This window comes from Carassius auratus, chromosome 17 (assembly GCF_003368295.1).
Source record: "Carassius auratus strain Wakin chromosome 17, ASM336829v1, whole genome shotgun sequence".
Taxonomy (NCBI): domain Eukaryota; kingdom Metazoa; phylum Chordata; class Actinopteri; order Cypriniformes; family Cyprinidae; genus Carassius; species Carassius auratus.
The window spans coordinates 19703638-19827925 of NC_039259.1; the positions used below are offsets into that span (position 1 = coordinate 19703638).

General features: G+C 37.8%; 7 protein-coding genes across 16 annotated transcripts; 2 read left to right on the top strand and 5 right to left on the bottom strand.

The window, feature by feature from the left end:
* Positions 1 to 539: 539 nt before the first annotated feature.
* On the top strand, positions 540 to 35647 carry hectd1 (HECT domain containing 1). 8 transcript variants are annotated; one of them, XM_026286295.1, is made up of 42 exons: positions 541 to 776; positions 8184 to 8430; positions 9469 to 9703; positions 9862 to 10089; positions 11059 to 11340; positions 11467 to 11737; positions 11858 to 11934; positions 13117 to 13215; positions 13321 to 13435; positions 13909 to 14080; positions 14227 to 14365; positions 14461 to 14631; positions 14768 to 14990; positions 15104 to 15367; positions 15455 to 15531; positions 15793 to 15927; positions 16053 to 16199; positions 16296 to 16390; positions 16571 to 16676; positions 16786 to 16920; positions 17032 to 17171; positions 17309 to 17632; positions 17745 to 17911; positions 18503 to 18679; positions 20450 to 21292; positions 23877 to 24098; positions 24299 to 24477; positions 24801 to 24957; positions 25139 to 25361; positions 25564 to 25618; positions 25921 to 26103; positions 26485 to 26698; positions 26784 to 26866; positions 27018 to 27145; positions 27244 to 27445; positions 31080 to 31217; positions 31315 to 31922; positions 32824 to 32902; positions 33327 to 33420; positions 33656 to 33806; positions 34412 to 34556; positions 34666 to 35647. In XM_026286295.1, exons 2-42 carry the CDS (start codon positions 8291 to 8293, stop codon positions 34801 to 34803), a joined length of 7761 nt encoding a protein of 2586 aa, XP_026142080.1. In that variant the 5' UTR covers positions 541 to 776; positions 8184 to 8290; the 3' UTR covers positions 34804 to 35647. The 8 variants fall into 8 exon arrangements, with proteins under 8 accessions (XP_026142084.1, XP_026142080.1, XP_026142082.1 ...); XM_026286297.1 differs by having other exon boundaries at positions 20591 to 21292; XM_026286299.1 differs by lacking the exon at positions 23877 to 24098 and having other exon boundaries at positions 540 to 776.
* Positions 35648 to 35837: 190 nt separating this feature from the next.
* ap4s1 (adaptor related protein complex 4 subunit sigma 1) lies at positions 35838 to 38916 on the bottom strand. Of its 2 annotated transcripts, none has more exons than XM_026286311.1 (6): positions 38694 to 38916; positions 36867 to 37028; positions 36435 to 36521; positions 36262 to 36330; positions 36148 to 36159; positions 35838 to 36032 (listed from the first exon to the last, which is right to left on the bottom strand). In XM_026286311.1, the coding sequence occupies exons 2-6, from the start codon at positions 37002 to 37004 to the stop codon at positions 35904 to 35906; spliced, it is 435 nt and encodes a 144-aa protein (XP_026142096.1). In that variant the 5' UTR covers positions 37005 to 37028; positions 38694 to 38916; the 3' UTR covers positions 35838 to 35903. The 2 variants fall into 2 exon arrangements, with proteins under 2 accessions (XP_026142096.1, XP_026142097.1); XM_026286312.1 differs by having other exon boundaries at positions 36867 to 37069; positions 38694 to 38843.
* strn3 (striatin, calmodulin binding protein 3) lies at positions 37130 to 60200 on the top strand. Its single transcript, XM_026286306.1, has 16 exons — positions 37130 to 38322; positions 46793 to 46896; positions 47016 to 47089; positions 48169 to 48247; positions 48398 to 48574; positions 51071 to 51209; positions 51298 to 51439; positions 54228 to 54364; positions 54737 to 54912; positions 55062 to 55109; positions 57050 to 57171; positions 57300 to 57467; positions 57549 to 57689; positions 57811 to 57918; positions 58156 to 58242; positions 58375 to 60200. Exons 1-16 carry the CDS (start codon positions 38074 to 38076, stop codon positions 58542 to 58544), a joined length of 2121 nt encoding a protein of 706 aa, XP_026142091.1. The 5' UTR covers positions 37130 to 38073; the 3' UTR covers positions 58545 to 60200.
* A 231-nt stretch (positions 60201 to 60431) lies between these two features.
* On the bottom strand, positions 60432 to 65695 carry coch (coagulation factor C homolog, cochlin (Limulus polyphemus)). The gene is made up of 12 exons (XM_026286308.1): positions 65591 to 65695; positions 65147 to 65195; positions 64994 to 65038; positions 64534 to 64690; positions 64309 to 64442; positions 63798 to 63866; positions 63627 to 63686; positions 63385 to 63532; positions 63191 to 63294; positions 62371 to 62597; positions 61771 to 62284; positions 60432 to 61469 (listed from the first exon to the last, which is right to left on the bottom strand). Exons 2-12 carry the CDS (start codon positions 65178 to 65180, stop codon positions 61297 to 61299), a joined length of 1665 nt encoding a protein of 554 aa, XP_026142093.1. The 5' UTR covers positions 65181 to 65195; positions 65591 to 65695; the 3' UTR covers positions 60432 to 61296.
* A 2274-nt stretch (positions 65696 to 67969) lies between these two features.
* opn6b (opsin 6, group member b) lies at positions 67970 to 73668 on the bottom strand. 2 transcript variants are annotated; one of them, XM_026286309.1, is made up of 8 exons: positions 73239 to 73668; positions 72918 to 73123; positions 72235 to 72334; positions 71254 to 71358; positions 70964 to 71187; positions 69102 to 70365; positions 68853 to 68971; positions 67970 to 68632 (listed from the first exon to the last, which is right to left on the bottom strand). In XM_026286309.1, the coding sequence occupies exons 1-6, from the start codon at positions 73330 to 73332 to the stop codon at positions 69910 to 69912; spliced, it is 1185 nt and encodes a 394-aa protein (XP_026142094.1). In that variant the 5' UTR covers positions 73333 to 73668; the 3' UTR covers positions 67970 to 68632; positions 68853 to 68971; positions 69102 to 69909. The 2 variants fall into 2 exon arrangements, with proteins under 2 accessions (XP_026142094.1, XP_026142095.1); XM_026286310.1 differs by lacking the exon at positions 67970 to 68632 and having other exon boundaries at positions 68852 to 68971.
* scfd1 (sec1 family domain containing 1) lies at positions 73668 to 89356 on the bottom strand. The gene is made up of 25 exons (XM_026286307.1): positions 89207 to 89356; positions 88352 to 88422; positions 88168 to 88256; positions 87983 to 88073; positions 87750 to 87872; positions 87492 to 87579; positions 87320 to 87409; positions 85952 to 86007; positions 85384 to 85469; positions 84093 to 84192; positions 83514 to 83653; positions 82927 to 83017; positions 82768 to 82841; positions 82194 to 82275; positions 81975 to 82071; positions 80918 to 80988; positions 79418 to 79497; positions 79232 to 79294; positions 79065 to 79140; positions 77211 to 77264; positions 75289 to 75341; positions 74928 to 74961; positions 74531 to 74596; positions 74379 to 74447; positions 73668 to 73870 (listed from the first exon to the last, which is right to left on the bottom strand). Exons 1-25 carry the CDS (start codon positions 89235 to 89237, stop codon positions 73847 to 73849), a joined length of 1899 nt encoding a protein of 632 aa, XP_026142092.1. The 5' UTR covers positions 89238 to 89356; the 3' UTR covers positions 73668 to 73846.
* A 707-nt stretch (positions 89357 to 90063) lies between these two features.
* Positions 90064 to 99772, bottom strand: g2e3 (G2/M-phase specific E3 ubiquitin protein ligase). Its single transcript, XM_026286313.1, has 14 exons — positions 99459 to 99772; positions 99242 to 99339; positions 98715 to 98816; positions 98501 to 98625; positions 98008 to 98170; positions 97799 to 97905; positions 97265 to 97381; positions 97043 to 97167; positions 96846 to 96954; positions 95826 to 96127; positions 95509 to 95690; positions 95217 to 95389; positions 91160 to 91371; positions 90064 to 91040 (listed from the first exon to the last, which is right to left on the bottom strand). The coding sequence occupies exons 1-14, from the start codon at positions 99517 to 99519 to the stop codon at positions 90793 to 90795; spliced, it is 2124 nt and encodes a 707-aa protein (XP_026142098.1). The 5' UTR covers positions 99520 to 99772; the 3' UTR covers positions 90064 to 90792.
* Between the last annotated feature and the right edge of the window lie 24516 nt (positions 99773 to 124288).

A 124288-nucleotide genomic window follows, 5' to 3' on the forward strand; every position in this document is an offset into this window, starting at 1 on the left:
AATATTTACTACTATATACGCACTACTAACAAGTTTACATTGCAAATGAGTTTCTGCTAATACTGGACTCTTGTTTTTCTGATAGAAGCAGCAATGATCAAGTACAATTATGCATTTGTAACCATACCAATTATTTTTAATGTTGTAAATTGTACAAATACAGCGATAGGGCAAGATTAACATTTATTTTCTGATTATACTGGAAGAATAAAATCTAGTTTTGCTTCAAGAGTCGCATTGGTTTTGATTTACAGTGGAACCTGGAAAGGACATTTCCGTTTTTTTCCCTCACTTTGCATTATATGTCCCTTTGGAATTAAGGCATATTCAGTCTACTAGGATGAATAGATTAAATGGAAAGTTAATTTCAAAAGTTTAAATATTAACGTTAACCTACTAAAACAATGCTTGACTTTAGGGAACGTGTTACCGTTTTCTTTCAACAATCGTGCAATCTAGGTGAATGGTTTGTAATCTTTTTGGCGACCTCGTTGACTGTAAATGGCGAGGTGTTTAGCGCCCCCTGTTGTTTAGCCGCATCGCTGCGTGTTCTGCTGCGGAGCCTCGTGATATGCGGAGCCTCGACTAGTCCTCCTCTCCGCGGCTCTCCATTTCACTCAATATTTCACCCGTCGCCTTCCCGTTCAGTTTGACCTCTACCTTACAGCAAGCAGAAGCGGGGAATGAAGCAATATTCACGTCTTGCCGCCTGACTCAACTTAATCCTGAGACGAACTGTTTGTTTTTCTTGTCTTCTCGTCGTTCGGCGATAAACGGTGAGTGTTTGTGTCGCTCAGCAGCGGGTTTGTTTCTCTGCCTGACGGACGCGTTCAGGCCTCGGGCTTCCATTCAACTTTATCTCGCGGATGTACTGGTAAACACAAGGCCGCGTTAGTGATACTTGGTGTTTTTTGTTTTTACCTTAAATTGCTTCCAGACCGGTTATATATATATATATATGGATGGAAAATGTATTCATGCCCAATACCAATGAAGTAAATGAAGTTTGGGATTAATTAGGTCTACCGAAGTGACGCTAACGGTACGCATTTTAGCTAATCCCAGCTAACCGAACTTCGCTTTCACAACAGATAATTTATGTTTATACTCATTTGCTGCGGAAACATATGGTCAAATACAACTTTAACGTGAAATTAAACGGTTTTGGACTCTGTCGTAGCGTGTAGGCTAACAAAAGCTGTCTGAACTGAAGAAAGAGGCCGTCAGGACAAGATTGGACGTTAACGTATTAGTATTTCTTTTCGCCTAACTTTCCTTTTTTAACGTTTAATCACAGTTATGGAGTTTGATATCGTCGCATTGTTCATGGTTAGAGATTTTCAGGGTTAACTAGACTGTTTGTTCACCTGCTCGGCTCTCAATATCATGTTAGATGGCCATACATGAAGTTTATCACGCGTCATGAAATTATAGATCAAACACTATGCTTGTATCTTATTTACGTTTAAAGCTGCCGTCTGTGTTCACTGTGAATGTGAGGTTTTATTATGCTGCTGGATAGGCTGGTGTCATGATGGCATCGGTTGCAATCAAGTCGTTTTTTAACTCTTTAGTCAGCTGCACTGGAAGAAAGTCAAAGAACATCTAGAATCATGTCTGTCCGTCAGATACCATGAATGCGAGAGCCACAGATAAACTGAATGTCTGCTTTGCTGGTACTTTGTTGTACTATTTTAACCGCATACAGAACCTTAAAAATACATTACTACTTAAATTGACTTTGACTGGAGCTTGTTTAGTATTAGAAACTACCTGCATTTCTTCCATACTCATAATCCGTTTAGATTAGAATGAGTTTATTGCTTTAGTTAACACCATAAAATATCTGGCATATATAATAATGGTCAGACAAATCTCATTGTTTATGAAATGGAACACTTTATTAAGCCTGTAGATAGAATATAAAGGAAAGTTTTGCATATGTTCTATATTTTCATGAATCATGTTTAATAAATCATGCTTTGGCCCATATGACATGATACAGTGCCTACACTCTTTTATCCAGAGGCCCAAATATATGCAATAGCCTTTTTATATGGCCGAAAGGTAAGATTAAATAATGATAGCCTGTAATATAAATGTGATGATTTTTTTTTATTACAGTATAATTTAGGACTATTAATGTGTATTAATATTAGATTACCAATTACCAATAATACATTTTAGCATGATAATGTTTAAATGATTAGTTATTTTATTAAAGTTTTGTACTTTTAACTATGGGCAGCAAAACTTAAAATGTAATGGTATACAATGATGAATGAGGTTATCAAGAAAATTTAAGTTGCTCTAGTCCAGTAAATTATTTTCTTAAATATTAATCAAAATGAATGTTTGCTTGAAAGATTTTACAGCAAAAAGAGCCCTTTTTAACCATAAACTGAAGTTTTTTATTTTATTTTAAGAATGACACGAAAAGACTTTGAAATATCCATCAGAAAGCAAAAGGCATGTTTGTGTTTTTCCGCAAAGTTTTGATCATGTTGATATTTTAGAGGCCTTGGCAATTCATGTATTGAATATGATACAGTATTCTGTATAGGGTAAAGTTTATTAAACCACATTAAGATCTTAATATCAGTGTGAAGATAAAATTGGCATTACTGGATTGGTGGAATAATAGACTGGAAATAAACAGGTCCCATTAATTTGAAGATAGTATAACTATAGTAAACTGAGTTTTCTATCCAAGGAGAGAGTGTAACCCAGGGCTATGGCATCAGAACTTGTTTTCAGAAGTCTAGTATATTGAATCCATTGTGTGGCTCACAAAGTTCCAGTGTGACTGTTAAAAACAGGTTACAAAACCAGAAAGAGCAACTCGGGATATGTCAGCTCATGAATTAAAAAGTTATGCTGAATACGCGTCTGCTGTGGAATAAAGTTGTCTAATATGATTCAGGTCTGTTTAATCACAATCAGGTGACACACATTTAAACTTGTTTTAGAGTAGCGAAGTAACATGTTGCTCCTGTGTGTATGATGTGGGGGGTTTCTCCTCTCCATCCAGTAAATCAGATAGTTGCTTTGAATGTCAAGTTCAACAGGACATTCTTCCTGAATCAAGTTAGTCATTTAATCTGTTGATAAGTGGATCTATCTGTTAGTCTCTAAGAAGGTGGTGAATCCATCTGTGCCATGCCTGTCTGTATCCACAGATTTTATTTCACACAAATCTCCTATTTTTATGAATTTATCCTCATGCTTGGCTCAGCTTGGCTGTCTCAGGAAAGTAGTGCTGCTTTTTAATGGTTTGTGTTTTTAGAACAATAAAAGCGTATTGAATTCTCAGCTTGTATTGAATACTGTGTCTCTCTGAAAAGCTGGGCTGTTTGGCTGTTTGTTGAGTCATTGATGAACTATTTATCATGCAAACTGTTGTTGGCCAAGCTTGCTAATCATAGCAATTTCTTTCAGTGCTCTGATTACAGGCGGCAGTTCATCATGTTTATAGTCTGTTTTACTCCTATTAGTATACCTTTCAAGTTAATTCACTTTCAAGGAGTCATCTGTTCCACCCGTTTCATTATTACCCGTAGGGTTGGGTATCTATAGGTTTTTTGCAAAACCAGTGCCATTTTGATAATTTTAAAACTGTACCGGTGCCTAAACGGTACCTGAAATGATATGTAAAAAAAAATAAACAATTCTGGGTAACATTAAAAAAATAGCTTTCACACGCTCCTTGGATGCCCTCATTTCCCAAGTCGTGCTTCCCTTACTCTAAGGCTAATACATGTATTTCCATAATCTGGGTCATTATTTAATACAAAACCACACATAGTGTTTCTACTGTATCTCTGTCAATCACTTTGATGTTTAGTTAAAATGAGTGCTGTCTGTCACTGTTTTTAAATCAGTTTTGTGAATGACTATATTAGGGCTGCACGATATTGGGAAAAAATGACATTGCGATATTTAACTTTTCTGCGATTTATATATTGCGATATTTTTTCTTACGAACAAAAATGGACTAACATTCTCATTTTAAATGATTTAAACATCGACACCATTCAATTTCCCACTGGTGAATTGACGTGTGACAACACCTGTAAAACCGGTATCACCGTGGGGTGGGGGGATGGGAGGGGGTGTCCTCTTTTCCTCACTTCCTTGCTTTTAAATAGCTTATAAATGCATGCGGGTTATATATTCACTTTCAAATTAGGGGCAATTGGCAATCTGGCATCAATTGTTTGAATGAACTAGAAAAAAGCTCACTGATATTAAATACAGAACTTTTATTAACATAACCAATAAAAATACCACCATGTATAGGCTGAAAAAACTGAAAATCGGCAAACTGTGGACCCAAACAAATAAGAACCATTCGATTTTGGGAAGCAATTTTTATCGGGGAACCTCCTGGAAACGTGATTGGGCTAGTTTTGCAGTAGTTTTGAGTAGGGCTGGGTATTGTTCAAAATCTTTCGATCCGGTGCCAATTTCGATACCTCAGTTTCGATACCGGTTCCTAACGATACTTTTTTCGATAACATATTTTTTTTAAATCCATTTCAACATCAACACAAATACATTAAACACAAAACTTTTATTTTTCACCTTGATTAAAACAAATTCTGGTAACACTTCACGCTCAGGATAACATTATTAATACAACTGGTTGTGCTTTTTGGATAGGGGTGTGCCATTCAGGGGCGGACTGGGACCAAAAAGTGGCCCTGGACTTTCTGGCCCACAGCAGCCCACCACATCATAACCAGGGTATCCATGGGGTCTTGAAAAGTATTAAAAGGTGATAAATCAATTTTGGGAAAATTAAGACCCTTAAAAAGTATTAAAAAGTCTTATCACGGCTCACAGTCTTCAAACTACACGAGCGCTGTCTTGCTCTCTCTCTCTCTCTCTCTCTCTCTCTCTCTCTCTCTCTCTCTCTCTCTCTGCCTCCCTCCAAAATCATTAGAAACGATAGAAAAAGGGCGGAACGCCAACGTTTCACGTGGAGCATTCGGAGATTTTTCTCTCCATGACAGGCTGCTGGCTCCCACTGTTCATTTTTTGTTTTTGTTTTGTTTAAGCACTCTCTGTATTAGCTTAAAGCCCTCAAGTTTACATTGGTTACTGTATTCTTTCAATTGCTCTAAACACGTATTTTGGGTGACCTTTTTTATTGAATACTAAACATCAAGTTGTTGTTATTTTAATCTGAAAGAAGAACTTTTTTTTAAAGTAAGCTAGGCCCTATGTGTTCAGTAAGCTTGTTTCAGTAAGCTATGTGTTTTCAAGGCTTCAAGGTTTTATTGAATGCTATCTCTATACAAGTGCAAAGTAATGCATTCTTAGTCAGTCTTTTATTTTGTAATTTTAAGAGCAATAAACACATATTGCAATGTTAAGGAATTCATGTTTTTTCATTCAGATATGTAAATCACCATGTATAAATTGTTAGTAGTCAATTAATGGGGAGATAATTTAAATCGAATCGTATTACAACGCACCGAGCTGCTGGGAATAAAATCAGAAGAACTGAGGCACATGTCAGCATGATTGTTGTTGAGGGTGGAGCAAAGTTTTTTTTATTTTTTTTTTTAATAAACTTTGCTTTGATTTGCTATCCCAGCCTATTTGATTTTTTTGTATCAGAGTGGTCTATAGTCTTTATCACAAACGAAAACTGTTAAGTTAAAAGTATCACTGATGTAAATGGTTACAGCTTGAAGTGGCGGTGAGGTATTAAAAAATATTGAGAAGGTCTTGGAAAAAGTCTTGAAAATGTATTAAAATTTACTTCAAGATTCCTGCATATACCCTGATAACACAAACGCCCCTGTTTTGATGTCATTTATTAATTTAATATTTAAGTAAACAGTTTGGGGATTTTAACCAATAGGGCAACTGATCCACCGGTGAAAAAAAAAAAGAACAGCAGCTGTTCATTTAGCGACTAGTGAGCAATATGCTCATCAAGACACAAACATTCCTCTAGAACTAACACTTTGCATTCAGTTAGCAGATCCATACGAATCATGCATGAAATAGAAGTTTATAAACTCAAACGACAGCTTTATGTGCTTTACAGTTCAAGTCACACAACATTTGCAACGTTTCTGAAATGCTGCTCGCACTTGTTTCTGTTTCTAAATATTGCTGATTCAAGCGTTTTAAACAATTCGCGCGCGTTCGGAGCTTGCGCTCACTCATTGAAAGCACGCACTGCAAGCAGCATTTCACACAATGCGCGTAAAGAGAATAAAGATTAAAGGTAAACAGTACCTGTATGAATGATTGCGTGTGTGAATTAGTCATAACGTGAAGCTGGGGGTTGTAAATAGCCTATTTCCTCTAAAAGTAGAAAAATATGCTATAACAAGTTTTGATATTAAGTGATAAATCACAGGACAGTGCTGACAACTGCGTTCCTCTATGTGCGCGATCTTCACAGCTCTGAGTTTTCATGCCACAATGCAGCAGCGCAAACATGGTAGCTCGATATAATAATACACATCTGATCATCTAATCACTTGAACGTCCAAACCATAAAACAAATACAACTGACAAAGTTTAGTGAAGATGCAAGGCTCACCGCTCGCGCGCCATCACTGTGTTGAACCGGTGTTCACCTCCGTGTTTTGCTTTTATGCCACTGACTGGCAGAATCATGTGGCTACACACGCTTTTAAGGGGGAAGTATTAACAGGAAATAACCAAAATAACCGACATGGGATAATTACGTTGGTTAGAGGTTCTAAATTTCGGTTTCGATTACTTTTCGAATAATCGTCCAGCCTTATTGTTTATATTTAATTCTGATTCCGCCACTTTGCTTGTTTGTCTTCTCTGTTCTGTGCTCGCCCCTGCCTCCTTGAGTTTGTTCCCCCCTCACGTGTTGTCTCAGTGAACATGGCGGCATCCTCAACCAGACCGGAGGCTACAGAACTAGTCTCAAAAAAAAGGACAACTGGCTCCATTATATGGAGACACCTCGGTTTTAAGGCGTCGGGCCTTAAATACTGTACTCTACTGTAGGGTCCTATGATTTCCGCGATTCAGAAAACGCGGACGGAATCGTGGAATCCAGTCATAAAAACGGAATTTATAGTTGAACGTGGAATGTCACGGAATTTGTCAAACTTTTTATGAATTAATCAAAAGTATGTCATTGCAATCAAATCGCAATATGGACTAATATGTTTACCAAAAAATAAAGTTTGCTTAATTTTCAATAATTAAAAGATAAATTAAATGAATGTTTTATGCCTTATGTGATAACCAGAAAAATGTAAATACACAGAATTTCAGAGGGGAAAAGACATTTCACATGAGTCTATTTTAAGAAAAAAAGTAACAAATTAAGTTGTTTTATGCATTTAAAAAATTACACATGCTAAAACGCACAATAAAATAATTATGAAAAACAATAAAACATATGGTGAAGAAAAAAAAATATTTCATAGGGCCCTAAACATGTAATATTTGGCATATTTGTTTTTGCAGTGGTTTTGGGGGGTTATTTTTCCCGTGAAGAGATAGAGATATTGTATATAGAGTTATATTATGCTATATTTTTTGCTCCATATCACCCAGCCCTAATCTTTTCTGATGAGATGTGCATGAAAATCGCATTAAATTTTTTTGCACAGCTCTAAGCTGAGTTCAGTTTTTATAGTGTATTCTTTCTTTTAAACAAAATTATAATTATTCATTTTACTTCAAATAAATATTTTAAGAAAAAACGTATACTTAAAAAAAAAATCTAAACGATGGTGGGGATGGTGTCACGGTGGGAAAGTGATGTAACCGGTGTTGCGGCTTTAAACCGGGAACACCGTCAACACAGTATATCGTGGCAAGCCTAACTCTGAGGCGATCGCGAATTTGAGTACAGTTTATTGAGCTAAATGCTATAGCCCTGCTAAAAAAAGCCTAGCGACGCCCATGCTTCTTGTGTACATTTTGGAGAACCAGAACAAATATTTGCATCGGGTTTCGTTACCCAACCCTTATTACCCAAGAGTTGTCATTCTGTTATTTAAAGGTCGTGTTCTCAGATCAGGGCTGAAAGATTCACACTAATCAAATGGAAGAAGTAGGAAGTTAAGGACTAGGGAAACATTGCAAAGGGTTTTTTGTGGTGTTTTTGGCTCCTGTTATATCGCAGATGTCTTTTCCATGCTCAAATTTGATTCCTTTTTTTCATGAAGGTGAAGACTTGATGAGACAACAAGAGGACCAGTGACTGCCCCTGTTCATTTCTCTCCTGCTGCTGGCAGGGTGACTGGGTGTTGGGTGGATAGGGTAGTGGGGCGTCATGGCGGACGTGGATCCGGACACATTGCTGGAGTGGCTGCAGATGGGACAGGGTGATGAGAGGGATATGCAGCTCATCGCCCTGGAGCAGCTCTGCATGCTGTTGCTCATGTCAGACAATGTTGACCGCTGCTTCGAAACGTAAGTCTGAATACTGATGAGGTGACAGTTCTGGGGGGCTGAAGGGTTTATTACTTATAATAACAGCAATAGAGCTATTCATAACCATTGCATTTCAATTTAATATTGTGCAGAATGTAAGTTGTCTGAAATTTTAGAGTGTGGTATTTTGTAATGTAGCTTATTAGCTTATTTAAAAATGCTTAGGGTTAGCAGTATCAGCCTCAAATTATCTCATCAGTGATACATTTGAAACTTAAGAATCACTTGAAATTAATCATCACTTAATATTATTAAATATTATTTTAGAAATCAGATATAAAAGAATGAAGTACTAAACAAGGAGTAGTGTCTGGTGAAACTTGTTAGATATAATGATAATTTGTTTATGCTCTTAAAAATAAATTAAATAAGTTTAATTCTATAACAAGGAATTGTGTAAATGTGCCCTTTTGGGTAAAAAACACATCCTAACCTTGAGGTTATAAAAAGTAAAAACAAAATCTGCAGACTTATTGCTTGTTTATTGAACATTTCATTGAAACATTAGTTAAGCTGTTTGAACCAAGTTATACATTTTTAATGAATATAAAAAAGGAACTCACTCTAACATGTTTTATTTTGCTAATTTCTCAAATGGAGTAAGTCATGGCAGGATAGCCGCAAAAGCTACTGAAGATGATAAAGACAAATAAGGAAGCACTGTGGTTGTGTGGGCGTATTCTGGTCTTTTAATATGATAACCCTGCTCAGTCACAAGTGGTTTGTAAAAAAAAAACCATAGGTAGTGGTTACCCAAAGGGGAAATTTAACAGTCCTCTTAAACCTAAGGACAACAAACTATTAAATTTTTATTTTAATTTTTTATGCATTTGATTTAATTATTTTCTGGCTTTAAATAATAATAGTAATTGATTTGACAATTTTTTTTAAGGTTTATTGCATCACATATCACTGTTGTATTATTTAACATGTACATTTTGTTTCAGCATTGTCCCTCCATGTTGTGCAGACCAATTAACCCTTCATTTGACTGACACTGCTGTTTTGCAACTGCAGGTGTCCTCCACGGACGTTTCTCCCAGCTCTGTGTAAGATCTTCCTGGATGAGAGCGCACCAGATAATGTTCTGGAAGTGACAGCCAGGGCCATCACCTACTACCTGGACGTGTCCGCTGAATGCACCCGCAGGATTGTGGGAGTAGATGGAGCCATCAAAGCCCTGTGCAACCGGCTGGTGGTGGTGGAGCTCAACAACAGGACCAGCAGAGATCTGGCTGAACAATGTGTAAAGGTAAATATTGCTATATTTACTGCCATAACTTTTTTCAGATTTTTTCAAGTCAGTTTGCTAAAAGGAGTTTAAACAGTTGAAAAGATGGACTATGAAGCTGTTTTTGAACAATTCCACTATGCATGATGCTCATATTATATACTGTCTTGTGTCATCAGGTTCTGGAGCTGATCTGCACACGGGAGTCTGGAGCTGTATTTGAAGCGGGTGGATTGAACTGTGTACTAAGCTTCATTAGGGACAGCGGTCATCTTGTGCACAAGGACACATTGCACTCTGCCATGGCAGTAGTTTCTCGCCTCTGTAGCAAGATGGAGCCACAAGACTCTTCCCTAGAGACATGCGTGGAGTCCCTCTCTAGTCTGCTGAAACATGAAGACCATCAGGTGGGACATGAGTAACACTTAAAAGGATAGTTCACTTAAAAACTTGTGCTATTTTTTTGCATGCTGTTAGTCTTCTCTGTCTTTTGTGTGAGGAATGGAAACCATTTAAAAGTTTGGGGTCCTTTATAATTTATAATTATTTTATTCTCTCCAACAGTATAATTCTTTTTTTTAGTATTTTAAAATAGCTGTTTGACATTTTTTGTGTAGTTTAAAATGTTTTTTCCAGTTATGGCTAAGCTGACTTGTCTCATGATTCTCCACAAGCCATTCTATAAATAGAAGGCTCAAAAGAATAGCATTTATTTAAAATATAAATATTTTGTAAAATTATATATGTCTTTAAATAAAAAAAAAAAAGCTAAACATTTATTGCATTAAGGATTTATTGAATTGAGTGTTCATTTCTTTCTGTAATAATAAAAAAAACTTCAGTCCCAAAACTATTGAATGGTAATGTAAAGGTCCATTCACACCAAGAACAATAACAATAAAGAGAACTGTAGAGAACTATATTGGTGTCCACAGCAGCAGACTGTATCTGTTAATTCTCTGTCTGTTAATTCTAAGCGCGCACGTCTGCCGTTTTTGAAATCTCAAGCTTGTTATAGCAGGATGGATTCTGATTGGGTGTCAGTGTTTGAATTGTTCGTCAGCTGGAAAAAAACTTTCTGAAAATGATTCCAACAATATTGTTTCTTTTTTTGCCTTTTATATAGCTGTGATTTGGACTCTGCTATTCTTTTAATACTAAGAATCAATTTTAGAATTCTATCTTTACAGTTATCGTTCTTGGTGTGAACGGGGCTTTAGCAACTATTGATTAATAGAAATAAAATCAGATGTATACTTTCATGTGTGGTTCAGTTTCTTTTCCATGGACAAAAAGGACTGACTTTCTTGGTAAAATTACACACGGATGTGATGTGAACAACTAAATGGCAGTTATTGTCTTGGTGTCATCCACAGGTGTCTGACGGAGCTCTGCGTTGCTTTGCTTCACTGGCGGACCGGTTTACACGGCGTGGAGTTGATCCAGCCCCATTAGCTAAGCATGGACTGACAGAAGAGCTGCTGTCCCGTATGGCTGCAGCAGGAGGGACGGCATCTGGACCTTCCTCCACCTGCAAGCCTGGCAGGACCTCTAGTGGAGCCACTCCATCTGCTGCAGACTCTAAACTGAGCAACCAAGTGTCCACCATTGTCAGCCTTCTGTCCACACTGTGCAGAGGCTCACCACTCGTCACACATGTAAGATGTATATTCACAGAAATATTCTTGCCATTTGCTAGATGTCACAAGTACTGTGTGTACAAGAAATCCCAGTTTTCTCTTGGATACATTTGATGAAACTTTGTGTTGCATCTCTCCATTCAGGATCTTCTGCGCTCAGAGCTGCCTGACTCTATGGAGAGTGCTCTGCAGGGGGATGAGCGCTGCGTGCTGGACACCATGCGGCTGGTGGACTTGCTGCTGGTGCTGCTCTTTGAGGGACGCAAGGCTTTGCCCAAATCTACAGCTGGTTCTACCGGCCGCATCCCTGGTCTGCGGCGTCTAGACAGCTCCGGAGAACGCTCCCACCGACAGCTTATTGACTGTATACGCAGCAAAGACACAGATGCTCTCATTGATGCCATTGACACCGGTGGTTAGTGTTCAAGTAGTGCATGCAAGATCAATATTTTGGACGTCGGGGTTTTGAGGGCTGTTGTTTCTTTGAGGTCACATCCTGACTGACTTGTACTGTTACTTTTTATTTCCTTCTAAGCATTCGAAGTGAATTTCATGGATGATGTAGGACAGACTCTCTTGAACTGGGCATCTGCATTTGGAACACAAGAGATGGTAAGAGTTTTTATATATATATGTATATGTATATATATGTATATGTGTGTGTGTGTGTGTGTGTGTGTGTGTGTGTGTGTTACTCGCCAGACCCATATACTATATGAGTTTCTATATGTATCTTTATAAAAATACTAATTATTGATATTTAATGGTTGAACTTTATTAATTAGAATTAAAACTTGGTAACCATGTATGAATGCAGTCATTTTGACTGATTTTAGGACTGGTGGTGGTGCTTTTTTGGTCATTCAGTGTTTCTATAAGATAAAGGGAAAAAAATTGAAATAATACGAATTCTACGAATAAGGACAATATATAACAAACTAAGATTTAATGAGCTGTTGGATTCATGAATATTAATCGGGTTGTGTATGTTAGCTTGAACTGATTTGCTGAATGGTTGAGTGCCAGCCAATTAGATTTTCATTTGCACGTTAGTTCCGCTTACTAACGGAGAACCCAGTAGTTCTTAAAAACTGAAGAATTCCCTTGGAACTCCATTATTTTGACAGGAAAATACAACAAAGAAAATTGTTTACATGTAGAGCATCAGTCCTGCATGTCATGTAAGACGCTCTCGCTCTATCTCTTTCACTTTGTTTACGATTCATCAAATCCAGGTATGCTGTGAATTCATTGAGATGAATTGAAAAATAGCCCCGATCACTTGACAGAGAAATGCTGAGCTCAATGTGTTTGGCTAGTGGAAATATATCTGTGCTAAACTTATACTTGGCCTCTAACTCACACACTGGCAAGTAAAATCTAAGAGTTTATTAGCCAGTGGCTAATATAAGCTGTAATTTATTCGCCCAGAGTGAAGATTTAGTCACATATGCGCGTGATTTACGCAATGTAGGGGGTTGGTGCAACAGCATGAGCAAACAATCAGCAGACTTCTGAATAAAAGTGGCACACTAAATTTAGGACAGCATCATTCTTACATTGTGCAATATGGTTATGTGGGGGAGACTAAATAGGCAAGACTGTAATTCTGGCTGACGTGCCACCAGCAGCAGTTACAAATGCCATGCATAATGAAAACTAATACAACCTGATTTCTTGACCCCCTTTGTCTGGTGATGGCTTGTGTAAGTTAGAAGAATGGGGTCAGCGCAACAGATGCACATTGTTTTCTAAGGATTGCAAGCTCTCACACTGTTTTCTGGCCTGCTTAAGGTGGAGTTCCTCTGCGAGAGAGGTGCTGATGTCAATAGAGGCCAGAGGTCATCCTCTCTGCACTATGCTGCCTGTTTTGGCAGGCCACAAGTAGCCAAGGTAAAGACCTTTTTTTTTTTTTTTTTTTTTTTTTTTTTTTTTTTTAGTTATTATACATTGTTTTTAATGTTTTGTATTTATTTTTTGGCAAATATTTCCCAATAGACATTACTGCGCCATGGGGCCAACCCTGACCTGAGAGATGAAGATGGGAAAACTCCGTTAGACAAAGCTAGAGAGAGAGGACACAGCGAGGTTGTAGCAATTCTCCAGTCTCCTGGTGAGTCCATCAGCTTTCTTCTTTACTTCATGACAATATTGTTTCCCTTTTCATTTTTAAAAGTAAAAGTTTCAGAAGAATTAAGCTGAAATGTGTTTTGGGGGATTTAAAATACTTTTATATGCACATTTTTCAGAAAACGTCAATAATGAGGCTGTATGGTTCTGTCAGAACATTGTACTTGTTGTTTGAGCACTTCAGACCAGCCAGACACCGCAGCATTGCCTCAACCAATAGTGTGAATCTGAGGCAGACTAGTTGTTTGGACAACCAATAGAAGATTAAGAAGTGTTTGGAAAACCCTGATTAAAAATATATATTACTTCTGCTACTACATTGTGTTGAGACTGTTGGCATAGAAATTACAATATTATGCTCGAATGCAATTAATATTGCATTAATATTGTAATGGTGAATTCAGTGGGATTTGTTAGATTTTCATAATAAAGTGTTTCTTGTGGTGTTCGATATAGGAGACTGGATGTGTCCTGTCAACAAGGGTGATGACAAGAAAAAGAAGGATGTTAAAGAAGAGGAAGAGGGCAGTGAGCCGAAAGGTGACCCTGAGATGGCACCTATCTACCTGAAAAGGCTGCTCCCAGTATTTGCACAGACCTTTCAGCAAACCATGCTGCCTTCAATAAGGTGAGGGCCTCTAGAGGACCATCAGTGCCAAAGTACATTTTCAAAAAGAAAGCCAGTGTAGTAACTTTTTATTTTGTTGCCAAGCGTCAGTAGAACATCAGTGCTTTCCTTTCAATGATGGTTTGTTTATATAATCTCTTTCACAGAAAAGCTAGTTTAGCTCTGATCAGAAAGATGGTGCACTACAGTTCTGAAGTTCTACTTAAGGAAGTGTGTGACTCTGATGCTGGACACAACTTGCCCACTATACTTGTGGAAATCACTGCAACTGTGCTGGATCAGGAGGTTGGATAATTTATTCTTTCCCTCCTGGTGATCTTTTCTTAAATTGAACGGGGTTGAAGTTAAGTCTTCCTGACCTTTCTACTTGTTTTTCACAGGATGATGATGATGGTCACCTGCTGGCACTGCAGATCATTAGGGATCTAGTGGATAAGGGAGGTGACGTGTTCTTAGATCAGCTTGCCAGGCTGGGTGTCATTAATAAAGTGTCCACTCTGGCAGGACCCACATCAGATGATGAAAATGAGGAAGAGGCCAAACCTGAGAAGGTCAGACTCCACTCATTCCACATTTTATTCTTTATTGTTGTTTCTGTGTATGCTAAATTTCTGTGTTGATGACTAAACAACATATTCTTGTCACGATTCAGAATTTGCTTTGACAAAAATGATTCTTATTTTCCAGTATGATGAACCACAAGAGGATGCCAAAGAGATCCAGCAGGGGAAGCCTTATCACTGGAGAGACTGGTCCATCATCAGAGGCAGGGACTGCCTTTATATCTGGAGTGATGCAGCTGCTTTGGAGCTTTCCAATGGCAGCAATGGTTGGTTCCGCTTCATCCTGGATGGAAAATTGGCCACCATGTACTCCAGTGGAAGCCCAGAGGGTGGCTCTGACAGCTCAGGTAGGTCTCCTGCAAACAAACCAATCGATCAATAAAAGGATTGCTTCTTGTTAAATTATAATTGGCTCCTGGGAGTTATAGTCGCTGATATTTTCTTTCGCTCTTCCCTATAGAGAGCAGAAGTGAATTTTTGGAGAAGCTGCAGCGTGCCAGAAGTCAGGTCAAACCGGTGACAACCAGTCAGCCCATCCTTTCCACACAGGGTCCTACCAAACTCACTGTGGGGAACTGGTCTCTAACTTGTCTGAAAGAGGGTGAGATTGCCATCCATAATTCAGATGGCCAGCAGGCCACCATCCTCAAAGAGGACCTACCAGGCTTTGTTTTTGAGTCAAACCGAGGCACTAAGCACTCTTTCACTGCAGAAACCTCTCTAGGTGAGTATGGAAAAATAGTTTAAAAGCATCACTTTTGCCAGTATCTTTCCTCAAGCGCTCAATTATTGGGTCCTTTGTTTGTCAAAGGGTCTGAGTTTGTTACTGGCTGGACTGGTAAGCGAGGAAGAAAGCTCAAATCCAAACTGGAAAAAACAAAACAAAAGGTAGGATCACTTGTGTATTCCTTTTATCCTTTAGCATTCTTATCAATGTTGATAATAACCCCCCCCCACCCCCACAATATTTGTGGAAACCATAATACTTCAGGAACCCCTTTGAATAGAAAGATTATTTGGATTTAGAAATATTTTGAATAGCTTTAGAAATGTCTTTACTGTGAATTCTGATCAATTTGATATGTCCTTACTGAATAAAAGTAAAAAAAAAAAAACACAATGACATTACCTAACTTTGTCTTTCTGTAGGTAAAGACCATGGCCAGAGATCTGTATGACGATCACTTCAAGGCTGTGGAGAGTATGCCGAGAGGTGTAGTGGTCACTCTAAGAAACATTGCCACACAGCTAGAGTCTGCTTGGGAGTTACATACTAACAGACAGGTAGAATTAAACTAAAAACTTAGTCTGCCCATAGAATATACCTTTGTCACAATTTATATTAGTTCCCAAAATTAGTTTCAAACAGACAATAATGGTGAGTAAGAGTTTGTTTCTTGTTTCATCAGTGCATTGAAGGTGAAAACACATGGCGAGACCTCATGAAAACAGCTTTGGAGAATTTAATAGTAGTTCTCAAAGATGAGAACACTATTTCTCCGTATGAAATGTGCAGCAGTGGTCTCGTGCAAGCACTTTTTACTGTCCTCAGCAATGTGAGTCATGCACAATTTAACGTTCAGTTGTAATCATGATGTCTACTTACATTCCCAATACTCATTAACCTTTTACTTATTACATTTTCCTCACAGAGTGTGGATCTAGACATGAAACATGATTGTAAGCCTCTGATGGAAAGAATAAATGTGTTCAAGACTGCATTTACTGAAAATGAAGATGACGAAAGGTAAACTATATCTTGTAACTCCTTACGGTAATTGAGCCAGGCACAGCATACAAAAGTGATCTCTTCCCTGTATATCTGAGTCTCAACCAGCAGTCAAAACCAGTCTGATTTGAGCACAATGAGAGAATTTGTTTTCCTGTAGTCAGTTCGTCTAACATTTAAATTGTTTTTCTCCTCTAGCCGACCAGCTGTTGCCTTAATCCGCAAACTGATAGCAGTGTTGGAGTCAATTGAGCGGCTACCTCTCCACTTATATGATACACCAGGCTCAACATATAATTTACAGGTCAGTCTCCGTGTTTGTGTGTATATTTTTAGTTTGGTGCACATGAAACAGTGACATCTTTCATTTTGATTGCAACACATATCATTAAAATCTTTTTCTGTCATGTTAGATACTGACAAGGAGGTTACGCTTCCGCTTGGAGCGTGCTCCAGGTGAAACGGCCCTGATTGACCGAACTGGTCGAATGCTAAAGATGGAGCCGCTGGCCACTGTGGAGTCACTGGAGCAGTATCTGCTCAAAATGGTTGGAAAGCTTTTTGTGATTATTTCTTCTTCTTCTATTCTATATTTATTCAGCTGTATCCACACAGGCATCTGAGAAAAGGTCATAAATTTGTCGTATCCTTTTCCCCAGGTGGCCAAGCAGTGGTATGACTTTGACAGGTCCTCATTCATCTTTGTTAGGAAGCTCAGAGAGGGTCAGAGCTTCATCTTCAGGCACCAGCATGACTTTGACGAGAATGGAATTGTTTACTGGATTGGCACCAATGCGAAGTGAGCTTCTTTGTCCTTTTATGCATGATCATTTAAATAGATTTAATTATAATTGTTCATTCTTACATTCTGAAACCCAACGTGAACTATTTAAACAAAATGGTATGCATAAAGATTGCTCTCATGTTTGGCCACAGGACTGCATATGAATGGGTGAACCCCGCTGCGTACGGATTAGTGGTTGTGACTTCTTCCGAGGGCAGAAACCTGCCTTACGGCCGACTTGAAGACATCCTGAGCAGAGACAGCTCCGCCCTCAATTGTCACACCAACGATGACAAAAACGCTTGGTTTGCCATTGATCTTGGGTTATGGGTCATCCCTTCTGCATACACACTTCGCCACGCTCGTGGATATGGTCGATCCGCCCTCCGGAATTGGGTATTTCAAGTGTCCAAAGATGGTCAGAACTGGATGACACTCTACACCCATGTGGATGACAGCTCTCTCAATGAACCGGGGTATGTGTGTTAGAACACCTATTTTAGAGTATGCTGTTATTGTGCTCTGCTTACCTTCACTTACCATTTGTGTCTTTTGTGCACCTACTAATATGATGTCTTACTGCCTTAGGTCAACAGCCACATGGCCTCTGGATCCATCCAAAGATGAGAAGCAGGGCTGGAGACACATTCGTATTAAACAGATGGGGAAGAACGCCAGCGGACAAACACACTACCTCTCCCTGTCTGGTCTAGAGATCTATGGCACTGTTACTGGTGTCTGCGAGGACCAGCTAGGTAAGTGCCAATAACACTACACTTTGACTCATTGTAGTCCAATTAAACTTCAATGAGCTGTTTATTTTAAGCATATGAGTGTTTGCCATAACCTAATATCGTTGGTTTTTCTTTTGGAATCTGGCTCCCAAAGCACCACATAGCATCACTGAAGATTTTGTAATGTGCTACTCTATTTCAGCATACACTGGATTTGGCTTTAAAGTTATGATGTAATGGATGTAGCAAAATATTTTTTCCTCCATATTGTGGTAAAGAGCAAATACAAAGGTTAAAAAAAAACGGTGGCGAGGACGTATCATATCCATTTGTTTTTAATTGGATGAAGATCTGAATATGAGTTTGTCTTCTGTAAGAGGCTTGGTTTAAGTGGGTTAAATGATTAGAGATGTCCAGTCACCAGAGAGAACATCTAATTATGACATTTATTTAAAAAAAAAAAAAAAAGTATGCATTGTTGAATTGTTCACAGTAAGACAGCAAAAAATTTCCATTCCATGCTGAGTCATCTCTCATCACGATAGCGTTGGATGAATTGGGAGTCATTAAAAGGGGCTATTCAATCAGTCAAGATTTGTTCTTCATTGTCAGGTAAAGCAGTGAAGGAGGCAGAGGCCAACCTGAGGAGGCAGCGCCGGCTCTTTCGCTCTCAGGTGATGAAGTACATTGTACCTGGTGCACGGGTGGTGCGCGGTATAGACTGGAAGTGGAGGGACCAGGATGGCAATCCTGCTGGAGAGGGCACTGTGACCGGAGAGGCTCATAATGGTGAGGACCGGTTTCACTTTTGTGGCTCTTAGTGTGTGCATCCAACCGTTGAAAGATGGTATAGGACAGCACAATGTGTAATGCTTTTGCAGTAGCAGATTTCTGTACAACAGTGTTCAAGGCATCACTGCATCGGATCACTACATGAAAAGTTCTTTACTGGCCAATCAACAATGGAGTTCAGTGGTACTTCAATGTTTAAGGGAAACAAATTGTGAACATCAAGTGCATTTGCATGTTTTGAGAAGCTTTCTGCAGCAAATCCATCACAAGTGAGGGGGGGAGATGGAGTTACTCATTACTGACGTTCACATAGTAAAACGGGACAAAAGTTAAATCACATTTGACTTGTTTTTCCCAGCATGCTTTCGAGGGACTGCTTTCAGATCAGCCCTTTTTATTTTCAAGTATCCTACAAATACATTTAGTTAAAGATGAGGTATGACTGGACTGATCTGAAACCAGTCTTTTCTTCCTGTGTTTACTCCTGTGTTTACTCCTAATGTGGTGCTTTCCTCTTGCTTCTGTTCTGCATGAATAAATAATAAAAAAACCTGTTTCCATACTCTGAAGTTCAGTCATGCGTGTTAAGCCCCTGTCACACTGCACGTTGGATCCGGAAAATTGGCAGGGCATTGCCGTGTCACCTTCTGTGTGAACGCAAACATTTCCCGGGATTGGTCCCGGGTTGGGGACCTAGTAACATTGCCATGTTCAGTTGCATAACGAGCGCTGTGAACAAAAGCCAGAACTAATGCCTTAAAGGGTGTTTCGTAGTGATTATGCACGTTATCACGAGACTCTTTTACCAGGTGTTTGAAGGCAGATCAACGTTCGCGATGAAAAAAATGTGCAAACTGTTATGAAGCAGGGATCAGTTAGTTCCTCACTTTCTGCGCTGAAGCTGAGATGGTTCGCCAGCTTAAGTGAAAGTTAACATACCTAGCGTTTTCGACTCGTACATTACAAGTCACGCCCTGATGTCACGTACCTTTACGGGTTGTGTGTGAATGCACGAACATATTTCGGGTAATCCCTAGCAGTGTGAAAGGGGCAAAATGAACTGGGAACAATTGCTGGGACATATTACCCATGTATTTTCCGGAATCGCAGTGTGAAAGGGGCTTTAGATTACTACTTTTTACTCTCTGCAACTGTCCTTCCATACTTTTTTGTTTTTATTAGTTTACTATTTTGAAGTGCAACCTTTATCCCTCCCCCCCAACTTAACAGGTAACATTTTTGATGTCCTACTTGTTCTCGTAAGCATCCACTCTGTTGTTATTGATTCTTTGGGCAGCAATGTTTCAGTGTGTTAAACCAACCTTTTTAACCTGTCTCCATCAGTCAAGCCAAGTGCATGTTGATGTCACAATTTGCAAGCTCCGAATGAACTCCATTGCAAGTGTATTTGACACTGACCAAAATGATTCTTCTGTTCTTTTTCTTAAGTGGCTTTGTAGCTTGGCATTTGCTAAATTCTACTGCTTTTTTATTTGTCATTTTCTGTGCTTCATGTTTCTACCTCACTGCTTCACCTGGACTAGAGTGATTTGGGTTCGTCTTAGATGATTGTCAGTGTTTTGAAAATGAACTGGAGAGGTTTTGCAGCGATATTAAAATCAATTTGACCTCATCCAATGATTTTGGTTTGTTTATTTCTGGTCCAGTGTCGAGCAAAAGCTGTTGTCTTTGACTTGCTGCTGTCTTTCTCTGCTCTCTTGCTGGGTCTCACCCGTTCATATCCCCCCTCCCTCCCCCACTTTCCAGGCTGGATTGATGTCACCTGGGATGCCGGTGGCTCAAACTCATATCGTATGGGTGCCGAAGGGAAGTTTGACCTCAAGCTTGCGCCAGGGTACGACCCTGAGTCAGCGCCATCACCCAAACCTGTCTCATCCACTGTTGCAGGAACGCCGCAGTCCTGGAGCAGCCTGGTGAAAAATAACTGTCCAGACAAGGGTGGCTCATCCTCCATAGCGGGGGCCAGTTCCTCTAGCCGCAAGGGTAGTAGCAGTTCGGTGTGTAGCGTGGCCAGCAGCAGTGATATAAGCCTCAGCTCCACCCGAGTGGAGCGCAGAGTCGAGAGCCTGTTGGAGCAGGGAATAGGCATCGTTGGAGGGCCCCTGGGGGCGGAGGGCCAAGAACCAATAGTTGTGCTTTCCACAGCCGAAGCAGGCTCCGCCTCCAGCACCAGCACTCTAACTGCAGACACGGGAAGTGAAAGTGGCGATCGTAAAACACCAGCACCCGATGGCACTTCAAGACAGTCGGCCGAGTCGACGGCCATCTCTATGGGAATCGTGAGTGTGAGCTCGCCGGACGTCAGCTCCGTTTCAGAGTCATCTAGCAAGGACGCTGCCTCCCAGAGGCCCTTGTGCTCCGCCACCAGTGCACGGCTCTCTGTTAGTTCACTTTTGGCAGCTGGAGCGCCTATGAGCTCCAGTGCCAGCGTCCCCAACTTGTCCTCTCGAGAGGCCAGCCTGATGGAGTCATTTGTTCGCAGAGCGCCCAACATGTCTCGCACCAACGCCACCAACAACATGAACCTGAGCCGAAGCAGCAGTGACAACAACACAAACACGCTGGGACGCAATGTAATGAGCACTGCCAGTGAGTACTTTTTGGCTGCCCATTTTTCTAACAGCCAATACCAGGTTTAGGTCAGTGGTTCTCAGCCTTTTTGATTCCATAGATTTTTATTGTCCACAACAATATTCAAAGGCCCCAAAGCCTGAGTTTTGTTCTTCAAAACTCATTTGTGACTCAGCAAAGATAAATAGATATTAATTTACAAATCACACTTTTAAAATTGCTACATTATATATACCATATTTTTCGGACTAAAAGTCGCACCTAAGTATAAGTCGCATCAGTCCAAAAATACGTCATGATGAGGAAAAAAACATAAGTCGCACTGGACTATTAAGTCACATTTATTTAGAACCAAGAGAAAACATGATCATCTACAGCTGCGAGAGGGCGCTCTTATGTAGGGATGGGTACCGAAACCCAGTATTAAACTGGCCCCGGGGCTAAATTATGAAAGACCGTAGTATCAGTAAGATCTGACGGTACCGGTTCTGATTTCGGTACTGGAGGGGGAAAATTAATGTACTATGTATTTACTAATAATGTTATCGCGCACATTTTATCTCACCAAACATTTCTAATGTGCGATCATATTAAGACGTTTGTCTGTGAGATCTGCGAGATCGCTCATGCGCGCCGAGGAGGCTGTCTGTCAGTCACACACACACACACACACACACACACACACCACAACGAGCGCGGCACACGCACAGACTTAATAGTATGAAAACTCCCGCTTAGTAAAAGAGAGTGACAATGGCGAAGAGATTTGCTCAATGATGTTATCGTGCACATTTTATCTTACCAAACATTTCTAATTTGCGATATTAAGACGTTTGTCTGTGAGATCTAAGAGATTTCTCATGCGTGCCGCGGATGCTGTCTGTCAGTCACACCCACACACAAGAAGAACGAGTGCGGCGCACACACACGCAAAGAGGCTGTTAACATATCGCGTCTTTTGCGCGCTCAAATTCGTTATTTCAAATGCAGGTGCGCGATATGTGCGCTCATAATGGAAGCGACGCGGTCGCGGCGCGCATGCGCTGCGACGAGCTCGTTTTTTCCAGGCGCGTCCTCACCGCATCGAGTAAAAAACATCTCAACTTTTCAGAATGCCGCAAGCGCACCGCAGGTCATGTAACTTCCTCAGCTTTTCCGTAACAACGTTGAAGCTCAGCCAAGATGAACGAACAACTGTATGTGGATTTTTTTATTAATTTAGTAGCAGTGCTACTGCAAGCAGTTTTTAGTGCTGCAAATCCATTCATCCATTGCTAAAATTTCCGCGTCTTCATGGAGAGAGCAGGTCATGGTTGCTTAGCAACGGCAGACTCCTCAGGAGCGCAAGTGCCCGAAGGCTTTGGGGGGAAAAAAATCTGAAAGCTGCGTGCCTAGCGTTTTCCAAACGTTTTTAGATGCGATATGCAAACGGCCCTTTAAGGTACAAAAACTCCTGCTTAATACAAAGAGTGACGATGGCGGAGACAGCAAAACGTTCCAAAGTGTGGTTATACTTCACTAGAGTGAATGCAGTGGTTGTCATAAGTGCAACAAAATTTTTGCATGTAAGGGCGGAAACACAAGCAATCTGTCAAAGCATCTTTAAAAAGTGCATTATGTGCAGACAGAGAAATGCAAAGTTTTCGACTGCCTAACACAACACAAAGTACTGATAAGAATACTGTTAAAGCACCGGACCGTTAAGCAGTATCGGTAAGAGTAGTAATACCGTTAAAACCTTAACGATACCCATCCCTAGCTCTATGCTGCTCCGTGTAGTCTACAGGAGCACTGGGCAGCATCTCTGGCAGCATAGAGCACCCTCTCACGGCTGGAGATGGTAATGTTTTGTCTTGGTTCATTTCTCTTGGTTCGTCAAATTAATTTTGATAAGTCGCACCTGACTATAAGTTGCAGGACCAGCCAAACTATGAAAAAAAGTGTGACTTATAGTCCGGAAAATACGGTAGTTTTTTTTTTTTTTTTTCTAAATAGTTGGAACCCTGACTCTTCAGAGAAAGCAAACAGTTGATGAGGGGGTTATTTGAGAAAAAAAGAAGCTTATTTTAATGCTTGTTTTAAATTATTTAAAGTACCCCTAGTGGGCCCCAGCTCCCTGGTTGAGGACCACTGGTTTAGATATCTTAACCTTTTGTTTTGGATCAGTGACTTAAGTGGAGGCTTATTATATTCGATAATCATATGGGAGATGTTCTCAGAAAATTGTTAGTTAGGTTAGAATTGCACTCTGAAATGTAAGAATGGTAGTATTGCCTGTCAGCTGCAACCATTTCTTTGCTGTGCCTTAGACTGGATTTGCATTAAAATATAATACAATTTCATTTGCAAGCTCGTCTGGCCCTTTTAGGATAATTTTTTTTTTTTTATGCTTATGTAACTGCAACCATTTTGTTGTAGGAGTTTTGAGTTACATCCTGCTCTGGATTATTTAACTGTTTTGTGAATATTAACACTTTTTGCATTGATTTAAATATTGCCATTTGAAGCATGATTAGTTTGTAGAGCGAGCTTTCAGGTTTCAGTTACCTGCTTATTTTGTTCTTTTTGGAGACTAATCACAGTTTTTCGGTTTTGTTTGCAGCTTCTCCTCTCATGGGTGCGCAGAGCTTTCCTAACCTTACAACCACTGGTACCACCTCAACTGTTACAATGTCCACTTCCATAGTTACCAGCAGTAATAATGTAGCCACGGCAACTACAGGTTTGTCCGTCGGCCAGTTGCTCAGTAACACGCTGACGACCAGCCTGACCTCTACATCTAGTGAAAGTGACACAGGTCAGGAGGCTGAGTTTTCCCTCTATGGTAGGCCATATAATATTTCTTATTCGCTCTCCTTTTCCTCATCCTCTGTGGTTCTATTATATGCCCTGTTCTAGCTGATTCTTTTTGGCAGATTAATCTCTAATTTGATGTTTTTGCTTATTACTAATCTAATTTGCAGTCTTGTTTTCTGAATTTTCAGTATGAAAGCTGACTATATTCATTGATTTTATGTCATTCAGACTTCTTGGACAGCTGTCGGGCCAATACATTGCTTGCTGAGTTAGATGACGAGGAGGACTTGCCAGAGCCAGATGACGATGATGATGAGAATGAGGATGACAATCAGGAGGAACAGGAGTATGAGGAAGTTCTGGTACGGTCCAGGGTCAACCTTGGTTACCACGTTCATATTCATAGGGTAAAACCTGTTGTAGTTTCAATAATAGTGCAGTGGAAATCCTTTCATTTTGCTTTTCTTCGTGTTCTCCTTTCTGGGTTATCTAAAAATTTGCGTTTTATTTTTGGTTTTATTTTTTATATTGGTGACTTTATTGGTTAGGAATGTATTTGGTGCCTGTTTTTGTTTTTTTTTGTTTTGTTTTTAGTTTTCTCTCATGTACCAGCATGGTTCCTCTGTGTAGCATGTCTATGGTTAGGTGAAATATGTGTTTGACATTTACAAGCAGTTGAGCATTATGTGTAAGAGAGCTTTACTTTGCTTTTTCAATGGTGGCCTGAAAGGAGGAAGAGGAGTATGAAACCAAAGGGGGTCGTCGCAGGACGTGGGATGATGACTTTGTGCTGAAAAGGCAGTTTTCTGCTTTAGTACCTGCATTTGATCCTAGACCAGGCCGGACTAATGTCCAGCAAACTACTGACCTGGAAATCCCCCAACCAGGTACTGGTGATGCTGTAGGAAGGGGATAGTTTAAGTATTATATAATATATTTTTTTTTTTTTTTTTTACATTGAGTACATATATATATATATATATATTCAGTAACAGTAAGCAATAAGACTGGATGTCTCCTGAATCAGACACAGCAGTCCATTGTGATTCATGTTTAATGTGCTTCCAGGTACACCTCGCTCAGAGGTGCAGGAGGAGGTGGAGTGCACACCTTCACCCCATCTGGCTCTCATCCTAAAGGTAGCAGGTCTAGGGACAACACGAGAAGTAGAACTACCTCTCAACAACTACAAGTCCACCATTTTCTATTATGTCCAAAAGCTTCTCCAGCTCTCATGCAATGGTGCTATTAAACCCGACAAGCTTAGACGCATCTGGGAACCTACGTATACGTGAGTCTTATCATATATATATATATATATATATATATATATATATATATATATATATATATATATATATATATATATATATATATATATATATATATTTTTTTTTATTTTTATTTTTTTTTTTATCAAAATAATTCCCTTTTTGTCATGTTTTCTGCTAGACATCTGTTAATAACCGTTTTTGTTTTTTTTGTGTTTGTAGGATAATGTACAGGGAGTTGAAAGACTCTGACAAAGAAAGAGAGAGTGGAAAGATGGTAATGACATGTTTTTAACGTCTCTGCTCCACACTGTCTCTATCTATCTTCCTTTCATTCGCTCTCTTCAGCTCATTAAAATCTTGGCTTCTGTGGCTGTCCCCGATGTGTAAATGCTCCTCCTCAGTAAACTGTCTGTCAGCCGTCACTAACCTTAAAGCTAGGAGATTGTGAAATGACTCCCAGTGGTATCCATTGTTAAATGCACGGGCCTTTCTAGTGGTTAAACCTACTGTAATGCATGTGTATTGCGTGAGACTTTACAATCAGGAAAGACCAACATTTGGTTCTTCCTGTTGTAGGGTTGCTGGTCTGTAGAGCATGTGGAACAGTACCTTGGCACAGATGAATTACCAAAGAATGACTTGATAACCTACATGCAGAAGAATGCAGACTCAACTTTCCTGCGCCACTGGAAATTAACCGGCTCTAATAAAAGTGTTAGGAAAAACAGAAATTGTTCGCAGCTCATAGCTGCATACAAGGTATAGAATACCATCGGATGTGCATATGTTTCTATACATACCATCTTTATTTTCCCTTCTGTTTTTCAAGTATTTTTCTATTTCTTGCTTGACTGTCACTTGTGTAGCCACCTGTTCGACAGTTGTTGCTGTCCTTGTGTAAATTTTAATGCCTACATGGGGGTAAATGTTGTACCATGAAAGTTTTTAGGTGTCATTGTGGACTTTATTCTCTATTTGGTTTGATTTGTACGTTTTTGTTGTTGTCTTTGGCCATAAACTATATCATTTTGTAAGAATGCAGTAATTGCGTTGTTATAGGTTTGTTGTGATTTGTTACAAAAGGGTTGGGAGAAAAAATGACGAGTAGATTGTGTTAACAGTACGTATATGGTTTTGCAGGACTTTTGTGAGCGTGGCTGCAGATCTTCAGGCCTGAGTTCAGGGACGTTGTCCGCCACGCAGAGTTGTGACATCCTGAGTGCTGCACGCGAGCAAGCTCAGGCCAAGGCAGGCTCAGGACAGAGTGCCTGCAGCGTAGAGGACGTACTGCAGCTCTTGCGCATCCTCTTTACCATTGGAGGAGAACCCTCATCCGGCCGCACACTACAGGAAGGTAAGGAGTCCAGTTCATCCACACAGCATTGTCTTTGAGGTTTTTATTTTTATTAGTATGCATTTAAAAATCCAATTTCTTTAAGATGTGGAAGAGCTGCAGTTCAATGCATCACCTGAGGAATTCACCAGCAAAAAAATTACAACCAAAATCCTGCAGCAGATTGAGGTAATTAGATGGGTTAATTATGCATTTTATATACATTGTAGAGATTTTTGTCGTTTGTTTGAAATAAATTAAAACTTTTTATTCAGTAAGAATTCTTTAAATTGATCAAAATTGATCATAAAGATTTCTGGGGTTTTGTTTTGTCTTGTAGGAGCCACTGGCCCTGGCTAGCGGGGCTCTCCCAGACTGGTGTGAACAGTTAACCAGCAAGTGTCCTTTCCTCATACCATTTGAAACCCGGCAGCTTTATTTTACCTGCACTGCATTCGGAGCCTCCAGGTCTGTGATTGCAGTATTGAAAGACATTTTGCTTCATACAATATTTTACAATAATAAATCTGTGAAACTGTAATTTGAGAACTTGCATCTCTCTCTAGGGCTATTGTCTGGCTCCAGAACCGAAGAGAAGCCACTATGGAACGTTCCCGGCCATCCACAACGGTTCGCCGTGATGATCCTGGCGAGTTCCGTGTAGGTCGGCTCAAGCACGAGCGTGTCAAGGTGCCTCGCGGAGAGAGCATGATGGAGTGGGCTGAGAGTGTGATGCAGATACATGCTGACAGAAAGTCTGTACTGGAGGTAAATGCCACAACAAACATTCAGATTTTTTTTTTTTCATTGTTTTAAAAAATTAAAAGGAAAAAAAGTGTATCGAGTTATGGTTCATTGTGGTTCCAAAGTTCTCCGAAAGGAAAGAGACCGCAGAAAGTAGTTTTCTTTATTTTGCAAAAGCTTGACAGTTTTGAATAATGTCTGGCTTCTATCTGTATAACCAACTAGTGTTGGTATGACCATCACACCGATGACTCGCACACAACATATTTTTGGGACATTGGAGCCTGTTCATTATCAAATTAAAATACAGCTAAATAAACAAATAAAGTTACACTGCCCCATTGTACAAAATTTGATATAGCCGATATGTATGTATATGTATATATATGTATATGTATATATATATGTGTATATATATGTATATGTGTGTGTGTGTGTGTGTGTGTGTATATATATATATATATACATATATAAATAAATAAGGAACAAAGCTGCAAACATTTTTAAATATCTTAAAAATACTTAAATGTCTTTTAAAGTGTTGATCGATTATTTTATTTTTTCTTGTTTAGCAGCCTACCTTTTGGCCAAGATCTAGACAAGATGATTTTTGGCTGTGACTAAGCACAGCGGGTTATAGGCTAATGTTACAACAAAAGATGTTTTGTGTAAACCGGGTGTCTGCGGGGTTGAATGAAATTAACCAAAATTAAGGCCATTAAAAAGTATTAGAATGTAATAAACGTCATCTGATGAGGTATTACATTTTTCGAGCCCAATTTCTTTTTAGATTTTTCAATTTGTGTTAAGTGCAGGCCTTTCTTTTAAAATTCGTGTGCATTTATTTATATGTTGAGAGCAGGACCTGCAATATCATGTGATGTGTTCTTTCATACAGAACAAATGCCACTGATGTGGAAACCAGAAAAAACATTGTTCAATAAACACAAAATCTCCACCATTGACCATGGATTAGGGATGCACGATATTGGATTTTGGCCGATATTCGATATGCCGATATTTTCAAAATAATTTTGACCGATACCGATATCGATATATATACAAATATATACTGATATATTTAAACTTTAATTTTACTGAAGAGAAATCCATGTATCTCTTCTGTACTGATTCTACCATAAATTTATTATTTTACAAATGTAGACAGACATTCACATCTGAAAAACAGGTCAATTATTTCACTTGGAGAATATCGGTTTGGCTCATCGGCAGAAATATTCATATCGGCCGATACCGATAATGGTCATTTTAAGCTTTTATCGGCCGATACCGATATTGTGCCGATATTATCGTGCATCCCTACCATGGATTTAACAGTAAACCATAGAAACAACTTGTGGCAGAAATGGTCTAATGTTTACGAGTGATTTTAAATGGTTCACACAACTTTTCCCAGCACTTCAATGCTTTAAGTATTACTGAATTTGAAAGTTTTAATGTGACGATATTCGTTCATCCTTAATAGGTTTCCCCCATGTATAAAACCGAAAGTTTCATAATGTAGGAAAGCAAACACTTATTTAAAAATAAAAAATATATATTAAATGACTACTAATAGATGGCTGCAGAGAAGTACTTATAGGCCATTTCCACTCCCTAATATAGCCTATATATTTTTGTATTCATTAAATTATATTTAGAAATTATGAATGACCATGATAAAAGTACATTTTATGAGATGTAATATATTTGTTACATCTGTAAGACGTCTGCTAAAGATCTGGGAATCATCTGCTGTGTACGCTAATAAACGTCTCGGAAGCAGTTTTACATGCATTCTAATTAGGAAACATCTTAGAGACATACTGCAGATGAACAAGCACTCTTAAAAATACATCTTGCATATGTAAATGCAGACATTAGACATCTCCGAGATGTAAATGTCTGAATATGGAGAGTGCTTTACTGTCAGGTGCTGGAGCCTCCTTCTAGAACTTAATGGCACTGGTGCTGGTGTCCTAGAACGTTAGTCTGGAGCTCTACAGTGGCTCTCCAAGTCAGAAAGGTCTGTGGTATATTTTCATAGCAAAACGAGAAGAAATGCTGCAAATATCACTGCAAAATGAGAAAAGCCACAGCAAAATCAGTAATTTTAATCGCAAATATCACAAAAAAAAATCCTGGAGGGACTGGCTAATGTTTGGAAGACCTATTTGCTTACATAGTAGTTTGCATTCGAACATTTACACGTATTTGTGATCATTTTATTATTGAGCCTACTGTTGATTGTCGGTAATAGAAGCTATAATATTGGAAAGTTGATTAAATGGAAGTTGGAGTAGACTAATTTACCTGTTAAGTATGCAGATTCAGGATTAATAGCTTCAGTGTAGGCCACAAGCAGGCAGGCCACGGGGTCATGCTCCACCTCTCAAACTGATTCAATATCTAGGTCAGTAGTTCTTAAACTTTTCACAGAGTACCCTCTCAGAAAATATTAGGCTTTCCAAGTACCACCATTGGACTAACATTGACATGGCTTGTGATGGGCATAGTGTTATAGACTTACTGTAATGCTTAATCTGAAGGTTTAGCATGGCTCTGATAAAGCCAAACATAAACTCATTTAAACAAAATCTCTATAATTTATTGTGCTTAATCGTATCCTGAGTACCACCAATCCTGAGTCACAGCTGGAGAACCAATGATCTAACTTTGACCAAACATATCTATCACTGTCAAACGTAGCCCAACACTTGGCTTATGTTTATTTTGGATTAATAATGCTATAATTATAGGCTAAGGTTGTCTAATAAAGCAGTAAGCCCTGCGAAGCCGTGTTTTCTGCAAAGCTTTGTCCAAAACTATGGACAAAGGCCCACTGTGACATCTTTATTAATCCCTCTGCTTTACTTAAATGTATCAGCTTAATTTATTTTAATAACACCTGTGCTTACTTCACGGCCACCTCTTTTTTTAGTTTGCTCGCACATCAGACATCAGACTGAGTAATGATCTATGAAGAAGATGTCTCCTTCCTCATCTGTCTTTATTTCTATTCTTATCTCTGTGGGCAGTTTTCGAGTCCAGTGTTGATGCTAAGTTAAAATGACCTCATTACATTATGATGGAATGTTATTCCAATTGGAAAGATATTTAATTTACGCCACTACAGTTGCAGCTTGAAGTCACGCTGTTATTAAAAATATTTTGAAGGTGGTAAAAAAATGTAGTAAAAGGTATTAAATTCAACTTAAGAAGTTCTGTATATACCCTGATAAAGAAAACACTACTTTTATTGTTGTTGTTGTTATTTTAGGCAAAGAAAAAAAAAAAAAACTATTTCTTCTACCAAAATGGTTTTGTAATTTTAATAATGCGGAGGAATGCAGGAACAAGTCCTGCTCACAATTAGAGCTGCCCTTCTTGACCAAAAGAGAATGTTGATAATAAATTTGTTAATCGTAGAAAAAAAAAATCCATGTCCGTGATGGACAGATCATTACCAGCTCTTCTATGTGGTAATTACAGTACATCAGTCAGGACATTCATTTTTTTTCTCAATAATAATTACATTCATTTAAATAAGTTTATCTAAGCTTGCTGGGTCTTGGTTCCCAGGTTGGGAAACCACTGCTCTTCAGCAACTATTTCAAACTATTTGATGAAGACTGATAATGATTGTTGTTTTGCACAGGTGGAGTTCCAGGGGGAGGAGGGCACTGGTCTTGGACCCACCCTGGAGTTCTATGCTCTTGTCGCTGCAGAGTTCCAGAGGACTTCCCTTGGTATCTGGCTCTGTGACGACGACTTCCCAGATGATGAGTCACGTCAAGTGAGTTCTTTGACTGTTTTACCTTAAGGCACTAGCCCAAGTATGACAGATTGTTTTTAACTTGGATGATTTATGAACTTATTCGTTGTTTAATCAGGTGGATCTGGGTGGTGGCTTGAAACCACCAGGCTATTATGTGCAACGTTCCTGCGGCCTTTTCCCTGCTCCCTTCCCTCAGGACAGTGATGAACTGGAGCGTATCACCAAGCTTTTCCTGTTTCTTGGCATCTTTCTGGCCAAATGCATCCAGGACAACCGGCTAGTGGATCTGCCCATATCCCAGCCTTTCTTCAAACTGCTCTGTATGGGCGACATCAAAAGCAACATGAGCAAGCTACTTTATCAAACTCGTGTCGAGTCGGACTGCCACTTCTCTGAAATCCAGTCCGAAGCTTCCACCGAGGAGGGTCAGGACACTTACTCAGTGGGTAGCTTTGATGAAGACTCCAAGTCTGAGTTCATCCTTGACCCACCCAAGCCCAAGCCACCAGCCTGGTATCACGGCATCTTGACCTGGGAGGACTTTGAACTGGTGAATCCTCACAGAGCACAGTTCCTGAAAGAGCTGAAGGCACTGTCTGTGAAGCGCAGACAGATCCTGGGCAATAAGAGTCTGTCAGAGGATGAGAAGAACACGCGGCTACAGGATCTCATGCTGAGGAACCCTATGGGCTCTGGCCCACCACTTAGTGTAGATGATTTAGGGTGAGCGATAAATATTACTTTATATATTAATCAATGAAAATTAGGCAAAAAAAATTTTACAGTCTCTTTGTTATTGAGGTCTCATCCACCTTATTTTTCAATGTGGAGGCAAGCCGTTTTTTGTAAATGTGCGAGACATCTGGTTGATTAGCAGCTGTAAGGAAATGGTGAGAAAAATAAAGTGCAGTGAACTGTGAAACTGCACTACAAACCACTGTGTTCATAATTAAGATAAAACCGTATTTTCCAGACTATAAGTCTCACTTTTTTTCATAGTTTGGCTGGTCCTGCAACTTATAGTCAGGTGCGACTTATCAAAATTAATTTGACATGAACCGAGAGAAATGAACAAAGAGAAATGAACCAATAGAAAACATTACCGTCTCCAGCCGCGAGAGGGCGCTCTATGCTGCTCAGTGCTCTTGTAGACTACACTGAAGACATAGAGTGCCCTCTCTGTGACTTATGTTTTTTTCCTCATCATGACGTATTTTTTGGACTGATGCGACTTATACTAAGGTGCAACTTGTAGTCCGAAAAATACGGAACATTAATATGATAAGACACAACAGATTGCAATATCAAGCAGTGAAACAATTTATGTGCAGCTAAAAATAGACACCTGTAGCCTCACATATAAAATTTACAAATGGCCATGCCTGCTCTTATGGGAAAAATCAGGTGGATGTACTTACTAGATTAATAACAGGTAATAATCCATAATTGGAAGCAAATAAAATAAACCAAACCCAACCTTTTAGTAAATGCATGTTAATTAATATTACTCCATACTTAATTATATAATTAGATTAGTTTGGGAGATGTTTCTTGGATGTTACTTCCTTGCTTTTTCGAGGATATTTTATTTATAGACATTAATCATCTGTTTTAATTTTATTAGATTAAATTTCCAGTTCTGTCCATCATCCAAAGTACATGGCTTTTCATCAGTAGACTTGAAGCCCAATGGAGAGGATGAGGTAGGTTACGTTGTCCAGACACACAGTCTAGTGTCAAAACCCGATTAAAAATTATTTTGCTAAAATTATACTACCATGCAAAAGTTTTGGGTTTGATGTTTTGGTCTGAGAAATAAGATGAATAAAAGTTTTCAACATTGACCGGTTTTAAAATGTATTGAAATAGAAAGTTATTTTAAACTGTAATATTTCACAATATTACTATTTTAGTGCATTTTTAAGTAAATGTAGCCTTGTGAGAATAAGATATTAAAGAAAAAAAAAACTGACCCTATGCTTTTGAATGGTCGTTTAAATGTTTGCCAAGTGGCAAAATGTATAATTCACTGCTTGCTTAGTGCCTGTAATTATGTAACGCGCTGTCCTTGGTGTCATCCTGTGTGGAAAAAGACATGAATGCTAATAACTCTGCTGTCCTCATCAGATGGTCACCATGGAAAATGCAGAGGAGTACGTAGAGCTCATGTTTGACTTCTGCATGCACACAGGAATCCAGAAGCAAATGGAAGCCTTTAGAGGTATGACAGGATTGGCAGGCCTCAAATACTCTCATGCCTTCTACTTTCAGTATGCTCGGGCTACACATCTAACTTGGCTCTCCAAGAGATATACATTTTTAAAATATCAGTTGATAACATTTGTCACAACATTATTCTTATTAGTTACAAATATGTTGCAAAATGTAAAACTTAAATATACATAACTAAATATATCAGATTTTGTGTTCTAATTGCAGTCTGTGTTGTTTTGCAGAGGGCTTTAACAAGGTGTTTCCTATGGAGAAGCTCAGCTCATTTAGTCATAAAGAGGTGCAGATGATCTTGTGTGGCAACCAGTCTCCATCCTGGACCACTGAAGACATTGTTAACTACACAGAACCTAAACTTGGCTACACACGGGACAGGTAGACACTACGGTTATTTCTCGATTTGTGACCCTGGACCACCAAACCAGTCATAAGGGTCAATTTTGGGAAATTGAGATTTATACATAAGAAAGCTGAATAAATAAGCTTTCCCAATGATGTATGGTTTGTTAGGATAGGACTATTTTTGGCCGAGAAATTAATCTGAGGGCAATAAATCAAAATACTGAGAAAATTGCCTTTAAAACTGTCCAAATGAAGTCCTTAGAAATGCATATTATGCATAAAAAATATTAGGAAATATACAAAATATCTTAATAGAACATGATCTTTACTTAATGTTATTGGCACAAAAGAAAAAGAAAAATCTGTCATTTTGGCCCATATAGTCAATTGTTTTTGCTATTGCTACAAATATACCCATGTGACTTTATAACCGGTTTTGTGCTTTGTTCACATTTTATGATGGCACACTTAAGGGTAGGTCTGTGAATTTAAATTTAGCAATTGCAATATTTTATGTTGTTGTAGTATATTTTCTTTGAAATAATAGGTTTCATGTTTAGCTTTCTAAATAATGTATAATATATATTAAGTAACTTGGCGACTTTTTAGACCGTGTATTTGATTTGATTGTATTGCAGTCCTGGTTTCTTGCGCTTTGTGCGAGTGCTGTGTGGAATGTCCTCGGATGAGAGGAAAGCCTTCCTCCAATTCACCACAGGCTGCTCGACCCTGCCCCCTGGTGGACTGGCCAACCTCCATCCACGTCTCACAGTAGTCCGGAAGGTACGCAAGCATACTACAATCCATGACGCTAAAACCCAGCCATTAGGATAACATTAAGAAGAGCCAACACTGTCTCAAATCATACCCGCTGTGGTCTTTTCTTCTCTAGGTTGATGCAACCGATGCCAGCTACCCTTCAGTTAACACATGTGTGCACTACTTGAAGTTGCCGGAATACTCCTCCGAAGAGATCATGAGAGAGCGCCTCCTCGCTGCCACTATGGAGAAGGGCTTCCACCTCAACTGAGCATGCTCTCGCTGAATCATTGACTAACTCCCGTACTGTTGAAGCCTGTTGTGTTTTGTTGCAGATAATAAAGCTGTGCCCCAATGAAATCCTTTCTCCCCAAGCACCTCACATGTACCCAGATAAACAGGAAAAACAGTCCCGTCGCAGTTCCACTAGCTCCTGAATCCGATTAGGGTCTCCTCCTCCACTGACTGACTGCTTCACAAGGCCTTTCCCAGGTCACTCTACCGCTTTAAGGGCTTGAGCCGCTGCAGCCAGGGTAGTCTCTCCTCACCTACTGAGTTTACTGTCATTACTCCAAGTTCAGTGTAAATTTTGGCATAGATCATCTTTTTCAGACCCAGTTCTCACCATCTGCAGTGTCAGACCCTGGACACAAGCACACCTGCTTCTGTAGAGCTAACTATAGAGTGTTTGGGCATTTCCTTAACAGGTTTTAAGTTTTACTAGTGCCTGCGTTGTTGAAAAATTAGGATTCTTTTTCTTTCATTTGTTTTACTTAATCTGTCTGCATACAATCATGCACATGCTTTTCTTTTTTTCTTTTTTTGCTTCCGTTTCTGTGTGAGTATGATTTCAACTGTTCATTGCCCTGCTAAAGGATCAGTCCTTGAGTGCATTTGTGTAATTTTACAATAAAGCTGTAGATACAGAAACACTGGTTCTGTGTGCAAGCACGTTTAAAAAAAGAAAAAAAGACAAAGCAAAAAGCAAGCTGTGCTTTCCCTTGTATTTTCTTTGTATATTATAAACATTATTTAACTCAAGTTGCAGTTTGAAGTAAACAAATATTTTCAAATGTGTATGCTCCAAAAATAATCATTAAAATGTTTGCAAAGTATCAACACTGTCTTGTTCGCTATTTCCTGCTAAAGATGAACTGACAAACACATTTCTGTTCCTGAATGTGATGTGGGGATGTTCTTGTTGCATATTTAGGAGGAACTTTGACATCTTTGACAAAGCATTGGGATTATTACAGGTCCCATCAAAATTATGGTATTGTAGAAGAATGGAAGACGAACCCTAAGTTTAGACTAGTGAAAAACATTTATTTAACATTTGGAACAGAAGATTGAGATCTCATTTGCATTGAATCAGCTTTCAGTCATCTTGTCCAGGGCCAGTAGTGGTGCCAGTATCCGGTTCTTATTCGTCTCCACAATGTGTCCATTCAGGATCATTTCATCAAGAATAATGTGTACTTTATCTAAATTGAACATGATCTGATTGTACATTAAGGAATGAAACCCTCATATAAATACACATGTATGACTGAAGACACAATCATAGTCAAGTTTGGTCGATAATACTTTGTGTAATTGGACTTATAAAGGATACATCCAGCTCACTCTGTCAAGAAAAGAAAACATTTAATCATAAATGAACTTAAAACATTGCATTTTTATCTTTTCTCAGAAAGTTGTAATCTTTTATCAAAATGTCAGTACTCACCACACGACTGAAATACTTGTCCAACACTTCCACAAAGTTATGCACAAGCTCATAGATTGAGAGTTCATTCTGTGTGAAAGACAGCAGCCAGAGGCCATAAATCAGACTTTACAAACTACCGGAAAAAATATATGATTATGTCAATAATTTTTCATGTTACCAATAATGCTAACCTCATTTTCAGTGACGCCAACAACTATGAGAAGTGCTGCGTATTGTCGATACACCAGTTTGTAGTCCTTGTACTCCACAAATGAACACTGACGAAGAAGAAATACAGACATCTGGAGTTCAACAGCAGATTTTAATCCTGAATCTTCGAGTTGGAAGATTTTTAAAGCCAGTTTACGAAGGTAAAATTTGACTGGAAGTCTACAGTTAACGTTACTTGTAAATGATGTGTGTAGATGCACAGATATGTTTCATACAGTAACGTAATCGTTTGCATAACATGCACACCATGTTTCTGTTGTTAATCACTATATCTCCCCGAGGGATATTTCTATGTCTGTTTAGTTAACTTTATTCATGATATTTTGCACTGTAAACAATAGCCAGTCATACACGTGTTGTGGTTAACCATTACTTTGGGAAACGTGACTGACCTCTTCCTTCCTCCGCGCGAGGCATCCCCGGACCACATCAGCTTCCAGAGCTGCTCTCTTCCCAAGCTCCACTTGTTCATAATACTTGGACAGGCGAGTCTGCCCCTGTTTGTTGACCATAAGTAGGAACTTGATCATAGTTATTCAGAAGAGTTAACACCGCTAGAAAGGAGGAGACATTACGTCATTACGTCAGCAAACATCTGGAAGAGTAAAAAAAACAATAATAGCACACTTGTGTAAACTGATAGTCATTTTTGGTAAACTTAATTTTCACCAAAATACCACAACAACCCAAATATTGTTACTACTGTAAAATTATTACTGCTAAGTGGATTGTTTGACAGAGCTTGTCATGTGACGTCAACATGGCAGCGTCCATGAGGGGGCGACCCGCTCCATGTAGAAAAATACAGCTTTTCCCCCATTATGTTAGATTTTTTATTTGAATATTTCTCAAAGTGGCTATTATTTATTTTTATTAATTTTAAAAGAGTGTGAACTATTTGAAATTCTTTAAATTCTGAAAAAGGTCTGATATTTTGACTCTGCCTGTCCTACTCTATGTATTGCTATGTTTTTCTTTGTGGAAAAAAATGATCCGGGTTATTATTTGTAAACTTTTTTTTTTACGCTAGTGTACATTATCGGATTTTTTTTTTTTTTCAAAGCTGCTTTTAATTTTTGTAGGGAAAACTAGGAACAATATTTTAAATTAGCAATATAGAGTGCACCTTTAAGTTATGAAAAGAAAAAAATATAATTCCAGTTGAAGCTATTTTATATTTGACTTACGTCCGCTCTACTTTATATATGTATATCTATTGTTTAAGGCCATATTTTTATATCATCAAGTACAGAGCCTGTCATTGACTCTGGTCGCTGTACAGCGCATGCGCAGTTGTCCTCCCGTCAGTCAGTATTCGGATGACTCGAGACAGCGCAGGGTTGGGTGAACGCGTCCCATCATGCAGCGCGCCACAGTCCTCCCTCACTCACACCCACAGTAGGAGACTCACATCCAGGGATCGGACTAATGGCGGCCGGCAAATCCGTGCGCTGACACGAAATCCACAACAGCCGCTCAGGTGCCAGCCGATTTCGTGGAGGGGGCAGGGCGACGTCGCATCGCTGCACGAACGGTAAAGAAGGGAGGGCTGAGGGGAAACAATCGGCGACTTCTAGCAGGACTCTCCTATTTTTAAACATGGATGAAAATCCCGGCGGAGGAGGAGGAGGAATGGCCGCCCAGAAACAGCAGCAGCAGCAGGGCAACAGCAGCATGAATCCCCAGATCTCCAGCTCTGGAGGAGCGCCTATGGTTCAACAACAGCAAGACGAGATGCCCAGGCCCCAGCAGTACACGATCCCGGGGATCTTACACTACATCCAGCACGAATGGGCCCGTTTCGAGATGGAAAGGGCGCATTGGGAAGTGGAGAGGGCCGAGCTCCAGGTAGAGACCCGTGGGTTTGCTGACACACTAACGTTAGTTAAAAACCCCAAATCGAGACATTGATCGCCATCAGATCGGTTGCTTTAATTGAAGACTTTACGTTGCTTTACTAAGCAATTTTCTACAGCTCTCGTTAGCTTCCTCTCCGCCCCATTTACTCAAAACTTACACCTTTCTATTATAATAAACAAATCTGTCTGCACTCCAAGTAACGTTGTACGTGACATGACATTTAGTATGCGTATAATTTAACACGGAGATCTAGTGCGTCGCGTCGCTCGTAGTGTGGACGGGCTAAGCTAAGCTAACGTGACATCGCTGTATTAGCGATATTACGCCACGCTCGGTTCGATCGAGTCAGATTATCTTACCCACGAGCACCGGAGCAGATCTAATAGTCGTTGTTGCGGATTTTATCGTGTCACGAGAAGGCATCTGTCAACGAAAGCCTGCGGACTTTGTCAACTATTCTCTTGTTCTGCCATTTTGTTTTGGTCAATATGGCGTCCGTATGGGTCGCTTCTTTTATTGATCCATCCTACTAGCGCTCACTTTCACACCCCGCTGTAATGTACAGTATTTTTTATGACACACTGTATCCGTTGTTAAAACAGTAAAAAAAAAGTTAACGAAGCCTTGCGTTCACTGAATAGTCCTCACAAAAAGGAAATGCTAGGCAGAATGACAGCGACAGTCACCATTCCCGTTCATTGTAACTCAGTCACCATTCCCGTTCATTGTAAGGAAAAAGATGCAGTGGAAGTGAATGGAGACCGAGTAGCTAACGTTCTGACTAACATCGCTTATTTTTCATATTAAGAAAGTCATACAGGTTTGGAATACGTTCTGACTAACATCGTTTATTTTTCATGTAAGAAAGTCATCCAGGTTTGGAATAGCATGAGGGTGAGCTAATGATGACATAATGTTACATTTTGGATGAACTCTCTCTTTAAGAGTGCAGTGAGGAGATGGGCTTTCTAGTTCTGCTGCTCTTTTGATTAGTACATTTCTGATGAATGATTCACATTATTTAGGTATATCTCAACATCATATTTATTTACTCACCCTGATGTTTTTTCCAAACATTAATGATTTTATGTGCAACACCAACACAGAAACGTACAAATACCATTTGGCCAGTTTTGTTTTGACAGCCGTTGCCTTTACCAGCTGCTATAATTTGAAGTTCTTAAAGGAATAGTTTACACAAACGTGTCTTTCCAAACCTGTATGAACGATGTACTTTCTTCTGTGAGACCCAGAAGAAGATATTTTGAAAAATACCTCCACATTACAAACAGAAAGATGCTTGGTTTAAAGTTTAATTTTGCCTGAGCTGTTTTATACATCGCAACATTACTGACAATAGACGGCAGAGGTTTTGCCACATATTTAGCTGAAATGTAACTAATTTGACCACATTTTAAGTCATACAGGTTTGGATTCAGTGCGATGCAAGAGTCAGTAAATGATGACAGAATGTCATTTTTGGGTGAACCATTTTACGTGTTATTTTAGACTGAACTGTTACCTTAAGAGTGTTATGACCGCTGAATCTCCCTAGCACCTGTATTAACGGGTCTAGGCTAGCTGTCATATTTTTAAAGTCTGCTAGAGCTGAGAGCGACAGTTTAGCTTTTGTGAATGGGGGAAAAGAGCTGGAAGGCCCGGGGCAGGACGTCGCGTTATGTAAACACAGTCAGTCTTCCCTCAGGAGGCCGAGAAGTTTTCACCACCCCTGTACAGACTTGTTCAGTGACATACTTTCAGGATGACTCCCAGCTCAAGCTTAATGGACACTTTTCATTATTCAGAGGAAGTCAGCGTGTACTCTCCCACACTCATACCAATCCAGGTTTTCTCAGAATAAGGGCTGGTCTTGTTTATCTGCTCCGGATTCCATGTTTCCGATGTTCACTTGCCACCTAATCGTGAGATGCACACTCCAAAACAAATGAAGTCTGATGTTAAAACGTATCAAAACATGTTATTACATATGAATGTGTTGATTCTCCAACCTTGTGCGCAGACGTTTGAGGCCATTATCAGGTGCTCTTCCGTGCATTTGGCATCTTGTGTATGTGGAGGAGATGTAGCCAGTGTTATCGTAATGGATAGTTCGGTTCCGCTTTAATGATGTCTAGCTCTAATTGATGTGAAACTCTTCCTGTCAGTTTGCTGTGCCTCGTAGGCATAGCTACTAGCAGAGATGTCCTGGGCAGTCACATCGGGAATGGGCCTGATTAGCGTTATCTGGGTTAGCTCAGGGTTTGTAGGTCATGGTAGCACCATCTTCAGAGTCATGGCTCTCCAAACCATTAGAGATTGTCAAGTGCAGGTTTAATATTTGTCACATGTCTCTAAATCCAGCATCTCCTTCATATGTTATCATCTGACCAGTTCTAACATAAATCAACATGACCGCTAAACAAATCAGTCGAATTTATATTCAATAGCATTAGGTATTCAATAGCATTTTAGCATTTCTGTTGAGCAGTTAAATAATGCAGTGCTATTTTAGTAACATTTATACGCCATTATTGTATATTAATATTTTGAATTGCCTTTTTTTTTCAGTTTTAGTAATTTTGTTACATGTTTTAGTTTATATTAGCTTTTAGTTTTTCTGTTTGTCCTTATTTTTCTTCAGTTTTCGTTGTAGTAAATTTAGTACTTCAGTTTAAACACTTTATTTCCATTAGTTGGCCTGGTTTCTAATGTTTAAGTGTTTACATTTTAGAATCGAATATTTACATTTTATTCAAATGAACAAAAAAGATTTTGGTTACACTTTATTTTAAGGTGTCTAAGTTTTACTTGGGTCTGAAATTTCATGAATACAGACAAGCAACATAATGCAGGCAGTCAGATTCGATGACAGTGAGTGGTAAATGTTTTAGTCTTTTGCAATTGGCATATTATATAACTGGCATCCAGTTTTAATGAGGCATTTTATAACAATATTATGCATTCTTAAATAGCCTTTCACGCTCTTTACTTATTACTCAAATATGAAGTTCTGTTTTAAATGTTACTTATATAAACATTGGACTATTACATTTCCAGTATATTTCCATTGTACTATTATTAAACCCATAGGGTCCCCTCATTCAGCTGTTTTTCTCCCAGAGCACAGTGTATTTTTAGTGTCTGAGTTCAGTTCGCACAGCTGAAATGTTGTTCTGCCGATCTTTAAATCTGGTAGGTGACGGAGATTTCCAGCAAGCATCAGAGAGTTGCTAGGGGCTGTGAGCAGCCAGCTGTTCCTGACCATATGTGTACTAGCCATCCTCACACTCTGCTGACACTAGCAATGCTGTTTTAATACAACAGTGTTTCGTAGTACTGCCTGCCAGCACTTCGCACTGCTTAGGAAATGAGAATGAAGCTGAATTACCAAAAAACGTAATACATTGTGTTCATGCTATTGATGTATGCTTGAAACTATTTGGTAAGGTGAATTTTTAATAGCCTATTGCTCTTACACTGTTTCCGCTCATTAATATTCAGGTTTTAATGCACCTATCCCATTACAGAGGTGAACCAAGGAGTAATTTGATCGCTTCAAGCTACATGTTTATTTGTTGGAGAACTCTTGAATGGTGAACTTAAACTTTAACAGAAGACTGTAGCCACGTTTCAGTCCAAAGTTGCTTTTATGTATGCGAAAAATTGGATTATTGCACAAAACATTTGCGAACTAGCACAGTTTCCATCCAACGAGTCAAACAGAACAAAATCATTACTTCCTGATAAACTGTCACTATACATAAGTAGGAGAAGCTACTGAATATAATAATTTGCCTATATAATAAATTACTTGCACCTCAGAATGCAGACGAAACACAATGTATGCGGTTATTGCTTTCGGAAGTGGATGCTACTGTTTAGGAACGCAGTCGTTTAACAGTTCTGGGAGGCAATTATAGGCTACAGAAATGCTTTGACAGACTTTGCTCGGGCATTTCTGAATGACCATATAATAGGGGTGCTCCGAACACGATCGGCCGATCGTTATGCGCATCTCTTCAGTAAAGCCGGTTCTCTTATCAGCGGTTAATTCCATCAGGTGCGTGATTTCACATAGAGCAGCTGTTACTACACAGAGCCGTTGTTAATAGAGAAGATGTGCAAATCCACTTCATTTTCAGCGTTTTTTGGCGCATCTTCTCAGTTAATAACGGCTCCGTGTAGTAACAGCTGCTCTATGTGAAATCACGCACCTGATGGAATTAACCGCTGATTAGAGAACCGGCTTTACTGACGAGATGCGCATTAACCATCGGCCGATCGTGATCGGAGCACCCCTACCATACAACAACATTTCAGATGCAGTGGAGCAAGATCGGTTCAATGGTTAGTCAGGATTTACCGTCCCATAGCGCAAAGTCAAATTACTTTTTTTGATGCGCTTGGAGGAATTTATCCACAAAATGCATTTCCATCTCCTATTATTTGCATCAACCCTTTTGTCCACATGTCAAAAGCCACCTCAAGCGAACGTAAAAACTTTTTTGCGAATTAAGGCATTTTTATTCGAAATTGAACGTTTCCATCACTGGATTCTGATGCGATACTTTAAAATGTGCATAAAAGCAGGGTAATGGAAACCCAGCTTGTGTCAACTAGATATGATGCGGATATTTTAAGATCTGTTGTATTTCAGAAAACTTATTGAAAGAATAGCGAAGTTTTGAGGAAGTGCTCTACATATATACCAGCCAGTCCTGCTTTTCAAATAAGTACTTCATCATCATCATCATCATACTCCTCATCAGTATTTTGTGATTATTTGTTTTGTGGTTTATCAGGTTTCTTAACTGCAGCGTCAGCTCCCCTCCGGCGAGCTCTGTTGGTCTGCTGTGAAATGCTATGATCATGTGCAACTTAGGAAAGTATGAGTCCTTGATTAACAAAAAGAGGAAGCTAAATCAAAGAGGAGTGAAAACAGTAAGCATTCAGTCAGTCCCTGATAATCAACCAACGTGACTAATGCTGCAGATGTCTTTGCTGTCACTTAGTAATTTGATTATACTATAACTTGCTTGCTTACTCAAAAATGCTTTGTCAGAGCACTTTGCATTAGCCAGTGAATAATAGCAGTGTGAGCAAAGACTTGATTTGTGCGTGTTGTGCCAGTGGGTTTGTATATTCCGGCTTCTTTCTTGAGATTTTTGTAAAGATGATTACAGTTTTTCAGCACAAAATAAACTGAGAGAATGTCTAATCAGTTTATAAATTGAAGTACACTTTCTTGACAGGTTAACTACAGTACAGCTCAAAGGTTTGGGGTTGTTTCTTTTTTTAAGAAATACTCAGAAATATTCTGTTAGGACACATTAAAATGATCAAAAGTGATAGAGAACACATTTACAATATTGCGAAAGATTTCTGTAAATTCTGTTCTTATTGACTTTACACACAAAAAAAAAACAATAATAATAAACTTGAGCTGCACAACCATATGCATTTTTTATTATAATCAGTGTTTCTTAAGCACCAAATAAGCATATTCTGAAGGATCATGTGATGTTAAAGACCTTAATAATGAAGATTCATCTTCTAAAGAATAAATTACATTTTAAAACATTCAAATTGAGAACAGTTATTTTAAATGGTAGCAGTTTATAATATTATTGTTGTTACTATATTTACTGTATGCTCAAATAAATGCAGCCTTGGCATGAATAAGAAACGTTTTTGAAAAACATCTTACAAACCCCATACTTTTGAACAGTAGTAGTGTATAGACATTGGTTTTATAAGATGCGTACAATGAAAGAAGTTGAAAAAATATATTTTCATGACTTTTAACTGCTAACTGTTCCCATGTCTTCCATTGTTTGGACAAACCAAGTGATGCTCAAGCAGAGCTATTCATAGTATGACAGAGTTTGTGCTTTTTGGGTAAATCAATCTGCACTTTTAACAGTCAAGTTAATATTTAGTGGCCTTTAAAAGATGTCTTTGCCCAGCTTTCATATGATTTTAAACATCCTTCTCCATTAAAGATAACCAGTTAGTAGAATTTTTATTAGCTTTTAATGTTCTGTGCTGTTAACTCTTTAACCTGACATCTGTACGGTGGAATGTGTCATGCGTCGGTGAGGGCTATTCGTGCCCCATGTGCTGCAGCTTGCTCCTTTGTAAGGCTCTAGTTTTGGCCAGTGATCTCACCATGTTTCCCTCGGGCTGCCTCTGAGGCGTCTCAATGGAGTGACCTCACACGTTGATTCCAGCGCTGTGAATGTGGGGGTGGATTGTGAAAGCACGCTCATGGCAGACGCTTGGACAGCTCTTCATAAGAACTTTATCACCTCACGCTCTTTGCGGCGACAGTCTGTAATGCCATGGTTACTGGTTTATTTACAGATGTATGTTTGTCTGTGTACGAGTCTAGTGTAGTTCAGAGATGCATTTTTCTGTAATCAGATCATGAGTGCTGTACACATGGTGGGCTTTTGAGTATTGCAGGGATGGCCTCGGTGTGTCGGTCTCGTTCCAAAACGTCTGTAGTCTGAAGACAAGCACAGACAGCTGTCTCATGTGAAAGCTCTGTCCAAGAGCGTAATGGCTTTTCAGCACTCCAACTCTTCTCCAACTGGCCTTTTAGCTCTTGATCTGAAATCTTCTTGGGATAGTTTCAGTGGATGTCTTTATGAGTTAATAATTTTCACAAAAAAAAAAAAAAAGCATTGATTTATGCTCCTAACCTCTATGTAAAGTTCATAACAAGAAATGCTTATGCCATTGGAGCAATTCAAGTTATTTTCATGTTATGGCCTACAGCTGATAAATGTCTCGTATTGAAATTCTATACTAAAATCAATTACTTTAAACACTACCCTTGATTTAAGTGTAATTCGGTATCATCAAAATGTACAGTATTGGAAATGTATGTTCTTTTTGAGTTTTACCTAAAGATTACATTTTTAACAGTATTATGCAATTATTAGTGTTTTTAAATTATTATCCAATTATATTAGGGGTGCTCCGATCACGATCGGAGCACCCTTAAATTATATAAATAATTAGTGTTTTTAAAGATCAGTTTGAATTTATGATGCTACAGGTAATCCAAATAGAGCAAAAGAGTATGCACAATTAAAGTCACATAAGAACTAAATTGTCTTTTGTATTATTATTATTTTTTATCATAATTGAAAGAAAATTCCATCAAAATCTTTAATCAAATATATGAATACATTTTCTTGTTTGAGAATCCGTTTCACTTGTATATTCTTCATAATAGGGAAGATATGTTTCATGCAGACTAAATTTTTTTTATTTTCCTACCAGTGCCGGGAAATGACCTCTAACATCAGCCGATATGGAAGGACATATTGTTCAGTTTGTGCTTTAAATGTACATTTAAATATTAGTAAGCAGTTGTGATTTAATCTGCCTTTTTCGTTAAATTCAGGTACATTTTAAATAACTTGTCAGCCCTAGTTGTTACATATGTTACTATATTTGTTTAGTTGTCACTTCACCCAGGGCCTTTTTCTGTTTACATAGTATTACACAATGCTCCTGAGCTATACTGCTCGTCAGCTGAGTGAGATGAGTTTGACAGTTAAATATTTTAGTGCGTGAGATGAAGATAGTGTTGACTCGATCAGTGAACTGGCGTCTCACTGTCCTGCTTGCTGTGCTATGTTTTAGAATGAAATGCCCCTAAAACTAATCTTTTTTTTTTTTTTAGGTGAAATTTGGAACTTTACTTTCATTTGAAGTTTTGTTAAACACTATGTTTCTCTTTGTCATCATGTAGTTTAGGAAAATAATGTATCATCGACAAGCCCACCTCACCTTCCCTGTTTCTGTGAAAACCGCACAGGATGTCCTCTTACAGTTTACCTGCCAAACAAATAAGGTTGTCATGAGAGCCTACGAGAGCTCTTTTTCTCCAGGAAGGTTGAGGGTTTGGTTTGTCTATAAATACGCCCCCCCCTTGCCTCCTCTCATTCATTTCCTGGCCTTTAAGAGGGGTCAAGTTGCACAGCTGCTCTCATTTGCTAATGTTAACCTGCTTTACTCTGTAGAGCTCTGTTCCTTTTGAGCCGTCGCCTGCCGGTGGCCTTGTGTTTGTTCCTCTTTAAAAAATAAGAGATCTGTGCATTTTTTTTTGTTCAGTTTTTGTTTTTTTTGCTCCAGAGATTTTCCAGGACATCTTATAACCAATTAAAATTGGGTTCTGGGCTTCTGGCTTTCATTCAGACCGAATCAACAGTCTTCATTAAAAGAACTGCACCAAAGAAACAATTCGTAAACAAATGCATATTGTGCTAAATGTTCCCTTATGTGGCGTCAGCAAGGGCATTGCTATTTATTGTCAATATATTATTTTTGGGCCAAGCCTTTCTCATAACATGCAATTCACAAGTTGACAACTCAGCTTAAATATATAAACACTAGTTTAACCTTCGTGTCACCTGTCCTGATGACCTCCTAATTTGTCTTGCAGGCCCGAATAGCGTTCCTCCAAGGAGAAAGGAAAGGTCAAGAAAATTTAAAGAATGATCTTGTTAGAAGAATAAAAATGTTAGAATATGCGTTAAAGCAAGAAAGGTTTGTAGTGTTTTTTTTTTCTTTCTTTTTCTCAAAACATTGCATATTTTATATATTTATGTGTGTGTACATATTATGTACTTTTGAATTTTAACAAAGACTCTCTTTTCTATTACCAGAGCAAAATACCATAAATTAAAATATGGGACAGAACTAAATCAAGGTGAAGTGAAAATGCCTAGCTTTGAATCAGGTAAGTGGACACAACTTCCTTTTTGAAAATCTCGATGTGAATTTCATGTGATGAACTCTTCTAATAAAAGAGGCCTCCCCCTTTAAATATTCCTTATCAGGATGTGACATCATTGTTTGAGTGGAAAGAAAAATGTCTTGTGTCATGAGGACACAGTAGCATTCCACATGGCCGTGGGTGGGTTTTGTTTTCTTTATTCGGAATTGGATACTATTCCCAACAACCTATGCTCAACGGACATTTCATAACGCATTTGGTGATTAACACTATTTTTGGATTCAAGGTATGGGCAATAAATAAGTGCAAAGCACAATACTAAATGCATTTTGAATGGACTGGGATTTCTGAATTTGCATATGAATCGCATTTCAGTGGAGTTGTATTTTTGTATCTGCGTTTTTTGATACGTTTGGATTTATTATACTTTTGAACTCAGAAGACATTATGAATTTGTAATGTATTTCATGAAATTGCGAATATATGTTGTTTCAGCTGCTTGGTTGGTTGATGAAAAGGTGATTTGAATTGATAACATAACACAGCAAAATAAACAGCATATGATAAGGATTCTATAAATTGAACCAGATTTTATTAGGTTACTTTGGGGCGGTTTGCTTTAAATTACGAAAAAAAATTATCTGGATTAGCTACCAGGCTGACACTTCACATGAAAATCAGCACACACTATCTTTCAAAAGTTTGGGGTTGGCAATAATCTTGTTAGAAGAAGTCTCTTAAGGTTGTATTTATTTGATCAGAAATACATAAAAAAAAAATAAAAAAAAAAACTGTAATATTGTGAAATATAATTACAATTTAAAGCAACGGTTTTCTATTTCAATATATTTTAAATGTAATATATTCTTAGGATGCCATTGAATATTCTGAATATTCAGCAGCCATTACTTTGGTGTCTTTGAGTCACATATTCCTTCAGAAAATATTCTCAAATGCTGATTTGTTGCTAAAGAAACACTCTACTAACCCCAGACTTTTGAATGGTACTTAGTTTTTTTATGTGTATATTCATATGTTTCGTTCTGCTTTCACTTTATTGTTTATTTTGTTTCTTAAACAAGATACCAAAGATACAGAGGTCTCGGCTGTACCTCAGAACAGCCAGTTAACGTGGAAACAGGGCAGGCAACTCCTCAGACAGTAAGTTAGTCTTGAGTCATTGTGCTTTTCTGAATCAAACTTTCTTTGTGTGGAAGTTCATGGGCATGTGCATCATCACATTATGGCTATTTCTGTCACCTGTCATCTGAGCTCTGTTCTTACTGTCTTTATACATCTCTGTCCTTCAAGATATCTTCAGGAAGTAGGTTATACGGACACAATACTGGATGTCCGGTCGCAGAGAGTGCGGTCGTTACTGGGGCTGTCCGGCTCAGAGCAGAACGGTTCTGTTGAAACCAAGAACCTAGAGCAAATTCTCAATGGAGGAGAGTCTCCAGCCAAAAGAAAGGGACAAGACATGAAAAGGTACAGATTTCCTTGGATTTATTTTTAGAGATGCACCGATCGACCAGCCGGGGACCGGATTTAGCCGGTTTTCCACATGATCGACCCGGACCGGTGACCAGCATGTTTTGACATCACACTTACAGTGATTGATAATTTGAGTAAGTGAGACTCTTGCAGAAAACAACACAAATGAGTGTAACAGCACTCATAGAAACATAAAAAAAACTGTGCTGCGTTAGTAAAAAAACATAGAACAATTATATGAATTAGGTAGAGGCAACATTGTACAAACAAAATGTTTCAGTATGATTACAATGTGATTTTATACAGTAGTAGTTAAGCATTCGAAAGTTTGCAGTGTAAATGCATTTATGGCACCTCAGCTTCATCAAACAGTCTCTGGAAATACATCTAATGCCACTTCAGATGCAGCTTCTGTGTTTCCTGCAGCGGTCACGTCGATATTCGAATATATTCGAATGCATTGCATGATATTCAATAATTTAGATTTTTCTCAATGTGACAGCCCTAATATATATATATATATATATATATATATATATATATATATATATATATATATATACACACACACACACATACAGTATTGTTCAAAATAATAGCAGTACAATGTGACTAACCAGAATAATCAAGGTTTTTCGTATATTTTTTTATTGCTACGTGGCAAACAAGTTACCAGTAGGTTCAGTAGATTCTCAGAAAACAAATGAGACCCAGCATTCATGATATGCACGCTCTTAAGGCTGTGCAATTGGGCAATTAGTTGAATTAGTTGAAAGGGGTGTGTTCAAAAAAATAGCAGTGTGGCATTCAATCACTGAGGTCATCAATTTTGTGAAGAAACAGGTGTGAATCAGGTGGCCCCTATTTAAGGATGAAGCCAACACTTGTTGAACATGCATTTGAAAGCTGAGGAAAATGGGTCGTTCAAGACATTGTTCAGAAGAACAGCGTACTTTGATTAAAAAGTTGATTAGAGAGGGGAAAACCTATAAAGAGGTGCAAAAAATGATAGGCTTTTCAGCTAAAATGATCTCCAATGCCTTAAAATGGAGAGCAAAACCAGAGAGACGTGGAAGAAAACGGAAGACAACCATCAAAATGGATAGAAGAATAACCAGAATGGCAAAGGCTCAGCCAATGATCACCTCCAGGATGATCAAAGACAGTCTGGAGTTACCTGTAAGTACTGTGACAGTTAGAAGACGTCTGTGTGAAGCTAATCTATTTTCAAGAATCCCCCGCAAAGTCCCTCTGTTAAAAAAAAGGCATGTGCAGAAGAGGTTACAATTTGCCAAAGAACACATCAACTGGCCTAAAGAGAAATGGAGGAACATTTTGTGGACTGATGAGAGTAAAATTGTTCTTTTTGGGTCCAAGGGCCACAGGCAGTTTGTGAGACGACCCCCAAACTCTGAATTCAAGCCACAGTACACAGTGAAGACCGTGAAGCATGGAGGTGCAAGCATCATGATATGGGCATGTTTCTCCTACTATGGTGTTGGGCCTATTTATCGCATACCAGGGATCATGGATCAGTTTGCATATGTTAAAATACTTGAAGAGGTCATGTTGCCCTATGCTGAAGAGGACATGCCCTTGAAATGGTTGTTTCAACAAGACAATGACCCAAAACACACTAGTAAACGGGCAAAGTCTTGGTTCCAAACCAACAAAATTAATGTTATGGAGTGGCCAGCCCAATCTCCAGACCTTAATCCAATTGAGAACTTGTGGGGTGATATCAAAAATGCTGTTTCTGAAGCAAAACCAAGAAATGTGAATGAATTGTGGAATGTTGTTAAAGTATCATGGAGTGGAATAACAGCTGAGAGGTGCCACAAGTTGGTTGACTCCATGCCACACAGATGTCAAGCAGTTTTAAAAAACTGTGGTCATACAACTAAATATTAGTTTAGTGATTCACAGGATTGCTAAATCCCAGAAAAAAAAAATGTTTGTACAAAATATTTTTGAGTTTGTACAGTCAAAGGTAGACACTGCTATTTTTTTTAACACACCCCTTTCAACTAATTGCCCAATTGCACAGCCTTAAGAGCGTGCATATCATGAATGCTGGGTCTTGTTTGTTTTCTGACAATCTACTGAACCTACTGGTAACTTGTTTGCCACGTAGCAATAAAAAATATACTAAAAACCTTGATTATTCTGGTTAGTCACATTGTACTGCTATTATTTTGAACAATACTGTATGTATATAGCATTTAAAAAGTATAATTATTTTTATTTTTTTGTATATGCTGTCAATTATAGTTTTTAAGAAAATAAAATTTTAGAAAGAAAATCGGAATTGCGAAAATCGGTATCGGCAGGTCACGCTTACCAGAAATCAAAATCTGCCAAAACAATTGCAATCGGTGCATCTCTTAATTTTTTGGGGGTCAATTCAGGTGGTAGATTAATATAAACAGTTAAAAAGATTTCCATGTTATCTGTTTTGAAACATTCCTTATGATGCCTTTGGTTTAACAGGAATCCAGAGGTTCTGGAGACATTTAATTTTTTAGAAAATGCTGATGATAGTGATGAAGAGGAAGAAGATGAGGGCGACATAACGGAGGACGTGCCTGACAGGAGCGATAAACGTAGAATAAAAAAACATAAAATTAAGGTGTGTAACATTTTTTGGTAGAATTAATGTTATTGTTCTCGGGATATGATTGTTGATGTAATATACCCTGTAACTATAACTTTTCCAGGTCGGAAATGAAGGTTTGGCTTCAGACTTACCGGATGACCCTGACACAGAGGAGGCACTCAAGGAGTTTGACTTTTTGGTAAACGCGGAGGATGGAGAAGGTGCCGGAGAGGCTCGGAGTTCAGGAGACGGCACAGAGTGGGGTAAAATAGTGCTCGCCAAACTCATAGACAAAATGGATTTTATAATCTTTAATCATGGTTTTTATGGATACTTGATTCTGCTACAGTAAAAAAAAACTGTAATGGATAGTTGTGACACTTGGTCTCACGATTCTGACTTTTCTTCTCAGAATTGCCAACAATTTTTAGTATTTAGATTTTTTTTTTTTCTTTTTTTTTCTGAATTCTGACCCTTGGAGCACAAAACTAAAGTATTAAGTCGCTGTTGTATATTTGTAGCAGTAGCCAAAAAAAACATTGTATGGGCCAGAATGGTCGATTTCTCTTTTATGCAAAAACTCATTCAGATATTAAGTAAAGATCATGTTCTATGAAGATATTTTGTAAATTTCCTACCGTAAATATATCAAAACTTAACTTGATTAGTAATTTGCATTGCTAAGGACTTAATTTGGACAACTTTAAAAATGGTTCTTGCAGTATTTAGATTTTTTTTTTTTTGCAACCTCAGATTACAGATTTTTAAGTAGTTGTGTCGTAGCCAAATATTGTCCTATCATAACAAACCATACATCAATGCAAAGCTTGCTTATTCCGTTTTCAGATTTACAAAAAAAATACACTTATGACTTGTTTTCTGGTCCAGGGTCTTAATTGTGGAATAAAAACTTGCAATTAACTTTTTAGTTTTTATCCTGTTGCGTAAACAAGCTTCTATAGATTATAGATCTGTAATGAAGTAGAGCACTTCTCAAAGGAGTGTTTGGTGACTGAGCAATGACTGCAGGTCTATTATCATGTCGAGTTAAAATAAGGCCTACTTCACCCAAACTAGAACATTTTGTTTTCACTTACTCGCCCTCGTGTTGTTTCAGCTCTGTGTTTCTTTCTTCCACAAAACACATAAAGACATTTGGCAGAATGTCTAAGCAGATCTTTGCCGTAGAGTGAAAATGAATGACGATTTATACTGAATACAAAAAATACAATAAAAAGCACCAAAAAGACATGGTGCTATATTTGTAATATTCTGTGCTATATTACATTATTGACTTATAATTTTGTGGGATCTGGAATTTTTTTGCTCATTAAGTTTGCATTCATTTGAAGAAAACAGTCAAATTTTATTAATGTGAAATATATTGTTTAATTAAAAATTTGTAGAACTTTCAGCATCCAGTACGCAATTCTTCAGTGTCACATGATCCTTCAGAAATAATTTCTTCTTATTAATGTTGTAAACAGTTGCGCTAGTCAATATCTTTTTGGAAATAGTAATACGTTTCTTTAATAGAACAGTATAAAATAGAAAACTGAATAAAAAGAACAGCATTTATTTAAAATACAAATGTGCTCTTCAATTTAATGTGGCCTTGCACAATAAAATCTTACTGACCCCTAATTTTTTAACTGTAGTGTGTCTAGACGTGCATAAACATATGAATAATGACTTAAGCCAGCTGCTTACACAAAGCTGTCATATACGTCCAGAATACTAGCAATGTAAGTAGCGCATTCTAATAAAAAATCACTGCCTACTTTCAGTCTGTGAAACAAGCTGCTTAGGCATTCTGCAAGTTTTTATCAGTTTTCACACACAGCACAAAATTCCAAAAGTATTTTTTTTTGAGTGAACTATTCTTTCAACGTGTGCCTGCGTGTGCATGTGTGTACTTCGTATGTGCTTTGTGGCACACGCTAGCCCTGCGGTAGAATCTTAATTAGGCCAGTTGCTGCATCAGCATTCCTGACAGCTTCCAGCACGAGAGATTCTCTTACTGCTCCGAACAGAGCCAGCTGGGTCAAACACATCACACACCCTCACTTCTGCTTTCTTTATCTCTCACTCTTTTGTCTTCCTCTCTTCTGAACCACTTCTAAACTAAGGATTATGTAAATTAGGGCTGGGCGATATGGGCTTCAAAATATATCACAATATTTCTAGTATTTATTGCGACTACGATATCAACTCCACATATGCATAGCAGAATACTACTACTGACTACACTCCAGGAAATCCCTAAAATGGACAAAGGTATCCAGTTATAGCTGAATAAACTGCAGAAATTTGAACTGATGAAACTTGAAGACAGTGAACATACGATTGCACAAAATGTATGGTTTATCTGTTCTTCAAGCAATCTTGTTTTTTGTTTTTTTGTAAGGAATGTCTATTTATAAGACAAACCAAACCAGTTCTAGATTGTAAAAGCGATCAACTCCTCAATTTCAGGTCCGCCTTTCGCCATGTCGCTCCACACTGTCGCACACAGAAATTTGTCAACTAATAGACTAATTATTATCATGGGGAAAATTTTTACCAGTATATCGCAAACTATAAGATATTGTCCACCCCTAATGTAAATGTCACCATATATAGAACATTAATTTTTGGTAAAGAGGCACAAGTATGTGTGTAGTGTTTGTCCCCCTTAAATTAAGACATTTATTACCATAAACATTCTGTATATTTTCTTATTACTGTGCCTATTAGGATTGCACAGTGTATGGTTCTAGGTAATGGTACCAACAATCTTGTTTATATATATCTATGGGGTATCCCTGCTTTTTGAGATACCCCATGGAGAAACCAGAGGCTGGTGTGATGTTAAAGTCAAAATCTTGCTATTGATCCAACTCGTGTATTATTACTTAGGATGTTTGTTCTATATTACACCCTCACAGAACTGTTCAGCTGCTAAAGGATGTGTTTGTTAAACAGTTTTTTTGCGTAAGCCTTGTTTTTCAATCCTAAGGTGTGGCACCTTGTTTACTGGGCCTTCTCTTCTCTTCTCTTTCCTATTCTTAGCTGAGCCTCTGCCATTCACGCCTGGTGGGGGCAAGTCCTTTATCATGGGCTCTGATGACATGTTGGAAAGTGTGCTGGGCCTGGGAGACCTCGCAGATCTGACTGTGTCCAATGACGAGGCTGAATACAGCTATGATGTAAGTACCCCACTGCTCTTCTGCTTTAATAATGCTCTATTCTAGCATTAATAAATAACAGACTCTACTTTAAAAAAATAAAATTGTCTTTTTCCTGCTCAATTGTTTACATTTTTTACATTTTTAACCATCAGTTAACACTTATAAAAACAGCCGGTCCTGTTTACTCCGATGTCATGTACTATATTAGCTCCATTCTGTATAAAGGTTACAGAGGACCTCGGTTGTCCAAACAGTTGTGGTTTGCCGTGCGCTCAAATAGGACAGCTATCCTAATGCGTCACAGTCAGTCGACCTGCAATTTTCCAGGTTTCATGTCGCAGTTGTCAAAATGCCTCTACAATGACCCCTCCCCCCACCCTTTATTTTTAGCTGCCAGCCAATAAGGATGCGTTCAGGAAGACATGGAATCCCAAATATACCCTGCGAAGCCACTTTGATGGAGTGCGGGCCTTGGCCTTCCATCCTGTGGAACCGGTGTTGGTCACCGTCTCGGAAGACCACACCCTCAAACTGTGGAACCTCCAGAAGACCGTTCCTGCCAAAAAGTAAGTGCTCGCTGTGGCTTCCCAAGAAACGTGTTGTCTTGGGATTGCTTTTGATCTTTAAAATGATGTTTCAAGAAGCAGATTGATTTTATCATGCAACATTAATGTTCCATACAAACTGCTAAACAAAGTTTCATCTGGCTTTGCAGAAGTGCCTCTTTTGATGTGGAGCCCATATACACATTTAGAGGGCATATGTAAGTATTGATTTCATGATATTGACTTCCTTTTTTCCCCTTTTCTTAATAAACCTGCCTGTCAAACATTTCAAAAACATTAGCCTCTAAGATTTACAAATAGCCATTGTAAAGCAAATTTCCGTACAAGAGCAACAAAAAATGGATGCTGAGGTTGATGTTGTCGTCATTCCAGTTTATCCTAAATGTGTTGAGGAGAGTGAAAGTGTTGTGACAGTCCATTGTGTTTTATGTGAGTTTATTAATTTCTAAGATTCCTTGCCAGAGCTCTCTTTTGCTTTCATACTACAAACATGTGTATTCAGTCCCAATGGTCATTAATATTTTGTTGGTGGCAAGCATTTTGTAGCCGCATTACACTGTAAACACTCTAGCTGCTTGAAGTCCCCAGTATATTTACTCATTATTATGGTTAATATTAATGTAGCCAGTTAGTTGCATGAAACAGGAGGATTTTCATGGTATGGCAACCTGATGCTGTCCATAAGAGGGCGACCTGCTCATTGTAGAACAGTGGTTCTCTATCATTTTGACGTGGAGTCCACAACAATACATAGTCTCATCAGGATCAAAAATAATAATAATTTACCTGTTTTTCCATGTTTTTATTTTTGCAGTTTCTACTAAAATAATAATTTTAGAGCTTGGCATAACAAGAATTATATTTGTTATTTTAAAAAATGGCCACTGTTGAAATGAGCATTGTGAGAATTCTTGGTCTTCAAAGACAAAAAAAAAAAGTATATATATATATATCTGCATGCAGCAATTATGGTGCCATGCCACTTATGGCCATTTTTGGCAAACTTGAATTCTGGATTAAACAATGCGTAGTTCCCATGGTTAAACACTTGCTACACAAAATCTTCAAAGCTTTAGCCTTTCAATTTACACAGCATGCCACTCAAGCATTGTAGTTTGTTACATTTTACAGAGACTTGAGTCGTCGAAGGTAGAACTGCAGCAGTTGGCTCCAAGTGACACAACATTACACACAGTTATATAAAGCTGTACCATACAGGATTAGAACCTACAATCACTGGGTCAGGTGCCTGTAACTCATTTCATTGTGAAACTAAGAATACATGGGTTTATGCAGAACCTGAAGCTCCGTAATTTAAGTGATTGTCAACTCAAAATTAAGAAGGTAGTCTTTATTAAGCTCTGATGAGATGATACTTAGAAAAGCACTACATCTGGACTGGACAATAAACAACTTCAGCATCATTTTCTTGGGAATACATTCAATACATTACTTTTTCTAGAAGACTTCGATATCTTTGTCTCATGTCAGTACTCAATATTTTGTTCAAAAGTGTTTTTTATTTCTTCAGGGTATTTTTTATTTATTTTTTTAATTGGCAAAAATGACTGAGCGCACCTTTAGACCTATGTCATAAAGCTCTTGACGAGCTTCTCTTCAGCCATTGCTGTTGTTTGGAGCTGGATCGGGAGTGTGTTAAATAAGGGCACATGATTATTTACCCTCTGAGATCTCGGTCCTTGTCCCGTGAGCATGTGTGGTCTACTGTTTCACTGTTGTTGCTCTAGGATGTTTCCATATCACACATAGAGCTGATCAGGGCAAGAATTTAACAAACACAACCTACTGGCACTGTTTGACTAAAATATTCTATTACTTACTTTGTACCTCAATTTATGCACCTTCGTATTTGCACACTCTAGAAATATTTAAGTGTTTGAGTTATCATTGCATTAGACAAAATATTTAACTTACTGATTTTACATAAACTACCAAAAACAAATTGCACATGACTTTTCTTTTTTAATACATTGATATGCATAACATTTAGATTTAGATTTTCTTTAGGGCCCCTGAATAAACAATCAAGTAATCTGCTGAATCCACCAATTCAGTCTTTTAGACAGTAATATTTTGTCTCACAAATCCTCTTAACCTGTATGATCTGTTGCTGCAGTGGGCCTGTGCTCTCATTGGTTGTGAGCTCCAGCGGCGAGCAGTGTTTTAGTGGTGGAATCGATTCAACAATTCAGTGGTGGAACATCCCCAGCTCTAATGTAGACCCATACGACACATATGGTGAGAAGATCAAATCTGGGTGGCATATGTCACCTCTTATTTTCATAAAACTTACAAGCAAGAATTAAAAGGAGGAAACCTGTCTGATCACTAGTATGTTCTCTGTGTGTGTCCTCTGTATCGCTCAGACCCCAGCGTGTTGGCTGGTACGTTGTTGGGTCACAGTGACGCGGTGTGGGGATTGGCTTACAGTGGAATCAAAGAGCGACTGCTGTCCTGTTCAGCTGATGGGACGATCAAGCTGTGGAACCCTCAGGGGAAGTCACCGTGTCTCAGCACATTTAACTCAGATAGAGGTGAGCGGAATGTATCTTGTTTGCACTGTTCTGTAATCAATGAAGCGTTGGCAACTCATTTCTTCATTTCCTGTCTTTCAGATCATGGTGTTCCCACATCAATTGATTTCAATGGGTGTGATCCAGCTCACATGGTGGCATCCTACAACACGGGAGATGTTGTCATTTATGATCTAGAGACATCGCAGCCCGTCATGGTATTCTCCGCACAGGGCGAGAGCGGTACGTCCTCCACATTGGTTCTAAAACAAAGTACACTTGTGGATATGTATGAATTATATATAGTTCAATGATTTAATTAGAATTGAACTTGTCATGTTTACTTTCTTCTGCTTTGTTGCAGCTATTCCTTTTGGGAATCACATTAATAAAGTGGTCACCCACCCCACCCTGCCAATCACAGTCACTGCTCACGAGGATAGACACATCAAATTCTTTGATAATAAATCAGGTGAGGTTTTTTTAGTGTGTGTGTGTGTGTGTGTGTCGTCATATAATATTAATGCACTACTGTTCACTAGTTTGGTGTCAGTATGATTTTTATCATGTTTAAAAAAGAAGTCTTATGCTCATTAGAAAAAAGCTGTATGTATTTGATCAAAAATACAGTAAAACAAATAAAAAATTACATTTTTAAATATGATTAGTTTGGGATTATTAATCACCTTCCTTCCATCTCTATTTGTAGGTAAAGCCATTCATGCAATGGTGGCTCACTTGGATGCTGTTACTAGTCTGGCTATAGATCCAAATGGCATCTACTTGATGTCAGGAAGTGAGTGTTTTTGGGTTTTGCTTTTTTCAGCTACTGTATCAGCAAAAGTCAAAGCAATCAGTAATTTTGTACATTTTCTGCTGAAATGTCCCTTTAAATATAAACTTAATGTCTCTTCTTTGTCTAACACAGGTCATGATAGTTCCATCCGCTTGTGGAACGTGGACAGCAAGACCTGCGTACAAGAGGTTACTGCGCACAGGAAAAAGTCGGACGAGGCCATATATGACGTTGCCTTCCACCCATCTAAGGCATACATAGGAAGTGCCGGAGCCGATGCCCTGGCCAAAGTGTTTGTATAAAAGCACGTCCGAATTAATGCATATGAAAAGACGAGAGAAAGAAAGGACTGCTTCACTGCCTTGTGTAACAAGAGTAGCATTTCTCACACTACATTGAAGTGGCTTCCACCTACGCTATCAAACTCACACCACATACACGATACCAGGTGCCAAGAGGGGGACATGCTGTTTTTTTGCGAAGCCAGTGTGGAGTGCTCAATCAGTTTTAATCTCTTTTTTGTTTTCTTCAAAAAAAGAAAAAAAAATAACTGTAATTTACTGTAAGTCAAAGCTGGAGTGAAACCAGTTTTTGTAGCCTTTTGACTGGTTTTGAACTGAGCTGATAATGTGTCCTGTAGGTATGTTTCAGTGACCATGGAGTGGTTATCATGTTCATCCATCAGTGGGTTGTCACCGACCATCATCCGGGCACCAGAGGAACTGAGTCCCGCCCCCTGCCGAGCCATAAACCACACCCATATCTCAGTTACCCTCCTCATCCTAATGTAACGCAAGCAAATACAGTTAAATACAGTCAAACCTTCATACCTTTAGCGTTTGTTTCATTTTTTTGTGTAAAAAAAAGTATAGTTTTTATAATCAATTTTATATAAATAAAGACTGTCATAAAACCGCTGAAAATCACATTTTTTAAAGGGACTATAATCCCACTCAAGCCCTCCATTTTAGGCGGTTCTTCTTCTTGAAGGTCTTGTGTCTCTGGTAACCCTGGATGAGTGCTCTCCTTAACATTGCTTTAACATTGTTTTCTCACTTAAAGGAGAGATTGTACGTTAGTAGAAGCACATCGCGTGGTGCCATGAGAGCTTTTAGGAATTTACAAATAAACTGCAGCATCCTGTCACTATGTGATGTTTCTGTACACCTTACTGTAAAATGAGTTGAAGTATCGCAGGTTAGAGATCCGAACACTGTTTATTTTCTGTTTGTGGATAGTCTTCTTGTCCTTCAGAGCATAGCTTCATGGTAGCTCAAAGATTGGGCTGTCGCTAACCAAACCGAACAGGTTAACTGATAGGAAATGAACGTATATAGGTCCGTATAAACGCTCGTGCCGTGTCTTGGTTGGCTGAAAACGGGTTTAAATTCACTCCGTGATGCTGGAGACCAGGAGAGAAGCGAGAAGTTAAAGGGAAGGTTCAACCCAAAATGAAAAATAATTTACTCATGTCATTACAGACCTGTATAAACTGGAACATAAAAGCTATTTTGAGGAATGAAATGGAACTCAGTGGAATGTTGGTTAACTAACATTCTAACAAAAATGAGAGAAAACCTCACAGGTTTGGAATGAAATGATAACTGATAGTTTTCATTTTGGCGATTGGAGTCGTCAATCAAATTTATTCGAAATATTTGGTTTGGTCGTTCTACCCCAAATCTGTTCGATGGTTTTTAAAGGAAACAATGCAGTTCATGGTGTAACCAAGACATTTTTTGTTTGTGTAATGCATGATTAATACTACAATAAAGTATTTTTTCTAGTCTTCCAAAAGTTCTGATCAGTTTGAAGAGTTTTGATGAGTTTTGTAAGGTCTTTGATTTACTACGAATCAACGGATTTTAAAGATTGTACCACATAGCAAAACAACTGTTGAAAAGTAATGTATATAAAATGTCTATAATAAATATTAAATGGTGTATCTGTATATGCAACATGTCCCTTGTCTCGACAATTAATGCAGCGTTGAATTTATCACAATATTTGGTTGGCGGGTCATTAATGACGATTGCCAGAAATCACGATTTTAATAAAGAATGTGTTTCTGCTGAGGGAGACTCCGACTGAAAAAAACCTACTACACAAATGAATACACGTGTTATTTGAATATGTTCACGTTTCTGATGATGCTCAGCCTTGTTCAGATGAGGACAATGTTCAGCTGGTCAAGTTGTACAAACACCTTGTCCTTTATTGAGAAGAAAGTAATAAATTATAAACAAATGTACAAGCAGTTTGACACCCCTCCTCCCCTCTGTTTTCATTACGTGAGACAGTAAAGCATGCATATAGAAAGGTACACAGAAAATAGGTTCGATAAATACATGAAAGTATAATTTAAGAAAAGGAAAACATGATATATAATCAAAACGTTAACCTTTTTTTTTTTTTTGTCATCGCACACCCAGACATTCGTGATTGATTGTGATGTTGTGAATGTACTACAGTGCATGTATATTGTTTGCTACTCCTGGGAAGGCCTATATTTTATTATATAACCCAGAACTATTTATGAATGTTTGACTGAAAGCTGTGTATTTGTGTACTGCCACCAGAATGCATATGAGGGCGCTGTTTCACTGACAGTCCTCATCGTGACTGCTTTTGCGTACTATCTTGTGCACAACCTTGCATAACTGGAATTAAATCTTCAAGTCCCGAAATGAATATAAAAGAGCCTTTTGTTACAGTGACCCCTCCACAGGAAAAAAAGACGTGCCAGAAGCATGAGTGAATGTTTTTCACCAGGAACATAAAGAGAAAGACTATAAATCACCAACAAATACATTCTCCATGTTATAGAGAGGTTGACATACAATACTGTGTGATACATTCTCAATTAAGCTGTAAAATCCTTTGGATCAAACGTACCAATACCTTTATAACAAAACCATTCAAATCCCTTTTTCTGCAAAAGACAAAAGTGACTTCTCTTTCAGGATTGCCCCCCTTTTTTCTTTCTTTTTTTTTTTTTTTTCTTCCTTTCCTGCATTCTTACTTTCTATTGTTGCTCTCAAGCAGTTGCACTGTCTAATTGAACTCTGTAAAGTCCCTGCAGATGCCCCGTACGATGGGCTGCTGGAACTGCGCCAGGCCGGTGAACTCGCGAGTGAAAAACACATGACTTTCCTTGGGCTCGGACGCCATCGCCTTCAGATCTTCCATCGGAGCCCAAGCTACGCCCACTGTAAACACAGTGATCCCTGTGAAGAAACAAGAACAACGTGATCAAGATTTCATCACACTTGTTTACTTTGTAAGTGCACTATTGATATTTTGTGCATTAGAGGTAGAGGTCTTAAATGTTCTAGAACTTCAGACCCAGATACCCCCACCTGCACCCTTACCACCTCAGAGACCATCACTATAAAAATAAGACTTAATTTTGTTGGTTACACTTAATTATAACTTTAAATAAGAACATGATCTTCTCTACTAACCCCCTGGACCCTCAGGGGCCTGCAAACCTATGTTCTTAATGAAATGTCAATGTAAAAAGCGTACCCTCTCTCTGGGCAGCCATAGCTGGCACTCTCACATCATCGTAAGACTGTCCATCAGTGATGATGATGAGGAAATTCTTGTTGGAGCCTGTGCGCGGTTTAAAGAGACTCCGCACTGCAAAGTTGATGGCGTCTCCTGTGGCCGTTCCTCCGCTCATGTACGGGATGTTCTCCAGGGCGCTCAGAGCACTATCTTTTGTGGTGTGGTCATTGAAGTTGAACTCCATCCTTTGGTCGTAGGTGAACTGAATGGCACCGATGCGAGAGCCGATGTCAGAGATGTCAAAGTTGCGCGCGACAGAGAGAAGAAGGTCCAGAACGAGCCGAAAGTTCCCATCACCTACGCTGCTGGAGCCGTCAATCAGGAAGCCCAGGTTCACTGAGTTATAGCATGTCTTGCTGCAGAGCATCTGATCGATGGAGCAAAGTTTATGAGCTAGTGGCTTCACAAACTTATTTGTGCTGAACCAGCTGGGCATGGTGAAGGTGAAGAACTCGTTGTCCTTGCACACCGCCTGTCAGATTTCAGAAAAACTCTGATGTTACCAAAAATATTTGTTTTTGTTTTTTTCTCCATGAATTCATATGTGAAACATCTTACCTTTCTCATGAAGTCTTGCTCGCTCACCAGGCTCATCTCCTCAGGAGCAGGTTTGGCGACAGACACAAAGAAGATGTTAATACCGGACTCTCTGGCTAAAATTGCTGCCTCCTCCACATTATCAGAAGGCCACCCATCGACAAACACCACAATGACCCGTGGGTAACCTCTCCGAACACCAAAATCCGGATTGAAGAAGTTCCTCACAGTGTGTAGTATGGCCTTGCCTGTGCAAAATGCAATAACTTAAGCCTGCCCAGTTCTGCTTACTGAAGCCAAAGAATCTTCAATAATAAATCAATCTGTGTCAGAGTTATTAGGAATGAGTTTAATACAAGAAACTCTATATTGACACTAACTATGACACGCTGTCAATTATCAAACAAAAGCATACTGACTGTAAAAACAAGTTTTAAAAAATTGATTTACAATAGAAGTCTATGGGGCAAGGCATTTTAAAGGTTTCAAAGCACAACTGTTTGGTTACCCACAGTCTTCAAAATGTTTTCATTTATGTTTAACACAAGAAGGAAATCCATACTGGTTAGGTACAACTTGAAGTTAAGAAAATGACAGAATTTTCATCTTTAAATGGACTGTCTTGTCCTGTCAAAGCTGTCTTAACATATTTCGAGACCTATTGATTCCCATTATAAATGCCTTACTGTAAATGGCAATTATTTTTTTCTTTTAGTCTTTTATTTGTTTGTACTTTTTTTTTTTTTTTCAAAATTTTTTTTGCATGATTTAATTGACATGCTCTAGATCCATTTCATCCAATAATTCATTTGAAATGTAAATAGAAGGTGAGGTTGTAGACCTGTATTGGTTTTGCCCCCAATGTATGGCATCTCTTTGATGGCAAAAGTCAGATCTTTGGTTGTTGTATAGTTTGACAAGTAGAATTCAGTTCGAGGTGTCTCACTAGAAAGAAAAACATGACGTTACACTCACTGACAAAGGAAAAAATGGCTAAACAGCCATGTGACAGACAACTAGGATTGTCCAGATCACCTGGTCTGCACCACTCCTACATGAGGACCCGGCGTTCCAACCTTCAGCATGGCTACAAGCTTACTGACAAAGTTCTTCTGCAGATTATACCGCCGCTGTCCAATGTTGTAACTGCCGTCCAGCAGCAAAGCCATATCGACTGGGCAATCTGGAACAACATTTACACAGCTCTTTCTTGTCATGATCATCATTCTGCTTTGACTAACAATTTAATTTGGATTAGAAAATCAGGCCACACAGACCCCTGTTTGCTGTTGTTGGAGGAGGAGGTTTCTTCACTGTTTTTTTTACCGGTTTCTTGGCTGCAAGGGAGAAGCAGGGATACTCAGTGTAGACTACATTTACATTTAAACATTGAGTAGATGCTTTTATGCAAAGCAACTTTCAGTTCCAGTTATCCAAACACTTGTTACCTGCTCCAGATGCAACATTGGCAGAACTGCTGGTTTGACTGGACACTTCCAAAGGCAAGCTAATTGTTCCTGAGAAAAAGAAAAAAAAAAGTAACCTGATAAATCTGTGATGATAAACAACTTTAATTCGCTTTTATATTCTCTATCATTTTATACACTATATTATTTTCGCAGACCAACTGGCCACACTTTTCCTAACATTATGACATAGTTGTTGAGATCAGTAGCACATCTTTTTTTAAACAGCACCATTATGTTGAGTAAGTGTTTAAGTTCATCGAGAACAAGGTGTTATGATTACACTAATTCGAATATTATTGTTAAAATTCAATATTAATATAATCATATTGAAATCATAATATAAAACTATAATTTTATTTTTGACTGTGCCAAGCAAGTGAGTAAACACTTTTGTCTATAAAACTTTACATCTGTAAACAAATCTACAAAGTCTAAATCAAAACAGACACTAGCACTTGAAATGACGCAGATCGTGATTGTCTCCACTCACTGGCCACAGTGAAAGATGAGCTCCATTGGGACAGGGACTGAGACTGGACGCCATGAGCGTAAGAGCTGAGGTAGTTTGTCCTCCCTTGCAGCCCGTGAACCTCCACAGGTCCACCAGAGAGACCTATGATTCCTCTGGATGACAGGCAAAAATGTTCCTTGCTTTCTGAGGTTCTTACATAATTCTAGCAGGTCAGTAGCTTTATCATTATTTCTCTGATTGTACCTGTGTATTGCTGCTCCACATATGCTGGAAATAGAGGCATATACTCCTGAACCAAACACTGACAGACTCCAGAGAGTGCAGTTTGCTGGGCAGAGCACTATCTGACGTGTGTCTGGTAGATCCACCGCACGCGTCCCACAGCTAATCGGTGTCGGAACTAAGAAATGTACAATGTAAGATATTACTCATATAATGATGATGTATGTGTTAATTACACTTAGTTACAACAACAAAAAAAAAGTGAAATATTTGAAAACTATTTTTCCACATATGGCGTCTTTTCTGTTAATTTGTTAATACAAAATAAACTAAATTAAAACAATTAAAAAGTGTTTGTAATGTGTTACATAAAGTAAATAAAGTGACCTTAGTTAAAAAAGAAAAAGAAAAAGAAAAAAAGTTTAATATTTTCTTTTTTATTTACTATGAAATAAGATAATTAAAAATGGAATTCACTGACCATTTAAATCAGATCCAAATGTGCAACATGTCAAAGACAGAATACCTGAGGGCGGAAAAATTCTTAATAATGCAATGAAATCCATGCATCATAATTCAGAATAACACACATGAAATGATTGGTAACAATCACTTGGACAAACTAATTTCCTACCTAATACATGAAGTACAGCAAACCACATCGACATGGTTAATGAAGATATCTGCAGAGACAAAAGAACAATAAACCAGGCAACAATGAATAAACCCCATTTTTCAATCATTTTTATAAAGCTTTTTTTTTTTCTTAAAAAAATAATAATAATCTAAGGCTTTGACATTTATCTTCATTTTCTCTTTTATCTGGGTGTTGAAATATTTATTTTGCACACAGATGTGAAATCAGATATGATACAGGAAAAATGTAATCTCCCCAGACACATCCATCACAAACAGCTCCTTTGGAACCGCATACTTCAGTTAATCCACTCGCGAATGAGGGACAAAGAGAGAGAGAGAAAAAGAGAAAAAAAGCATATCTGGATATATAAAATTAGCTCTATTAAAAAGCACCAAACAGCCAAAAATCATCAACCTATGAAGATTAAATCCAACTTACAGATATTGTGTAGGATGACGTTTCCTCAGCCTTAAAAGCTTTATAGAGAAAAATAAGGTAATTCCGTTATGGATGATATTCCGGAGGTGTCTGAATATTGAGGAAAGAGCTAGTCCTTTAAATAATGTCCCCAAAACCCCCAATGATTCTCTGCTGACATCACAAGAGGCGGGCCTTACATCCAAACCACCTGAAAAGGAAATTGTTTCAAATCCTGCAGCTTTTTAGCCTTTTAGATAGGTCTGCTAAAGTTTGTACATATATAATAGCTATGATTTAACACTGTGTAGCCTCATTTAGTCAATGATGGCAAGTAAAGAAACCAAAAACAACCAAGAGGAGAATAAACAACAAATGAATGCCACCATGCGCACGTCATGACTAGGCCCTGAAACTGGGGGTTGAAAACTTTACCTTGAGAAACAGAATAACAGCTAATGCGTCAGTCATTTGGCAAGAGCTTTTTAATCCTAAATGACTTTCAAAAGACAATTCTTGAACGAGGCTTATGCTGCAAAAACTGTAAATCATCCATGAAGTGTATTTATCTTCAGTATACACTACAAACAGTTCTTAGCATGTGAAGGGACACCTGGGTTCATTATCATGAGACTGTCCTGCTTTCAAAGAGGTCTCTGTCTTCTCTTGGTAACTTTTATGCAATCATCCTACATCAGATCCAAGGTTTAATCCTGGCAACAAACAGGAATATGAGAGGTTTGTGTTTACAGTGGCATCTCACAACTGATTAAGTCCTGTGGAAGTTTGTAAGGGTGCGTGGTGTGCGACAAATTAAAAACCTCTCATGGAATGACACTCAATCCATCTGTTATGAGCCTCTTTGAACAACTGCTCATTGTAAAAACTGGGAACTGGCCCAGTGTCTCAATTAAATATTTCACAGCGTTTAAAGTCTACAATATGTCGGCTAAAGCGGCCTTCCACAAGGACATTCTTGTGAAGGTCATGGTGGAAACATCCAGTCTCCCAACCAGAGTGTGAACTTCCATATCAAGTAAGGCTTGGGCAGCTTAGGTAAACCAATAATAAGTCAATTCCAGCAGTTTAAGAAGCTTGTTGATGTTGTGCCAAACTGGAACAAGAACTGGTATTTTAGATTGTGGATAGAAGTCACATGAAGCCACAATCAGGTTTTTTCTTTCATTTAGGAAAGGTTAATTAAACTGATTAATCCATATTAGTCCTTATAAACTGCTAACCATTGTATTTAATAATGATGTCTAAATGATAGTTGTACCTTCTTACCTAAACGCATTTAAATGTTTTGTTTGATTTTTCTTGTTGAATTAGCCCAGAGTGTTCCTTTAACGTAATAGCATGGGTTTTGTTATAATAGGTTAAGCAGGTGATGATTTCCTGTGATTTGGTATTACACAGAGTTCGTTCCCACTGGGGCAGCTGATGGTCATATGGAAAAGTTGGCTTGACTCTTCTGGCTTTGTGCAGTCAGATGAAAAAGCCTGAATTAAGGCGAAGTGACACACACGTTTCTTCCCAGGCCAGCATCGCGCTGTCACGTTTCACACCATGTGAGACTTCATGGGAGATCCGTCTTTCGTCCAAGAATGCAGAGACTACCGCTCCACTCCTTATGAATAGTAGTAACCGTCTAATACTTCGATGGATGGCTCATTTAGGCGACTGTCTTCACCTTCACAAATATTAGCCTTGGCTAATGCTGCGTAGTCTCGAGCCCAGATTTGTCCGCTTAAAAGAGAAATTTATTTTCCCAAAAATAAAAAACAATAATAATAAAAAAATGTATTTCATTCTCTATGTTGGAAAATACAATATTTCACGATTAATATAAGAGGTTTCTAGCTTTTGGAGAAATATTCTTTTTATGCCATGCTCCACATTGCGGATACACCACAGCAAATGTGAAACGTCCCGAAACGTGGGGAAAAAGCAGATGTAAAAAAAAATTCTAAACATATATAATTGTTTTTTTTAGATATACTTCTGCTTCTGCTAAGGTAGTTTTCAGACATTTAATTATGTTTTTGTGCACTCCTGCAGTTTTGCTCAGCTTTGTAGGGTCATTATACAGACCTCCCTGTTGCCTACTTATCATCCTCCATTAGAGCTAATGGACTTCTAGATCAAGAAAATGTGTTGTAGCCTACACTGTAGATAGCTTGACAGTGAGTGGCAGTAATATGTTTAAACTACCATTTAAAAGCTGTTGTTAAAATAAATTAAAACCTTTTTTTTTTCAGGATACAGTTAATTGACCATTAAAAAAAAATCAACATTGATAATAATTATAATAAATGTTTTTAAGCACCAAAATGAGCATATTCAAATGATTTCTGAAGCATTGTGTGACAGTGAAGACTGGATTAATGATGCAAAAAAAATCAGCTTTGTCATCACATGAATGCATTACATACACAAAATTACTGTCTTTTTGATCAAACAAATGCACCTTTGGTTAGCATAAAAGATTTCTTTAAAAACATTTTTCAAAAATCATGCCCACTACTAAACTAGGCAGAGTGTATATTGGACGTCTTCTCATCTCTTAGCAGATGCATGACTTTCTTTTAGGACTTTCCACCCATAAATCATAACTTTTTACATCACACTGATTAATATTTTCCAAAATTCATTATTTCTCAAACCGAGTATATTCTTGCACCAAAATAAGCATATGGGGTCTGCGCCAAAAAAATCTCATTGCATAACAGACCTACTTTAACCCCCGACACCGCTAATTTGAGAGAACATTCACCACAACACCACACACACCATGACCCTTTTATTTTGTGACCACCATGTGGGACTAATTCTCTTGGATGTCATTTGAAGAGGGGACATGCTTGACTAGAATGCGTTTGAGTGCTGTGAATGGGGCAGGAGGAGGACATTTCCCACAACCGTAAGATCAGGTCACTGACGTGTTAGGCATCTCTTTGGAGAAAAATCCCAACTCATTTCCAACTTGCCACTTGTTTCAACTCTCTGGTACAGAGTTTCCCATGTAAACTGGACACAAAACACTTTTGTCTGCTCTTTTTCCTGTTTAAGAAAAAATAAACGATTTAAGCATGTTATTTGCACATTGAATATATTTCACAGTGTTTAACCCTTTACCTAAAAATGATTAAGAGCTTATCTGAGTACTATTCTGAGTATTTGTGTTTTTTTTTCTGTTCTGTGCCAGGTTATAATTCTTTTGTGACCTACAAGGTCAGATTTGTTTGCTGTTAATCTGTTTGTTCTGAAACCAGTTACTGACCTTGTCTGTTCTTGGAATTAGGACTCTGGATTGTTTGACTGTTCCTGCTGCTCTGTTTGGAGTCAAACCTTCACTGTTCCTCTGACTACGAGCACGCCTGCTGCTTTTGAATTATGCGCCTGGATAATGTAAATAAAACACCATTACCTGACTGTTCTGTTCGCTCTGCGCTTCAGTAACTTGTACTCAGACCTGAAAATTACAGTCTGGTTAAATAGGCACGGTTGTGGAGAGACAGGAGATTCTTACTTGGCAGTCACCAGGATCAGTTTATAAATCCTCCCGCTCCATGATTTCTGCTGGAGCTTTGCTGATCCAAGTTTAATTGCTGGGAGAATGAAGATAGCAATAAATGAGAAACCAGGGTTATTTTAGTTAACTAAAACTTAAGCCATAAAAATGAAACAACTATAGTAAAGTATTAATAAAAGAGTATTTCAGTAACACTGGGAGAGACACCATTCATGAGATTCTTTCTCCTGCCCCAGATGTTGCTCCTCTTTAAATGGCTTTCGGTGCCACAATTTAAAGTTTCAAACTCTGATTAGTTTGGGAAATATTTATCTTTTTATATAGATTTTGTTATGTAATTCAGAAGGAAGACTGTAGGCCGGGTCAGTGCCGTTGTTTTTGCAGATTGTCTTTATGCTCTCCTGTTTTTGTTCAGCAAGATTATTTGGTGCATCAATTTATTGTGGCCTTTTCCTATCCAGATGTATTTGGTTCCTTCCCTAATACTATTCATTTCAAGATTGTATTTGATGTACTGGGACGGGGGAAGAATCTCCAACAACCCTAAATAATGTGATTCAGACCTACCATTAAATGTGTCAACAGTTTACCTGCCTCAGAAAAAGAGATCAAGCGACATAAAACCTTTAACCTCGACTTTATTGGATGCACACAATGACCTCATGTTCAACAAGAAGCAGCCTGGAGTGTCCTATTCTCTTGTGAAATTAAGATAACAGAGACAGTGAATGTACTGTATTATCCTAATATTATTCTCATCATCTTATATAAACATTCAGAGGACATAAACTAACATAAGAGACAGCTAAAGTCTTCCAGAGTCGCTGGATTTCCTCATCAATCCATGAGGACTGATACACTTGCCTGACTTTGGTAAGGGCCTGTCCTGGCGTTCTGATTCAGGACGGCTCTCTGCCTTTCCCTCCTGTTTGTTTTCACTTGCATTAGGGTCCACCGGTTCATCCTCCTTAAATCCATCGACGTCGAGCTGCACATCACCAGGCCGGGCCAATGGCACAGGAGGGGTGTTCCTCTGCGCTGATGTGGGTCTGAGGCAGTAGAAAAGGGCCTGCAGGTCCTTCCGGAACTTAGAGCTCATGCCAATGTAGATAAACGGATTGTAGAAACTCGCTGACTTGGCGAAGAGGCTGGCCAGGATGCTGTTGAGTGGGGGTATTTGGTAACCCCAGGCGGACCACATGGAAATGACTGCATACGGGGACCAGGCCAACAAGAAGGCCGCACACAGAATGAGGGAGACCTGGAAAGAAAAACACAGAATGACACTTACATAATTATGCAAATTTCTGCATTAATCTTTTGGGATAGTTCACCACAAAAAATGAAAATTCTGTCATTAATTACTTACCCTCATGTTGTTCCAAACCTGTGAGACCATCTTGAGTTCTTCTTCAAAACACAAATTAAGATATTTCTGTTGAAATCCGAGAGCTCCATAGACGGCAATGGAACTATCATGGTCAAACATAGTAAGGACATCTATAAAATAGTCCATTCACATTAGTGGTTCAACCGTAAATTTATGGAACTACACGGAGTACGTTGTGGTACTCATGAATGGTTTTGTTTTCTTTGCGAAAAAAAAAAAAAAGTATTCTCGTAGCTTCATAAAAATTATGGTTGACCCACTGATGTCACATGGGCTATATTTTAATGATGTCCTTGCTACCTATATGTGTCTATGGAGGGTCAGAAAGCTCTGGGATTTCATCAAAAATATCTTAATTTGTGTTCTAAAGATCTATGAAGGTCTTGTGGGTTTGGAACAACATGAGGGTGATTTTTGGATTAACTATCTCTTTAAGAGACTAATGTAATTTATGGGGCGAGGGATTTACCCTTGTGATGCTGCGTTCAATCTTTCTCTGCCTCTCGCTGATATCTCCTCCACGACTGGACTTGTGGCTGGAGTTGACAGTTCGGATGATGGACACATATGTAAAAACTATAACAAATAGGGGTACAAAGAAGTTGAAGAGGAAAATGCTGATGACATAGAGCTTGACCGGAACGGAGTACAGCGCTTGCATCCAGTCGATTTCACACGTCCCGTACCCGCGAGCTGCAGAGGAAATGCAATTCAGAGATCTCTAATGGGAAGATGGTGAATTTCTTGCTTTAGTCCTACCTCTGTAACTGCCCCTGCCCAGCAGCGGGGCTCCAGCCCAGAACAGAGAGCACAGCCAGACAGCAGCTATGACCAAGCAGATATTTCGCTTGCTGACGTGATGAGCTGAAGGAAACACTCGCATCAGCACAGTCCTCAGTGTAATCAAGCCCATTTATCTTGTATTTGTGCAGCCAAGGCTAAAGAGCTTCTAAAAAAATAACATGGTTCAAGATTTATCAAAGGATTTCTGGGTTTCCAAATCACTTTGGGTCAGATCACCGTGTCCTACCGCAAATCATACTGTCTTTCAAAATTTGTAATGTCAAGGACCCCCAAATTGTCTTGTGAGGGACTCCTTTTCTAAAACATTTAATGCATAAAGATCCACTTAAACTGTGCAAGAAATTACATATGAAAAAAGAATTCTCACATAGAGCATATATGTGACCCTGCAAAACCAGTCATAAGGGTCAATTATTTTAAATTGAAAACGGAAAATAAAAAAGTTTTGATTTGTTAAATAAATAAGCATTGATTTATTAGGATAGGACAATATTTGACCGAGATACAACTATTTGAAAATTGGGATTATTATCAATTAATAAATTAATTAGAAAGCAAAATTAAACTTATAATATCAAATTTGCCTAACATTGTTATTTGAATGTGTTTCATATAAATTGTATTTTAAAAATGAATAATAATATATTTTATTAATATATCACAATACATGTTAAACAAATGATGACCCTTGTCCTAAAATTTGGTAATTATATGGCACCCTTTCCTAAACTCTTTAAAAGTAATGTATGCAGCTCATTTGTACTCCAAAATCTGTTGGAAACCACTCGAAACTTTGAAAAAGGGGCTTATTTTGCATAGACTTTGTAATGTCTACATTGACAGATCAGCTTTCAATGCATGAGCATGCTTGAAATACTGGGTACCAGCTATACAAAGGTATAACAACTCCGTAGGTTTGGCCAGGATAGAGCATACCATGCTGAGGCTGGCAACCTTTGATGTAGCGGATGACACTGATGCCTGTCAGTGTGTTGATGCTGATGAGTCCGAAGAGCAGGATTAGGAATCCGTCCACCTGGCCAAGACACAACATCTTATACATTGCAAGCAGGTCTGGCATTCCCTGCGAACCTGAGGCAGTAATCACTCTGATTTGTCTCATCACCCACTAACCAGGCCCTGGGGAACAAGCCAGCAAGATTAAGGGATAAAAGGACACATGCTCGTGAACTTGGAACAACTACAAATAAATCATCTCTTCAGCCCCTCCTGCCTCATATCACCACCTGCCAGACTGCAAAGAGAACACCGTGATGGACCTCTCACACCAGATAATGCAAGATGTTCTCGAAGAGCATTTAGTGAACTAAAAGGAATCATGCTTAAAGGCACTTGATCATTTGAAGTTTGTACCTGAATTATTAATACTCTTTTATAACATACTCCTCCCTCATGTGGTTCTAAACATGTAAGACTTTCCTCAGTGGACCATAAAAGTATGTATTTCATTCATACAAAGTTTTTGTCCATACAGTGCTACCTAATGGGTTTCAAAACGAATCTAACCCCTTTAATTTCCATTACACATAGAATAAACAAAACTTTTTGTTCCACAATACAAAGGCATGCAAACTTTATTTGGCATATCATCACCTTACCTTGCAAGTCCAAAATGTCTTTATAAGATAGCCTTGATCCCTGAGAACATCAAAAACTTCAAGGATTCCTCGAGAATACCCAAAAATAGCAATGCTGGCGTCAGAAACGGCAAGGTTGAGGGTCAAGAAATCCTGTGGTTCCAGACACTTTCTTTGCTTTGTTAAAAGCAATATTACAACCCCATTTCCAATCCAAGAAAGCCATCCTATCAAAAAAATAAATAAAATTCACTGATTCTTTCTCACATGTCATGGAGCTCAAGAAGAAACAAATCACAGTCACATACGGAGAATTCAATGTAATTACACCAGACTAATTACCTAGTATCACCAAATAGACACCAATAGCTGTTTCTCCTCCATTCGACACTCGGTAGACTGTGACATTTGATGGAAGAACATTGTGGATGTCCATCTTCAATCAAAATATTCAGGTTGGACTCATCTCAGGATGACGTTTACTATGGTTCACAGTCTTGCTCTCTTTATTGGTGGAAGATCTAGCAGACTAGACCGAATACAATAGATCTACAATTGAGCAAACATCTGACCTGTAACAGAGCACCGGTGTTGATCGAGAATAGGTGTAATCTCCTTATCTTGTTAAAGACTTTAGAGACTGAGATTTTTGGGACAGTTCTCGTCAGTCAGCAAACCACTTAAGGTAAGCCCATAAAGAGGCATACAATGTCTAAATCTATGCAGATGACCCACGCAAAGTAGACTCAAAGAAAGAAAACAAAGTTCAACTGGTGCGTAAGACTTTATTATCGGGAACCTTTAGTATTGAATTAAATAGTATAGGAAAACAGTATAAAGTACATGTAATATGAGTGATTCTGAAGTTAAAGGGGTTTTAATGGAGTACAACTGAAGAGATCTTGATTCCAGTTTTGAGAAGGGTGGATAACTGGACTTCAACGCTCCTCCTATTTCTGACCAAGCAGGGAGAGCTGTGGAGAAATTAAATGGTTTAGTGTTAACCACTCTGATACTCCATAATCACATCAACATTTAAACAAAAGTAGGATTACTACTGAATAATTGTTCAGCAAACAGTTATATAAGTGGCATATAAGTTCATGACCACATTAAGAAACACTCGCCTCTTTTTCACTCAGAGCAAAGGGGTAAAAGTATATTAACAAGAAACTGATGTGGCAAAAAAAAAACTAGGCAAAATGTAAAAAAAAATATTTACAGAGGGAAAGGCACGTTATGACTTGGTGTCAACTTTGTTGAGACAAAGTACAACATAGATTTGCTTCAAGCAGCAAAAAGCATTCCAAGACACTCAAAGCAGTGTTGTTCCCTTCAACTCAACGATAATCGGTTGGGTTTTAGAGCAATGGATTGTGAAGCATCTGATTTTTAACTAAATTCTCTCACTGTATGTGAAAACATGTTAACTTGTATTTTTATCTGGTAACTGACATTTTAAACACTGGGAAGCGGTCATACCTGTTTCATGAACTGGGCTGCATTGAAAAGCTCACTACAGCCATAAAGAACCCGCTTCCCTGGCCTGGCCTGTAGAGAAGGAAATCATTACACTCACAAGCCAACCAAGTTCTTGTAGCATATTTTACATGTCAAAACGTGTGAAACCATACCTTTGTGTAATCAACAAGATTTTGATACTCTATGTAATTGCCCCCACCAACGACAAAGACGATGGCCTGTGAAATGAAAATCTGTCATCAACTGTTCAAGCACAATAATGCGTGAATTTCAATGCGTTCTGTACAAACACGTTGTATTAAATAAAACCCTGTAATATTTTCACAGGCGGAATCAAATGGCGTCCTACAGACATGATCTCAGACACTCTGGGCTTCCAGCTCACTTTTGTCAGCAGCAAGGCCTAATCTCCACTAACAACAGAAGCCTATCTGTGCCATAGATTAACCCTGCCAGGTTACAGTGCATGGGCACCAAAGCGTGAAGATAATGTATCGGCATCCACACCGTAAAAATCACAACCTTCAGATATCGTCTTTTTATACTCACCTCTTGAAAGGGGTTCTTGTTCCTTGGAATGGAGCTGAGGGAGTTAAACAGTTAGGATTAATTCATCATCACTGGCAGAGTGCAAAAATAGGCAATAGTTGTAGAAAGAAAAAAACCGACAGATCTTCTTATATTCTAAATATTTTCAGTGGAAAGTAACAGCTTTGGCAAGGATGTGCAGATCCGTTATTTACCTAACTTCAATACTGCCTTATGTGTATGCAATAAAGACAGTGATTTCGAATTCCTTCATGGATCAAATGCCTTTAACATAATATTTGAATACAGTGGGACCAAGTCAAACACTGAGATGTATCATTTGAAAGTATAAGGAGCCTAGTCTTCGTCTTCGGTGTCCTACCTCTCGCTTCCGCGAAGCATCTTTGGATCAAAGTATCTGTAGTCATCCGTCTCCTACAAAAAAAAATCATAACACATAACATTAGGGATTACAGAGCGCGTAAGTAAATTAAGGATGAAATAACACTCAGCACACCCTCCCCACATCACCATGTCCTAAAAACCACCTCATTTATCTACATTAAACGCTTATCAAGATCGAACGCTTCCCAGCAGCCATTCATCTGAGAAGGTTCAAGAAGCCTCAAACAGTAAAATGTCCTCCAGTTTGACTCAAAAAACCAAGACTATCATCGCTCTGCTTTGAAGAGCCTCGACACAAATTGAAGAGAGTTGTCTCTGAGACGTAGGCCAATGGCCTCCTACTTCCTCATCCTCCATATCGGATGGGCCAAGCCTGTCTCTTCCCCCACAGGACCTCAGTCAGCTCGGCCTGGCAGGCCTGGCGCACTGGCGCATACTTCATTCTGGGAAGAAATACTTTGCCTTCAACTCACAGAAAAAGCCTCGTTGCACTTCCAAATGGTGAAATGCTCCAGATTTTTCTGCTATCAGTTTACATTTGTCGGGTAGCGAAGCTCAATATTAATAGAGAGTGATGAACACACTACTGCAACCCTGTTGCACAGGCCCATCTGCGAGGGCTATGTGATGAGCATTGGAGGCAGGAGATTCGGTAGCGCTCTACTGCCCAGCTTCCCCAACAACAGCCATATTGTGCAGAGCACTGAAATTCCAGTAGCAGAGAAAATGATAATCCTGTTATGTTCAATTCAAGTTTATGGGCAATGAAGGGAAAACATTTCCAGTCAGTAACAGGATATGTCAATCTGTCCACCCCAGCTTTTAAGAGCGAGAAGGTCGGGGGACCCTAAGGGTGTTTCTGAAGGAAATAAGGTCTTTATGTCAAGGAACGAGAAGGGGAAGCTTAAAGGCCGCTGTTACACAAACGAATGATTGCAAGAGCTTATATGTCAGCTAGCTGTCTCCATTACAGCGCTTTATATTTAAAACGCACTGGGACAGTTCTTGGAAGGGTGCTTTGGGAGAATTCAGGACATCTAAATAGAAAGGAGTCCTAGAAGTCTTATTACGAGGGCGCTGTCAAATAATTGCCACATCATCTCTTCTGTGGTAATTCCACATTCATAAAACACCAGCATCAATCATTCCCCACACACCGTCCCGGCTTTCAGTTGATTTCAAAGCATCGGGAGAAATGTTTTAAGGAGATTTTTCCTTCAAGGCTATCCAATGATAACTTTAAAACAGCCAGTGTGTTCAAATACCTGATGCTTCATATACAGACGTTTTGCAGACAATGAGATCCTCGAGCATAGCAGAACACAATCCCATTTTGGATGAAATAGCTATGGCTGCTGTAGAGACGTCCCCCTTGTGCTGCTCACATTAGGGGTTTGCACCTTTGTTCTGCCTCACAAAGGTGAAAAGCCCAAATAGACTGCTTCCAAATCCCTCAGCCTTAGAAACTTAATACATTGCGCTTCGGGTTCACTCACTAGAAAACCTCTCCCTCTCTCTCCACAGGTGTTCCCCTGGCTGAGACAGTTGCATTAACTGTGCAGCTCAGATTGCTTGGATTGAGGTCTCGGCACACTGAAAGTGCCTCTTCAGTGCCTCATTCAGGACAAATTCAGTGTCCCATAGCGCTGCAGTGTCATACGCATTTATCCACAGTGGGAGGTAAAGCAGTCAACCTTGGCAATACAGAATCTTGTGTACACACTGGACACAATTACAGTAAAGATCTTTTTAGATTTAGACTTTGAGCTAACAATCAAAATTCTTCATTACTGAAAGAGTTTCATACTAATATATCAGCAAAACATGTCTAATATTTGTGCTTATGAGGGAGAAGATGAAAGGATGTAAGGAAAGGGAGAAACAGACAAGGACACTCACCGGGTTCGACTTCATTTCCATCAAGTTGTCCAAGATGCGAGTAACCGGCAAGTTCTAAGAAAGAAACAGTTGAGAATCATAATAAACCCCCCACAAAAACCTAGGGCTATTATTATTATTTTTTGATTAATTTGAATGTAATGTTTTTCCATTCTTTTATTTTTTAGAAATCATTTTTTAGAAATCAAATTTTAAATATGGAAAATTGAACAAAAGTTAGAATAAGACAATTTGACAAAATTCCAGTGATAACAATAAAGAGAAAAGAACGATCCAACCACATGTCGGTGCATGTGATTAACCGCTCATGTGCGCTCTGTGAGGTAGAATATGAATGCGCTTTTGTGCTAACAAAGATGTGACGCAGGCAGTGGAATAAAAAAATAATAATAACAATTGGAAGATGGGGGCTGACCTTTTAAATTGAGCGTAACATTTTTAGAATGCGGTTTGATTCATGAGATGCTGCAAGAGGTGCGAGGGCAACAGTCAAACAGTCCATGTTTATACAGAAAAAAACTATGGAAAAGCAGCGCAATCGAATACAATACCTGTAAAGAACTATACAGTATGTCTGATATTTCATGTTTGCATTATAGTGACAGACTAAAAGCTGTAATATTTATAGTTAAAAATAGTCTACTGTTGTAATACCTTCAGTCCTTTTGAATTTTAATTAACTTGACTTTTTTGTTTTTTTTTTGTTTTATAGTTTTGTAGTTATAGTTCATGCATAGATTTTCTGCAAAGACATTTAACAAGTGATTTGTTTATTTATGGTGGACTTGGAATAGAATTTTCTTTAACTAGAGGTATAATAAAGAAAAGGTTACTTGAATAATGTTGTAGTTACATTTTCAAGTTGACTAGATAAAAATCATAAAAATTGTCAATTGGTCAAACGTTCTGAAAAACTCAAGATTTAAATGTTTTTGCCCTATCGCCCAGCCCTAAAAGAACCAGATGCTTTTGATCTAAAGAAACTTAGAAATAAGGAACATCACAATCGATTTATCGAACAAAAGCTAGAAGTACTGCAGTATCAAATAAAACTAGTAGAGAAGTTGGAGCAGAAGTGTGTATAAAAAAAAAAAAGGCAGAACAGAGTTTGTTAAGTTTTTATGAAAATGCTGCTTGCTCAATGACTACTAATACATCGCCTTTATTATTATTGTTCATCACATTAAACTTTTTATTCAATCTTACATCAAGTTGCTGCCACGATGCACATCATTTAGCAGTTTTTTTAGGTGTTCAGCGTGTTTTTATTTTGCTGTCCTGGTTTTTAAGCCAAAAGTATACTTGTTTTTTTTTTAAGCATTCGTTGCTAGGGTATGTGGAACAACAACAACAACAAACTACTTGAGACTGCAACAACAACAGACACCCATGTTGATAAAAGCTGGTATGAGGTGATAAGAGACACCTGCAGCTACAAAAGTCGGCCATAACCTCAGAAGAGAAACAACGCAGAGACTAGACAAGAGTGAAACTTTGTAGTGTGCTCGTGTTGAGCGCCTGTGTTTACAGACTTTGAAAAGCTATGTGCGCAGCTGTATGCATTTCATACAATAAAAGCTTATGTTGAAACTGAAGTATAATTTTCTATGGGTGTTTTCTAGTACATTGCAATTGCTAGGGTGTTCTTTTTGGTATTTTTAGCATACTGCTCCTTGGTATGCTGTCTGGGAATTTTTTTTTTACATATTACTTACTATGCTGCTTAAATAGCCTGGGTGTTTTTTCACATCAATATGCAGTTGCTGCGGTGTTCTGGGTGGTTGCTTACTAAGTAAAAAGAGCCCAGCCTTTGTGATATTCTGGTCCTTAGATACAGTCTAGGTAAATACTTACATGTTGCTTCAGGACCAGATTTTTCACCCCCTCCATCACAAATTGGGAGCCAGTGTTCATCACCCTCGAGAATAGTCTGAAAAATGACAGGTCATTGCATTCAAAACACATATGACATCAACAAAAGGATTCATATTTTGAGAACTAAATTCATCGTAGCTTCATACCCCATTGGTTTCACTCCACTGCTCCCGTAATTGGCTGGTGTTGCAGCCATCTTGGTGAAAGCTCTGGAAAAGAGGTTACAATAGTTGCAGCACTACTGTTCTCATCTTTCTACTTAATTTAATGTAGTAACTAGGCAAATGTGACAGTGTGTTATGGTGTGTTTGTTGACAATGGCCAGAACTTACTTCCACTGCTTAATGTAGTTAAGTGAGGATAAGTCGCAGGCTGCATTAACCAAGGCTTTCTTGTACTGTTCTAGATCAGCCTGAAACGAACAAATTGTCTTTATTTATTCAGAACTCATCTCTTAAAATCCAATAGTTTAAGAGGATTTGTTTTTACAGAATGAAGGATTACTTATAGATCACAAGCAATAAGCATTCATCAGGGTAAGGAGAAACTCTAGTTCCTGTAAGAGACAGAGTCGTCTATACCACATGAGTGAGAGGGCTGTTTTCATGTCACCAACCTCATTACAGCCTCAGAAAACAAACAACAAAATGAATGTTTTCGGAGTTTAAGCAATCGCTCAGCCAACAATAACCTACGCTGGTTCAGGAGGACACAGAGGAAAGAAAGGGATAACCAAAAGACGTGGAAAAATAGTTCAAACTCTGAGCATTCTATTATTTTTTGGAAAGTCAAAGCTTTTTCAGCCTGCACTGATAAACATAATCGAGAATGACAGCCCTTGCCCACAGCACAGGCCAGTGCGCTTTCTCCAGGGTTGAAATGTGGTCACTTGGACATTGTCCATCCAGGCTTGGTCCCAAAGGTCCGTCCCTTCGGAAGTGTACACACAAGAACTCAAAAATGTCATTTGTTTGGCCGTTTAGGTAACATCCCACAAAAGAGATCTTGCCATGAGCTGAACAATCCTGCTTTATCAAGGTACAAGAGTAATAACACTTGGCCGCGGCATCAAAGGGTGTCAGTGTTCCTCAAATCTGCGCTGCATGTGTCCCAAAGAACAACAAGGCTTTTGTAGACAAGAGTCTGAAAATAAAGTTTAAAAACCCGGGCTGAGCTTCATAGGGAATGGACAGAATGTTTTTGGCTCCGTGTGTCTCCTCCCCAAACAATGAAATCCATGCATTTGCCACTGATTATAATAAATTGTGGTATTACTGAAAGCGCACATCAGGGTAGCCCACCACAGTCAACCTCAAATCTACGTTTTAGGATTATTTATCTAGGACTCTTAAAGGCGATAGTAGTTGGGGCATAATGCTGATTACCACAAAAATTAATCTCCATTCGTCAAGCCTTTTTTTTTTTAAAGAAGGAAAAATAGTGTTTCACTAGTTCAGCCACAAGACGTGCAACTAACCTTTTCTGTGCAAAGTTACATCCAATGTCATCTACTTCAACATCATACCACTGTAGAAATGACAGCTCAAATAATACTCAAATAACAGTTCATGCAAGTGCTTTTAAGAAAAAAGTAAGATTCTCTTTAAATCCCCCTGAAAATCTTTTGAGGGTAAGTCACAATAACCTTGATTTTAAATAAAAAACTACTTTTTTGGGTGGAAATCAATATTATGCCATTAATATTGTTACTAAACTGAAACCAGATTGTTCCTTTAAGGTTGCTATGATCTGAAGTTTCTTACAGGATAGAGCTGACCATGATAAATATTTATAGTATACTCTCTGTTCGGGACCATGGTGTGGCGCCTTACCTCGGATGGGGGCTGCTGGGAAGTGATGTAGTAGATCAGAAACAGTCTCATCTTATCTTCTGCTGTTCCAGCTATCAACAAAAACAACATTAATACAATCATCATGCAAATGCATACAGTCACTTTAAATTCCGGAACAACTACATTTTGTTAGTGTGTGTTCTTTGTGAGCAGAAAATCAAACGCTGTACTCATCGGAACAATAAAGCACTGTGACACTTGAGAAAATAACTGATCGTTATCATTATAGTTAGTGGCCATTCCTGTGTACTCATAAGAAGCCCATGGACCTACAGAGGACCCTGTGGAGATCAAGAAACTGTGTCCTTTTGAAACCTCACAATGCTGGCAGGAGAGAAAACAAATCTCATCCTGTGGTAGCAGCATCACAGAGAGCCTTTAAAGCAGACCGCTTCGCCCTAGGGATGTGATGTATTTCGGTCCACGAAGCTGGAATACTGACTGGATGAGGATGAGGGGTGAGGGGTGGGATAGGCTCTCATTAGGGGAAGCGGGTATGAGTTACTCACTCAATTAGTTTCGTTTGATCTCTCAGGATGGGGCTGTTCTTGGTAAAACAACATTTTATGACAGTAAGGCAGTATGCCATGCTTTGAGGGATATAGTGGTGTTTGGATTACGGTCAAAGAGCAGCTGACGAGCCAAGGCTTATTAAAGCAATAAGCCACTTGAGGCCAAGCGTTACAGAGACTTGACCACAATTATGGGCTGTTGTCAGGGAGAATGTGTAGATTGCCATAGTTGCCAAGCCACAAATTAATCAAAGAACCTATTAATATCCTCATCAATATTATTTCTATTACCTAGCATTATTATTATTGGTTTGTGGCATATAGTACTGGTAGCATAAAATTAAAATGATGTGCAGTCAAGGATGTGCTTGATATTTTGGCTATTTTACAATTGCTTCTAACAGGGCTCATCCAATCAGATGTTATTTATTTGCACTTCACGTGGGAAACTCAGAAATCCTTTCCAAAAAGGCTTTAGAGACTGAACCCAAAAGCCTTGAATGCTTAACACAAGGAAGACTCACCATCAGGATCACTGATAATGTCCAGCAGGGATTTATCGAGTGTGGACTTGCTCATGAGTTTCTCCTCATACTCGAAGTACACATCAAGCTTACGGCTCTAAAGACAGAAAGACAAATGAAGAAGAGAAATATGCCGGTCGACCTCACAGAAATAACACAATGTGCTGAGAAGACGTAACCCAAGAGATGAAAAACATTTTTTTCTCGCGGAGCACTGACCTTGATGTGGTCCAGAACTGCTGTGGCAACGTTGGTGTGGAGGTCAATCAGTCTCTTCTTTTCCAGGAGCTCAGGAAGAGAACTGTTTGGAGAGAGGAGCAGGTTGTTAACCTCCTCTATATGTGTAGGGTCAGGCAGGGGTACAGCGGTAGGTGCATTGATTAATTCATATGTAAAACAGATCTTCTGCAATATGAGACAAGCACTGGACGAATTTAGATTATATCAGGATACATTTCATACACATAATTGTATAAAAAATTTTGGATAGGTTAGTTTTTTTTTATGTGACAGATCAACAAATCACCTGCTATTATTGTCGACTGAGAAAAAACACGTCTTAAAAGAGTTTTTTGTACATTTTGAAATATGTTATAAATATATAGAAAGAATCATTTTAAGCATATTATTCTTAAATTATTATTAATATCATTTAATGAATATTCCGGCATTCATTTATTTAAAAAAAAGATCCATCATTAATGTGCATGTAGATAATAACATGTTCAATACATCATATTGTCCCTTCACAGAAAAATACTTGATTACTTCATTTTAACGAGGAGCTTCTTACCTGACGGCTGAGGTAAGTTTGGCAGTGTTATCTGACAACATACTAATTGCTCCGTCATCTTCCCCTTCTAAGCCCTTTGAGGAAAACCACATTCATCTGTGTTAACCAGCATGCAACAATTCCATCACATACAGTCTAGCATCAGCTTTATTAACCTACCATGATACTCTTGAGGCGTTTGACCTCATCCTCTTGAGCTCGATATGTATCTAGTTCCTCCTGCACAGCTTCTGCAACCTCAGGAAATGGACTGAAATGGTGAACAGAAACGAATGAAATGCTTTCCATGCTGAAGAAGCTAAAAATAAATGAGATTAAGATGTTGTAAATAACTGCTGGATACAATCCTGAAAGCAGGAATGAAACGAAAACATTTTCAAAAAGCCCATTTTGGACCCACTGATTTCCATTGGATGGACACAAAAACAACATTATATTTTGTGTTTCACAGAAAAATGAAAGCCTTTCAAGTTTGGAACAATACGATGGTGAGTAAATGACGACAAGATGTTCATTTTTGGGTGAACTATCCCTTTAATCAAAACTAGGACAGAATAAGGTCTTTGGATAGCAACATCAGACATATTAATTTACATTAGACACAAGTTACATCAGACATATTAATTACACAGTCATCAGTTCAAATGATTTCAATTCAGAATACTAGAAGTAAAAAAAAACACCTATAAACATTTGTTAATGCACAACAATGATCTACATGAGTTTGACCAACAGTAGATGTTTACCTTCCTTTGTGTTTTTGCCAAAATCTGTCCGCCCCAGTGAGATCATAGCTCTTCTTGTTTTTCTTTTTTGGTCGTGCTCCAGCTGGGCTGGCCTCTGACCCTTGAGACTCCTCCACACTGACCCGGTTCAGGTGGAAGTCCTATTATATAGGGGATATATCAGTTTGGCAGGCAACAGAACTGAATCAACACACAACTAAAATAACATATACACCAAATAAGCTAAAATAACATATACACCAACTTTTCCTAATACATAATAAAATCCCTGAGAGTACAGCTGCCATACAGGGAATTGAGACCATATTAAGGCAGAAGCATTTTTGGGACGGTGGAAAAAAAATACCCAAAGGATTAATGATCACTGGCACAAAAAGCAACCCAGCACGTACATTCCACATTTCATGAAACCCCTATGTCATCCATAAGATAACTGCAATAGCTTCATCTTTCCATATGCAGCAACTTGGAACTGTTTGCAGTTTCCATTTTGGGAAATAAATTACATTAACACTAATAGAAAAAAAGGAGAAATGAATTAATTGTGGGTCATGCAAGTTTATTTTAGGTTCTGCTCACCAGCACATCATGAATAAGAGCCTGATACGTCCATGTGTGGTGGAGAGGAGTCGCTAGATCCAGGTTACGATCGGCAAGAACAAACAGTGGCCTCTGAAAACTGTGGGAGTGGTGGAGGGAAAGAAGGGATATTTTTATGGCCCAATACTAACACATTTCACTACATTCTAGAGTTCTCTTAAAGTGTCACAGCAAAGGACTATATACTTATCTGTCTGTTCTGTCTGTCTATCTGTCTATCTATCTATCTATCTATCTATCTATCTATCTATCTATCTATCTATCTCACTGTTCCCCATCTATCTGTTCGTCATCTATTTACAGTGTTTCCCCTGCTATTATATTAGGGGGGCGCCCGGGGAGCTCTCAGAGTCACTTTATTAGCATTTTACCATTTCATTTTAGTAAAACTAGCCTCATATCACACAGAAATGTAAAGGTATTCAAATCAACCCTTTAAAATAAAAGTTTGGTTTAACTTTAAGACATTGTTCCAGATATATTGTTCAGTAGAATGTACATAACAGTACTAATACTATTAGTACTACTACTAATAAAATTATACAAAAAATAATTTTTAAGGAATAATAAACATAAAACATTTCTTTCATTGTTTATTGTTAATGGTCAAAAATAAAGTTTGTTTAAAATTTCAATAATTAAAAGATAAATTTAATGTATTATGCTTTCATTTGATAACCCGGGGGGGGGGGGGGGGGGGCAATGCATAAGGCTATTTTAAGAATAATTTTGAATAAATTAAGTTGTTTTTATGAATTCAAATGATTAGACATGCTAAAACAAAAGAATTTGGTAACAATAAATCAAATGGTGAGAAAAATAAATAAAACATTTGATAGGACCCTAAGCATGTATTATTATTATTTATTTATTTTTATTACTTTTAATAAATTGGTGTGAAATTGTATAAGTTTCATGATTTTAATTAATTAGACATGCTTTTTGATTAATAACATGTTATTTAACGAAAAATGAGTCCATAAAAATGTAAACAGAAAAAAGTAGAATACAGAAAAATTAAAACATTTAAAAAAATCATAAAATGGAATTTTGGGAAAATAAAACCGATTTCATACATAGGTGAGCACACTCCTACCCCCCACAAAGCTGTAAACCTATGGGAAACACTGATTCATCTGTAGGGATTTCTGTCTTGGATTAAGTGTTTACAGTAATATTAAAATCAAAGATTTATAGCTCAAACAAATATGAATATTCTCTTAAATCAGCTGTATGGAGGTGTGGGAGATTGTGAGTGTTTTCGCTCCACCTGAACTGGCCAGTGCCCATGGTGTCTCCGGTGAACAGGCTGTTACGAGCATCTCGCAGATTCTCTCTCAGTTTCTTGTCAAGTTTCTTAGAAGAAAAAAATAAAGTTAAAGCAACATTACTAATATTCCAGTAGAATTGAGTTGTACAATATATATAAAATAAGTTAATCCAATAAACTGAGCGACTGGTGTTAATTTTGTCTTATATTACAGTGAGACATTCCTTTGCTGAAACTAATCATCTAAAAGCTCGGCATTGAAAGCAGGCCAAGTTTGGACCGAATCCCACATACGGAACAAAGAGGAATTTTGTACCATCAGTGAAACTGAATAAAGCTACAGTATCAGTTTGCACATTGTCCACAGACTATGAAATGTACAAATGCACCATAATGCAGAGATTAGTATAGGAGCTGAGATGATAATCAAATGACTTAAGCCATTCAATAATACTCTATTCTAGAATTCACAAACCGCTTTTTACCCAACAGAAGACAAAGGTGTCTCAGACTGGTCGTAAAGCAAGTATCAGAGGAACATTAAAAAACAGAGCAGTGAGTCTCTTACCACGGCTACCATTTCGGCAGCATTCCCTCTTGGACATCGGATTATTGGGACAGCACCTATGATAACAGGAAAGCTCAGTGTACTGCCAAAAGGAGGGTGCATTAAATATCTGCTCACAAGCTCCCAAGACACACAAAATCAGATTTCAAAAACAACAATACAGACTTGACCATTGCACTTTATTTGAATTGTGAAGTTTCTGTCATATACAATTCTAGAAGTCATGTAGAAATTAAATTAAATAAATGTAACTTAAACATTTAAAGCATTATCAAAATATTTTTGCCTTTGAGCAATATACAAAACAATATTAGGAAGGTTCTGCCACCCAGTGGCTCTTTATGTCAGTTTAGAACTAATGGTTGATATGAGAGAATTATTATTAAAAAAAAACCTGCTTTGTCATTTTGATTAAATACCAAGTCTTCGTCAATAATAATAATATAATTTTCAAAGTTACTTCATGTACTATGAAAGAACATTGCTTTATTAGATTTTAGGTGGATTAAAAAGAGGTGAACATCTCCATATGAGGAATGGATTGTGTCTTTGCATGTTATTGCAAGTATTTTCCATTTTTGTCCTAAAACATCTTTATAGGTGAATAAGTTTTTTTTTTTTTGTATGTTAAATGGCAGCTTAACATATAAACAACTATAAGTAAACCATTTGTTGTTTGATTCCCTTGAAGAGTGTAATCAACACACTGAATCTGATGGGAATACCTGTTTGTCCAAACAATGGAAGGCAGATGGAGTGACTGGGAATCTGGTTTGAAATCATCAGTCATTAATTCAACTAATTTGGTGCTCATAGTGGCACAGAAATATTTACAAATAAATGTTATTTTATTTGTAAATATTACTGCTGTAACATTACTGCACATTACTGCTTTAAGCTTGTGTTTAGTAAGACTTTTTTTAAAAGAAATTCATAACTTTATTCAGCAAGTATGCAATAAACTGTCCAAGGTGAACAGTGAAACATCACCCACAAAAGATCTCTATTTGAAATAAACATTACACTCCTAAAGTTTTCATTTATCCATCAACTGCATTGATAAAAAATGAGAAATGTTTCTTGAGCTCACAATAAGCATATTAGAATGATTTCTGAACTGATTTCTTCAGTGTGACACTGAAGACTGGAGTAATGGCTGTTGAAAACTAGTATGCATTACAGGAAAACTTAACATTTTAAATTATATTAAAATTGTATTAATATTTTACAATATTACTGCATTTAGAAAACAAATAAATGCAGCCTAAGAATGAGTCACTTCTTTTTAAAAACCTTAAAATAAAAATATTTTAAACAGCAGTGAATATGCATGGAAAGATTGGAAAGATGAAACCTGTTATTAATTACCTAGAGTGACAAAAAAGCAGAAGAGACTATCCACTATTGTGTCCATTATGGCCTCCATGTCTGTGTCCATTATATCTGGTTTATTGATTGCTGAGGGCACAGAACAGTAGTAGCATTAATAACATTCACATTACAAATCAAACTAATACTTCAAGCCGTTCTAGCAGCTTACCATGGTAGGAGATGTGTTCTTTGTTTTGGTTGCAGAGAACGAACATATCATCTTCAAGTGTGATGAAGTTCAGATACTGGTCAAATACCTGAGGAGGACCAGAACGGTCTAATATTTGAACTTTATAATAAATACGGGCAGTACGTTATTTGCCTTCCTTCAGGAATTCACAGAGCTTGTCTGTTTTACAAAAACAAGATTTTTCTAGTAAACTGAATCAAATTAATAAGTGACGTTCATAAGGAGTGTTTGACTTACTTTGGTCACCTGGTTTACAGCATTAGCTGCTAGAGCAGCACTTGCTATGTCCTCCAGCTTGCTTCTGGAGATTGCAGAGATGAAGTTCAAATAGTAGGACTCGTATAGTTGGTTTCGGAGATCCTGTGATAGTGAAAAATAACTATCAGTTTTAAAACACTGTGATCTTCACCAACAGTCACGGAACGGGACTGACGAGAAGACGGACTGAATTATTTAGGGAACATATTTACTTGACATATCCTGTCAGTGTTCTCTTCTGTGGGCATTACAAAGTAAATGGCAGGAACATCTGGAATGGGGTCACGATCTGAGTGCAACAAGCTTGAGGAAGAAAGCAAAAAGCAAACAATCATTCAAATCACTCTAATCCTTTTTTTTTCTTTTTTTTAAGAAACAAAATCTTAGAGATCCTTACAGGTGCAGAGTGATGCCCATGTCCCGTAACTCTTTCACCGAAAGCAGAGGAGATATAATGTCTTGGCCAAAGCGATCGTAAATAAGAACCTAACAAGAAAAGCAAAGGGTAAATGTTTATGCAAATTATGACTATAAATTTTACATTAAAAAAAAAAACCTAGGTGTGTGTTGAGCACCCTTACCTTCCACACCGGCTCAGATGCTGTGTTTTTCAGAGGGGGGGCATTGAAGTTGAGCATTCGTTTCAGAGCAGCTGAGAACAGAAACATCAAAAAAAACAATCCATCAACATTTTAAATCACTTCAATCACTACAGAAAATCATTTATTATCTTAGAAACCAATTTGCTTGATTGTGTTTCAAAAGACTTGCATGTGTACATAATTCATTTTATCAAAAATATGAATTAACATGCATTGGCAGGATTTGAATAAAAAATAATAATAACAATGTAGTTTTTATTAGTATAAACACACTATTTTTAATCAACAAATCATATATCGCCCATTCATAAAGACGAATATGATTTTCTACAGTAGCACTTGCACAGAAAGCGTCAATATCTATTAAGAACAATGTCAGCCACAGAATAAAATAAATAAGTTCAGCATAAAACAGTACACACGTAACATAAGGATCCTGACTGTTTTATAACACTAAATATTAAGCATCATACTTTTCGTTAAGTGACTTCAGCTAGCATATCATTTCATATTGATTCATATTCATGACAGGTCTCTGTAATGTTGATAGCGGTATATTTCATTAACAAGCTGGTTAGCTATGTAGTTATCAAAACCACAAGTGCTTCTTTATGTAGACAAGCAGAGTAATCGTTTATTCATCTGATGTTAACCAGCAAAACAGTTAGCATCCTCAGCTATACTGACAGGATTGAGCAATTTCAGCTGTTATTTATTCGGTATTATTGTGTTTTTTTAAATAAAACAAATTTAAAGAACCGCGTGGAAATCCTTAATGTCAGTTATATTAACAGTACCAAGTGTTTCGATATAAATGCAAGCTTATGAACATACCTGTCTGTTTTTCCCGGATGGAGGCCGCCATCTTTACTGTTTATGCAGTGATGACTGTGAGGGTGACGTGGCAACCGGCGAAGCTGTGCGCGTGAAAGAACGCGCGCGGACAGAGTTCACTGGAGTGCACCACTCATCTATAAAATAGTCATATATAGATCAGAACATACACGCTCTTTCTGGGCTTCTTGGTTTGGTCTTGGCACGTTTACAATGATTGATTCAAAATTGTTGGATGGATCAACAGATTCTGATTATGTTTACGTAGAAGGTTCTCAGTTAGGGGCCGGGGACACTAGGGTTCCTTAGTGAATTTATGGGTTCTTAAATTGATTTATATTCTAATTTCAAATTTGTGATTTTTAGACACGTTCTTTTTTATGTATGACTATGAAAAATGAATTGTAAAACTTTTCATTATGAAATTTCTAAATATATATATATATATATATATATATATATATGTGTATATGTATATATATATGTGTATATGTATATATATATATATATATATATATATATATATATACACATATACACACACATATATATATATATATATATATACACATATACACACACACACACACATATATATATACATATATATACATACATACATATATATATATATGTATGTATGTATATGTATATATATATATATATATATATATATATATAGATAGATAGATATATGTGTGTATATCTATATATATGTGTGTATATCTATATATGTATCTTTATATACATATACATATACATATATATATATATACATATATATATATATATATATACATATATATATATATAAAACATCCTCAATTCTATCATTTAATAAATCAAGTGGAAAACACTTAGGGTAACAGAAAAGTAAAAAGTTTAATAAATAGTGACAGATATGAAGGGCCAGGAAACCATCATACACTTTTTCAAGCTACTTCAGGAAAAATGAAACATTATACAAGAACAAAAGCATACTAGCTTGTGTATGATTATAACATGGGTCTCTGGCACAAAACAATAATTCAACTCTATAACTCCAGATTCATCTGCAGTGGTAGCAGTTAGCCAACGTGTGGCAAAAAAGGGGGCAATTGCACCATCATGTGGCTACCAAAAAATTACAACATGTTATTATGAAAGGTTTTTCTGTTAGCAAAAAATAAAATAAAAAATTCACATCAAATTCATATTACTGCCAAATACATATGCCGTTCAACAGAACACTACTCAATATAGTTCAAACTTTGGTTACGATACTAGCTATTACCTGTACACTTCTGAATGGTGCACCTACATTTACAGGAAAAACTTTTTTTTAAACACAAAGAACAGTCTTACCACGTCTAAGATAGTGTTCTAACATGTATAGAGCACATATCGCTTTGCAGCTTAAGTCCTAATAGTGCTGAGTGGCTCAAAGCAAAGCTGTTAAAATGTTTATTTTCTATTGAGGGATTCCAATTTACTGATAAGTCACTGAGGATTTGGCAACACCTGGGTTACTGATAAATAAAGTGAGGAGCAACCTATTTTCAAGTAATGCTAACGTGAGTTAGGCTGAAAAATATATACATGTTGTTTTAAATGTCCTGCATAACTGAGAACTGACAAACTGTGTAATCCAAGTGTTTCTTGAAGAGCTCATATGAGGGTAGAATTGGCAGAAATAGATGACTGGCATCACAGTGGCTCTGAGGAAAAGCACACGAGGGGTCTGGTGAGCTGAAGAATGAAATCGATGGAGTGGGATGGAATCCAATGGATGGAGCCAGATCTGTAGCAGTGGTGAATGTTAGGAGGTCCTCAAGTGATGCTGCACACCGACCCTCTGAAGCACGAGGAAAGGGTTAAGATCATGCAAATAACAGCTTATTTTCTAACATATCTTAATTTTCGCACAATAATCTAAATTGTACTGAAACAATATGAATTCTGTAGCGAACATACCTTCACACTCATGCAGATACTTTTTCCAAAAGTGTACTGTTGTGTTCTCTTTTTCTTGTTGCTCTTTTTCTTCTGAAAACCGGACGGTAAAGAGCTTCATGACAGATTCGGCTGTCAGCCTTTCCACGGGCCCACAGAAGACTGAATGGAAAGCCTCTGTACACATCTGGACCTGCTCAAACAGTCCTAGTGTCCTCAAACCCTCACGAAATCTGAGAAAGCCAATATGAACTTGAATGAGCATTTCCTTAGAGTGAGAAAACGTGAGAAAAACACATTTATACAGTTGCAATCAAAATTATTCAACCCCCTTGACCTGCAAGACATTTTGCTGCAGAGAACAACATTTTATGAAATCAGTTCAACAAAGGCATCAGTAAAGTATGAGAGAGAGTTTGTTAATACACTTTTGAGTGATTCTGAGAATGGAACATTGATGAATCATGATAAAATTCAAATGGGCTCTAAACATTCATGTTCAAAATTATTCAACCCCTTTTGTGCAGAATCTTTTATTCTTTAAAATCGCCAATAAACGCTGTCTGTTAGTGTTTAGTAGCTTCGGTCACCTCTACTACAGTCTTGGCCCATTCATTGTCTGAAAAAGCTTCCAGATCACTGATAATCTTTGGTTTTCACATTGCCACTGCTTTCTTCAAATTCAACCAGATATTTGCAATGAGAATTAAGCCTGGAGACTGAAAAGGTCACTCAAGTACATTCTATGACTGATCCCTGAACCAAGCAGTAGTAGATTTGGATGTGTACTTTGGGATGACTGTCCTGCAGGAAAGTCCATTGATCATCAGCTTCAGTCTTTGCACCAAAGGCATCACAATTCTTGTTAAAATGGCCTGATACTTCAAAGAATCCATGATGTCCTTCATTAAGTCATGATTTCCACTTCCTTCTACAGTAAAGAAACCCCATAACAGGACTGATCCACCTCCAAGTTTGACGATGGAGATGGCGTTCTTCTGCTTATGAGCTTTGCCTTTTTTTGCAGCAGACATACCGCTGATCCATGGGTCCAAAAAGTCCAGTTTGGTCACATCACTCCATAAAACATTCCTCCAGAGCTCCACAGGTCTACACAAATGAATTTTATCAAGCTCAAGTTGGCCTTTTGTTCTTCTTGATCAAGAGTGGTATTCTACAAGATGTCTCAACATGAAGGCCTTACTTGTCTAGATTTCTTCTTACACACTGAACTGAAATGGTTTTCCTCCTTTCATCGGGTCATCTTGCAAGTCTTTGGCTGTACATTGCAGGTTTTTCTCAGTTGCTCTGATTAAACATTTTATGATATGGTGCTTTTTCTTTCACACCCTCAAAGATTTTCTGGTAAAACACACTTTAAGCTAAGGAATAAGGCTGAGAGCTACTCAACTTCAGCACATGCATGGGCTAACTGTATGTGTGTGTAACAGCTCAAGCTAATTCTGTTTTTAATAGTTTCTAAAGGCTTAATTGTGTTTTGAAACTGTTTTATTCCCCACCATGCAAATACGTGATTTAAAACAATGTTGAATCGGGGTTGAATAATTAGGAAATTGCAGTATCATTAAAAAATCTTATATATATAAATATTTTTTATATATATATCTTATATATATATAAATATTTTTTCTAATATATATATATATATATATATATATATATATATATATATATATATATATATATATATATATATATATATATATATATATATATATACAGTATTGTTCAAAATAATAGCAGTACAATGTGACTAACCAGAATAATCAAGGTTTTTAGTATATTTTTTATTGCTACTTGGCAAACAAGTTACCAGTAGGTTCAGTAGATTGTCAGAAAACAAACAAGACCCAGCATTCATGATATGCACGCTCTTAAGGCTGTGCAATTGGGCAATTAGTTGAAAGGGGTATGTTCAAAAAAATAGCAGTGTCTACCTTTGACTGTACAAACTCAAAACTATTTTGTACAAACATTTTTTTTTCTTCTGGGATTTAGCAATCCTGTGAATCACTAAACTAATATTTAGTTGTATGACCACAGTTTTTTAAAACTGCTTGACATCTGTGTGGCATGGAGTCAACCAACTTGTGGCACCTCTCAGCTGTTATTCCACTCCATGATACTTTAACAACATTCCACAATTCATTCACATTTCTTGGTTTTGCTTCAGAAACAGCATTTTTGATATCACCCCACAAGTTCTCAATTGGATTAAGGTCTGGAGATTGGGCTGGCCACTCCATAACATTAATTTTGTTGGTTTGGAACCAAGACTTTGCCCGTTTACTAGTGTGTTTTGGGTCATTGTCTTGATGAAACAACCATTTCAAGGGCATGTCCTCTTCAGCATAGGGCAACATGACCTCTTCAAGTATTTTAACATATGCAAACTGATCCATGATCCCTGGTATGCGATAAATAGGCCCAACACCATAGTAGGAGAAACATGCCCATATCATGATGCTTGCACCTCCATGCTTCACTGTCTTCACTGTGTACTGTGGCTTGAATTCAGAGTTTGGGGGTCGTCTCACAAACTGCCTGTGGCCCTTGGACCCAAAAAGAACAATTTTACTCTCATCAGTCCACAAAATGTTCCTCCATTTCTCTTTAGGCCAGTTGATGTGTTCTTTGGCAAATTGTAACCTCTTCTGCACATGCCTTTTTTTTAACAGAGGGACTTTGCGGGGGATTCTTGAAAATAGATTAGCTTCACACAGACGTCTTCTAACTGTCACAGTACTTACAGGTAACTCCAGACTGTCTTTGATCATCCTGGAGGTGATCATTGGCTGAGCCTTTGCCATTCTGGTTATTCTTCTATCCATTTTGATGGTTGTCTTCCGTTTTCTTCCACGTCTCTCTGGTTTTGCTCTCCATTTTAAGGCATTGGAGATCATTTTAGCTGAACAGCCTATCATTTTTTGCACCTCTTTATAGGTTTTCCCCTCTCTAATCAACTTTTTAATCAAAGTACGCTGTTCTTCTGAACAATGTCTTGAACGACCCATTTTCCTCAGCTTTCAAATGCATGTTCAACAAGTGTTGGCTTCATCCTTAAATAGGGGCCACCTGATTCACCCCTGTTTCTTCACAAAATTGATGACCTCAGTGATTGAATGCCACACTGCTATTTTTTTGAACACACCCCTTTCAACTAATTCAACTAATTGCCCAATTGCACAGCCTTAAGAGCGTGCATATCATGAATGCTGGGTCTCATTTGTTTTCTGAGAATCTACTGAACCTACTGGTAACTTGTTTGCCACGTAGCAATAAAAAAATATACGAAAAACATTGATTATTCTGGTTAGTCACATTGTACTGCTATTATTTTGAACAATACTGTATATATATATATATATATATATATATATATTTTTTTTTTTTAATAAATACTTTGATTCAGCAGCTTTAAATTAGCCAGTAAAGACATTTGTGACCCTGGAGCACAAAACCAGTCATAAGTAGCACAGGTATATTTGTAGCAATAGCCAGCAATACATTGTTTGCATCAAAATGAGCGATAATTTTTTTATGCCAAAAATCATAAGGATGTTAAGAAAAGATAATGTTCAATTAAGATATTCTGTAAATTTCATACCGTAAATATATATAAACTTAATTTTCAGTTAGTAATACGCATGGCTAAGAACTTCATTTGGACAACTTTCAAGGCGATTTTCTTATTTATTTTTTTTTTTTTTGCATTCTCTGATTTCAGATTTTCAAATAGTTGTATCTTGACCAAATACTGTCATTTCTTATCCTAAAAAAAAACATACTTCAATGTATATATAAATCAATCCATCATATTTTGGTTTTGTGGCCCAGGGTCACATTTATGGCAATTGTATTTCAGAACCTATCTATTCATTAGAGACCAAAAGCATGGTTTCTGCTAAAGATTCAGCAGCACAACAGCTTTCTACTTTGATAATAGCAAGAAATGCTTCTTGAGCAGGCAATATTTTAGAATGATTTCTGACGGTTCATGTGATATTGAAGACCGGTATAATGCTTTGCCAACACAGGACTAAGTTTGGGTACCAACCTCTGCAGAGGCAGCTGTAGTCTGATGATCAGGTAGAAGTTTAGTACATCCTCCACCAGCATGTCCTTCTCTGAGAGTTCTCTGATCTTTCGCCAGCAACCTGCTGCTTCCAAATATTGAGATGCTGACTGCATTGCCATTCTCAGCTCCTTCATTGACTTTGCTTCTGAAATCTAAAAAGAGAATTTCTAGATTTTAACAGGTGTACAACAAACACTTGAGTCATTATAAAATCACGCACCTCAGTGCAACAGCAGGTTTGAAGAACAATGTCAGGAACAGCAAAACTCACCTGTCTGATTTTGTGTGCAAAAGCAGTGTCTCCAAGGTCTTGTAAAGCAGGCCTGTAGTTTGTGGGGTAGTTAAACAGACTATGGTACAATGCTGGAGAGAAAAAGCCCACAGGAGGACCTCCATGAACCAAAGAGAGAGCCAAGAGACTGCCCACTTCAAAGTAGAGATCATCCCTCAGAGCTGTTCACACACAACAATGGTTCATTTTGAAGGCAGCAGTGAGAGGGGTTATTTGTATATAAGCCTGGAATGGTACATTTTACAGAAAAGGACATCAAAACAAACAAATTAAAGAAAAAAAAAAATGTGTCCTACCTTTTGAGTTTAGAGCCAGGTTTTTAGATCCATCAGGGCCCTCAAAGATTTCTGACATCTGCAGTTTCGAAACAAGACGTCTGAGGAAGCGACGCTGATTCCTAATGTTGTTGCTATGTTTGTCTTGGGAGAATTTGACAGAAAGTGTGCAGCAGGGATTAAAGTCACTTTGCCGCAGAACCCGCAGAGCTGCTTCCATCACCCCATCATCATCTTCCACTAGCACCTCTGTAGACTGCTGCTGTGATATCTGATGGGCCAGATCCATTAAGACCTCCGGAGAAGTGGCAGGCACACATTGCCTAGAATACAAGGGGAGAGAGAGAGAGAGAGCTGCTACTGCTACAATTCTATATACAGTATATATATATTTTACTGCTAGGCAACAATTACGTTTTTTATAATCACAATTTATCGAATGATTGTTTGTGATTAATCACGATAAATCACATTATGCACAAAAAATGTATTATACATTCAAAAGTAGTGTATTGTGCACTTTTTTTTATTTTAAAGTACTGCTATATGAACAAAAGTGCAATAACATTTGGTTTGCAAACACTTTAAACACATAAGGTGCTTTTTTCTTTTTTTACAGCGGTGTTGCTTTTACATAGTAGCAGTTAAAATATATCATGTAAATCTCAACTTATAACATAAATGTAATCAAATTAAATATAATTTAATAATAAATATAATAAAAGATATACAGGTTTGGGGGCGGGGCCAGTGCATTAACTGCCTAAAAATATTTTTATTCCGTAATTCTTCACTAATTAAGTTATTATTAAACGGACAGCCCTAATATACATATAGATATATAATTACAGTAAAGGTGACCAAAATACAGAAAAAAAAAAACATGATCCAAGGTAGCACTGGAATAGATCGTGTTAGAGTGCTGCATTACAACAAAATTGATTCATGTTGGGTTCTATGGTATAATTGTCCAGAGAAATTGAGAGTAAATAATCTAGAACATATCCTTCTAATATCAGATGCAATTTATTAGGAAAGTACCTTTTACTGATGAGTGAAGAGTGAAGGTCAGAGATGTTTTTAAACAGCCTCTTTCTCTCTTGCCTTATAGCCAGTGGGGATTCAACATGGTTTGGCAAAGGCACTGATTCTGGGGGAAGAAAAAAAAAACATCTAAGTAACTTTGAATAATTTTACAAAACAAGCACACATATTAAACGATAGCTCATGTAGCTCACTTTTTCCCTCAACAGCAGCTTTACAGTCAGCACAGATCCAGTCACTTTCGTAAAGCTTAAGGTTGGAACATTTTCGATGAGTTCCCCTGGATCCACACAACTTGCAACGAACAATTTCAAAATACCTGCAAAGCAAATTTAAACAGTAGTTAGAATCCTTTTCAAAAACAAACTGATTCCATTTCACAATTTCAGAATGGTGAAATAAAATGCTCAGATTACCCAGACTGCGAGCTGTATTTACGACCTTTGTGACTGTGACACTTCACAGCATCACAGTGCTGGTACATTTGCAATAAATCTCCATATGCATTCTCCTCAAGTTCCCATGCTGCATCCCTGAAAAATATCCACAATATGGAGGCTTACAAAATATTAAAGGAATAGGTTTTCATAAAAATAACCTGAGGTCAAAAAAAGAACTACATGAGTTTGAAGAAATGTACTGTAGCATCACATTACTACATTTTGAATGGCCTGAGGGCTAATCAAATTTCAGCAAAATTTAATTTTTAGGTGAAAGCATTCCTTTAAAATATATATACATATATAATAGTAATGGAAAATATTTACATTGTTTTTTCAAAGTGAGGTGTAACAAAATAGACATTAAAAATAAATGTAAAAATACATAAATATATCAAATGTAAATAATTCCAGCAGGCTATGAAAGATACAAATCAAACACTACACAAATCAGAATATTTTACTTTGAATCACTATTATCAATATCAGAAGGAAACATATTTGATTTACCGCTCTGGTATATATATTCCCATTCTAAGCATTTCCTGCTGAAACTGGTCCTTGTTATTGCACAATGTGCATTTGAAGAAAAACATGGCAGCGCTGTGTGCATAATGCTGAAAGAAAAGAGATGAGAAACAGGCTCAAATTTCAAATCCCATATCTTTGTATTTTATGTATATTTTTATATCATTAACCTGAATGTGTGGTACTATTACCTGTACACAGTTTCTGTGAAACCAGCTGCCATGACATGCAGGACACTTCAGGACATTATAGGAGAGGACGGATTCGATGGGCTCCAGACAGACAGAGCAAGAGAGTGGCAGACCGGGACTGGAGACGCAGGACTGACTAGGTGCATGCTTTTTACAGAAAGACCTGCAAATGATTCCATTATCAAGAAGTTGAAATGAAATGACCAGAAATGTACAGCAAATCACAATATCATTAAAATGTTGGGGTATTATGAGATTGCATTAAATTGATCTAAACTAACAGAAAATAAATGTATAAAGTTAAATAAGACTTATGTTTCAAATAAATGCTGCTCTTTTTAACTTAGTATTTCTTGTTTCTAATTGTGGTTTTGACCAAATAAAAGCAGCCTTGATAAGCATAAGAGGGAACTTTAATCATACAAACCTACATTTGGATCTCATCTTCCATCGGGAATCATCACATTTTGCTTATATCACAAGAGACACTTACGGAAACAAGCCTGTGAACTGGAAAATAAACTCCTTCTCTAATCCACAAGGCATATGGACCATTTGCCGACAACTTTTGATGGAGCACCCCACCGAAGCCCCAACCTTTTTGCACTTCATGCATCTCTGCAAGTCAAAAAGTTAAAGTTAGTCTCCAAAACATTTCTGTGGTGTTAAACAAAACATGCCAATGGCCAAATGTGTCCTTAACATACCAGCCTCGAAGATCTGCGGATCTCCTTTTTTATGTCCTCCACGAGAAAACCATGAACGTCTTCATCCTCCTCCCCTCTCTGACATATCCCACTGGACATCAGCTATAAAATTTGATTGAAGCATAACTTACTTGTACATTTATGCTTGAGACTTTTACAATATTTGTACATAATCCAAAATAAAGCTGTTCTTTACATTTAAAAACTAAAAGATTCCATATTTTAAAACAACATTGCATAAAGACAATATTCAAGGTGTTATTCTGTATTCCTAAGAGATTCATCACTGGCAATACATGTAGAAATAACCAAATATTTATGACATTCATACATCATTTGTGAAAAATAAATAACTTACACAATTTATGTTCTAGAACAGCTGAACATAATGATTTATCTATGGCATCATAAGATGCCTTATACTTTAGAGTATGGTTTCACAACACTAATATTTCAACAGGAAAACTAGAAATAGACTCTAAAATGAAATGTGTTGCACAAATACACATCATCGACGTCTTGCTCACCAAACAGAAATAGTGGACTGTCAGTTTGTGCTGCTGAAGGGTGATCTTCTCTCCATACTTCTCTGGAATGTTGTCACATCTCTTACAAAGACCGCAGACTAAATATTTGACGATATTGTGTTAAAAATGGAATACAGGTACATGTCTGATTATTGGTATAACGTTAGTCGCAACAAAGAAATTCGTTGCTACAAAACCTGTAGGAAGAGCAACTTACTGAGGTCTTTGTCGTCGTGAATCTGTTTTATTTCGGCAGTCTCCTCTTTCATCGCTTTCATTATTGTGTATTATGCAGCCAGGATTACGTAAAATCGAAATTTTAAAATGGCGATTTAAAGAGCTCTGAATTAGCGGTCTGGCTTGGCAAATTCAGTAACGTTAACTGCCATTAGACTCACTTTATCACGAGCTTTGTTTTGTCTTCTCACTCCATAAGGCAAAACACGTAGTCCTTGGTTGACCGGATTTCTAATAAAATTATATTACAGTCTTTAGTGTAAGAGAGTAAACCGCATGATAAAATTCAAACTTCCCTCTGTCACGGAGAACACACCTCTGCTTGATTTTGATTGGTGGAATTCAAACCAAAACAGATATTTTCCTGTGGGAGGGGCTCTGGCCCAAACATTGCGCTGCGCAATCGGTGCGGGGTCACGCACTACGCAACTTCCGTTTTTTTGACAAAATAAAAGCATGCGAATTTTTATGACATTTAAATGTGAAGTTTGATTTTATGGAAATATGCTGTATGAGGTAGAGGTCCCACACTGACAGTAAGTAATACTTTTACATTGTATCGTTATATCTGATATTTCACATAATTTGTTCAGGGATACACAGTGCCCATAAAAGTGTCTTTAATATTTATAAAAAACATACCGTAACATCTGTATACATTGAATGCAATATTAGTAACGTTAACTGCCTTAAATTTTACAGTTGCCATAACAGAATATTGTATTAGACTGTGCAACTACATATTCATTTATAATTCAATTTTTATTTATATCTCCATATTTTATTAAAACATTTTTAAATTTTGAAAATTGTAACATTTAAAACAGTAATTTTACATACTTTTTTCTGCTATTGTAATTCCCCTGTAAATGCAAAACTGACCAGTGTTTGTAAAAGCAAATACAACATTTTGTGTTTAATATGCTGTTTATGCTTCAGCTTTTTTGCTGCCTTTCCAAATTAAAGTCGACTATATAGAACATTATGCATACAATGGCTCTATATGTTTTCGCTTTACTGGTGTAACGTATTACATAGTGTACATTGACTTCTGTGCACTGATTAAATACTGAAGTATTAATAATTTGAAAAAACATGTACACAATATGCAATTTTGAAATGAGTACGTGAAAAGGCCAGTGGGTTTATCTACTCAGATCCCTATACATTTCACAAAAGATAGTATGCTTTATTTTTATTTATTTATTTTTTTGCCATGTGATCATATATTTTTATGTAACCACCACTTTTGACCTAATTGTGTATTGGTTGCTAAATAGTCTTTTTTCTTTTCTTCTTTTTCTTTCTTTCTTAAATTTCATTCTGCAACTTGTTGCCTTCGAGCAGCTTTAGAGATAAAATAACTGTTATAGTATCACCTCCTGTGGACTGTCTCTCTCCCCTGCCCAGAACAACAATCTAATCTTCACAAGATGGAGAAATTCTTACTTCAAGCTCTAATGCAATTGAGAGGTGAGAAAAGAACTGATGGTTTCACACAGCGCCTGCTTTTCTTGAAAGGGTTAAACCTAAGAGAATGTGCCTAGTTGATTCTTCATCAGTATCACTAACCAGTAGGTGGTAGCAGATCAAAACAGTTCAAAGTGCTGTTTGCTTGAAAACTGCCTCCCCTTCCAAATCTGACAGGGATCTTCAGGAGAACAACTTTGTTTGTATATTTGTATGCTAATATGACACATCCACACCAGAACAAAGCATTGTTGTTAGAAACATATTTTCAGTAAAATGTGACTCTGGACAACAAAACCAGTCATAAGGGTCTTTTTTTATATTATTAAGCTTTATAAATCATCTGAAAGCTGAAAAAATAAGCTACTCAGTAATGCATGGTTTGTTAGTATAGGACATTATTTGGCTGAGATACAACTATTTTATATCTGAGAGTGGAAAATATTACCAAACAAAAATTAAGTTTTGATACATTTATGGTAGGAAATGTACAACATACCTTCATGGAACATGATCTTTACTTAATGATTTTTGCCATACAAGAAAAATCTACAATTTTGACCCATACAATGTATTGTTGGCTATTGCTACAAAATATACCCGTGATACTTATGACTGGTTTTGTGGTCCAGGGTCAGAGATATTAATTGTGCAAATCTTCCTAAACCTTTCCCACTTTCAGTAGAGTGTGCCAGTAGGTAATATTAAGCATACTGATTTTTAACAATAAGCAATTATTTAAAGGGGTCATATGATGCTTTTTTAAAAATATTTTTTTTGGGTATTTGGTGTACCAGAATATGTTGACATGCTTAAATGTTTCAAAAACACATTTTTTTTAAATACTGTACTTTTATTGTAGGTCCTCAAATGTATAGTTTTCTACAAAGTCCCTCTTTCCGACAAGCGCAGTCTGCTCTGATTGGCCAGCTGACCCAGTGCACTGTGATTGGCCGAACATCGCAAGCACTCGTCGTAAATGGAACGCCCATTTCCATAATCGCGAGCTTCATCTTTCAAAATAAATGTATAGACAGTTAATAATGTCATTAGTTTTACCAGCAGTTTAAGCCCAAAAGGAGCTGAATGAGCCATTTTAGGGGCATGACAGAGTTTTAACTTTGATAAAAAATATCTCTTTGGATTTAAGACTTTAGTCTTTGTAACTTTACAGATCTTTTTCATGCACCAAGAGCTTGTAACACTCAAAAAGAAAGTACAATTTGAAATCGCATCATATGACCCCTTTAATAAATTATAATGATTATGATCTTCTTTCTCTACAACATTTTTTTTATTGTACTTTTTTTTTACTTTTTCAGAAATGCTATGTGAAAATATTAGTGATTACAATTACAGATATGTGGGATTTTGGTGAATTTTAAAATAGCTTCTGCTGTAAAGTGTTATGCCAGGATTTCGTCTTTTGTATTATAATGGGGAAAAAAATGGAAGTCTACTATCTCAGTGGCCTCTGTAATAAGAACTGATTAAACATCTGGTGCCCTGGAGGGAATACTGTTTTTAGAGATTTCTCTCTACCACTCCAGCAAGTGTGCACAGAATCCACATTCAGTCACTGGATGCATCGTAAATGAACCTGCACTGCCCTGGCTGGCAGTCACAACTTATTCATAGAATCACTGAAGTGGATTAAAACAAATAGGTGATGGGATGCATGTCTGTTTCTCCTGCCTGAGCAGATCCAGGAGACCCAGATCAAGGTCTTGACTTGCCTATTGTTTGACAACACTTGCGAGGGGGTCCTTAAATGCTCTTTTGACTTGAGATATAAGATTACAGGCCGTGCTTTTCCTCCCTTCACTAAATTCCAGAGGGAGTCCAAACAACTCCCTCAATTTTCGATGCAGCACTTCCTCCCCCAGTGTCCAATGCTTCTCAGAGTTTGCATTATGCAAGCTAATTTAGCCAATTATGCACAGGTGTGATGCTAATTCTCCTCTCACATACCGAGCTCCTGACAGTAAAAATAGTATAATTATACAGCTGTCCCCGTGTTTTTTTCCCCCAGCCAATGCAACAGCCTCTGTCTCACAAAAACCAGCATTTCACTAAAGGCTATCTTGAAGAATCTGCCACGACTTTCTCTCCTTTCAACTCAACTGTTCATTGTTGTACTTTGTGAAGCAGGTGTGAGACTGTATCACACTCTGTATGAAATGTAACATTGGATATTATTGCACATGCACGGACTAACTTGGAGCCTACAAATTGCTCCATTTGCCAATTGAGAAAAACATGTTTTCTTGTTTTTCACTGGTAGCTCCAATTATGTCTGGAATTCAGCTCACATCGTGTAAATGGCACATAGTTTTGTTATTATAAAAGGTTCACTGTGGTTCCACGAGGAATCTTCAACATCCATGGAACACACTTAAAAATAAAGGTTCCTAAAGGGTGTTCTTGCAGTGATGCCATGGAAGAACCCCTTTTGGTTCCCCAAAGAACCTTTCAGTGAACAATTCCTAAAAGAACCGTTTTGAAGAACATTTAAAAAGTCTAAAGAACCTTTTGACTATAAAGAAGATTTTCAGCATTTCCGTGAATGTTCCAGGTTCTTCACAGAACCATTGATGCCAATAAAGAACCTTTATTTTTAAGAGTCAAGGTGATTTATAAAGGAAAAAGTTTCGTTAGATTAGTAAAATGGTTGTTTTAAGAACTGCTCACTAAGAGGTTTATTAGAGGATCTAGGTTCTTCTATGGCATCACTGCAAACAACCCCTTGGACTTTTATTTTTAAGAGCATAGGAACAGCAGTATGTGTAAATAGTAGTTCAATGAGTCTTCACAGACAGTTACAGAAAGGGTCGAAAGGCAGGAATTTATGAAACACTGTTTGATTGGAGCATATGAATGTTCTTCTTTCTGAGGAAGTCTAATGCATTGCATTCCTGATCCCACACTCCTACACAACTCTGAAAATAGTTTTTTTTTTTTTTGGTAGTGATAGAGCTTACACCAGGGATAGCAACCTTTTCATTATATTCTGTCACTTTTGATACGTTTAATCGACATGACCACCAACCCTGATGAAGAGCTCTCTTCTCCAGACAAAAAACCCTGGGTATTATTATCAGGGTTTGTAAGAGCTGCAAACCAGTCCTCCAAATTGCAGGCTGAGGAACACTGTCCCTTGAAAGAAGTCAAATTAAATGATCACGGTCCCTAGTTAGCTGCCCTTTCAATATATGAATTTCTGTAGGGAATTGGATTGACTCTGACCCCACTCTCGAGGCTTCCTGGTGCACATGTATAACAGCTTGTGATATCTCATCTCGTGTGGCTTGAGGAAATTGCTGTCTACACAGGCCAAATAATTCTGTCTCTTTGACCTGTGGTTCAGGGAAGTCTAATTATCAGCTTCAGCGCTGGGCTCACCGGGGTCCCCGAGCCGCCTTAAAGGCCCTGGGCTGTCACCCTTTCTGTCTCCCCTCCCAAAATGAAAATTGAGTTGTCTGCAGAGTGATAAAATGTGTCTGCTAATCAGAAATGTGAAAAGATCCGGGGCGAGAGTGGCACTGAGGCATGAGAGAATTGCAGATTTCTTTCTTCCCGTCTGTCAAATTGTCTAAAGTTTTGCTAACATATATAATCACTTGAAAACATTCTTTTGGAAATGTGCACCATTTCATATCATAGATGCTCATTAGTCTTGTTAGCATGACTCGAGCTGCTGGATTTATTTCATGGATTTATTGGGTTTGTTTGCTTGCGAGTTAAAGCATTTACAGATTTATGCCATTTATCCAATTTTGTATTTGTATTTCTCATTATTTGTGAATTAATCAGTGTTAAAAGCTGTAATTAAATTAAGACAATAATTCACCCAGGATCAGAGGAAAACAAATGCATATATGTTTGTGTGTGTGTGTGTGTGTGAGAGAGAGAGAGAGAGATGGGTTGGGATGGGGGTCTCTCATTTTTCATCACCCTCAGGTCACAGGGTTCACTATTGGGTGGAGCCTTTTTCTCTCTAAGGCATGCTGGGGTATCAATATCCCAATGTTTCACCACACAATCTTTTTTAAAAGCGCTCTGAAAACAAACAGAGGCTGGACCTCCATCACCAGGACTTCTGCACCACGACTATGGACACAGGTACACTTTTACCCAGCATTCCCTCACTTTATAGCTGCATCAACTAATCTAAACACGACTCTACTGCTGGGACGGCGTGATTTACTTCTTTGTTTCTTTTTTAAAATATGGCTTGTGTCATTTGAATGTACGAAATTATTAATTCACGTTGTTGCATGCAAGAGCTGGATCTTTCTGTGAATGTTATTCTGTCGCCGGGTCTGAAAAGGTTGAGCTGGAAAATAGTCTCATTTAGGAGCGTTTCAATTCAACCTTTGAACCTAGCGCAGATGATTGGGATGTTTGCTTCCTTTCCCTTCTTTGCCAACTAACATAATTCAAGAGCGACTTTTCCTGTTGCTCTTATGACTCAACAAACAAGAAAAATAACTTTTGAAATTGCGTCTCTTAGTTTCACATTGCATTGCTTTGGTGAAATCTAATTTGAGAGAAAATGGCAACCCAGCTGTTCTTTTGATAGAGAATCACCAAAACATGGGTTCTTTCAGTGCAACATGCATAGTCCATCCTCATCTACACATCAATGAGCTTTTCTCTTGTCTGCAAGGCTATAATTAAAGCTCTGTGCTGTGCTAGGGGTAATTTATCCTCCTTCTCTGGCTCTGTGCTGAAATCAGGTAGCAGGGCATGATTGCAGTGGATGGGGCGTTGCGCTTTGCACAATGCGGCCGCTTTGTGTTCTTCGAGCTTGTGGAGCACATGTGGATGAGCTCCCATTAAATATACAAATTTATTATGCAAACAAAAGGGGTTAATTGTCCACATATTTGTATGCAGTGTGTAAATGAATTATACGGGGAAAACGTGTTTCATAGCAACGGTTTTTGGAAGGAAGGTCGGGTTGGTGTTTTTTGTTGCTGTTTTGAAGGTTACGGCGTGCTATCAGAGTCATCCGAGAGAGACATCGGACCAATGACCATTTCAAAATGGACATTTCACTGCTAAAAAATTATTGCATTGTTATACTCAGTAGAAAAAGGATACAGGCAGGAAAGAAAAATAAGAAAAGAAAAATGATTGGTTTTTCATATGCAACAGCATCGCCATATAGAGGTTTCAGCAGCATACCAGAGAAAGTGAGATCATTCATCTCCTCCATAATTAATTGCTTTATCTAGTCAATTAGGTATGCATGTTAGCACCTGCACGTTCCCTAAAGACAAAAGAGAGAATTGTTTCCCAAAGGCAAGAGTAGCAAACTCATTTCAGCTTTAATTTGTAAGAATCTGAGCTTTAATATTTTGTCAAAATCTTTAAATGAAAAGACCAGACTAATTTCAACAGCTTGAAGTATCAGTTCTGTGGAATTGTTTTATTTGAATAAAAAAAGCAAGGAAAAAAGATGATCAGATTATACAGAATTAAACAAAACCCTGATCAGAAGTCCACTGTTAACATGAACTACATATAGAGTGTTGTTCATACAAACAAACGAGCATCATAATTGCAAAAAAATATGACAACAGTTACACAACATCACATTTTTATAATGGGCTCAACAGTATACTAATAAATTATTAATATACAGTATAGTATTTATATATTTAGTAATTTTTTTTATAATAATTATATCAGTAGTAATAATAATAGGCTTTTAACTAGTTATTAGTTAATATAAATTTGTTACATACTGTTGCCATTATAATTGCTGTTTTTGACCAGTCCCTGTGCTTTGATTGTCTTCATCCCAAAGAACATACATCCCTTCATGTTCTAGTTTCATGCTTCCCTATTGCTAAATATTAACTTTTTGTCTGCATTGAACTTTACCACACAGCGGCTAATCACAGCAGCTGCAGGACATGGGTCAACCCATCATTACAGGGATTAGACAATGTTAGTAAATACATATTTGAGAGTTCCTGTGGACTTCCTGTGATTAAGTGATTGACTATGTAGTGTCTCTCTCCAACAGGGAAGCAGGGATTTCGAGGATGCCAAGACCTGGATTAGCCGTAGCATGAGGGTGTCACATGAAGATTTATAGCAACTGTCAACCAGCCATCCCTCTCCTCACACTGTCCATTTCTGGGATACAGGTCCTCCTATAGCTACAGTGGCCCCAAAAGTATTTGCACACACTTCAAATAAATATTTTTTATTGCATCAGATACAAAATATCCCCAATTTTTTTTCATTACCATCTGGTCCCAAGCATGGGCGTAGGTTTAGGGGGGGACGCTAGGTACTAGTCCCTATCAATATTTTGAGATGACAAATTTGTCCCCACCAATATCCTTTGAACTGCTATTTGTATCTTTGTAATGCTATTTGGATCGATTCTAACGGCCACGACGATAGTACAAGAAACGCTGTAATTTGATCGGCGCCGGGGTATCTGACAGGCTACACGCGCGGACCGGGACTACTTTTGTGCTTGCACTAGCAGCGAGCTGGTGGTGTGTGTGCGCGCGCGCGCAAGTTGACGACTGCCGACGGTAAGTTACCAGGGCTGTCACTGTGCCACATACAAAGGCCAGTAAAAAAAATTAAATTCAGTTTTATTCTACTGTGGAAAATAGTATTAACTGGTGATAGTATGTGTTACCCAGGATGATAGAATGCTACGTTAGCAAGTAACTGAATGTCAATTAGCGTTTACCTTAACTTGGAATCTCGCAGTCAACATAAACGTGAGTGTACTGGAAGGTAAATAGTGTTTATAGTAGAAAAGGGTTATTATATTTATTTATTTAGATTTATTTCCTTGTGGCAATAAAAATTTTTTTGTAAGTGTAAGTGAGTTTTTTTTGTAAGTGTAAATATTAATGTACATAATAATTTATGTTAATAAAACGTTTGGTTGTTCAGCATTACAGTCTCAGGTTTTTATTTGTATTTTTTGAGAGTGCATTTTTGAGATTATACAGTTATACTAGTTACTGTACTTTAGGGACAGTATACAGGATGGTATATCGGGGTCAGGATACAATTTAATGAGATGAAGAAGATTCACTTCTGTATTGTAATATTCTGGGGGGGGTGGGGGGGTGGGTTCCCAGGGTGTCCCCACCAAAGCTGAGACCAAACCTACCCATGGTCCCATGTTCATTTTAAACAAAAAGACCAATTTTAAACGCCAACATGTGATGTTTTGCTTGAATTGTCGTGGTTCTTCTCTAAAACAACTGCCATTTGGTTATGTAATGCAATTATATGATTGTTTTTAAGCGCTTTTACTTGTTTGAGACAAGTACATAAGACCAATGGGGAAAAATGGTCATGTTTAATGATCATGAAGTCTTACTGTATGTGTGAAAAGCACAGACAGAGCAAGAGAATACGAATGAGTGAGATAAACAGACGAACATATCTATGTATAACCAATTAAAGGTTCGGTATGACAGATTCCACGCTTTATTTCATTCATCAGAAACGGCAACAGACTTGTTTTTTACACAAACTATGCGTCTCTCATCAGATTGTTCACTGTTAGGAAACTTCTTTACAGTGGAGGAATCGTCTTAAATGAACTATATATCGCTTGACCCCTTAAACCCTGACTTCTGTTGCTAAAGATTTATTTGAAGACATTAGTGTGTAAGTGTAAGATGTAGATGGTGTTTTTCATCTGTGATAGATAACTGTCAAAATGAATTGAGAATCTTGTTTTCAAGGTTAGCATGTCCCAATTAGCCGCTTCTGGTAAATGATGGCTATACAAAACATATGCCAATTACACGACTGCAAAAATTTCAACAGATCATTTTTTCCATATATTACAGACCTTCATTGTTTTTATAGTTCTATGCATGTAACATGCTTAAGCCTAAGGTAAACAAGCTCCATATGCCCCTGCTCTTATTATGAACACAGTAGAACAAATTAGTAATAAACATATACATAATATAGATTTAATGTTTAAATATCTAATTCAGTGGTTGCTGTTTTTATTAACCCTTGACAGAGAAGCAGTATGTGTATTTGTTTGTTGTCTGCTTCGAGAACATTGGTGTGACAGGTTGAAATGCAGTCCAGAAACATGTTGCCTAGAAACTAATAGAGTGAATAACCCAATATGTATGTGTTTGTCCTAGTATAGGTAACCATTGGCAACAGCAAAATCTCTCGTCTTTCGTGTTAACCTGCTCATATTTATTTTTTAACAAGTCTGAGAATTTCAGTGTCATAGAACGACTAGACATTTCATGCATGAAATATGAAATGCACAAATGATTTTGGAACCCGTTTAATTTTATCCCAGAGCATTTAATAGGTTTTCTTAAATTTAACTGTTTATGAAGCCTATATGAACAGATTTCTCTTTGCTTTTTTTCTTGTATTTATTTATTTATTTTATCTATTTATCATGATACAAATTAATGCACTCATCATTTTTTCCTCTCCCAGTTGTACAAACATGGTTTGCAAAGATTCAGTCAAACCCAATGCTTGCATGTCTGAGGGGAGCTACATTTCTGTCTTGTGCTTGCATACTCATAAATGCTCCATAAATATGTCCCAACACGGTTATGCATTATATATGGGGACTCGTCTTAAGACCATTCCCTCTGCCCATGCACAGCTGGGGAGTGATGGGGGTGCACGCTGCTGGGGGAGGTGGAGGTCATGTTAAGTTCGCTCCACTAGTCTGCAAGAAGGATAATCTGGCTTTTGAAATAAGACCATATGCTTACAGTATTAGTATCTTAATTTGTGAGCCTACTATCATCTTGGACGCACCACAAACCGTAGAAATTACGTGGTTTTTTGATTGTGTTGACATACATTCTCTAAAAAAAAAACAATACCTGTCACAGTGCCTATTTTGTCACTGGCACGATAATCAATACTGATATGTACTCTTATATTACAGGTGAATGCGTTTTAATCTCAATCCACATAATTTGTGTTGATAGCTGCTACATAATGTTGATTTATTACAAGAAAAGTGCATGGGGCCAATTTTTGAAGGATTTAAAAGCAGAAATGAGAAGATTATACTTTTATAAGAGCACTAACATTCATTATTTTGTTATTATTTAACCTGAAAATTGACATATATAAACCAGGGCAGTCTGTAGGGTCCCTTGATTTCCACCGGCTAGAGGGTGCCAATGAGTCCATGTTAAAATTGCCATAATTTCACAAAAAAAATTTTTTTTTTAAGTTGTAAGAAATATGGTGATCAGAAATGCTAATATTTAGTATAAAGTGAAGCTGCATAATTTCAACGAATGCATCTGCAAAATAATGTGAGCATTGGGGGATGATTGGCACAACCAAAGTTTGAAACAATATTTTAAAAGTTAAAGAAAATAATTACAGAAACATGATAAAAGTGCTCCGTTCACGTTAATCCAAAGGTTCTAATAGTTGTAATAATATAGGGACCTAAGAACCTCACCTAACACACCAAAATATCAGAAACAAGAGTGTGAAAAAAAAACTAGTTAGTAAGCAACTAAAACATTTTTTCCACACTAAAATCATATTACTTCCATCTTATGGTTGTACTAACGAAGCAGTGAACAGTTTGTTCATTTTAGTCTGTTCGCAAACTGGCCTCATTCACTTCTATCGTAAGTAACTCACTCTACCCCATTTTTGATAGTTGGCCAACATGAAATAAGATTTTGTGATATTGAGTCACAATATATTGCTGTACAAAGGTTTTAATTTTTGTTTTGCCCTTCCTACCCAGCCCTTTCACTTTGTTGGAAACTAAGTGATGCACGTAGTCTCCAGACCTCCAGATCAGCGTTTGAACCTCTTGGAACTGACACAAGTGTTAGAAATGCCAGCCTTAGTTAAGACTGGATCAACCGTCTTCTAATGGGATTAGATATTTCATTTGCTCCTCGCAGCCGTAGGTCATTCCCCTCATCGTGCTGTATTTTAGGGCTTGTCTTCCGTGCAATTCAATTGAATTCCACTACATTATTAAAGAGCTTTTGGGGGATTATGGAGACACGTTTTGTGTCATGTGTGATGTGGTTAAATTCACCTCCAAAAACAGCTGAAAGTGAGCTGCACCATTAATGCGACATGACATGGGTGGCTTTGAGCCATGGGCTGGGCGCGGACTCGGTGCAAACAGGGCAATTGTTTTCATGCTCTTTTAATGGTTTCACTCAAGCAACAGATTACAGTGCAGACATTTTCAACAGTGAGTGATTCTGTCAACGGGGAGCATCTGTCCAGGGAGGCTTAATTGCTTTAGTGAAATATTGAGAGTTTTAGTTGGCCCGTCAGGTGGTAGGGCTTGTGAGGGGCCCTAGATGAGGCCCTGGGGTCACTGGTTACTTCTGCCGGATACCGGATACGTCTTTTCCTTCATCCTGTTCCACTGTGACTGGTGCAGACTGACTTCATATATTCGTAATGTATGTATGACTGTCTTAGAAGTTTCACCTCTTGATTTTTTTTTTCTCTCTCTGAGATTAATTTTCGAAGGTATGCAGGATCTCCTCATTAATGCGGCTTCCATGACGGCCTCTGTCAAGATAGAGAGTCTTAGCATGGTAGGGGGCCTGCAGGTGGATTAATTTGTTCTGCCAGGTTCCTCAGGCCCCATGCTAATGAAGGGAAGAATACGGATCAGAGCTCATGCCATGGAGAGCTGTCCAACTCCTATGATGCCCTGCTGGAATTCCTGCCTGGATTAACCAATGACTTCCCTATTTCAAGCCCTTATTAGGCAGTGTTGGTCTCTCCATGCCATGGGAGCAAACCAGGGTGAGCGGGTCGGTGAACAGTTTGGGCTACGGAGTAATGAAGCATGGGTAAGCGAAGAGCAGCCTAGCTCCCAACAGAACCCCTCCTTTCCTTGTCTGCTTTCCCAAATTGGATGTGTTTATAATACAACACGCTCCAGAGAACAAACACAGAATGTGGAGGGCATGGGGACGTCTCTCCTCTCTCCTCTTTTCTCTGCGCCATTGTTGATGCGAGGGTGTCTGTCAAACACTGTTTCCGTCAGCGCAGTCGTGAGGAGGAGTATGGCTTACATCTGGCCAAGTGTGAAACTCGGTATCATCTACTGTTAAATCGTGCCTTTTATTTGTCATCAAACCTTTGCTTGAAACCAAACACAATGTGACGTTAAATAGTTTGTATATTCTACTCAGATGCTGCATTTGTAGAGACATACAGTATTAAGTAAAACCGTAAAAGATTCACTGCAGGTTGAGTGGGGAATTCAACGTTTGTTCAGGTTGTAAAATGTCATATGGTGTGACTTTTTGCAAAAATGTTGAAATTAATAATTCATTATACTGTATTTGTAAAAAAAACTATGAAAATGTATATTTTTTTTAGGAAATATGTGTTGCACTCACATGCATTTAAGGTGTAAAGAAGATATGTTAATAATTTTTCCTTAACGGTTATATCGCATGACATTTTTAGAATCATTAAAGTTATAAAAACCATATGAAACCAACATGAATACAGAGAGTACACAATATGATATATGTGTGTTTGATTTTTTTTTTTATTATTATATTGAACACACTTATATGTCATTAATAGGGGTTCCATGGAAAAGTTCAGAGTAAAACTGAAAAACAAAATAAAATGTAATAAATAAATATATAACAAATACAATAATTGAAATTAAATCAAATTAGATGATATTAATAAAAATAGCACAAAAAATTAATCTAATCATACTGTAATACAATGAGTAGAAAAACAACATAATAATGTAACTACCTAATTTAACCGAATATTTTCCAAATAATATTTTATATTATGATTTTTTATTCACTATAAAAAAGAAACTATATACATGCCTATTAAATTTCTGGATGGTTTTTTTTTGCATAAGGTTATTTGGGGGTCCATGGCATGTAAAAGACTGTTGTGGACAATGATTATTTTCAGAAGGTTTTGAAACAGACGTTCAGCATTGTGATTTACAGAAGTACTGTAAATTTCAAGCCACAATTTAGTTACCCATTGATGCATACTACAACCTCTCCAAGTATATAAAATACATCTGAAGTTCATGTAATGGGTGGGCTAATACAGTCAATCAGAAGCCTCTTAATTGGGATGGCAATTACTAAACATTACAGAAAAACTTGCTCTAATTAGAAAAAAATAAACCCGGCCATGCTGTATTAAGTTATTCACACTTGTCTAAATCGCCTGGCATTAATTCTAAAAAACACATGTGATTCATTACATCTAAGAGATTAAGGCCTTGTGAAATAAGTGTTTTATAAATGTACAAAATGTGTGTTTACAGTTATGCACTAGGATTTATAGTTAAAACTCCCCCACAAGCTCTTAAGTACTTCTTCAAGAGTAATAAGGAGCATGTAAGAGTCTCCCCAGTATATTTTTGTACACGCACCCTCGGGATCTGCTGTTTGTGTTGGATCATGGGAAGGTGTTGATACAGTTAGTGTGGTAACAAGCAGACATTTTGAGTATCAGGGGTGTGGAAATACCTCACTATCTCTCACTCACGTCAACCCTTGAGGGGGGAGCGAGCAGGGTACGAGGCTGGGGGATGGATAAGGTGTAAAGGGCTCCGCTCCCTCTGCTCCAAGACCGTGCCACTGGGGCTCAAGACAATCTATAAACGCATCCGTCTGTTTACATATCAGCAACCGAAATGTCTATGATCGGTTTCTTTTGCCAAGGACAATGTATACACAAAGCACTGATGCTGTGTACACAAGATGGGCTGATCGCTGGGAGCTGTGTGCTGTCCTTGCTTTCACAGCACACTGTCGCTTTAATAAATAAAGCACTCGCTCCAGTTAGCTGCTCAGTGAGAGCCCCAGCAAAGCCACATTGCGTGCAAACCCGGCTCACTGCTCGAGCCGTGGAGCGCTTGAGCCTAATCCGAGCTGACATGTTACAGTAAAAGTACTTTATAAAATCAATATTAAATTCACAGCCTTTGACATCCTGGGACATCTAAGATAAAGGGGAAATAAGGCGTAGGGTAAATAGTCCTGCAGCTGTGTCACTCGCTGAAGGAGGAAGCCCGGCGAAGACACAGGGGACCACAGGGAGAATTAGTGCAGTGCTAGTCATGTTTTATACCAAGGTCCTGACATCAATGAAAACATTATAAAACGGCACGCAAACTCTGACGGAGAAAAAAAAATAGAAGTCGCTGACCATTCAGAAGGGAAGAAAAAAGAGAGGGTGGGCATAAGGTAGAGAAATGGATATTAAAGGATAGAAATGTTACGGCCAAGGCTGTTTATGTTACATATATAATATTAATATGGCAAATAATAATTATACCACGGTATAGTAATTCATATTTATGAGAGATGTGTAAAATAAATTATTAATATTATTATTATTACATGAATAATATAACAATATTTTTTTATACATTTAAATTGTTACACAATTACAGCAATTTAATATAAACATAAATGCAACTAATATAATTTTACTTTATTACAATATAATCTAGTAATTAAATTAATAATTGTAAACTATTTATAACATAGAATTGTTACATACACAGATATACTTATATATAATTACATTTTAAAATGACCCCCCCCCCCCCCAATTAGATTTATTTATTTATTTATTTCTGAAAGCATAGAAACACATGGTGTACATTTCCCTTTCAGATTAAATTAATCAGAATTATTGCCGCTATTCAGTTCTGATTGACAGGTCTTTTCATGTTTCCCCTCTCTAAATGCTCTAAAGCTGCAGATTTCACTGTTTGTGTAATATTTCCAGAGATTGCGTTTATTTATTTATCCTGCAGGCTGGCATGTTGAGATACAGCATGGGAGGATTATACGTGTCCTACTTTGAAAAGAGTAATTTAGTGTCCACAGAGGCAGGCACGCAAGCTGACAGTAGTGCAGCTGAATGACTGAGGCCAGGGGAGTTTAATAGGTCATCGATGAGAGGAGATATGTTGTGACAAGGACGCAAGTTGTAAAAGGTCAGAGGAGAGGGAGCGCACCCCACCCGCTGCTCCCCCCCACTAAACAAGCTCCAAAAACCGCCAAATCAACAGATACTGCTTTATTAACCCTTCACCTCATCATCATTTAACAGAGTCTTTGTTCAAAACTTATGTTTTCAGCATAAATTCTGAGGTTTTTTAATTGGACGGGATGGATGGATAATTGTTCAGACTCAGAAGGCTGCATATGAGAAAACGGGATACTTGTGTATTAGTTCACATCCTAATTTGAGCTTGAAAATGGATCTTAATTTCACACCCAGCTGCAAACCAGACGTGTCAGCTGGTTGAATGACTTCAGAAAGAATGACCTAAATTTCAAAAGCACGAACAGCGTTTTAACTCAAGCACTAAGAATCCGAAAATTGCCCCGTGGTAAACAAGGCAATACTTAATTAAATAACACTATTTTTATTATTATTGTTATTTACATTATTACTTATTATGTTAGGGGTGACTTGAAAACTGAACAGGGAGCAAATGAGAGCAGTGGAGAATCTGTTTAGACACATTAACACTAGAAGTTGAAGATCTTCCCGGTGCTTGCACACACTCTCTTGTGTTTCCACACAGTTGTTTTGCTTTATTTTGATTCTTGCTCTTTCATGCGATAAGCATAGCTCTGCATTTAGTAGTCAGTACAAGGCAAAGTACATGTTTCATAGGTCCTAATGCATCCTAAAAGAGGATGTCTGTTGCCCTCCAAATGCACTCAGAGGTGAACAAGGCAAAGAAAACAAATATACTGACTCCATGATTCCAAAGAAGTAGAAATGTTTTCCTGTAATATAATAACTATACACTGGAAACGGTTCACTCAGTTTGTTTTATGGAGTGACTTTTTTATTGATTTGACAAGTGATATAATGCTCAATTTGATTAAAACAATTCCCAAACTGTCTTTTCCTGTTGCTGATCGTCACACCACAGGAATCAGACTTTTCTGAATGCATGAATGAACTGACCTGAAAATCGATGTACTTGTGTACACTGTACTGGGTGACAACACTAACAGAGAAATGGAGTAAAGTAATGTTGCTGAGCGGAATTTCCCCTGAACTCACTCTAATTCTAGCATAGCATACTAACATTGGAGACCTGAGGCAAATTTCCTTAAAAAAAAATAAAAAAAATAAAATAAAATAGTTGATAGTGGCATGGTACAGTGATCCTATCAAATGGAAGTGCATATGGCACTTTGCTATTTAAAATGCTATTGAATTACAAAAATTCATAAACTATGATACTCAAAAGGTATTTAAATGCCATGCTTTAACCCTTTCCAACAGTTTAGCAAATTTTGCAAATTAAAAAAAAAAGTTCCTGGTACAAATGTTCCGGGTAATTTTGGTGGAAACGTGGCCTTTTGAAAAAACAAAATACTACAATTTATTGAATGATTGACAATAAGCAACTGCTACAATCTCATGAGAAAACCTATTTGATGAATTTGTATGAATTTGTACAATGTGATGGTATAAAGTATTAAGTACAAATAAAAAAGTAATGTACAATAACAATAATTATCATCTTAAAGTAGGTAAATATTACTATGGTACTACATGAATATTATTGTAGTCCGGGCTTACATTTTAGAATGTGAAGTAAGTAGTCCCTCTCACAAAGGGGTATTTGGCCTGAACAAGACTAAAGACCTGTAATATAAAGCTAATAGATTTAGATTGACATATATAATATATTCAAAAACAAATTCTGAATACACACACACATACACAAATCCACAGCTTTGGAATGGCATGAAGGTAAGTAAATTCTACAATTTTTGGGGTGTAATGTACCTTCAAGGCAGAATGTATTTATTATTATAGTGAATCACCATTGCATTCTACTTCTCAACTTCATACAGTTTTTGATTATTCACAGCATTTTCCTTTATTTTTCATAAAAATATTGGTCTGGGCTACCTTGTGCATGGAATTTTCCATTAAGTCCACCACAGTCGCTAGAGTGAATCTTTCTGCTTCATGCGGGCCGTGGCTTCCTCTTGACGTGTACATTATAGTTCTGAAGCCCATTTAAAGGCACTAACTGATCTGGCACCGAGCTCTACACCTAACATCAGTGGTTTTTGTGGCCCTTGTTAGCACCAGGGGACTCTCTCTGCCTCCGCCCTTTTCTGTGTGTGTGCGCGCGTGTATGTGATTGTGGAGTGATAGACAGCTTGTTACCCTCAACCTGAGGCGGTGCCTCGTTAACACAACCCTTGGAATATGGACATAATGAAAGAACCTGGCAACACATCTCACTCGCTCTATTAGCCTCTCAGTTTCCTCTCTGGGAAACGGCTCAGGGCCTCCATTCAGAGTGGCCGCACAAAGGGCCCGATTCTTTAAACGCTAGACAGGCCCATGGACAGCTGGGTAGAAAATGTCACACAGTGCGTGGAATGCCCATTATCAGACACACTCATTTGTTCTCCAGGCCCTCCAAACCCTGTCAATCTCCACATCCCCCTTTCCGTCAGCCACACACACAACCTGATACCGAATTGACAAATCGAGCCTTGCGTCTGTGACAGAATATAATAAACTCGGGGAAGGGGGGGGGCGGCGAGTCCACTCCATTCTGCCCAATCTAATTGGTTTCGACATCAAAGATGTCAATCAACGCTAGACTCCCCTTTTAGACAGTTTCTCTCACTCTCTCACTCTTTCTCATTATGCCAATGGTCCCATTAAAAGAGCCGTCAGTTCCCTGCACTGAGGGATTTGGTGGAAGTCATAATTAGAGATTTCATTTGACAGAGCAGTTCTGTCTCCATTTAGTTTTTAACACCCCCAGGCCACATTTTTCACATAGAGTTGTCTCAACCACGCTGATCAGCATAGGTGCACCTGGTCTGAGATCCAAGCTGTCACACTTTCGCTATTGTCTTTTGTACACTGTGTTCATAGATGGCCTCAGGGGTTGAGTGCATTTTGCTGAGGTTTTACCAACTAATTGACACTTTCATTCAAACTTGGTTAATAAAGATGCTGATGAAAGAGCGTGCTAAATATGCAATGCGAAATTCTAGATTATCACCACGTGAAATTTCAGGGTTGTGCGCCATTCACAGTTGAAATGAAGATGTCTTTTAAATTTTGTTCCAGAATTTGAATTTGAGGAAGTGCACGTGAAAATTAAGTAGAATTAAATTATAAAATATATAAGCAAAGTTTATCAAGACTTTCAGATGTTAGCTTGACAAAGCTCTGTCTAATAAATAGTCTAGACAGATATTTAAATTAATTTATATATTTCAACATATTTAATGCAAGACAGTTTCTGTCTTGATTGTGTTATTTGGTTCAGGTGTGTCTTAGTAATTACCCTCGTTAGTGTTTGTACTTAATGTAGTCAGTCCTGTGATCCCCTGTCCGGTATTGTATGCCTGAATGTCTCTCCGTGAGGTACTGCGTGTGTCTACTGCCTTCCAGTGTTAACCACTATCTGGAATATTAAAGTGTGTTCACCGGAAACTCCTTCGTCTTGGCTCTTCTTGCTCCAACACAGTAGTATCGTGACATTACCTTTGTTGAATTTTATCACCAGTTCAACAAATTTCTTTCCTGTCATTCCATTTCAAATTCCAAGTTGACTTCCTGTGGGGTGTGCCCAAAACAGTTCAAATTCAAACTCGGGAATTGAAATTAAGTCAGTTTTTAAATTTGCCATTTTACTGAACCCTGCCTGAAATGCATAATTAAGGGATAAAAAAGAACAATATTAGAAGAGGCATAGACACCGGCAATAACAATACAGGTCATGCACAATGCTTTTATACATAGCCAGTTGTTAAATTGTTAAATTCCACATATATCTCAGTTAGATCTAAAACTCTTACTGTGTTATAAGCGACCCTATAATCCTCTTACATCCACTGTCACTTTCTGCGAGTCATGTGTTGTGTATAAATGTCGTCTCTGTCCTGTGGGATTTAAATACTAGGCTACAATCCATCATGTGATTCTGCCTATATTCTGTATTTCCTAATGCATAGATGAATTTGAAGAATTTTTTTCTTTTTTGTTCTAGGGTGAAAGCTAGTAACAGATATTGCTATACTGGGATATGTAGCCTTTCTAACCTTACAGGGCCACGTCCCTAAAGTTAAAAGGATTAGGTCTGGCCTGTTTGACATTTGGAGCTCCTCTAACGAGTGATTCTGCCTCAGAGTTTCAACACTCACTGTATCATACAAACCCCAGTTGATTGGCAGTTTGTGTGTCTATGCGCAGCTTGTCTATCCTAGAAGCATCACCACCTGCTGTTGCATGACTGCTTAAGCTCCTGCCCCATACAATTTGACATTCAGTGTGACTACGGAAAACATCAATAAATAAATAACCCAGACAAATAAATCCATAGAAATACTCATTTGAAGGCTCAATGAAACGCTTTGTGAATGTAATATGCTGTGGATGCATTTCAAATGTAAATTATGGTATTCTAACACATTTGGTTTTCCATCTTTTCCGTCTTCATTTAGACGCTGGTTCTACAGGCTCACAGCTGGACTTTTGTTTGCCACTCCACTCACCCTCTTTGCCTCTCCGTTTTTTTATGTTGCCGTTCAGACGATATTCATGCGGCAGGTTGTGAGAAATCAACGTGTTAGGCCTCAAGTTCATGTGGCAGAGCTCAATGGCATAAGCCATCCAAACACTATTACATCAATTGGCTAAGTCAAGTTTCCTCCTCGTGTTGGCGCTGTCTGTGTGATTGGACATTAGACACTATCTGTTTCCTGATTCATAATGTATTATATCCTATGAGAGGAGACATCCATTCTTCAGAACCTAATGTTTAATTCAGATTGTTGGCTTGAATCACAGTACCTTGTCATATGTGAATCCTATAAGCAGTTCGAAAAGAGAGATAAATGCTGGAAGACATGTATGTACTTTATGTAGCAGCTAGTGTTGCTGAGCAATTATATTAATTTATTCTACGAAAACAATAGTATACATTTAAAATCTTTAATTCACATTTACAGGCTTACAGACTAAAAAGTATTAGACAAAATACGTTGCAAAAATGAAAAGAAAAAAAGTATTCAGGTAAAAATATCAAAAAAAGATATTAAGATTTGTTCATATATATTGTATTTTGATTAAATGTATTTTGTCTTACTTTGCCGGATCAATAATAAAAAAAAATACACTTGCACACAAAATAACAAAAACAAATGCACTTAATATATTGTGCAGTTTTGCATCTCATGTTTCAAGGAGTTTTGGATATTTCTGATGGAAAGCAGTCAAAATAATATTTTATATTTTAACTGGAAAACTTCACCAAAAATACTTGGAAATGGGATTTTTTTTAATAGTGTAAACTTTAAAAATAATAATGAAAACCTCATCTTCCCTATAAATCATGATTATAATAATAGCAATAATATTAATCATAATAATAACTTTATTATTTTATTAATTCATTTATTACTGGAAAGCATGCCAAAAACATTTATCAATCAAATCTTATTTTTGCAGTTAGGTAGGAGCACCCTGAATTATGCATATTTGCTTTACTCTTTTTTTTTTTTTTTTTTTTTTACTTAATTCGTAAAAAAAAAAAATCACATTTATGTTTGCATTTATAGAAGAGGATGGGTGTTAAGATGTTCTAGAGGGAAACTGATACAGCTTGACAGCCACATTTTTCCATTTCAGGTGTCTGTCTACTGTACCCAGGAATAAGTGGAAAGCACTGTCCCAAGGCTGATTGGCCTTTGCCACATTCTATCACTCACAAGTGCTGTATAAAGTACTGTAGAGAAATGCGACAATACAAATCCTTACAGCATGTGTGCTTGCACCAGTACTTTGGGGTCAACTGGCTTTTCCATACAAAGGCCATAATACTTACAAATACAGTGTGGATTACAATCGTGCTGGCTGCATACATGAACTCCTTAGCTTAAACCAATGCACTCAATTAAGCATTTGTCATAAATTAGTGTACTTGAAAGGTTTATGGATAATTTTGGACCAGGTTTATTATATCTAAGCTGATCGCATGGAGATAGCAGGTTATCACTCATTATGATAATCCCTGATCATTTGTTTGACTGAGACACAAACAAACAAGTTCAACCAATCCAAACACTGAATTACAGGTTAAATATAGGTCATAGGTCATCAGCATCTAATTGGATCCAGCACAGAGAACTACAGAAACCATAGGCAACTTTTCCAGTATGTAATATCTGACCATTAAGCTAATTTATTTTCCAAGAAAAGCTTGAGCCACAAGGACAAATCCTATCACTGCCGGGCATGCTATGGCCACTTTAGCCCCGTCCGTTCATCTGGCACACCTCAGTCACACAATTTTGTTTGACGTCTGGAAGGGATCCCAAGGGCGGTTCACACGTACAAATAGTTTTTCCACTTATAGGCATACATATCAGAGCACTCACCTCTCATCCCCAGCACTTTTGGATATCCACTTGTAAATTGTTGTGATGTAAAGATTTTCACATGTGAATTGTTTTCAATGTATACATGCCCATGTGCGAATTACTGTTCCCATTTGAATTTGCAGATATTGATTGTTCTTTCTCTGGGAACTATGAGTGTGAACAGGAGACCAGGCCTACATGGAGAGCGAGTTGTAGAAGTCACGTATCAGGCGTTAAGTATAAAAGAGAGGTCCAGACATTTAGACAGAGATTGAATGGTTATAAATCTGAAGGTTTGCAGAACACCAATGCACTGTATTTGTATATGAAACATATTAAACACTATTTCATTTTATATTCATAATCAAATACTTTAAATCTATCAGAACTACACATTTTCAGTGTTCAAAAGAGCCATGATCAGGTGTAAAATCAAAACATTTCACTCTAAAAGATACCAAAACGCAAGGTTAGATACACAGCGCCCCCTAGCAGACAGTGTGGAATTGAATGTGAACACAGAACGATATACTGAGGTTATTTTCCTAATTCTCTGCACGCACAGCAGCTTTACATTATGCCTATCACAAGCAATTTTGAATAGGCCTATAACAAATGTGAGCATTTCAATTTAACTGATAAAAAAAAATATCAAAATATAAGACATGTTAAAAAATGATTTTTACTAAAGGAAAATGTCACAAATGTCAAGAAAGTCAACACTGCATAATAGTAAGAGCAATTTTACTCCGTTTAAATATAGCTTACCGAATCAAGTAAAACTGTCAATTAATAATAAATGTTATAAAAATAATACATTTAACTATAATAAAAGTAATGATGTAAAAAGTATTTCAAAAAGTACTTAAAAAACCTACATTTGATTTCTAAAAAATACATAATTGCAGGAATATAAAAAAATAAGCACACAATAATAATTTAATAAAAAAACGAGTCTTGGGGCGGTTTGAAGTGTTAACATTAAATTCATGCTTTGGCTTATCATGCCTGTAGATGGCAGTGCTCCATAAAGTTTAATGTGAAAGGCCCTTACTGAGAGCTCAGTCTTAACTTCAGTCTGTTTCTGCAGAAAAAAAAACTAATTATACACATTCCTTTTGAAACCACAGCTCTTGACACATTAATGTATCATCAAAATATTTTTCGCTCATTAATATGACTTGTTTGTGCTACTGCTTACTAATATCTTGTGTTGTTAACATGCCTATTAGAAAAGGCATTTGGATTAAATCTGATTTTACATAAGGCAAAACTCACTTGTCAATTAGGCTGTGACTGCATTGGTGTTTTTCGACAAATAAACAACTTAACAAACACACCTCCGTGGCACGCGAGGCTAATAATACAGGACAAACTCTCCAATGAGATTAACTTGGCGAAATTATTCGGGCCCTCAAAGCAAGTCAGCGTTACAGTTTATGTGAGGTTTTGATATTTTCTTACCCCTTGTTGTGTCACAGAAATGGCGAGACGGTGCCTCGAGAGCAAAGAAAATCGGAGTTGAAAAAAAAATCCCCCCAAAACTCAAAGAAAGATAAATTTGAAAACGAGGAGTGTGAGAAGGGCGGGAACTGTCAAGAAAAAAAGACAGTAATTGCTAATTTAAGCTTGATCGAGATGGGAACAGGTTTGTGCACGGGCTGTTAAAGATACAAGATCTTCAAGGTTGACTTTAAGATATATTTAAATCGCGTGACATATGTATGATTGATAGTCCAGTTATTTTAAGGATGAATGGGAAATTAGTTTAGACAATTATTTTGATACTTCATACAGACCTATCGCACAAGTAATAATCTAAAGCATCACTTCATTTTACATTTTGTTGATTTGTTGAAGTCTGTAGATAAATAAACTGAAAAGTTTGTAACTTTGATAAAGATGGTTTAAAATATTTTAGAATGCCTGTTTAGATGTGATTTTTTGACGGTTGGAGCTCTTTAAGTGTAAACACACTGTAAAGTCTATGTTTTTTTTTCAGACTCCTGATTGAGTCTGATCAGTTAGAAAGTACAAACACTGAAAAATGTGTACACACATAGCCTATACACACCATCCATACGGCTTAGTTTCCGTGTTGTTGATCCTACCCTGTGTTGTTTGGCAGTGGCACATTTTACCGCATTCTTGTCTCACTCATTGTCTTCATCACACTCACACAGTAACGGTTTCATTCTGTGGCGAGAGCGCGCATCAACGCGAGAGCGCAGTGTTCGCGGATTTTAAACCGTTGTCTGAGCGCTCCGAAATAAGTGCGATTTGATGGACACTTGTTTGTCCACATTAGAAAACAACACTGCTTGTTTTCCATGAACTCCCACGTCATTTTTTGAACGGCTGTCTGTAGGCTATGTAGTTTAGCCAAGACTAAGATTCAACTTATGGTAAAGATGCTTTAAAATGTACAGGGAAAAAAATTATCCGAGGCACTGCGTATTTACAGCCGTATTTTTGTGTGTGTGATTGTGTATGTGTGCTGTGGTGGAACAGAGTCCCACTGTGCTAAATGACCTGTGACTGAAGTCTTCCATGTCAACCCTATGATTCACACTGAGCCCCACGTCACCGTGCACACACAGGCGCGCTCAAACTGACGCCATACACAGTCCTATGAAAGCGCGTGAACACACCTACGCGCGCGCAATCTGAGCACGCATAAGAATATTTTATTTAGATTATGTGGCAAGCAAGCATCTTTGTAAATGCATACAATTCAGACGTTCGAAGAAAAAAGGTCCTGCGACGTGTTGACAGAAATGTACTATTTTGTGTTTTACCTCCGGTGTTTTGTTTTATAGGCCTACTGAAAGTGGACACAGACTCCAAACAAACAAACAAACAAACAAACAAACAGTGAAAGTGGAGAGGGGCAAAACACCTTATG

Coding starts and splice junctions, on each gene's coding strand:
- strn3 (XM_026286306.1), top strand. CDS start 38,074: ATGGATGAAAATCCCGGCGGAGGAGGAGGAGGAATGGCCGCCCAGAAA. Junction 48,575..51,070: donor AAGGGACAAGACATGAAAAG/GTACAGATTTCC, acceptor TTGGTTTAACAG/GAATCCAGAGGTTCTGGAGA. Junction 57,468..57,548: donor CACATTTAACTCAGATAGAG/GTGAGCGGAATG, acceptor CCTGTCTTTCAG/ATCATGGTGTTCCCACATCA.
- scfd1 (XM_026286307.1), bottom strand. CDS start 89,237: ATGGCGGCCTCCATCCGGGAAAAACAGACAG. Junction 82,842..82,926: donor AACGCCTCAAGAGTATCATG/GTAGGTTAATAA, acceptor TTTTCCTCAAAG/GGCTTAGAAGGGGAAGATGA. Junction 79,295..79,417: donor AACTACATTAAGCAGTGGAA/GTAAGTTCTGGC, acceptor CCTCTTTTCCAG/AGCTTTCACCAAGATGGCTG.
- ap4s1 (XM_026286311.1), bottom strand. CDS start 37,004: ATGATCAAGTTCCTACTTATGGTCAACAAACAGGGGCAGACTCGCCTG. Junction 36,522..36,866: donor TCGCGCGGAGGAAGGAAGAG/GTCAGTCACGTT, acceptor CTTCTTCGTCAG/TGTTCATTTGTGGAGTACAA. Junction 36,331..36,434: donor TTGGCGTCACTGAAAATGAG/GTTAGCATTATT, acceptor TCTTTCACACAG/AATGAACTCTCAATCTATGA.
- opn6b (XM_026286309.1), bottom strand. CDS start 73,332: ATGGACATCCACAATGTTCTTCCATCAAATGTCACAGTCTACCGAGTG. Junction 73,124..73,238: donor TGTCTATTTGGTGATACTAG/GTAATTAGTCTG, acceptor TTTTTTTGATAG/GATGGCTTTCTTGGATTGGA. Junction 71,359..72,234: donor AGGTTGCCAGCCTCAGCATG/GTATGCTCTATC, acceptor TGTTTCCTTCAG/CTCATCACGTCAGCAAGCGA.
- hectd1 (XM_026286295.1), top strand. CDS start 8,291: ATGGCGGACGTGGATCCGGACACATTGCTGGAGTGGCTGCAGATGGGA. Junction 17,172..17,308: donor TGGATTGGCACCAATGCGAA/GTGAGCTTCTTT, acceptor GTTTGGCCACAG/GACTGCATATGAATGGGTGA. Junction 18,680..20,449: donor GACCGGAGAGGCTCATAATG/GTGAGGACCGGT, acceptor CCCACTTTCCAG/GCTGGATTGATGTCACCTGG.
- g2e3 (XM_026286313.1), bottom strand. CDS start 99,519: ATGAAAGCGATGAAAGAGGAGACTGCCGAAATAAAACAGATTCACGAC. Junction 98,626..98,714: donor TCCGCAGATCTTCGAGGCTG/GTATGTTAAGGA, acceptor TTTGACTTGCAG/AGATGCATGAAGTGCAAAAA. Junction 97,168..97,264: donor AAATACAGCTCGCAGTCTGG/GTAATCTGAGCA, acceptor TTTGCTTTGCAG/GTATTTTGAAATTGTTCGTT.
- coch (XM_026286308.1), bottom strand. CDS start 65,180: ATGTCGATGTGGTTTGCTGTACTTCATGTATTAG. Junction 64,691..64,993: donor ATTTGGATCTGATTTAAATG/GTCAGTGAATTC, acceptor TACATTTCTTAG/TTCCGACACCGATTAGCTGT. Junction 63,867..64,308: donor CTCATCTTTCACTGTGGCCA/GTGAGTGGAGAC, acceptor TCTTTTTCTCAG/GAACAATTAGCTTGCCTTTG.